We start from the raw sequence: 144,179 nt of genomic DNA, 5'->3' as shown, positions 1-144,179 counted from the left end.
AACTGCTGTCCACCGTGTACTGAAAGAGATTGATTCCTCCTTAGTGCCCGCCCACACTCTCTACCTCACCTTTGATAGAGTGGTGTTTCCATCCAAGCTCAAAGCAGGCTATGAAATTATCACCGTCCCGCTGTACATTCTGAACCCCATGCGCCATACAACATCGTTTCAACAACACTAGAATGTTTTGTCGACACCCAGCCAAATGTGTCACCTGTGGTAAGGATGCACCTCTTTCTCCCCACTGTACCAACAGCAATGGTGGCCATGCCGACTCCTCTCAGGATTGTCCCGTGTACCTTGATGAGTGAGCTGTTCAGCAGTTCTGGGTACCTTATCCAGTCACTCGCAAGTTACTGGCTAGTCGTAAACCCTGTGTTGTCCCATCTGAAACCTATAGTTATGCTCTCGTTAGCCCTCATTCCATGAAGGACATGGCCATCATAGCCATGCAGACAAGTGACCTCCAGTTCAGATCTGAGGGTGTGAAATCGCCCAGTGCCAAGATAGCTTCACCATCACCTCGTCCAGCTGTGCAACAAGTCATCACACTCTCGCCTCAAGGGGCGAACCCAACTGCTACACAACCAGTAGGCTGGATAGGACAGAAGGATTACTCCCGTGAAGTCTTCCACTGTTCCTCCAGCCAAACAATACCCAAGTCTTGCTCTAACTGGAAGGGTTCGAATAGGTCCACCAAAGGCAACGGTCTTCTCCTTCGCCAACTTTTAGGTCCTCTTCGATGGTGTCACCATGTGGTACCCTAGCCCTGCTGGCAGCTGTATCGCCGGTGCGCACCACCAAGCGCTTTTCAGCGTTGGACTTGACAGACCGACAGCACACGCACGCTGATGCTTCTGTGGACCCCATGGAGCAGGATCTGTCTCTGTGCCCTGTTGTAGCGACTCTACAGCAGCTGTCACTCGGCGACCGCCAGGTTGACACCTCTATGTCTCTTTCTCACGATGACTGTCCTCCAATGGGCCGTTCGCGGCCTTCGTTCCCACAAAGGCGTTATACGCTGCTTTTAGCATCACAGGATCCACTTGTACTCTGCCTCCAGGGAACGAAATTGCGCCCCCATAACCAGTTTGAGCTTTCACATTACTTACCAATTCGTTTTGACCTTCCCCCTGAGATCGGCATTCCATCTCATGGGGGCATCATGCTGCTCATACGGGATGACATTCATAATCAACTGATCTCCCGACCTACCCATCTTCAAGCTGTTGCAGTTCGCCTTTCCCTTCCTCACCTGAATTATTCCGTCTGTACCATTTATACACCTCCGTCGTTCGATGTTACCAGGGAAGACTTCCTTCAGCTTATTAGTCATCTACCTCCCCCATTTTTGCTACTTGGTGACTTTAATGTGCATCATCCCCTTTGGGGTTCTCCCAGAACCTGTCAGAGAAGTGCCCTCTTGACTGACCTTCTTAACCAACTTAACCTCTCCTGGCTTAACGCTGGAGCACCCACTTTCCTTTCTGACTACTCGCACAACTATTCCCATTTGGACCTATCCTTTTGCACTTGCCCATCGTCTTGAGTGGTCCGTTTTTTCTAACTCCTACTCGAGTAACCGTTTCCCGTGTGCTCTCCGTTTGCTAACTCCTATTCTACCTCCATGCGCGCCCAAATGGCAGCTTCCTAGGGCTGACTAGCAGTTTTACTCCTCCCTGGCCACCTTTGAAGAACAATATATCCCCAGTTGTGATGACCATGTGGACTATCCCACCAACGTTATCCTTACAGCTGCAGAAAGTTCCGTTCCTCACACTTCCTGATTACCACGTCGTGTCCCCCTGCCTTAGTGGACTGAGGCATGCCGCAATGCAATTCGCGAACGGAGACGTGCTCTCCACGTTTTTAACCGTTTTCCTACGGTGGAAAACTACATTCATTATAAACAGATGCGTGCAAAGTGTTGTCGCGTTTTTCCGGATAGCAAAAGAGCTAGCTGGATTTCATTCACTAGCTCTTTTAACATTTCCATCCCTTCCTCTGCCGTGTGAGCCAACCTCCGATGGCTGTCTGGGACCAAGATCCATTCCCCCATTTCCGGCCTCACAGTGGCAGCCGATGTTATCGTGGACCCTATTGGTATCTCCAACTTCCATTCTGCGGAAGTTTCGAGCTCTTCCGACTGTCATCCTGCCTTCCTGCCTTCCTGCAACGGAAACGAGCGGAGGAGGCTCGGGCGATATCCTTGTCTTTTTCAAATCGCGAGTGCTGATATGCCGCCTTTACAATGAGGGAGTTCGATCTTGCTCTCAGCTCATCCCGATCCTCCGCCCCAGGGCCTGACGCCATTCACTTTCAGATGTTGCAGCACCTTTCTATTGTGGGCAAGAACTTTCTCCTTATCACGTACAGCCACATTTGGGCAGAAGGCACATTTCCCTGACGTTGGTGTGAAGCCACCGTCACACCCATACCTAAGCCCGGTAAGGACAAAAAGCTTCCTTCCAGCTACCGCCCATCTCTCTTACCAACTGCGTTTGTATGGTGATGGAACGTATGATTCATGCCCAGCTGGTATGGTGGCTAGAGTCTATCAATTTACTGACGGTTGCACAGTGTGGATCTCGAGCTCGGCGTTCCGCAGTTGATCATCTCATTACTTTGTCCTCCCATCTCATGAATTGTTTTCTGCAGAAATCCCAGACTGTGGCCGTGTTTCTCGATTTGGAGATGGCCTACGACAACTGCTGCAGTACTTGTGTCCTCCACACTCTCTACACGTGGGGCTTCCGTAGCCGGCTGCCCTTGTTCCTTCAGGCATTTTTAGAAGTTTTCAGGGTGCGTGTGGGCTCTGTGTGCCTGAGGGTTCCGTCCTGAATGTCGTCCTCTTTGCTATCGCCATGAACCCTATTAAGGCCTGTCTCCCACCGGGCATCTCCGACTCCCCTTTTGTTGACGATTTTGCCATTTATTACAGTTCTCCACGGACCTGTCTCACTGAGGGGCGTCTTCAGCGGTGTCTTGATCGTCTTTACACCTGGAGCATCGACAATGGCTTTCACTTTTCCACTGAGAAAACCGTCTGTATAAATTTCTGGCGACGCAAGTACTTTCTCCCGCTATCTTTACATCTTGGGCCTATTGCCCTTCCGTTCGCTGAAACTACGAAATTCCTTGGGTTCATGGTCGATAGGAAACTCTCTTGGTCCTCCCACGTATCTTACCTAGCAGCCCGATGTACGCGGTTCCTCAGTGTCCTCTGTTCCATCAATGGCACTTCCTGTGGTGCCGATTGAACCACTCTCCTCCATTTGTACCGGTCCCTTGTTCGTTCGAAACTCGAATGTGGGTGCTTTATTTATGAATATGCAACCCCATCCCTCTTACACTGTCGGCTGAACTTCCCCTGTCATACCACAGTGACTTTCTACTCAGCAGTTATGCATGCCGTTTGTCTGCCACGCGTGGCCACCCATCTTATGCCTCCTTCTTTGATGAATCCTTCGACCGTCAGTATGGGGCTCGTCCTTCTTCTCTGTTACCTCCTGGAGTCCGCATGTGGCGCTTACTACGGCGGATTAACTTCTCGTTATCTGCCCTACCTTCACATGGAACTTCGCGATAGTACCTTTGTATACACTGATGGCTCTCGGACTGACGATGGAGTCGGGTAATACTTTGTCATTGGCACTCGTGTCTTTCGATACCGGCTTCCGGCACACTCCTCAGTATTTAAAGCCAAATTCTTTGCCTTGTATCCGACCATAGAGAACATCCGGCGACATAGCCTTTTCAGTTGTGTACTCTGCTCAGACTCACTCAGTGCCCTTCAAAGTCTACGTGCGCTGTACACCGCCCATCTCTTAGTGCAGCGGGTCTAGGAAAACAGTCAATGGTGGAGCCAGTGTGATGTTTATGTGGGTTCCTGGTCATGTCGGTCTGCCAGGAAACGAGGCTGCTGACGCATCTGCCACAGCTGCAGTCCTAGTACCTCAGCCCACGAGTACCTATTTTCCCTCCGATGATCTCTGCGTTGCCGTCTGTCAAGAGGTGGTGTCCATCGCCAATGGTCCTCCCTTCACTGGAAGTTCCGGCTTATTAAGCCTCCCCCAGCAGCTTGGACGACCTCCTCTCGGCCCTCCCGCCAGGAAGAGGTTATTTTAAATAGGCTGTGTATTGGGCCATTGCCTTTTTAGCCATCATCATTTGCTAAGTGGCACTACCCAACCTCTTTGTACACATTGCGCCCAAGTTTTAAATGTCCGCCACTTGCTGATGGAATGTCCATTTTTTCACCTTTTACGTTCCCGTTTGGGTTTGACGTGTGAGTTATCGGTCGTTGTAGCAAATGACGCGCAGGCTGTTGACCGCGTTTTGCTTTTTGAACCGTGATTTATTTTTCAAAGAATATTCTTAATAATTTGTTTTATTTACTAGGGTTTCTTCAAGCACATTAACACATTTAATCACACTATGTGAGCGTGGAAGAAGTTGCAAGGGAGTAACTGATGAAATGATAAACAAATGATAGTTTATTGACTTTAATGGTGACTAAAGCATTTTTGAAAAGAAACAGATTTAAAATTGTAATCAGAAAGCACCCTCTAAATATGAAGTTACAATTTATTCAGAGGCAGAAAGAAAAAATTTTTGACTGTATGAGATTTCGGGCTGAGAACCATGCCGCTCCCTTTTGACACGGCCGTAGTCACGACCGCTCACAACAACCTCTGAAGGACAACACTGGTGCAAATCTGCAACGCACCATATTACTTTAAACTAAAAGTTTTAACAACTCAGACAAGCACGCCGTAGGAGGGATGGAAGTGGTACAAAACACTAAAATTAAAATACTAACTTACCACCGAAGGTGCAAGTTGATATGAACTTCCAAGAAATGTCTTAAGGTGGAAGGGTGGCTACTTCATATACTAAAATGACTATTTAAATAAAAGCTCATGAAATGCAATATTATATAAAATTATACAGGGTTGGCCAAACGAGTTAACATGCTCTACAGTACACATATACCGCCTCTCAAGATGATAGGCAAGATCAAAACATATTTCAGGAATCAGGCCGTCACACTCCAAGCAATAAATTCGTTAACACACTGAATCCGACAAATATAACAGAGGCAGTTACTAACGTACGGCAGATTAATAGGGGGATTGCCAAACAACCCGAACCGCAGGTTGCTCTAACCCACCCCTACTCCACAAGGGATAAACGGGCCACCCAATTCATAAATAACCACCTTCCCGCGGGTGACAAACGGAGAAGAATTGTGGGACGACCTAAAAACAAAGCGGCTGGTGACCTCACCAAGAGAACAAGTAGAATTTAACAAGTAAATGAAACAACATACCACCAATCACTTAACTTCTAATAAACTGCGATTTCTGGAGAAGACCTGGCGCAGCACCCCCAAATCGCTCTCCTGAACCGTCCGTTTGCCAGCCGCTTCAACGGACGCAAGAAGGCGAGCCGATCTCCCGTCTCACGGCGTCGCAGCTCACACCGGTCAGACTGATGTCGTGGGTTGACTCCTGATGCTCTCGTGTCGACCGCGAAGCCACTACCCCTCGCTATACGGAGCAGCCCACTGGACTGACGTGGCGACCTCACATGCGCCGACGCTCAAGGCGGACAAGTCATCTTGTGTCTCAGTGCGCGATCGATCAACCGATCGATCCAACCGTCAAACACCATTGTCCGAGCAACTCGAGCAGACTGGCGGCCTAACACGCAGACTCATATGCAGGAACTAAGCCCCGACCGGGCGACCACTCACTGAGTTCTCTGACTGGCGGAGTGGAAGACTCATTTATCCGGCTTTAAAGATTGACCCGAACGAAAGACATACTAACACTCCGGACGACAGACAGACACTAACTGCCTCACAAATTCGGACGAGAGACAGACTAGCAAGCTGGGGACGAGACTCCCCAGACTGACTCCAGACTCACCCAGACTGAACAACTGGCGAGCTCATAGCGCCCCTTAAATGCACGCGAACGGGCAACCTTTCCCCTTTCCCACCAGAGGGAGACACCAAAGATGCGATTGCCACAGCGGCGCCACCGCCAGAAACGGAGGGCGACTGCTTCACACTATGCGCTGCGGCGCGCTCTTCAAAACTGCAATTTTTACCACGGCTCACATTTGATCCGCCAAAGTAATATGGCGAAGGCCAGTTAATTTTTAGTTTTGGTCCTCCGTTTCTGTATGGTGTCTTTTTTAGCCCTTTTTCCAATTGCCTGTTTTTAGCTGTCTTCTTTTCTGTCAACTGAGACTGACATATAGTCGTTTAATTCCTCTCTGTGTTCTTGTTCTATAGTTTTGACATGGGTGCGTATGACCCCAGTTGTTTTTTGCACCCTAAAGCAAAATAAAAGAAGCAAGCAAACGAATCAGCCCACCTCTGAAGTGAAACGCCTCTACTCTCAGTAATCTCAGACACCTGGACAGTACTATTGCTCACAACGAATATGATGTCAAGGCGCATTAGTTCACTGTAATATCTGACGTACCTCGCCACTATCTCAGCACAGTATCACCCCCCTCCCACCCACCCTTTGTGACCGTCACGCCTTAGAATATATCCGTTGGTAGCATTACATTCCACCCTCGCATCATGCTCTGGTAACATTAGTCCAGCAGTGAGATGCATAGTAAAGAAGTACCGATCTCCTTATCTACAGGGTGATTCCGTTATGACGTTACATTCAGGGATAAATGTATCAATATGTGGCAAGGCACTCCCGTCCGGAAACGACCGAATCGAAAGTTAAAAGCGGTTATCGTTCTGATACTTCTGATGGTTCAAATGGCTCTGAGCACTATGGGACTTAACTGCTGTACTCATCAGTCCCCTACAACTTAGAACTACTTAAACCTAACTAACCTAAGGACATCACACATCCATGCCCGAGGCAGGATTCGAACCTGCCACCGTAGCTGTCACGTGGTTCCAGACTGTAGCGCCTAGAACCGCACGGCCACTCCGGCCGGCTGATACCTCTGATATTGGACCTATTCTACTGCAACGTTTTTGCTATCCACAGTTTGGGAGGACGTAGTATGGACGAAAACAACAAGAAAATGTCCAGTAAGAAATGGTTTAAATGGCTCTAAGCACTATGGGAATTAACATCTGAGGTCATCAGTCCCTTAAACTAACCTAAGGTCATCACACTAATCCATGGCCGAGGCAGGATTCGAATCTGCGACAGTAGCAGCCGCATGGTTCCGGACTGAAGCGCCTACAACCACTCGGCCACAGCGTAGGTCTGACCAGTAAGCATGGGCTCCAAAGTGCATACCTTAAAAGCTATGAGCACATATTCATCTTTACAGTGTGAGTACATGTTACTCGATTAAGTGGAACAGGTGCAATTGTACGTAATCCAGGAACAAGGGACGAGGCTCACACATTAGCGGAGGCCCTCAGTTTGCTGAATAGTGGATATCAATTGAGTCTTAACACCGTGACAGGTTATAAAAGCTGTGTAGTGGAAAAGGTAGCTAGAAAAGAGCTGCGTGTCCATCCCAGGGAGCCTTTTTATTCAAGTGCGGACTTGATTAATTTCTTGCCCCTGCTGAGCACTGTAACCAAGCCGTGAGCGCGGGCTCGGAGGGCGTGGTGTCGCAAACTGCAGGAAATTATCGCTGCGGGAAGGTGAAGTGAAACTGGCAATGTCATTGCATGATGGTACAGAAATAGTCTGTAACATGAGAACACGTCAGAAGGAGCAGTCATATACTACGTGATAATCATGAGATCTGATTAGGCTAACGCCAAGTCATCACATATGCATCGGAGGAAGTTCAAGTAGAAGTCCTCCTACCAACAGCGGTTAGACGACTGAGCCCAGTGTGTCTTAAAAAGAAGTGGAAGTATGGAAAGTGAGCCCGCTCGGTCAGCCGTGCGGTCTAACGCACTGCTTTCGGGGCGGGAAGGCGTGCCTGTCCTCGGCACGAACCCACTCGGCTAATTAGTGTCGAGGTCCGGTGTGCCGGCCACTCTATGGAAGGTTTTTAAGGCGGTTTTCCATCTTCCTTGGCAAATACGGGCTGGCTCCACTTATTCCGCCGCAGTTACTCTATGTCGGCAATTGCTGCGCAAACACTTTCTCCAAGTACACTTACAACATAATTACTCTACCCCTCGAACATTGGGGTTAAACTCGTCTGGTGTGAGTGGTTCCCGGGCGTTCTACTTGGGGCTGAACTGCACAGTAACCCTGGGTTCGGTGTGGGCCGGCGGTGGGGTGAGTGGACTGCTGTAGGCTGTAGTGGGGTTGTGAACCATTGAGGGCTACTGCGGGGACGAAGACTCTCCGTCGTTTCCCAGTGCCATAAAATACAATACAATACAATGGAAAGTGAAGCTTTTGTCGCTACACCAAACAGAATTCAAGCTATTTAAAATTTACAGTAAATTATGGTTCGATCTGTAACCAAGGCAGAAGTAGCTCCGGAAATAAACAGTCCATATTATAGTTGAACATTACTGCCGATGTAGCAGACAGCAGTTTATGGAACAGAAGATCATCAGTAGTTCGGATTAACTAGGTCAAACTGTAGAACTGGCATCAATAAACATAGTCGGCAATCGGCGATTATGTCACCACATGCGAGAAAACCTAATGAAATTATAAACACGTTTCGCGAAACGTTAGTTTCTGAAGGGGCAAAAAAATAAAAAAAATTAAAAAAAACGCTGTGCACGAGATGGAAAGTCCACTTGCAGTCGGAGCATTGGTCATCGGCGCGGCAATTCTGAAAGCCGTTCTACTGAAACAGTAACAAAATTATTGTGCTAGTGAAGCGCTGACGACCCGTAGGCTCCTCCTAGTATCTGTTGTGCCAAAAGGTGAATTTATAATTAATATATAAAAAGTTAAACATGGCGCTTTGTTCCATAACGTATCTTTACTGTTAGTAAGATCCATTCTCAACACTCACGTTCCACTCTACATCCTCGTGATTAATTATCGCGCCTGGTCCGTTTGCTACCTCTGTCTCCATGAGAACTGGTTTCATGTTTATTACCGGCTTATTCTCCAGCACTGCTGAATGCAGTGAATTGACTTGACCAATCTATGGAGTTTCAGTAAACGAAAAACTTGGAAAAATAAATATCCCTCAAAAAGAAGTGACACCTCACACATCCCCTTCGGTGTTTGCTTTTAAATAAGTTTTTTTTAAACAAAATAGCAACTTTGGAAATAATGTTACGATATTGTGTCCCGCAGGCGTAGTCTGTACTTTCTGGTCTTCGGTCCTTTCTTATGCAGTAAACTCAATCTTTCTTTTCTCTCTATCTCTCAAGTCTGAAAACAGATATAAGGTTTCATTACAAGCCATTTCAGACACGTCTTTTCTCTCTTTTTTTTTAAATGAGCTCGTATACCAAGGAGAAATAGATTTTACAGTTTTACGTAAGTATCAAAAGCGCACTGATTTTCGGGTTCTGAATATCGCACAATATTCTCATTTCATTTTCCACGTTCTCATAAAGTCTATACCATTACCATTTCTACACATGGTTACACAATTGATGCAAAGTCATGTTGCGAAGAACACACTTTAAATTCAATTTTCCAAACAACAAATGTAAGATTTGAGAGTACTATGTGTAAATAGAGTCCTTTGATGATCATCATCAGTCCTCCACTGCATTAATTTACATAAAATTAAATAAATTCCGATGAATATCCATAGTACCTTTTTTTGAACATTTCTTCACAATACAAATACAAGCGTAAATTTTATTCGTAGTGGATGCTGTTGAACTCCGTGACTGTTCCTCTATAGGGTGTAGAAAATTTCCGCTAACAGTCACAATAAAAGGTTATTTATTCGTCACACGATCGGTTTCGAGCTTGCACCCATCCTCAGGTCTTTATACATTCATGTACATATTTATATTGCTGTAGATCATCTTTATTGATCTCCAGCAATATAAACATGTATATGAATGTATAAAGACTTGAGTATGGGTGCAAGCCCTAAACCAGTCGTGTGACAAATAAATAACATTGTATTGTGACTGGTAGCGGAAATTTTTCTGCATCCTATAAATACAAGCACAAAAATCTGATGCCTTCATGTTATTCAAAGGATTATAGAAATCATATATATTCACCTTTTACTTTATCACAATGCTTGACCGTCCGTCGCACACAAAAATGAGACATTACTGTTTTCAATTTACACTACGTTACACACGTTGATCACATCTACTAATCCTTATTCGGTGTTATAGTTGTGTTTCTTTATTTGCTGGCATCCTTACGCTGTTTTCAACTATGTCTGTTTATTCGTTGGGGCTCGGGTTTTGCTTGCAGCTCCAGTCATGTCGTCGTTATATTTCCCACGCTCCTAGGCATCAAGCAAGTCGTAATATTGACAAATAACAAAGAAAAGGACTTTAGATAGAATATAGTAACAAGATTTTATAGTTTCCTTCATGTCAGTATAACATTTCTTATTTTCCATGCCCTAAGTGGCATACAAATCTTGTTTCAGCCTCCCAAATAATTACTTCATGATTCTCTTCCTTTAATTACAAAATAATATTCTCGATTTAAACTATTTTATAATGCAAATACCACCTCAAAACAATTTATTATATTAGAATACCTGTCTATAAAACCTATTAAAGTTACCTATATTTATAGTTTCTATTTACCAACAATGCGTCCGACGCTGCCACCCTGTTTATGTCTCTGTAACGTACAGATGCGTGACGGCCTTTGACCGTCGGCCGCCGCCTCCCAAGAGGTCATTAGCATCAGACCGACCATGTTGCTGGTGACTTTTTAAAATCCTCGCTAGGCGTCGCAGCCCCCCTGGTTCATCATCGCGCGGCCGTTAACCCACGCGACCACGCTCACGTCGGCAAACGTTACGCATATACAGTGGTGATTTGTCTATAAAATATCGTTAACACACTACATACATACAGTTTTACTTGATGTTTAACTATCTCAATTAATCTGAAATTGTTTGCAAAAGAGGCCCTGTTTTCACTACGTGGTATTCAAGTCAGTCACAGACAAAATGCTTTCCCTAATTACTGTGGTATTTTTTAATATCAACAACGTCATATACGCCTTTTTACCAACTGGGATTCAGGATGCGGTATCTCTACCGCATTTTGATAGGTACTCTGCTTATTACACACAGACCTCAAAAATTTCGTAGAATTTCTTTATTTCAGCATCAGTTTTAGAAGATTTCCCATGGGTCCTGGTAGTACCATGTCTCCCAGTACATATTTTTTTTGTATAGCTTCCTTGTTATGCCTAGGCTTTCGACAGTTTCCCTGATCTATCAGATTCTCTAGAGCAAGCTTCCCCTTTTCTTCTAAACTCGTATTTTGCTCTTGTAAATCACTGTCAGAGATTACGGCATCATCCACATAAACAGTATTCTCAGATAATAAATCTTCATCTAGTATGAAATCCAATTCTCATATGAATGTCGCCACAGATACTTTGCACCCGAACTGCAGTGCATTTGATTGGTAACCTCTGCTCATTTTCGCGAAAGTCATGTATTGCCTGCAGTTTTCTGACAACTGAACGTGCCAGTAGCCAGTAGTAAAATTAGGACTGGACAGTTTGGTGTTTCAAATTACTGTAGTAGTTCGGCCTCTATTTGCGGCGTGTCTTTCTGAGGTTAAATTATTTTATTTAGTACCTGTGCATTTAATGTCATCCATACTGACAAATCCTTTTTAATCACCCTTAAGGGATTTCAATATTGGTTCATTGATCTCTCTATAACTTGCCAATTCAACTTTATTTGGATTTCCTTCTCTATAGCATCCCTTTTTGACAACGGTGTCATGTGGGGTCTCAACTTAATTGGCTGGTGTGGTTTAACTTTAAATGCATCATTAATCCTGCAGTTCTCTTTCCCTACCTTGCTCCATTTTGGTTATGTTACTTACGCTAACCCTAACTCGTCCTCTGATACTTCTACACCAAGCTTGTTTTTCTTTATTCAACCCACTTGTACAGTCATTTTTTTTTTTTTTTTTGGATCTTCAGGTAGCAACTCACCCGTGCCTTTTCAGTAGGTCTAACACTATTACAAAATCTAATCGGAACAATTCCCAGGAATGGGGGAAAGAAATACAGTAGAAGAAGAATGGGTAGCTTTGAGGGCTGAAGTAGTGAAGGCAGCAGAGGATCATGTAGGTAAGAAGATGAGGGCTAGTAGAAACCCTTGGGTAACAGAAGAAATATTGAATTTAATTGATGAAAGGAGAAAATATAAAAAGGCAGTAAATGAAGTAGGCAAAAAGGAATACCAACGTCTCAAAAATGAGATCGACAGTAAGTGCAAAATGGCTAAGCAGGGATGGCTAGAGGACAAATGTAAGGATGTAGAGGCTTATCTCACTAGGGGTAAGATAGATGCTGCCTACAGGAAAACTAGAGAGACCTTTGGAGAAAAGTGAGCCACTTGTATGAATATCACGAGCTCAGATGGAAACCCAGTTCCAAGCAAAGAAGGGAAAGCAGAAAGGTGGAAGGAGTATATAGAGGGTCTATACAAGGGCGATGTACTTGAGGGCAATATTATGGAAATGGCAGAGGATGGAGATGAAGACGAAATGGAAGATACGATACTGCGTGAAGAGTTTGACAGACCACTGAAAGACCTGAGTCGAAACAAGGCCCCAGGAGTAGACAACATTCCATTAGAACTACTGACAGCCTTGGGAGAGACAGTCCTGACAAAACTCTACCATCTGCTGAGCAAGATGTATGAGACAGACGAAATACCCTCAAACTTCAAGAAGACTATAATAATTCCAATCCCAAAGAAAGCAGGTGTTGACAGATGTGAAAATTACCGAACTATCAGTTTAATAAGTCACAGCTGCAAAATACTAACACGAATTCTTTACAGACGAATGGAAAAACTAGTAGAAGCCGACCTCGGGAAGATTAGTTTGGATTCCGTAGAAATATTGGAACACGTGAGGCAATACTGACCCTACGACTTACCTTAGAAGCTAGATTAAGGAAACACAATCCTACGTTCCTAGCATTTGGAGACTTAGAGACAGCTTTTGACAATGTTGACTGGAATACTCTCTTTCAAATTCTGAAGGTGCCAGGGGTAAAATAAAGGGAACGAAAAGCTAATTACAATTTGTACAGAAACCAGATGGCAGTTGTAAGAGTCGAGGGACATCAAAATGAAGCAGTGGCTGAGAAGGGAGTGAGACAGGATTGTAGCCTCTCCCCGATGTTATTCAATCTGTATATTGAGCAAGCAGTAAAGGAAAAAAAGAAAAATTCGGAGTAGGTATTAAAATCCATGGAGAAGAAATAAAAACTTTAAGGTTCGCCGATGACATTGTAGTTCTGTCTGAGACAGCAAAGGACTTGGAAAAGCAGTTGAACGGAATGGATAGCGTCTTGAAAGGAGGATATAAGATTAACATCCACAAAAGCAAAACGAGGATAATGGAATGTAGTTGAATTAAGTCGGGTGTTGCTGAGGGAATTAGATTAGGAAATGAGACGCTTAAAGTAGTAAAGGAGTGTTGCTATTTTGGGAGCAAAATAACTCATGATGGTCGAAGTAGAGAGGATATAAAATGTAGACTGACAATGGCAAGGAAAGCGATTCTGAAGAAGAGAAATTTGTTAACATCAAGTATAGATTTAAGTGTCAGGAAATCGTTTTTTAAAGTATTTGTATGGAGTGTAGCCATGTATGGAAGTGAAACATGGACAATGAGTAGTTTGGACAAGAAGAGAATAGAAGCTTTCTCAATGTGTGCTACAGAAGAATACTGAAGATTAGATGGGTAGATCACATAACTAATGAGGAGGTATTGAATAGGATTGGAGAGAAGAGATGTTTGTGGTACAACTTGACTAAAAGAAGTGACCGGTTGGTGGGACATGTCCTGAGGCATCAAGGTATCACCAGTTTAGTATTGGAGGGCAGCGTGGAGGGTAAAAATCGTAGAGGCAGACCAAGAGAAGAATACACTAAGCAGATTCAGAAGGATGTAGGTTGCAGTAGGTACTGGGAGATGAAGAAACTTGCACAGGATAGAGTAGCATGGAGAGCAGCATCAAACCATTCTCAGGACTGAAGACCACAACAACAACAACCATCAAGGTGATGTTGCCTTTTTGGAAACCTACAAGATCCATGTGGTCAACCAACAGATTACTTCCCTTTATCAGGCTACTACAAAGATCTGTTACCACCATTGCACTAACGTCCAACTTCACACCCTGTATGCTCTTCTTGACCCTTTACTGCTTCATTCTTTCAACCAACAGCAACTGTGGCCCTAAAACCTCCGGCATGTTATACTGGTACTTTAGTATTTATTGTGAAGTTCCTCTGCAACGACACGCACTTTGCAACCTATGACAATGACCACAACTGCTTTAATACCACTGATCTCAGCATCGACGATAATGTGACATTATTCTTTAACTTCACAGTCATTTCTCCTAAAAAGTCTTCTCTCACATCTTTGCAGTACTCTTCCATCAATCCTCTTATTGCTAACAGTCCATCTCCTCATTGAAATCCCATCTCAGTAATATTCCTCCTGTCCTACCTGTCTATTCTGTTCTCATCATTCCTCTATCACGTTCCTCACAACGTCTGTTGCTAAGGTAATTCGAACCTTCTTCGTCCTAGTCTCATCTTCCTCTCCTATTAAATCCATTGATATGTCTTCCATTCCCCCGGATCACATTTCTCCATGATCACATTGTGATTCCCTTGCAATCCCTTCTAGTCTCGTTTTCTCTATACCTCCAGCTCACCGCTTTCCGACCATTAGTGCGTGATTCTTTCGCCGATAATGCAATTAATTGTTCAGAGCTTGCAAATTATCATTGGTTTTCTTTTTAGAGACTCCTATAGTTTTTCTCTATGTTTATTAGTTGTTTAACCAGTACCACCGCAATAAGATTTTCACTTGATCTGCTGTCAAGATATAATATTTTTCCACAGTAGCTTTGTAAATCATCTTTTTACCTGTGTTACCTACTACTTGTACGTTTCCTCCGCTGGAAGATACTGTTTCGTACATTCCCTTGCATACTATTTGATAAATATTTATCTAGGAACTTTCAAAAGATTTCCTCGAATGACTGGCAGAATTCTCCTGCTCTCATTCCCAAGGATAGAACATTCCCTTCCATTCTGCTGGTGACACAACGTATCTCCCTCCTGTCGTCACAGCATTCAGGTAATACACTGCTACATTGCTTTACAGAAGTTTCTGGTAATATTTTCTCTTCTGTAGCGAAGTCACAGAAAGAACACAACTTTAAATAGTGGCCTGCAGGGCCGAAATTTTGAAAATTGCCACTCTCTTTACTCAAAGTACTCAGTTTTGTTTCATTCTTAAATCTAATTTCTTCTCCAGTCGCGTGGCAAATACGTCAATTCTTCTGGCAGTAAAATCAGTGGCCTCCTACAGACTACCAGTTACTTTATCAGAAACTTCTTTTCTATCATTTGTGAAACGCCCCCCTAGAAAATTATAAATGACTGTGCTTAAACTGACACACAATATTTTTAACGCAACGCAATCTGACTTTCAATAATCCCTACAAAAGAATGGCCCTGACTAACATTAACCTGTACGTTTCACAAATCACTTACCTCACAAAAATCTTCGTTACTCGAATTACTGCAATACAGCGAGCGCCACTACTGCCAGCTAAATAAAAGATTCAATCTACTCAAGGCACTAACTACTGGAAGGCATAGTTAGCAAACGAAAGATTTTGATAGAGAACAAACAATGTATTTACCTTAATAGTGTTCAAAAGTCATAATATATATATATATAGCAGTTCATGGCATCCAGTCTTACACATTTACAGTTTCTCATGGACACACGTCCAGATCATCCGCTCTCAAAACTCCGCCATTTCTCTCCCCACATCCACCACTGCTGGCGGCTCACCTCCAACTGCGCAACGCTATGCGCTCTTAACAGCCAACTGTCCAACACTACAATAGCGACTATTTCAACAATGCCCACCAGCCACAGACTGCACACAGCACAGCCAGTGATTTTCATACAGAGCGCTTCGTGGCGTTACCAACATAAAAACCTAAACAGCCTACTTACATTTGTTACAAATTTTGAACTGAATCCATTCTTTTAGATGATGCACATTTATTTTGACCTATTTTGTCATTCAATCTGCGCTGTGTTTCTCAATCTCTTTGCTAAAATTGTTATGGAAAGTTCTGATTCTGACAGTATGATGCTTAACACATATGCCATGTTCCACTATCATTCTCTTATAAGCAGTTACTGTATGTGATAATTTGTTCGCTACTTTCTTTGGCTCATTCGCACTTTCCTCTAGTTTGTCATCAACTTTTTAAAATCTTCTGTAGGTATCTTTAATATACGCGACTGATCTGTCATTTGTCTTTTTGTTAGATTCCTGAACGGTTTTCCTTATTTCATCAAATTTTTCAGTAGTTTCCCTAACAAATTATTCTTTTGTATTATTGGTTGCATCTTCAATATCATAATATTAGTCTCCCTAACTGATTTTTTAGTTGTCTCATTCATTTCTTTTAACAATTTCATGTCTGATAAATTTAATAAGATCTATAAAGAACGAACGAGATGGCTAGCGCTTGTACACACCACCCAGGAAATTGAAGTCGGAAAACGGTGATGATGATGATAAGTTTAACAAGATCGTGCAGCGATGTTCCGGAAAAGTATTCCCCATTTCAACCATATTAGCTTCTTCCCCATTATCAGCCACAGGAGTAATTGCTGCAGCAATATTTCCTTATTTACCGTTAAATCGTGCATTCTGTTTTCCTACCTCCAATAGACTCCGCAGTAATGTTTAACTCACTAACATTTTTATCATAATCTACATTTTCTTAAGCCTTATTCAGCTCTGCATGTTTTACTATGTTATCGATTTACTTTAGTTAAGTTTCTGCTCTCAACGTAATCACTTGAAGAATGTGTCAATCCCGCACCTGGACGTCGAACTCCGGCCCTTTGCTTGTGTGGCTTCAGTGCAGTCCCCTATTTGCTGCAGTGATGGCCTGTTTCTCGCACCGATGTCTGTTCCCGGTATGTAGCTGGCCTCGCCACGTTTGCTACCGCTGTCTGCTTTCTTCTTTCTCGCGATATCTTCTTGATGGTTGTTCGTTGCAGTTCACCCGCGAAATATTCATAATGTGATTTAACTTTTCACTATTACGAATTCATTCGCTTGTGCGAAACACTTTTACACTCGACGTAGCTACGCGAAAGATACAATTTTCAATCCCTTTGAGATCACAGTTCACTTCTTGCTTTTCCTTTCGATGTAGTTGATTCCAGATTGCTTCTCTTCTCCACAATGCGGTTTTTCGATGAGATAGTTCACGTGCAACATTCACCATGAGCACCGCTATTCAAAACATAAGTTTTTCTAACGCAAGGTTATTCCCAGCACAGGGATGCCATGTTCAAACCCCATCGCATTTATGAACCTCCGTACAAGTTTCTCATTTCCATTGTGATTGATGATGATGATTAGTGTTTTAGGGCGCACAACAGCGAGGTTATCAGCGCCCGTCATTTCCATTGTAATTCGCTAGAAAGTGATTAGGTGACATACCGTATAATGGTCAAGCCTTCCTACCAGAGACTGCGCTGGTTAAGATGTTATCTAACTGAATCGGCACCTCGTGTTTCCTCCTATCTGAACTCTCTGAAGATTTCGTAGATGATGTCCCCAAAATCAGATCTGGTAGAGCATTACATTCTTGAGAAGATACAAGCAGACGACTGTAATTCTAATTAGAGTGGGGGGTAGTTGGATTCTACGAAATAAGTCTCGGGATACAGTACGTTTATTTGCCAACATTGTAAAACATTAAGAGTTTAGTATCATGAAACAATTCCTTAATAATTTCCCAAAGGGTTGTATAGCCGTTACCGACTCTCACAGAAGAAGGGGTTCATAATGACCTATCGCTAATTGGCGAGCTAGCCACTAGAATAAATCTCTTGCTTATACTCTAACGATTCATAGCACTTCATACATCTTCGGTAGGTTAACAATATTCATATCGTAGTGAAGCTCTGATGACCCGTGCGATCCTCCTAATGCCAGTGACGCCAAATATGATTTTTAATCATTAATATTTAATAAAGTAAAATCTGCAATTCTGGCCACGACACTAGTGGTTGACTTACATCTAAGCTATCAAGCAAGATTTGTTTTCAAGGCTCACGTTCCCCTCTCCACTTTCGTGAGTCATGATCGCGCAAGATAGTCTGGTTGTTTCTCTTCCTCTTGCTCACTGCCGGATTATATAGCAGGGCTGCTTAATGCAGCGAACTGACTTTCGTATCTGCAGGGTATTAGTAAACATAAAAATGTGGAAAATAATACCCCTGCAAACAAGGGTCACCTTACATGATGGCATCAGATTCCGATGAAAATCGTATGTACCGTTTTCGAGTTGCGTTTCCCACCGATCTGAAAGGTGCGGTTTCGAGAAAGACACATTTAAAGTTTTGGGTTACATTCCTTGTAGTTCAATATAGCTCTAGTCAGCAATCCCTCGAAATTACAACAATCCTTCCACATCCAAAAGAAGGCCCTTCTCAATCTTCTTCGCGGCGTAGAGATAATAGTGTACTAAACAGTGACAGAGTGTACCTCATGTTTCGAATATTGTGGGTGTTTGCCATATGTCTGTATCGTACTTGTAAGGGTGATCAATCTCGTTCTTAGTGTAGATATAAGACAGACGCTGGCTACTATTAATTGTGCATCATGTAAATCGTTGTAACTCGTACTGATTGGACTCTTATTGATTGGACCGAATAGTGAACCTAGTGGTAGTATGACAAAATACACATAACGAAACCGAAACGGATGAGGCAAACAGTACTAATTATTATTATAGAATTTCCTGATGTTCACAAGAAAGTCTGCATTTATGAAATGCGAATAAATTAGCACTATAGACTCACTGGTTATTACTTTCTCCACCGGCAGCCATTCGACGGAGGGGGTAGCAGGCTGGTGATGAATAGGTAGCCGATAATTGCGAAAGTGTTTTATATTTTCTCTTAAACAACAGTTGTTCTTTGTAACAATGTTGGATTTCTTTTTGCATTAACTTGTAATGAGGTCTTGCAGCTCATCACCAATGTGCTCACTTTATGAGTTTAAAGATATAAATATGTTTCTATTAAGCATCCCTACTATGCGGTACGAGGGGTACCGCTCAGGTGATCGAGTGGCACACTGATAACATAGTTTACAGAAGGCAACACAAAAGAACCCTGTCACAGGAACTTGTAGAAGACTGAAGTTGTGGAACAGCTGCTTGTGTAAGTATATAAAATCGTACTGACTAACAAAGACAATGTAGATTTGGGACGGTATTCACCTGCCAATCATTTAAGTAGAACATACATTGCAATCCCACAATCATGAACATGAGAGGGGGTACAGTGTGCGTGATCCTGAAAAATGGTGACAGGTGGGACAGGTGGGACAGTGTCTTCACTCTCTTTGCTTAATGTGTCTGAGTAGCTGCGTGATTTTGTATGTGTCTGGAGTTCGTTTCCATAGTGAATGCAACACTACTAGCTTCAAACATAGTGCTGCCAGCGACCAAGGGATGTGGTAATAGTGCATGCTACAACTTTTGTGCCAGTAGCTTAAGTCTAAATCACAGTGATAAATAGAATTCGAATGTACGCGCGTAAATGATGTAACTTATAATCCCGTCCAGAATGTAACCTGAAATTAAGCTCTTCTGGAAGAATCCGGAGCATGTGCAATTGATGTTTTTATGTTTTTATCCATTGTATTGTCGTGAGTGTGTGCCTCAGCACAGAGAGACTCAATTCCTGGTAAGCCTTACAGGCAGTGCGAGGATGTGAGGGTGTACACACAGTGGGGTAAGACAAAGACCGAATCTTTTGCCATTGAAAAACAGCAGACATCAGGGCCAGGGGGGAACCGTCTTTCGATTTTGATAGCTGGCACGGTTGCGGGTTCATGTGGTTATGTAGATGTGCATAAATCAATGTGGCTGCGCCAAGCTCTATAGACGTAGTACTCTTAGTATTTGTCAGGGAGGGACTTTCCGTTTCGTTTCCTTCTCCGAAGGAATGAATCTATTACTGTCAAAAGACCATAACATAATGATAGGTTATTTACTGAGCCACCGCGTCAAAAGCAAGGAATGTAAATACTGTTTATAATCTCTGCAACATACACAGTAATGCACTCGTGTGGTAACAGCGGTGAGTTGACAGCTGTCGGAAACGTGGCCCGTACCTCCACGAGCAGGCGGAAGTGGCAGCAGTCACAGGGGGTGTGCAGGTAATGAGAAAGAAACCCACCTCTTTTCAAATGGCATAGCGCACCACAGTGCAGGACAAAAGTGTTTTCATAGTGCTACCTCCCACTCTTATTAAGTGGGGTAACAAAATCACTTTGATTGCTGAAGTTGATCCACAGAGTGTACTGATAAGTAAGAATAGTACCTAGCAGGCCAGTGTTAAGGGGGTCGTACGTTATGACGTTCTTTAAATTTGATAGTGAGATAGTCCAGCGTTTAGCCGTTAGCATTATACTTAATGCCTTGTTGTGTGCCAACTGTAGGGCCCGTTTTGTGAATAGACACATGCAACCGTGAAACAAACTTGCCATAAAGTTCAGGATTCCTGACACCGCTCAGAGGACTAGTATGAAGCCATTAGGAAAGAACTGTAGCCTGGTTTGTGACGTAACATTTAGGATTGCAGCTGCAGTCCTAGGAATATTCAGAAATAACCGTGACACCGTATAACTAACATTCTCATCCCTCAAATTATAGCAATTCGCCGTACTGACGGCATACAGGGTAATGCGTTAAGTTCTAGTATAACTACGGTGGTACTTATACGTGGGATCGAACCAATGTTCTTCTAAGGGTCGAACAGAAAGCATCACAGCAGTGCTTCAAACTGTTTATTTCTTATATAATTTCATCACAGAGGTGCCCCAGTATAATCACATAAAACTCATGGAAGTCGTATTTATGTCGGAATTATTAATTTATGATCAAATGCCATGGCTTCATACTCAAGGAATAGCAACATCAAAACAAGGAAGTGTAATGAAACAGTCAGTGATCTTACGGTAATGGACTAGCCTCTTCTTTCACTTCCTCTGCAGATAGAATACTCACATAACGTAACATAAGGTTGAAACTGAAAGTACATGTAATATTAAGCAGTTCATACGTCACAAGTGAGTGACACACTACAGCACCACTGGACAAAACATTTGGTGGAATCATATGGCCCCACTCTCGAAAAGACAAAGGCAGGGAACTGATCCACAAGTCCACAGCTCTGGCAGCACTACGTAAACGTTTATGTAGTTAGCAAAGCATTACTGGGGAGTAGAAACCAATCCTAGTAGGCATAAAGTTCGCTTGCACTTGGACAGGTGAGAAGATTGCCTAGCTGTCAAAACTATAAACATGAATTTGCAGTTAATAAGGCAGCTGCCAATAGGAAAGAGGCGGTAGTGGTTTATTGCACAACCCCCAAAACAAGAAAATCGTGCCATCTGAATAGAGACTCTGCTAAACATGCCAACGGAGGTGTGACACTAAGCAGGATGGATGACAACAAGGAGGGGAAACAAGAACTGTCGTAACCAAGGAGGAACACTCCATGGACGTCAATCACATCTCGTGAATCACGAGTTCCTGGAGAATATTAATTCTGTGCACTGTTAATTGAGACAATATTGCGCTCCTAATCAGGTGACCTTAGTGCATAACGACGCCTAGAAAAGAGAGCATATCAATTCTGTGACTACGTTGGTGGTATCTGCATTTTCGGTTCCGTTCTAACAGCAGGAGCCTTGTCTCCGAGCAATCTATCAGAGCAACAGGATCACGAAACACAGCGTATCCCAGATAAGATTTTAATCTGTCAGTGTGGCATATCATGGAGTGGTCAGCCACGTGTGTAGCCACACTGACAGGAGAAGTTAAACGCAAGAGACCGGGGGGTGACCATACACTGCCTCGAAAGGGGTGTGTTCCTTTGTAGACATCCTGTAATTTTGTTGTTGTAAATCGAATGGACATAAAAAATGTACCTCTCTCAATCTTATTATGTTCGCTTCACATAGCAGGACAACATTCGGTAGATAGTTTTACAGAATCATTCACTATCATAATTAGCCTTGAGATGGAAAGTGGCAGTCCTCAACTTTTAAAGTCTGATATCTCTACAAAATTATACAAACCATGAGGGTGAAAATTATTTCAATGGTCAGTTAATATAAAACATCAGGACTGACAAAGGGTATTACTAAGTGGTTTATAAATGTTTTGCCCGCAGTTTCTCCCAGCATGTCAACTGTTAGCTCTAGTACTACCTGCTAATTTGGCAGAAGTGTCCCATTATATCGAAAACCAAAGTTTGAAATTGTGTAGAAACCTGCAGCAAGGTCTGCAAAGGAGTTCATGAACATTTCAGCAGTGAGCTCTGTGAGCACAGCTATGTACATGTGTATATGTTTATGTGTGCCATGGAGTGGGCCTTGCGACCATTAACAGGTAGCAGTATGGGTGTTTGTGGCCTGTTTTCCACTATGGGTAACTTGGATGCAGTCATGGCATTGAGCAATACTACATGGTATTACTGAGCTTTCAATACAGTACCCCATCTTGTGGCACAAAATCAGGCAACGTGGCTTACTGTAGCCGATTGGAGTCTCCTCTGTATAAATCCTGTAATTCTCCTATTAGCACTTCATCTCCTTGAACAAGTCAGACCTTTCTACGCAGGGTGTCATCAGTTTTTATGGAGCTTGCCAGGTTTCTGATATAATTCATGGTCACATTAAGCCAACTTTAAAGGTCAGCGTGTTAGGCAGTTATTGGAGTCATTTAAAATCAACAGTATTAAGAGGGCAGCATGGTGAGTTACCACAGCAAATTTTCTGCCATGTAAATAACATCTGAAACATTTGACATCAAACATGGAAGCTACAATCCATTTTCTGTAAGACTATAGTTAATTTTGGACTTTTTGAGTTTCTGAGAAGCATAACCAATTGGTTTTTCTTCGCCATTGTTCTCTTGGTCGTAAATGCAACCCACAGAAAAATCTGAGATGTCATGTGAAATTATGAATGGCTTTTCAAAATCAAGGTCCATGCATAGTTAACTTCAGGCATGGCAGTTTTAAAATCAGTGATCCATTCGAAATTCACTCTGTTCTTCAACAATTTTTTTAAAGGCTTAATCTCATTAACATAGTCGTTTTATGAGTCAGCAATAATAATTCGCTACACCTAAGGTGCTTTGTAATTCTCTTATATCGGGAGGAGCGAGGAAATTATTGACTGCTTCTGTCAGCTCTGGATCTGGTTTTACTCTGATAGAGCTTATGACGCACCTCCGTTACTGAACTTGCAAGTCTGCAAATGAAAATCTTTCCAGCTTCAATCTTAAGTGATCATTTAGCAACCTCGCTAATTCTGTTGTCAGACGCTCAGTACGCTCTTCAATAGTTTGAGTGAATACTGTAACGTCATCTAAACAAACCGGGCACATGATCAGTTTAGGTCCTCCCAATAATAAATGAGCAAATCTCTAAAATGGTGCAGATGCATTTCATAGGCTAAAAGACATCCCTAAGAACTTGTACAAGCCAGATGCTATAGTAAAACATGTTTTGATTGTTCTTGTAGGTCTATCATAAATTGATTGAAACCAGATTCCATGTAACGTTTGGTGAAATATTTGAATTACCTGTTCGGGCACAGGTTCCATTGATTTGGAACAAAAGATGTGAATCGCAAGTAATAACTTTGTTCACTACCCTCATGTCTACACATAAACGATAGGTCTTCTCACCATATACTGATCTCTTTTGCATGCCAACATAAGGCAACGGTCACAGATTAGCAGATGGTTCAATAATTCCTGCATCCACCAGCTGCTGGATTGTTTCTCCCACAACACCAGCCAGTTCATGAATTAGGTATGGTTTTTGCATTTGACCTTGTACTTCCAGTAGAGATTTCACAGTACACGAGATCAGTAGCTGACAAGTATTGCCATTCCTCGAACAACCGTAAATACTCCCCTGAACCAGGTGCCAAACTCTGCTCAGAATCAGTCAAATTGACACCTTATTTTGACACTGCTGCTTAGGGTGTGGTATGACTGTGTATGCTTTTTTTTTTGTCATCAGTCTTCTGACTCGTTTGATGTGCCCCCCCCCCCCCCCCACCAATTCCTCACCTGTGCCAACCTCTTCATACCAGAGTAGTACTTGCAACATATATCCTCAATTATCTGCTAGATGTATTCCAGTCTCTATCTTTCTCTACAGTTTTTGCCCTCTACAGCTCCCTCTAGTACCACAGAAGTCATTCCCTGATCTCTTAACAGATGTCCTATCATCCTGTCCCTTCTTCTTGTCAGTGTTTTCAACATATCCCTTTCGTCTCCGATTCTGCGCAGAACCTTCTCTTGCCTTACCAGTCCACCTAAGTTTCAACATTCGCCTGTAGCACCACATCTCAAATGCTTCGATTCTCTTCTGTTCCGGTATTCCCACAGTCCATGTTTCACAGATATACAGTTCTGTGCTCCAGACATGCATTCTCAGAAATTTCTTCCTCACGTTAAGGCCTATGTTTGATACAAATAGACTTCTCTTGGACAGAAATGACCAAATGCGAGTGCTAGTCTGCTTTTGATGTCCTCCTTGCTCCATACGTCTTTGGTTATCTTCCTGCCTAGGTAACATATTTCCGTTCCTTCATCAACTTTGTGACCATCCATCCTGATTTAAGTTTCTCGTTGTTCTCATTTCTGTTACTTCTAATTACTTTCGTCTTTCTTCTCAGACTATATTAAGTCTCCCCTTTTATTAATTCTCTCTTCGGAAAGAGATATTGCACTCTCAGCTACCTCTTTCAAACAGGCCTTTAAGGTTCCCCGTGTTGTTACTATGTCTCGCAATCAAGAACTGGCTAGGCCCACGGGTAATCTTAGTTTTTCTCTCATGTTTTGTGCTCTACACAGATCTCTTTCAAGGAAATCATTTTGAATGAGCAGATCAGCTATACACCGGTTTGTGGAATATGCGTGTAGGTGTGCAGCATTAATTCATTTGGTTGCAGTGAGACCTTCACAGAAAGATTACACATGGGAGTTACCACTGCATGCCGCTGGGATAACATGAATATCTGACGACATATCAGAACCTGTGAAGCTTCAGCACTGTTAAAGAATTTGTCTCATGCACAGATCAGTACGTACTTCAAAATCTTAAATGCATTTGATATACTCATCACGGTGTCGCTCTCTTACAAGGATCATGACACCTAAGATGCAATACAAGTAATGATGTGAGTTTAGATAAAACCTCAGAGCGTGTGATTTATTTATTAATGTTACTGATTCTGGTATTTTAAAGTAATACATTTGTGTAATTTTTCTAACAATATAAGTCATCAGCTATTAAATTAACCATAAGGAACTTCCATTTGACTTCTTTATTTATTTAATACTTCAATCAGCACTACACATACCAGTTGAAATATTACGTCCAAACTGTTTCCTCTTATGAATATTACAGAATTTAATTTAGAGAGTCATTTAATATTATTTGATTAGCTGTTAATTACTTTCATGATAGCTATTCATGGGTTGTCAATTTTTCATTTATTTTCGCTAATAGTTGATTCAATTCCGCTTTCATTTCAGACTGTTCGATGAATATATTCTAACATTAACAGCACACTACTGCATTACAATCGCCTTTGTGGGCAGCAAGCTAGAATAACATCTGGCGAGAAGTAGTAATACAGCAGAAGCACGAGTAATGACAAGGGTTAGGTAACTTCTCCATTTTCCTGCAGCTGCCGGGAAAATTTTTCTGCTGTTTCGAAGTATTCAGCTTCGATGTAATTGTGCGTTTTGAAACTGAATGACCTATTTTTTAAATATAATTTCAAGACAGATATAAGCCATTTCATTGTTGGATATCTTATTTCCATCACTGGAAGAAGAAATATGAAATTTCTCACATTGCCATTTGTGTGTTGGTGTCTTATCCTTTAACCGTGTCCTTGTGCTATGAAGAGATTAATCAAAAGTGATCCATTCAGAGGTAGTGGACGATCAGTATACAAATTTTTTTCTGATTGTTTACGGGAGAATTTGTTTGAGATATGATACAAGGATGCTGTTAATTTGTGTAATTATGAAATATTTTCCAGGTAGTGAAAATCGTCTCAAATTTGGGATCCATTTGATTACATTCATGTGAGCAATCGTACCTTGTACATCGCATTTAGTGGAGCAGGTGGTTAACCAAAGAACATTGATGCTCAGTGGACCGGATAAGCTCCCAGAATGTAATGACGATCTAAAGATCAAAACTTCGAGAATAGTAAATTTGTGAACTACATTCAGGAAATTGTCTCTGTAATATGATTATGAATCTCGGAAACGTCGAATCAGGTTTGCTGTGTCAATGCACCTATCGTCTGTGGACAGTGGTTGAGACATTTTGAAACCGCAAGTAAATGTCAAGGTGCTGGACGTCCGTGCCTGAACATATAATTTGGAGGCTGCAGGCTTGCAAACTCTGTAAAGCACCATTAGTGGTGGTGTACTGCAGATCTGGTGACAGAGTGTAACACTGGTGCAGGCAGAAGTTTTTCAGAGGATACCATTCAGCACTGATCGCTGAAGGTTTGACGCCAAGTAGATACCCGTGTGTGTTCCTTCAGTAATGAACAATGCAGACGCGTTCACCAAAACTATTTCATACATGCATCTAAACACAAAGTGACATAGAAAAATGAGAACTTTTGAAGTGCGTAGTGACAGCTACATACAGTTGGCAGTAATGCGTGACAGGGGCTTTGAGCTGTAAACAATCTCGTTTAGTAATCATGGATCAGAGGAATGGTCAACAACATGCTTTTGCCGTGTGTTTCACAAATACAATGATAATTTGGAAAACGCATAGGGGGACTTATATGATGTTTTTATACCTTAAGGAATCAGTTGGATTCTCTCGAAACACTCGGCATTTCGACTGAAAATTCTGAAGTGACTGGATCCGCTCAAGTAAAGAAACCGACAGTACGACCGAGAAGTGCTTGCATTCCACTCGTTATCGAAGCTGCACGCTTTTGATTCTTGTGGAGCCCATAGCAGTTGCAGTCAAAATGTGCCAAGAGAGTGTTCCCCGATTTCTCATCTGGAATGAAAACTTCAGCCGAACATGTTACAGATCGTACAACTGAAGGAGAATTGTAGTATTTTCAAAATTACATGTATAGAGAAAAAACGGCTTTCCTCTTAGGGGAGATTAATATTATAAGGAAAGAAAATATTTACAATTTACAAGTGTCTTTGTATTTGACAATCCTTGCTGTATCTTAACACGTGACGTAACCGGTATTAAAAATGCGCCCAATAAAGATCTCTTCCCTGACGTCGATGTTTTTACCGTTCTCGGAATAATGTTTTTATACCGTCTTCAATCCTAATGGAAGATAAGTGAATTTTTAGGTGTTCTTTCTCTTCTTCCGCAGCTGTCTAATACCTTCATACGGCTTTTAAATAACTGTTAGTGTTTTAACTTCATAGAAGTATATATCAGTAAAATGGAAGATTGTTTTCATGAATTATTCAGACAAGCACTACCTAACCTGCAGCTCATACAAGAACAGAAAACATATGACAGAAGATAACAGAAGATCAAAAATGCTCAATTTTAATTAAGAGTCCTTTGACTTCTTCACTGATGTTATATCTTAAGTTACCTGTACATCTTCATACAACGTAATTACAGATTGTCAAGAAAAATTTCTTGTTATCATTAGTCTTCCAAACATTTGTTATTCAAATTTTCATTTCATTTTTCTGGTACATACGTCGCATCACAGAGTTCAGGATTCTGTCAGCGAACTACAAAAATGGTTGAAATGGCTCTGAGCACTATGGGACTTAACTTCGGAGGTCATCAGTCCCCTAGAACCTAGAACTACTTAAACCTAACTAACGTAAGGACATCACACACATCCATGCCCGAGGCAGGATTCGAACCTGCGACCGTAGCGGTCGCGCGGTTCCAGACTGTAGCGCCTAGAACAGCTCGGCCACTTCGGCCGGCAGCGAATTATGCCAAAAGTAAACAAGCACAATATATTTCCGAAGAAGCTGTGGATGTGAGATGAGAGAAATTTTCATCTTACAGTTTCCGCGAATGAGAACTACCGCTACTGTGGGGGTTGCAATTTTAATGAAGTTCGTGAAAGCCCTTCACACGTCAGGAAGGAGGCAGTATAGCAGGTAATGTCGTCACCAGGGGTCGTCGGATTTCAAAAATGCGAAGCAGATCCCACTGACTGCCCCTACCGATCATCATGACGTGGTTTGGTAATCTTTTATTACACCTGCATGAAGAATACTCCACAATTTGCGCGAAACCGGGTTTCAACACGATGGTGCGACACATTACACCACAAGGAAAACAGCGGCAGGCGTGCGAAAATCGTCCGGTGGCCGTGTCATATGAAGATTTGGCGACGTTCCCTCGTCCCCAAGATCACCGAATTTGTCCGTTTACGGTCCTCTCTGGTGGGGCTCTCTTAAGAGTCAGATTTATGTGACCTGCCCTAAAACACTGGACATATTAAAAGAATTCAAGACGAAATTCATGGTATCCCAGCTGAGATGTAGCAGTTCTCAATGATGGACCTTAAGAGGAGACTGGAAGAATGCATACATACAAGAGGACGCCATCTATAAGTTTCAAACACTGGTAATTTAGCTTACTGTAGTGGTTCAGTTTCTGTCAGTAAAGGACTTTTCTCAGGCTTTTCTATTTTTATTTGGTGCTTCAAAAGTTTCTGTTTCTGGTGTCACCCTATGTATCGAAATACACTGCAAGAAAAAAAAAAGTTGGCCTGGAAAGACGATGTCGATTCCGATCCAATGACGGCATATGCTACCTCGAAGATAGTAAGTGTGCCGATAATAATTTCAACGTGTGCGCCAGCAGATAGCGCTAACTGTGTCTACCCTTTAATGGGGAATGCTCACAGCCAGAAGGCTCACTGTGGTGCAAACATGTGAAGCAATCAGGCAACCATGCCACGGAGATGCACTCAAGCTTCCTACAGCCAACTGAGCAAGTTTGAAAGTGGGCAATTGTGGACTTCCTAGTGCCAGGATGGTCCTGTCGGAGAAATGCCAAACAAGTTGGACGTGTTGCGTCAGTTTTGCAACGATGCTCGTATCACCGGCCACGTGAACATTCTCACACCTGTAGATATCCACGAAGCACAGACACCCGCGAGGATCGTCGTATTTTGAGGGGATCAGTGGTGGGGCCTACAGGTACCGCAATACAAATAAGTGGGCTTCCGAGTCTGGAAGTATCAGCTCCGACTGTTGCTCATCTTCCACTGACGCCACATCATCGACGTCCACACCTCGACAGCTGCCGTCAGAAGATCACTTGGAGGGTGGAGTATCGCACCTCGGTCTTCGCGATGAAATCAAATTCTGCCTGCACGCAAGTGGTGGTCGTTGTCTCGCAGAGTCCATTCGTCCAACACACACTGCCCCAGCCCCGTCCTTATGGTCTACGGTACGAAAAGCTACAACTCTCGTTCACCTCTGTTGTTCCAGGAGGGGTCGCTAACCGGCCCTCGATACGTGCAGAATGTTGTTAGCCCTGTTCTTTTGCCGTTCTTGCAAATGGACGGTAATATGTTGTTCCAACAGGATAATACTATCCTTCACGCTGTCCGTGAAACGAAACGTGCTCTGCAAGAAATGCAGCAACTTTTCTGGCCAGCACGATCTCCGGACTTGTCTCCAGTTGAGCACAGGCGGGACATGATGGGACGAGAAGTGATTCGTGCGACTCGTCAACCAACAACTCTAACAGCACTTCGTGAACAGGCTAAACAGGCATGACATAACATATTCCAGGACAGCATTCGCCATCTCTGCGGTTGACCAGGTGCCAGAGTCCGCGCCTGCATTGCCGTCCATGGAGGCTACACTACATACTAATATGGGTGTTTCAGCATATCTATGCCTGGTACCCCTATAAGTGTAAATAATCACAAATTATTAGGCAGTATAATCAGTTCTGGATATGCCAAACGTATGAATAAAATGTACGTGTGCCTAACAGAGTGAGTATGAGATTTTCACTCTGCAGCGAACTATGCGCTGATATGAAACTTCCTGGCAGATTAAAACTGTGTACCGGGCGGAGTTTGGAAGGTAGTATCCGAGTTTGGAAGGTAGGAGACGAGGTACTGGCAGAAGTAAATCTGTGAGGACGGGTCGTGGGTCGTGCTTGGGTAGCTCAGTCGGTAGAGCACTTGCCCGCAAAAGGAAAGGGTCCCGAGTTCGAATCTCGGCCAGGCACACAATTTTAATCTGCCAGGAAGTTTCAGAGTGAGCGTGTGTGAAGCAAATGTTCTGCATCCAACTAACCAATTATAAGAGCTTGAAAATAAGTTAGACGAGCATAGCAGTCTTCTGAAGGAAATAAATTCTTAAAAAAAATTTCTAGTAGATTGGATCCTGCTGATTAAAGTAAAATAAAGAAACAACACTCTGCTAATTTACTTTCATTTGAAGTCAAGTTAAGCAAAATATAAAATTAGTAAATAATTTCTTGTAATAATAAATGATTGTGTATTGGGATGTATGTAAAGAAAGTAGTCTTAGACGGAGGTATGGTTTCAGGGACAACGCTGCATGTAAACTCTGGAAGGACAAATATGTGGAGAATGGAGGAATGTTACGGACGCCACAATGCAAAAGCGCCATAATCAACAACCAGTGAAATGTTTGTGACAAAAACACTATAGTGATGTGCTTGTGTTATGGTAGGATAAAATACCATTATTAAATACAAGGACACAAATCGTAGTGCCTTTAAATAAGGATAGTGAATAAGTAGTGAAACGTCCCCTTTAAACAATTATACAAGACTGTGCTTAAACTGACACACAATATTTTTAGCGCAACGCAATCTGACTTTCAAAAATCCCTACAAAAGAATGGCCCTGACTAACATTAACCTATACGTTTCACAAATCACTTACCTCACAAAAATCTTGGTTACTCGAGCTACTGCAATAAAGCGAGCGCCACTACTGCCAGCTAAATAAAAGATTCAAACTACAGAAGGCACTAACTACTGATAGGCATAGTTACCAAATGAAAGAATTTAATACAGAACAAACACTGTATTTACCTTAATAGTCATAATATATATAGCAGTTTATGACAGTCTTACAAATTTCAAAACTCCGCCATCTCTCTCCCCACATCCATCACTGCTGGCGGCTCACCTCCAACTGCACAACGCTACGTGCTGTTAACATCCAGCTGCCCAATACTACAATGGCAGACAACAATGCAAACTATCCACAGACTGCACACAGCACAGCCAGTGATTTTCATACAGAGCACTACGTGGCGTTACCAATAAGAAAACCTAAACAGCCTACTTACATAGCCCCCATGCTCCCCACAAAACATTTTACAAATTGTTTTGGGCACTGGCCAATACATATTTGTGAAAATTTTTTCACAATTACAATAACAAAGAAATCATATGCACACACTTATTGATACAAGGTTGGCCAAAAGCTAAAATTTACTCACAGTCCACAAAGACAGTCCTGATCATTAATCACAGTATTAATTTCAATTTTATGCACAAAGTTTGAGCATATAAAATAAATAAAATAAAATAAAATAAAATAAAATATTAATTATTTTTATCTGTATGATTGGCTCTCCTATGAGTCGTCAGGTTTTGATTATTCGGTATCAGACGCTTGACAATGGCTTTTTCGTAAAGGCAATGTTACTCGTAGTTGACCGTGAAATAAAACTGAAATAATCGGACTTCGTAATTAAATCGTTTCCAAAGACTGCTGCGGTAGGTGCGGACTCATAAACTAAATCTCAATATTACAATAATTTGCCAGCCATGCCAAAACGTCGTACAGAGGTGATTGTCTACTAAACAAAAAATTACACAGTTAGTTAAATCAGATATATTCAATGAATAAGCCTACAGTTCATAATCCTACTTACTTTTATAAATATAAATTCTTTACAGAATCGAGTGCCTAGTATGGTTGCAACTCGCAGTAATTTTCTATATCATGAAATATGGCGGTGTGCCAGACAATAAACTAAAATACGTGCTTCTCGCACCACTTCAACGAGAGCTCTCTTTTCTTAATCAAACATATGAGTAACGTAATTCTGCTTTTGTTTTATCAGCGACACAGCGCTGCAGTTGTGTGCCATAGGCTTTATTTATTTGTCACTGATTATTTATTTAATTAATATCTCGCGTTTCTGAGGAAACCCACGCTCGGCATGCAAATGTGCCTTTATATTGCCCCCTGAATTGCGAGGCGAAAGGACACACCTGCAGGCGAGCAATTCACCTAAAGGCACAAGAAAATCTAAGTTATCTACAACTATTTACATGACTTACATTATACTGTATATTATATACAAAATTTGAATGACGCCCGTGCGCCGAAGAAGTTCTTATGTTGGCAAAACCGAGTGCGCGCATGCGCAGAAGCGTCTGTGTAACTACGGCACTGCCGTTATTTCGTAAATTTAGATCACGCGGCACAGTATTGCAGTTCATATTGTTCGTGTGCGCGCGCATTTCTTACTCGTTGCACAAAGAAAATATTCCACCAAGATTACATACGAAGACTACATTCTATGACAGGTAACTTAGTTTTAAAATTACAATATTTGTTATAATACAATACAACTTTAGATTGTTGAATGTTCTTAGTTACATAGTATTGTTTTGAAATACTTCAAAGAAAAATGTCCGTATGTTTCAGGTGCGTTGACCTATACACATCGTGTCGTTATCACAGTTCATATTCATCTGCTGCACAATAATTTTTTACGGGTTAGTATCGTCGTGGTAAAGTTTTTTGATCACAGTAACATCGCTGTATAACATCGTGATTGATACATAAGCATGTCCATTTCCTATTTCCATTATAGTCGTTGTGATGCAGTTCGTTGTGACAAAAAGCATTGTTTATTACAGATCAGACGTGACCCGTCGAGTAATTAGTCCATATGCAGTTCGTTTTCGATATTCCGTGGAAGCTTGGTTGCAGAACCTCGGACGGCACATAGCTGGCGTCGATCCTTGGACAGTCCAGGTAAGAGTGTCCGTCACATTTCGAGAACATTTCATTCCCTGAAGTTCCAACCAAAATTCTTCCACCCGTCGTGTTGATTTCTGGTCAGGCACTTTGTGTCCATTTAATCCAGTTAACATCTTGAAGTTAGGTACTATAGTAATGTCACTAGACGATGCACGAATTATGCACTTCACATTTTCAGTTTTTTGCTGAATATAGCTCACCTAAATGTTCGTAGTTATTAATCGAGGAAATCGTTCTTCGCGTTTACATAGGTACGATGCATAATGAATGGCATTAACCGTTTCCTTCACATAGGTTTCTGCGTAGTTGCAGAGTTAGTAATGTTCGTTAATGTCCGTGAACAGAGGTTTACTATGCAATGTCTTTTTGGCACTCGTTTTGTTCAAATTTTTACATGATACATCAGTTAAAAAAAATAAGTAATTATACATACACACGTCACATATTTTCTTAGTATAAACATAATACAGTTACACATAAACATGTTTTCATCATTATTACATAGCTATAAATTATTACATTGTGTCACATTTGATTACATGGATTGCAGATATTTACGTCCCCTTTAACGGTTTTGCTGGGATTTTATCGATGTTTTTTGTGATGTCATCTGAAATTAAGGTAGGTTAGACACAACATTCATTACATCAGTAGGCAAGACCAGGCGTTTTCGCTACTCAATAAATATTCAAAATAGTAAGAGAGAGAAAATGTTCGATTCCTCGCGTTTTGTGCGTGTGTGTAGAGTGTCTGTGTGGCCTTGACTACTGATAGATGCTTTTCGTGTTGAGAGATGTGCGTCTAATCTATTTCTCAAAGTAAAAGATCGCTTCACAGATGACGTCTGTCAGTTCGTCAGGTGTCATACCAGGTCAGTGGTACCTACAGTCACAAATGTTCCGTGAAAAATTTATATATCATTCACTGCTACGTAATCATAAATTTTACTTTAATATTCAGTCTTCTCGGTGGAGCCGCGGCGTTGAAAGAAAAGTTCTTCTGTCTTCAACTGCGTCACTGGAACGCTGAAATGAAAATTTCTATACTACTTATTATCTGTGTTGTAGCAACAGAGTTTTTCGAGTTGCTTAGCAATATTTTGATGGGTATGACTTTTACATTATTCAGCCTGAAATGCTCTAAGATCTCGGTGTGCGTATAGCCCAATAATTTTGTTAGTTCTACGATGTTGTAACAGATACGCACCAGGGTGCGGTATGTTAACAATTATATAAGGTCCTTCATATAGCAGACGCCACTTAGCGTTGCGTCGTTTGAGTGCAACAGATTTATGATGAGTACGAAGTAGTACAAGCATTCCTACCTCGAATTTTTGTTTTCTTTTTATTATGTTTCTGTGATGTTTGTTTCGTATCTGTGCGTGATGTGTCAGCGTAGTCAATACTTCTTTTATTTTCTGTTCAGGTGTGATTTCCTTGTCTGGCAACTTAGGTAATGGTTCTATCCACTGATCGTTCTGTTTGCAATTGAACATGATCTCGTTAGGTGTGTAATTCGTATCGTAAATATTTAAGTTATTGTGTACGTCTTCGAAAAGACTTAGGTAGGACACCCAATTAGTATGTTTTGATGAAATATAGGTCCTCATGAATCGATTTAATTCTCGGAAAAGTCTCTCAGTCGCGTTACATTGTGGACTAAACCTCGAAATAAATATACTTTTAATGTTATTGTCCTTCAAGAAATTTCTCCATTTGTACCCAGAGTAGTATGCTGCATTATCTGACAGAATTGCTTTAGGTTTTCCCACGTGCGTCAGGTAATCACTTGAGAATCTTCGTATTATAGCACTTGCAGTGGCGGATTTTAAAGCATAAAGTTTTACATGTTTAGAAAATATATCGTAAAAAGCTAAGATATATTTGACGCCTCCAGAGCTTGCTGGATGCGGTCCACTAATGTCAGTACACAGAATTTCCAGGGGTTTACTAGGTAAAATAGAATGTAAATCTGTTTTTGTGGATAAATTCTGAGGTTTTGATTTTTGACATATGACACATGTTTTTAGTTCCCTGTAAATTTTTCTTCTCATATTGCTAAAATAACAGTATGTACTGAGCTTCGCTAAACACTTTTTTGTCCCATTATGACCCCAAACTAAGTGTGTGTGCCAAATTAAATTACGTTCAGACTCTTTGGGAATGCATACACACCAGTTAGTAGCATTTGGATGTCGGCGGTAAAATAGCACATCATTGTGTAACTTGTAATACTTAGTCAAAGGATGATTGTGTTTTTCTACCAGTAATGTTATTATTTTATACCAGTGAGGATCAGATTTTTGTAATTCAGCCATGTTTCTGCACATATCAATATAATATTGGTGATACTGCTTGTCTTGCATTAAGAGAATCCTGTAGTCATTTATATTTTCTAAGTCACTGTTGGTATCATTCATACCTTGTGGAAGTCTAGACAAAGTGTCTGCAATGGTGTTGTCCTTACCTCTTATTTACTTAATTTCAAAAGAGTAGTTCTGAAGTGTAACTGCCCATCGTGATAGTCTAGGATGTACAAGTTTACAAGTTAACAAAAATGTCAGGGCCTGGTGATCGGTGTAAATTACCGTATGTTTTCCAAATAAATAATAATTGAATTTCTTGAATGCCCATACTATGGAAAGTGTTTCTAACTCAGTAGTGGAGTATGTACGCTCACATTCAGTTAGAGTGCGACTCGCAAACCCAATAATTCTTATCTGTTCCTCCTCTTTATTCTTTACAACTTGAAATAAGCAACAGCCCAAGCCAGTACGTGAAGCGTCACAAGTCATACAAAAATCTAAATTGAAATCTGGATGGCTCAATATGTTAGCATTCACTAAAGCATGTTTAATAGTATTAAAGTCATTCTGGCACTGTTCCGACCAGATCCAAACTTGATTCCTTCTGAGTAGATTTAGCAGATGTTTACTGTTCAAAAGTGGTTGTGGCAAAAAACGTCTGAAAAATGAACATAGCCCAAGGAATGATTTTAACTGCTTTTTAGTTCGAGGGCTAGGAAAGTTTCTGATAGCATCTAATTTACTGGGATCTGGACGTATGCCCTGTGAATTAATGATATGTCCTAAATACTTTATCTCACTGCAACCAAACTTTGATTTTCTAAGATTGGCTGTGACTCCAGCTTGTGCAAATTTTTCTAAAATTCTTTGAAGTGTGTCAACGTGTTCATTCCAGGATTGTGTAGCTATCAGTATATCATCTACATAGTGTGTGACTGTCTCAACTAAATCGTCGCCAAGCACGGTATCCAGGGCTGTAATGAATACCCCAGAGCTGACATTCAGTCCGAAGGGTAGAACACAAAACTGATAGGTTCGCCCCCCGAACATAAATGCAGTATATTTCCGAGAATCAGGAGTGATACCCACCTGCCAAAACGAATTAGCGAGATCTATTGTGGAAAAATATTTTGCATCTAGAAATTTCTGTAATTGCTCTTCTAAATTTTCAGGTTTTGTTTGAACGGGTAAAATTATTTCATTAATAGTTCGTGCGTCTAACACTAACCTAATGCCTCCATTTGATTTTTTGACAACAAGTAGAGGACTACAATAAGGTGAGGTGGATGGTTCAATGACCTTCCAGTCTAACATTTGTTTTAATTCTTGCCACACAGCAGGTCGTTGAGATAACGGTACGTTATATGTCTTATGGTAGAAGATCTTGTGAGGCTTAACTTCAATCTTGTACACATACGTGTTGATAACACCTAATCGTTTGGTAAAAACTTGTAAATATTTGGATAACACTTCCTGTAGTTTTATACGTTCATGTACACTGAGAGCTGTAGCTTCACTTATCTTATGATCAAGCAATGTTTTCAAGTCCATTAGCTCTGTGTCAGATGAGTGTGTTTGCATGTCTTGAATGTCTTTGTCAAGTACTAACTGAACCTTGTACCCTGTACAGTGTTTGTCATGCTTTAGAGTTCTCCTGTCCAAATCAATAATAATTACCCTGCTTTTATCATTTAAAATACATTTACCTTTGGAGAAGTCTATAATGCAGTCCTTCTCGCTCATAATATCTATTCCTAATATGCAATTAGTCACAAGGTTTTGTACAACCAGGAATGGCCATTGTACGGTTCCATTACCTATTTTAACGTTTACAAAAACTTGCTTCGTAACCCTACATGACTTATTACCTAGTGCAGTAGTTATTTTACAGTTTTGGGCAGGAAACTCAGGCACAGGTTCCAATTCACACATCTTTTTATAAAAATTAAAAGATAAAACGCTCACAGCTGCACCTGTATCTAGGATAATAGTAGTTGGAATCCCACCTACTACACCAGTAGTGGATGCTAAAACAATTTCATTTGTGTTTAAACGACATTGTGTACTGTCTTGTAAAAGTTCATCTGATATATTGTTATTGTGGTTGTATCTTATAAATAAAACAGGTAGTTTTTGTTTAGAATTACTCGGCATATCATTATTCCGTTGTTCAAGTGTGGTGTCAAATAACTGATTAACATTGAAGCCGCCCCCCAAGGATTCTTCAGCCACGATCTGGGGCTAAGTAGTGACTGTTTCTAGTTTGTTGGATTAGCATTTGTACTAGGTACTGACACAGATTGAGGTTGTGCATCAGGTGTCATTTCTATTATATTCACATTCGGATATTGCCTATTATGATCTCCAAACTTTTGCGGTTGTTGTTGCTGTTGCGCATTATAACTTACCTGTCGGTCGTAAGGTATGCTCCAATTTTGACCTGGTGGCTGCTGTGGTAAAGCAAGAGTTTGAATGAAAGTACTGATCGTTACGAGTCCAACCTTGATGCTGTCTTGGCTCGTAGTTATTATTATTTCTATTTCTGTTTGTGTTTTTGTTATTACCTTTGTATCCGTTGTTACCGTTGTATTTATTACCGCGGTGCCTTTTGTATGGATTACCGCATGAAATGTTATTACTGTTGTAACTATTGTTTGTATTGGAATACGCGTGTTGATTTTGATTTCCGTACTGAGACGGCATGTGAGTTTGCTGTTTTTGTTGTACCGCGTATCCAACTGTGGGCGCGCCAGAATTGTGTTGGCAAGCCTGCATGTTTTGCATACCACTAGTGTAAACATTGTGGCTGCTGTTTTGCCGCGCGAAGCGCTGATCTTCAAGTAACATGTCAACCGAATCTAAAGCTGTTAAAAAATAATCTGAATCGTCATCTGGGATATGTAGAAGTTTTTCCTTAATGTTGAAAGGCAATTTAGCCTTCAACGCTCGGAGTATATCACGTGTTGCGACTGGTTCGTCTAAAAAATGTCCCATGTTCAAGTATTTTTCAAAATATCTACGTAAGTTACCATTTTTACTGTTAAAAGTTTCAGGTTCTAAAATTTGTCTTCTGAGTCGCTCCTGGACGGATTGCGACCAGAATTTGTTCAGAAAAGCACGCTCAAACTCACTGTACGTGGTACATACGTCAGCTTGACTGTATGCCCAGACAGCTGCATCGCCTTGGATGTAACCGACAATATATGAAATCTTTTTCCGGTCACTCCAAGTGCGTGGAAATGCGTTACTAAAAGATTTGAGAAAAATCACCGGATGAATGGTTCGTTTTTCTGGGATAAAAATCTGAAATTGCCTGTGTTTCATTAAGCTTTCGTCTTCCTTTGCATTATGATATGGATTTGTACCACTGTAATTACTGCAAAGCTCAGCTGGCGAGTAATTACGATAATGTTGCTGTGGTTTACCATGATAATACCTTGTGTTTGTGTTTGCACGTTGTGGTATGTGTTGTTGTCGTGGTGTGTTTTGTTCTTGTGTGTATGTTGTGTGCGGTATGTGTGCGTCATACTCGAATGTATATTGATTTCTGAACTGCACATTTTGACTGATATTTTCGTTACATTCAGACTGTGGTTGATCGGTGAATTGTCTCATGGGTGCAGTGACGGATTGTACTGCGTCACTAATCAGCTGTTTGTTATTAGTCGTGCACAATTGTTGGTAAATTTTCACGTACGCATCTATCAAAATGTTTGTCTTTGTTCTCTACCCAATCATGAAATTCTTTATTAATATTTTGAAAATGAGCTGTGGCATCAGATTGTAAGATGTCAGTCAGGTGTTGTTCAACATCGTCAAATTTATTCTGCACGTCAGTAATTCGTTTTTCAAGGTTGTCATGTACTGAAGGATATGTTTGAATTTGTTCAGTAAGAGCTTCACACGTGACATTAAGGTTTTTTAATTGTGTCTGTAAAAGTGCTACGTCATTTGTAGTCTTTCCTTGTCTCGTATTAAGCTTGGAAAATTTCGTACTGAGTTCAGTCATCTGTTTGGTCAGTGTGGCGTCTATAAGTTCCACACGTTTACACAAAGTGTCATTACATGCCTTGATTGCTATGAGGTCAGATTTAATTTCGTCATTTTGTGTCTTTAACTGTTCATTTTGCGTCTGTAAGGTTGCCATGTTTTCGGCGTTTTGCTTCATTAGCATTTGTAACATGTCGGCAATGTTTACTGTTTGTAAGGTCTCTGCCCCCGCCGCGTCATTAGACGTGACGTCATGCATTAACATGGGCTCTGATTGAGACTTTGAAATTTTTGTGGTGGAAGGCCTATTGTCAAAACTTCCGTTAACACTTGCGTCAATATTTGATGAATCGTCACTACCGGTTGCTGTCGTAAAGTCATTTTCTAACACTTGTCTCTCGTCCGAGTCGGATTGCGTCTGAATAGTATGTCTTTGCTGTTCCATCTTTGCGTATTGTTTTCTAGTTATGACCATGCCACACGTGATATATATTTCAAGAAATTAATGTTTGACACTGGTTTTAAAATAAAATACAGTTGAGTATGAATCGGTCGTAGCAACAATGGCTGTCTGTTAATTTAAAAATATAAACTGAATTTGAGATTATTGGTAATGGCTGCTGGCCATGTTACATGATATCGTACAGAAGTCGGCCATATTGTACACTCGTGTATTGGTATTGTTGCATACGTTATTGTTTAAGGAAAAATACTGAGAATGGAATTTATCACTGAAACTGTTATGCGGAAAAGAAACACTACAGAATTTTACTGAAAAGCTAATACACTGAATTATACGTATGGTCAAGCCTGCTAATGCAAAGATGCTGCGTCTTACCTTATTTTGCTGGAAGCTTCTTTGCGTCTTCCCGCAAAATTTTATAATTGGCAAATATCTTCTGATTTTTTTATTTTTTCTCATATAGTCAAGTCCAGGACCAGAAGGTTGATTTTTCACATGAAACAAAGAGAACAATGTAACAAATGACAAAATAACAAGTCCGACACGCAGTCGCCAATATAAAATAAATAAAATAAAATAAAATAAAATGAAATATTAATTATTTTTATCTGTATGATTGGCTCTCCTATGAGTTGTCAGGTTTTGATTATTCGGTATCAGACGCTTGACAATGGCTTTTTCGTAAAGGCAATGTTACTCGTAGTTGACCATGAAATAAAACTGAAATAATCGGACTTCGTAATTAAATCGTTTCCAAAGACTGCTGCGGTAGGTGCGGACTCATAAACTAAATCTCAATATTACAATAATTTGCCAGCCATGCCAAAACGTCGTACAGAGGTGATTGTCTACTAAACAAAAAATTACACAGTTAGTTAAATCAGATATATTCAATGAATAAGCCTACAGTTCATAATCCTACTTACTTTTATAAATATAAATTCTTTACAGAATCGAGTGCCTAGTATGGTTGCAACTCGCAGTAATTTTCTATATCATGAAATATGGCGGTGTGCCAGACAATAAACTAAAATACGTGCTTCTCGCACCACTTCAACGAGAGCTCTCTTTTCTTAATCAAACATATGAGTAACGTAATTCTGCTTTTGTTTTATCAGCGACACAGCGCTGCAGTTGTGTGCCATAGGCTTTATTTATTTGTCACTGATTGTTTATTTAATTAATATCTCGCGTTTCTGAGGAAACCCACGCTCGGCATGCAAATGTGCCTTTATAAGCAGTAAAAGAAAATGCACACGGAAGTAGTGGATTTCCATGCAGTCTTGAAGAAGGAGTGCTGTCGTTCCAACGAAAAGACAGTGCTGACTCTTGACATGCAGACAGGTAGTGGGCCACAACAGAGCAAACCCACTGCAGAGTCAGTCGAAGTTTTGAAGAATATTGGTAGGTAGGTCATCACAGAGTAGACCCACTGTAGTCTTGGTAGAGATTACGGTATTGGTTTGCCACCAGAGGTGCAGACCCACTGCAGTCCATGTAGAAATAATGGTATTGGTGAGTCAGCAAAGACGCAGACCCACTGTAGTCCTTGTAGAAATAATGGTATTGGTGGGTCATCAAAGGTGCAGACCCACTGTAGTCCTTGTAGAGACGGCCAGCAGCCATCTGTTGCAACTAGGCAGGTGCACAATCACCATCGAAGAGTCTTGCGGAGAATATAGCAAGTCCATAAACCACCACTTGTGCGCTCATAAAAAAATTGTTTTAAATGTCCTTAGAACCAGCAATGCTGTTATCCAGTCCATTGCTGAATTATTAACACATGTGCAAACACTATCAGTCCCTACTTCTCACGTATTGTCCATATACTATGACTAACAGAAACGTGTGCAGTGAAATGGAACTTACAAGTTATATAATTTGATGACCTGGTGTCAATTACAATTTTATAACATAAGAATACAATTACAAAGGTACAAAATACATCATTAAAGAACATAACAATACAGAGAACATTTGTAGTACAGGCTTTACAAAAGAATCGAGATAACATATACGTCAGTGTTACAGGAATTATTACATGAGTACATACATAAAAGATCAGATTAACTTTCGAAGCATCAACTTCACACATGAGCATTAAAACAAAACAGAATAAATAATGCCTAAACACCTTTACAAAGAAAATAACATAGTATTTGAAAAATTCTACAACATATCTCTTATCAGATAAACACATAAAGACAGGAAAAATACAAATACACAAGAGTGCACAAACACATACCAGAATAACACAGGAGGAAAGGACAGGGTTTATTTTCAGTGTAACATTTGGTACTGCAGTCCATTCCATAGATCTTTCGTCTTATTTCAACGTTTGTTTCCGCCAAAAAAATCCTATCCAAGCATGATTTCTGTATTTATATGTTCACATATTTCTTACCTCATTATTTATTTCCAAGAAAATCCTACCTAAACCTGTTGTCCCTAAACCCTACTTTGTTGTTTCATATTCTCTTTCAAAATACCTTTTTTTTGGCCAAACCATTTTATTACAGCTTCTCAATGCATTTGTTCCAGTTCATCACAACTCGTTCTCTCATATAGCCTACCCCATCTTAAGCCAACTTAAATCTACTGAGCTCAGATACCAAGGTACGAGGCAATGCAGCAGCACATAACAAATTAACACAAAGAGCAATGACAAAAAAATGGAAATTGTCAAAGCAAGCTGCAGTAAATCTAAATTACCAAGCAATGCAACATCACAACTAATATGAGCCAATGTGCAGCAACAAGAAAAATAAATCAGTAGTAAAACTAGCTTAACAGAGTAATACAGAGTCAAATTCAGTAACACTATGCCTGGCAAGCAGCAGCAGCAAATGCAATAACTTATACCTATACATGACAAAGCTCAAGCAGAAAAAATAGTACACTAAAGACAACAACGCCGATAAGGGAAATGTCTATTCACATCTTAATATCTATGTCATTAAAGTGGTGCACCACAACTTATTCAAAAAAAATTACCAAGTACTTGAAAAGAAAATTATGAATGCAGTTCCTGTGAAGGTAAATGTCTTTTTGTGCTCCCTCATTTTTTTGAAAAAAATTATTATTTACTCATCTGTAGACAGAAAATATTTATATTAGTACATCTATAAAATTTTATTTTAACCAATGCTGCAGTGCAGCTAGAAACCAGATATTCAACAAAATGAGTAAATAAATACATAAAGCAAGCCATATGGCATTTCATAAGGCAGTAAAAAATATCTCTCAACTAGAAAGACAGTAGTCATAATTAGGTGTATAGACATAAAATATTTCTCATTATTTCATTAGGCATTTCAGTAAATATCATAAATTAAGAGCTCCACGGTGTTATCATATGTTTTCAAGTTTGAGCGTGTCGTATTTGCGATGCTTTCTACAAAGGAATGTCAATAGCGATGATTATGGCCTCTCCCTTTTTTTTTCTCCACCTAATGGCTTTCTTTTGTCAGGCGGCTATCTCTCAGCTGGGCGCCCAAAACGCATTACGTCAAGGTCACTTAGCTTTCTTACTGAAATATTTACGACAGCAGTTTCCGCTACAGTGGCAGTCTCATATAAAAAATTTCACACGTCAGGAATTTGCGTTACAAATCTGTAGATCAAAATCCTGTTGATATAACAGTGTCCAAAAAATTTTTCGGCGGCATTGTAATACATTCACACATGTACACACATTTCATAATTCTAAAGTACAATTCTTGGTTTCCAACATCCTCTTCCACAAATCAGAGTCCCTAATCACTACTCATTATTCCTTGCTTTATAACACATATACATATTCGTAGACACTACTTCAATATTTCATCATAATAAATACGTAGCATAATCAAATTCCTCATATAGCATCAGCTTATTGATCATAAACATACCTCAGCAGCATAATACACATCATCGTCATAATAATATCATAACACCTCAGTCAACTCTCAAAAACGTCGTAGCTTTTTGCAATAATTTCAAAACCTAAAAAAAAATTCTCTGCTCATGTCAAACGTGTCATCTACCTCAAACGTACTTTAAAAATCGTGATCCCATACCAAATATATCATTCAAAGTTCTCATAATATCACAATGAGTCTGAAAAAATATGAACAGTTCACAAAGTAAAGACAAAATACAATTTCGTAAGTGTGAAGTTATCCAACGGTGTAATTACGTAAACATCTGTCACTGCCATAGTAAAAACGTTTGTCTCTCTCAGTTAAATGATCAGATAGCTGTGTAATTATGTGTAGGAGAAATATGGTACTGATGTGTAAAGTTGTGTAAGCAAATACCATATTAGCTAGGGCTCCTTGTGCTTGCCAAACACATGATACACAAAGTAAGCGTGAACCCCCCTGAGGATTAATGTAATTATACCCTCAGGTGTTACAGATTATTGCAATGGAATGAAATGTATCACAGAGAAACTTCGTATCATTGTACTTCAAATTTAGTTACAAATAAATGTTTTAAGTACAAAATTAATCACTTAAATGCGTGTCCTGTAGCGCTAAATGTGCGTCTTGCTGTAAGATAATCTCTGTGGAAGTGTCGTAGTTATCGTCCTCCGAAAGCTAAGTTCTGCAAAAGCCAATGTACTTACCTCATGATACACCAAATTTCAAGTAAACCAAAATGTTGCATTAAAATCTCATTAGCAGTACTGGTAAATGTTCTAAGTATGTGAGCCTTATAGTCGTTACGTAATCGTGCAACTAACAAGCAAGAATGTACACACACAATAACACTGTGACGTCTGTTCACTATAACAATGCATTCGTAATTTCTGTTTAAAAATGTTCCCTAGGTTCTAGACTGGATATTTAACTTCAAACATTGTTGCATGTTAACAGTTTCTTAAGTCTGACAAAGCATACTAGAAATGTGAAGTGAAAAGTTTTATACCAAAGACTAAAAAGCAGATTATCTCTCAATAAATGGTTTTACATGTGAAATGTGGTGTAAACCTTTACTCTTCCTAGTACACAGAGTTTCAACTTCAACGCAATTATCATGTGGTATACGTCAGATTCTGTATGGTCCATTGTAAACTAGAAAGAATTTGTGACTCAAGTGTTTCTTCTTATGTGACAATGAATGAGCTTGAATGAGAACTTTCTGACCAATATATAATTTCTTTGCATTTGCTTTACCGTGTAGTTTTCTCCTTTTGTCTGCTGCAGATTTTATATTTAAAATAGCCAAATCAATTATGTCTTTGTGTCGAAGGTTACGTGTATTCGGGAAAGGTACAAGCTCTCTGATTCTGTTCGGTGGTTCTACATTCTTTAGTACAAGAGTAGGTGGTAAAGCAGTGGAGTCGTGAGGCATTTCATTCAGCACGTTTTGAAATAAGTGTAAATATCTGTCCCAATGCTGATGCTTTCTGTGACAATAAAGTCTGCAAAGCTTATTGATTTCTTTCATAATCCGTTCAGACGGGTTACAATGTGGTGAGTACAATGAAATAAAAACAGGTTTGATTTTATGATTCCGAAGCATGCGTGACCAAACAGCAGATCTGAATTGCGGTCCGTTATCTGAAATGACTTTACTAACGTGTCCAACTTCACGTAACAAATTTTCAACAAAGGCGTTGGATACAGACCGTCCAGTGGCTTTACGTAACGGAGTGAAAGAAACAAATTTTGAAGTAAGTTCAACAGCGACTAGAACATACGAAAATCCATTAGATGTTCTGACAAGCGGTCCCAAGAGATCAACAGCAGCAAATTCTTTTAATTTAGAAGGAATGATAGGAAACAGCGGAGCACGATGGGAGATAGTAGATGGTTTCGCCTTTTGACAAAGTTTACAAATAGACAAGACTCTTCGAATTCTCTTTTCCATATTGTTAAAAAACAAGTCGTTCGAAGAATATGATAACATTTTCGTGGGCCAAAATGGGCATAGCTGAAATGAATGTACCAAATGAGCTCATTAACAAAATCGTCTGGAATGCAAAGTACCCATAGCTTGTCATCAACAGTGCAGCGTTTGAAGAGTATGTTGTTTCTAACCAGGTAATAATGCCGAATCTGTGTGTGTGTCTTTTCATGCCATTTGCTCTTGATGTCTTTCCAAATCGGATCTTTATCTTGTTCATGAGCAATGTCCTTTAAAGATGTGGTGATGAAGTTTTCAAAGGCGACTTTCTGAATGTAAAGAATACTGAAATTTTTCTCGAGGTTGCCTTGTGTGTTACTTTTCTCAAGCCCAGCCGGTGCGCGTGACAGTGTGTCCCCAACAATGTTCTCCTTGCCGGGAATGTAGACTATAGTGAAGAGGAATTCTTGCAGAAACAATGCCCAACGTTTTAACCTGTCATGATTTAATTTTGAAGACATAAGAAATTGTAATGCACGATGATCACTGTATACTTTTACGTGCTTGCCAGAAAGAAAGAAACGGAATTTGTTAAATGCCCAAACGATTGCTAAAGCTTCTAATTCAGTAACGGAATAATTTTTTTCAGATTTTGTTAGCACTCGGCTAGCAAAAGCAATGGTTTTCTGAACAGTAGTGTCATTTTCTGTGGCTTCTTGAAATAAATGGGCACCAAGACCGACTTTAGAAGAATCCGTGCTAAGGCAGAAATCTTGTGACAGATCTGGATGAGCTAGTATTGGCGCGTTAAGTAGCGATTCTTTCAAAGAATTGAATTCCAACTGTGCTTGTTCGTCCCAGTTCCTAACAGTATTTTTTCCAGTGAGAGAACAAAGTTTTGGTGTAACAAGAATTTGCATATTCAGAAAACGACGGTAAAAATTTACGAGACCTAGAAAACTGCGGACTTGTTTTTTTGTGGATTGAACTGGAATGGCTGTGATTGGTTCTAACTTTTCGGGATCCGGCTGAATGCCTTCAGAAGAAATAATATGTCCCAAAAACCTCAGCTTTGACCTACCGAATTCAGACTTTTCCAAGTTAACTGTAATTCCAGATTCTGCAAAAATACGTAACAAACTGTTGAGGATGCGATTATGTTGTTCCCATGAAGCTTCTGCTATTAGAATATCGTCCACATATAAGGTGATGTGACGTTTTAAGAACTCAGGTAATATGGAATTTAGCCCGCGAATGAATGTTGCTGAAGAAATGTTCAAACCAAAGGGAAGTTTCCGAAACTGATAACAAACGCCGAAACAAAGGAAAGCTGTGTATTTTCTACATTCTGGATGAAGTTCGATCTGATAAAAGCTGGATCTGAGATCAATGGAAGACAACACTTTTACACCATTAAAATTTTGAAGAAGTTCTTCCAACGTTTGCGGCCTGTCTGTTTCAGGAATAATGATAGTATTGATTTGTGTCGAATCTAAGACAAGCCTAATCGATCCATTTTTATTCTCAACAACATGTAATGGATTGTTGTATGAGCTTACTGCAGGCTCAATAATGCCCTCGTCAAGCATAGATTGTATTTCTGTTCTAACACGGTCCCTATAATGTGCTGGAATTACATATGGTCTAACACAAAATTTAGTATGCTCACGAACACGAAATTGGTATTGAAATCCCTTGATTGTCCCTGTTTTGTGAGTAAAAACTGTGGAATGTGCTTGTAAAATCTCAAAAAGGTCCTGCCTATCAATGTCTTTACAGTTCTCCATTGTTTGAATTTTATTTTGAATTAACTCTTTAGTATCAAATATGTCGTCGATATCATACCTGTCAGTACTTGCAGAGTGATTGTTAGTGTCTAGTTCCGCAGAAAACTCCGAACTGTTGTCTAGCAGAAGGTAAAGCCGATTAATTTCCTCGTCATGGTTTGAGAGCCAATCTTCAAATTTCAAAGCTATTGACTTACCTTCTTTCTCTAAACTTATTTCAGCATCGTGAAAGTTTAAGATTGCTTTGTGTTCATTCAAAAAGTCTACTCCCAATATAATTTCCGTCGGCAATAATGGAACAATGAGAAAGTTCATAGACAAGCTGTGGCTTTGACAAAAGAATTCTAAGTTGGTTTGTTGGCGTACATCTACACTTTTTCCAAAGATTGCACCTTGTAATTTAATCTTACGTAACGGAAGTGTGGGCAATCGTTCGATTTGTTACATTCGCTAAAGGCTGTTTCACTAATTACTGAAATGGGACGTCATTTACGGTAATGTGAATCACAGGATATGCAATTGGCTATTGTCTCTGTTGGCTCGCGTCGTTATTGGGATTTGGAGACCTAACTTCTACAAATTCACCTCCTCGAGAGGGCCCTGCTCTGTTTGAATCCCGCCAGTTCTGATGCAATTCAGGTCTGTCGTTACGATCATATCGTCTGTCGTCATGTCGGTAGATGCCATAGTTTCTTTCTTGTCGGTCACGTGGTGGAGAATTTCTCCCTGAATCGTAACTGCGCGCTGGACCATTGCGTCTAAAGTTATTCTGTCTCCCTTGATAATAATTATTTTGGTTCCCAAATTGTCTGTTTCTCTGATTGTCTCTGTGATAGTCACTACAGCAGAGAGGTGATCTTTCCCTGTAATTATTACTACTCTGCCAACGGTTGTCATGCGGGTGGTGTCTGTTTTGGTCACGATATGTGTTGTGAGAATAGCCTTGTCGTGTCCAGTTATTATTTCTTTCATAGTGGAATTGTGACAGATGTGACCTGTAATTGTTGTGCTCTTGTTTTCGCGATCCGCGATTGTCAGTGTCAATATCCAGTTCCTCTAACAGTCCCTGAAAGGCTTCAATGTCGTCTTTGCAACGTCCTGCTAAAATAATATGTCGTAAATGTTCAGGCAGTTTGAGTAAGCAAATGCGGATGAGTTCTGAGGGGCTGTATGGGTTTGAAAGATACTGTTTCTTATGCAACATGTCTTCAAAATATTTGACAAGACTGGAAAATTCAGTTTGTTCAAAGTGTTTCATCATCATGATGCTATGTTTTACTTGGTCTTGTGTAGCTTGAGACCAATATGCTGAGAGGAAGGCATGGTAAAATTCTCCTTCACTGTGACAATCGAGAATGACCGATCGCATTCTTACAGCTGGTTCATTCTCTAAACAGCCACACATAAATTCTAATCTGTGTTCTAAAGACCAGTTGGGAGGAAAACAATGACAGAATTGATGGAGCCATGCTTGTGGATGAATGTCGTTGGCAGAATTCTTAAACGTTTTGAATTTACATGTAGTAATGAACAGCTCATAGTCAAAATCATCATGTCGGCGAGTCGCATGTCGGTCATTGTTACGTCATGTCGGCGGTTCCATCTCAAAATTCGGTGCACCTTGCCAATATCTTTCATAACTTCCGAAATGCCCTGTGTTATTATTTTGTGGCTTTTCCGTATTTCTAAGTTCCTCTTCCCGTGTTGGAGCGCGAGTGTCCTCTGAAATATGAAATTTTTGTATTACTTGTGCCAACTGATCTTGTACTTCCCGGATTTCTCTTTTGTATTGCGTATTAATTTGATTCTGATTTTGTTTGAATTTCTTAATTTGTTCATACTCTTCTGTGTCAGTGATGGCTACAGGTCTTGTGTCATTCAGATCATCATCTACTTTTGCAGATAAGTTAGTGAACTGATCTGAAAGTTCGGCTACCTTATCCGATAATGAAATTATTTCCTCTGTGTGTTTTTCTGAACCAAGTTTCAGAGTGCCCATTTGTGTTGAAATCGTATCTACTGTGTCCTTTAAGTTTTCTTGAGTTTTTGCAAGTTGCGTAACCGAATCGGTAGATGCAACTGAGTCAATTTTAGCTTGCAAGGTGTCGTGATTTTCATGAACAATAGTTTGCAGTTCTTTTATGGCTGCTTCGTGATTCTGTAATGCATTTTCATGACGCGAAAAAATAGGTTGGAAGTGCTCACAAATTTGTGTTTTTACGTCATTACAGACTTTTTGACATTTCGATTCGGTTTTATGTAACTCAGTAGTTAAATCTTCACGTGTTTGTTCAAGTGTGGTGTCTAACGTTTTAAGATTTTGATCCACTGTGTCTAACTTTTTAAGATTTTGTTCCATTGTGTCTAACTTTTGTAGCTTTTGCTGTGTTTGACTTTGATTTTGTTCCATTGTGCCTAACTGTTGCTGTGTTTGTCTCTGATTTTGTTTCATTTGTTGCATTAATTGCAATAATAATGTATTAGTGTCTGGAATCTGTTCCTCTATGCTTTTCGGCAGTGCATTTGCACCGGCAACATTCACATTTTGACAAGCAGAAAATGTGTCTTGACTTATTTGAGAAAACGGTGAGGACCCAAAACCTGAATCTACAGTATTTGCGAGATTGTTTCCTGTCATATCGGATTCCTGAGGCGAGCTGTTGCCGACCGATCGATCGATAATACTTCCCTGTTCACTAATTGTTTCACTGTGTACACCATTATTTGCAACCCGCTCCATTTCCCTATGCGCAATTACCAAATTACTACTTTGAACATTAGTTAATTTATTACTCTGCGGCGCTAACGCACTGCTTTCGTCTTCACTGTCATTTCTCAGTTTACTTTGGAGCCTAGTATTACGTTTTTCACACGCCATAATTGTCACAATATTTCACACGATAACACAGAAAAGCACAATTTGAAGAGCAAAATAAAATAACATAGCAATGAAAATAATGTCTACTTAATTGCAAGCGCAGCTGCGAAATACTTGGTGCAAATCTACATGCATGCCACAACTGCTTTACTGTACAACAATGAAAAACTACAACTACAATGGAAATTCTCTCTATAATTACGCGCTGGCAATAAACAAAGCTACACTAATTACACAAACTACAAGAAATAAATCAGAAGATTCCAGTGAGGTATCCTCGGCTAAGGGTCGACATATGAAACGTCCCCTTTGAACAATTATACAAGACTGTGCTTAAACTGACACACAATATGTTTAGCGCAACGCAATCTGACTTTCAAAAAGCCCTACAAAAGAATGGCCCTGACTAACATTAACCTATACGTTTCACAAATCACTTACCTCACAAAAATCTTGGTTACTCGAGCTACTGCAATAAAGCGAGCGCCACTACTGCCAGCTAAATAAAAGATTCAAACTACAGAAGGCACTAACTACTGATAGGCATAGTTAGCAAATGAAAGAATTTAATACAGAACAAACACTGTATTTACCTTAATAGTCGTAATATATATAGCAGTTCATGACAGTCTTACAAATTTCAAAACTCCGCCATCTCTCTCCCCACATCCATTACTGCTGGCGGCTAACCTCCAACTGCGCAACGCTACGCGCTGTTAACATCCAGCTGCCCAATACTACAATGGCAGACAACAATGCAAACTATCCACAGACTGCACACAGCACAGTCAGTGATTTTCATACAGAGCACTACGTGGCGTTACCAATAAGAAAACCTAAACAGCCTACTTACAGTAGTTAACTTCAAAAGATCTTTCATGAAACATGAATTTTAAAAAAAAATCTTGAAAAAATATTAAAATGTTGAAACTTTATTTTGAATATTTGCATCAATTTTGTGAAGTAAGAAATGATATTTCATAAAGAAATAAAACATTAGGCTAGGTTAGTTGTAGACTGCCAATTCCAGAGTAAAAAAATTGTGTTTTTAGTTTATAAGAATGAGAATTTTTGTAAGATTTAAAATTTGAAGCAAGGATCGATAATATATATAAAACTAAAATTTTGTAAAGAGACTTTATAATCATAGGAGATGTGAGGCGTGGTGCCTTATATCGCTCCTGTCTAGAGCCTGTGTATTGGGAGAATGACACATGCGTGCACAGTCACAGATGGTCTGAAACGGGTTCAGTCGAGTACGTTGTACTAATTTTCATCCACCAGAGTCCAGTAGTACACAAAAACATTCAAAAAACAGGTTAAGAGAATGTTTCTATGAAATGTTCTGTTTATTTCTTGAAGGCTTTTTTATTTATTCGTGTTTGTATAGTTTTGTATATGCTTTCAGTAATGTGAATGATGCCTGAATGTGCTCTAAAGTAAACATGTAGATCATTGCTCTACTGATAAATGCTGCACGAACTAGCGAGAGAAATTTTTAAGACAGTGTGAATGCAGACCACTGGGAATTCTGTATCATAATATGTTAAGTAGGTTTATGGTAAAAGGACAGCTAATTCGAGTGCAAATGAAAATAGTTAATAACGTAAAGTATACACAAAATATCAGAATGTCAAATATTTATTTCGGGAAAAAGTTCATTTCGAAAGTGTGCTGTTTGTCGATTGTTTAGTCATGAAAAGCTGGGACCAACGCGAGAGAATAATGTTTTCCTATAGGCCTTAAAGAAGACTGACCAATCATATAGGAGTATTCTTCGCGCGTCTTTTCTCTTGGAGGTGTGGAATGCTTACAGCAGTCTGTGGGAGTCGGAGCCCAGCCTTTCTATGGTACGATGTTGTGTAGTATGAGCTCAGAAGGAAGTTATAATTTGCCGGTTTTATTTGTGTTACATGATCCGAAAGTGTTTTAAAGTGAATGCGTATTTATTCCGGTCTGTTTTTTTAGAAAGTACGCTTTTTTAAGTAATCTTGTGCTTGAGAAAAGACAGTAATTCCGCGTGGAATATTGAGCAGATCGGTGACTAAAAACTTAATAGTATGGCGAGTATTTTCATTTAAGAACAATCCGTGCTTAGTAGCTGCCCAGATTTTGGGATATACGTTACCATAAACTTGCTAATGTGAATGAGAGGGTTTGTGCATGACAGTTTTAAGATTAGCACGGGCTTGGCAGTGAATGTATACATTATCAAGGTACAGAATATAGCGAAGTTTGCCGAGTATTTCCACCTTTCATTCAAAATAAAGACGTTTCACCGATTCTTCGAATAGTTGCGTTTTATGCAGCCTTGTGCGAGTTGTAGTACGGTAGGTTCCTGCTCGGTTTTCCTACCGGCGATCTGCTGCAACGAGTTCTCAGGTGGGTGCACGTAATGGACGAAAGGAATGGCGCCGCCGCAGTGGGGTCTGCCCCACACTCTAAATCTATCATCAGCACTTACCAACTAAAATCAGGGATCATGTGACCATGCCACGGTTATCCGGTCGCCTAGGGTCCAAACGGTATGGTCGCGAACCTAGGAGAGGCGCTGCAGGAGATGTGATGTTATTTTCATCATGGCAGCGACAGCAGCAACCGTTAAGAAATTGTCTCAAATGAAAAACAGCCCACAGTTGCACAAAATTATGTTTATTTTAAACCTTGACCATGGTTTCAGCTATAATAATATAGCCTTCTTCAGAAGTCATACACAGTAATACATGAACAATGTCTTCGTCCATCGCACCTATGGTGCGCGGGGTGCAGCACATTCGACGACCGTGCGCCCAGTATAACAGAGGTAGTGGCGGAGGACATAGGATGCCATATGTAATTTTACTTATGTTCCAAACAGACTTATTTCTCATGAAGTTACTATATTGGTCTAGAAGCAGCCGCTGGGCTAAGACATTTATCATGTAATAGTGTGTACGACTTCTGAAGAAGGCTATTATTATTGTAGCTGAAACCATGGTCAAGGTTTAAAATAAACATAATGTACTGCAACTATGGGCAGTTTTTCATTCGAGACAAGATGTGGTGTTGTTAGCAAAGGCACTCGCGTCGGTCGTCTGCTGTCATAGCCCATTGGCGCAAAATTTCACCGCACTGTTCTAATGGACACGTTCGTCTCATGTCCCACTTTGATTTCTGCGGTTATTCCACGCAGTGCTGCTTCTCTGTTTCCAGTGACTTCTGTACGCAAAGCCCCTGCTCTCGGTCGTTACGTGAAGGCCGCCGGGCACTGTGCTGTCCTTGGTAAGGGGTAATGGTTGATATTTGGTATTCTCCAAACACTCTTGATACTGTAGGTCTCGAAATACTGAATCCCTTAATGATTTCCGAAGTGAAATGTCCCTTGCATCTAGCTCCAAGTACCATTCCATGTTCAAAGTCTCTCAATTTCCGCTGTGCAGTAATAATTACGTCGGGAAACCTCTCACATGAATCACCTGACTACAAATGAGAGCTGTTTCAGTTTACTGTCCTTTTGGACATTTTGTACTAGATACTACCGTCATCTGTATATGCACACGTCGCTACTCTATAACTGGCACCTCAGCGTGTAATGGGGTTCCGCCAAAAATGTTTCTTGAATGCTCGCAATGAATAAAATTCCGTTTCGTCCACAAGGAATGTAAGTTGAAGGAACAGTTTAAATCAGCATAATGGCTTAGGCCTCTACGGGCTGTGTCTGTCTCAGTAACATATTTTTCAATCAGACACCATCATTACGAAACACAAAAACACCCAAAATGCCAACCGATTTACCGACTTTGCAGCTCTGAAGGGCACTACTGCAAAGCTGGTGGATACGTTGGTATGTTCTTGAGGAAGCGGGAGACCGCCTGATACCCAGAATAGTTTTATGCAAAGCTGGTGGATACGTTGGTATGTTCTTGAGAAAGCGGGAGACCACCTGATACCCAGAATAGTTTTATTCATATTCAAGTTTAAATTAAGCCACTCAAGTGAACAAAGAATAGATATACGACCGCGATAATGTTCGAGAAATTCTTCTGTGCAGTAGAAAGACTTGCGAGCATCACATTTTCAATTAACCATTTCGTAGCAGTATATTAATGCTGCACCAAAATATCTGAAAGTCATATGACCATAAACATTTATTAACAACTAGTGGACCCGACAGACGTTGTCCTGCATTTTTTAGTTTGATATTTAAATGATACCCATCCTCTCCTTCTTCCCAAAATATCAATGGATATTGCAAAGCGTCGTAAGAGCGATGACTGTCTTCAGTCGTATGCACTGTGTTATCTCTGCATTGGATTCGTATATCTCGACGTTCTAATACGTCGCCAACCGTAGCAACTGCAACTTCATTAATGGTCGATGCATTATATCGGCCCGTGTGCTGTCCAGATGGTACTTTGTCTGCGATATTGTTGTCGTTTTGCAGTCTGTTCGAAACGGTATTGAACAACTGGACCAACTGGTTGTGATTCTGTAAAAACGGTTCTAAAATACTCACAATTTCTCGCTCTTTCATCTGCTCGAGATGGTTGTACTGGCAGCGTGCGTTTATTTGCTGCTCCTCATCACCCATGAAGTAGATTTGCAGAAATTTTGAATCGGTATCAGGCATCGACATTAAAGAACCAATTTGATGATACACTTGACCCTGAATCTTAAACGCTGAGTGAATATTGCAACCATCCTCATTCTGAATGATGTTTGTTGCTCCAAATGATGTCACTTGAAAGTATGAATTGAATGGTTCCGGCGGTTGCGTTGCTCATGACTTTCATTAGCAAGTCTGATTGCAGCCTGGTTTCTTAAAGTTTCATTGTCCGTCAATTGATCTTCTGCCGATCTATTTAACCGACGGCTCTGTACTAACTGTGAATTCCGAGTCCGTCGACCAACAATTCTTCCTCGTCTACGAAGACGTGGCATTGTTTTATGTACGTAACTTATATGTCGATATAATACACTTAATAGTCACTGAAATGCGACACCTGAAATATCAAAAGATACCATAAAAAATTAAAATGTCAAAATAACGAAACACACATAATGTAATACACTCAAATTAAAATGTCGGAAAATAAATGAAATCCTATGCTTATCTTACATCTGAATACAATACGCTCAATATTACACAGAAAAATGCAACGCCACCTACCGTGCTGATTTAAGAATGTAAATTTTCGAGGCCCCCACTTGAATGCATACACAAAAATTCATTCAAGTCGATCCAGCCGTTTAGCTACGGTATGGATAAATAACCTAGATACCGACTGCAGCGCCATCTGCCGGGCTGATTTGTGAATCTAAATCATCCAGGCCCCCACTTGAATGCATTCGCAAAAATTCATTTAAATCAATCCAGCCGTTTCGTTGCAGTATAGATAAATAACCTAGATACCGACTGCAGTGCCATCTGGCGGGATCATTTGTGAATCTAAACCATTCAGGGTGCCACCCAAACGCATACAAAAAAAAATTCATTCAAATCGGTCCAGCCGTTTAGGAGGAGTTCGGTGACATACACACGTACAGTAGAATTATATATATAAAAATAGTCACTTGATGTTGGGGAAAATAACACTTCGAGGAGGAAAAAAGGACTTCTAGAACGTTTATTTATTGAGATTTGCTTTAGTTCAGCGGTTAGAAATCATAATACCAAGAGAGATTTAAGAGAGTTTATTCCATACATTAAATTTTAAAATTGTATCAACGACGGCAGAATTAATTTATTAGAAAACAAGATGAAAATGGACTATGTTGGCTTAGTAAATCAATCTATACGATTGAAGATATTTCTCCAAAATTACACAAATTACATGACGTTAAAATTGTAAACGTACATGATAAGCTGACGAGCTCAAGTCATACTGTAGAAAATATAAACTCCTCCTAGGAAACGGTAGAAACTGTTATTCGGGTGCAGCTTGTTAAACCAGCAGTCTAATGTCTGCTCTTTTAACAATGTGTATCTATATCGGTGGAAGATTTTATTCCATATTTTCTATTGCGTGTCATGGGCTCCTTAGTTCATCATGTGTGATTAGAATTTTAACGTAATGTAATTAACGTGACTTCCTTCCGCAGAAGATATCCTCAGTGGTATTGATCCTTGGTCAAGTTTTTACATTAAACTCATGCAACTGGTTGCCTGTACACTTCATATATTGAAAATGTATTTACGGTTGTTGCTGTCAGCCTTATTTAAAATTGTAATTACGTAATGGTCGCACTTGGGTGTGCGGGCTGTTGTGCAGCAGGCAGAGACCAAAGAACGGCATGCGAGTAATTAATTTCCTTGGACGCCTTGCCTGTAACGATACACGGTGAACTTTCAGAAAGCAATTTTCCAAATAAATAATGTCGTACACACAATTCTGATAATAGCAGGGGCCGATAAATTGGAGGAATACTGCACAGCTTGGCAGGTCCCTTGCTGTTCAACATGCACGTCGAAGAAACATTCTCGGATATAAAATGAAACCGACAGACTTTAATGACCATTTTAGAGAGCATGTTTACTGAACATTTTTTTTTCTTCTTCTGGTCCACACCACCACCTCTGAAAGGTTGCCGGTGGGGTATATTTTTTGCCCGATAATACAGCTGTCATGGCCGGCCGGTGTGGCCGTGCGGTTCTAGGCGCTTCAGTCTGGAACCGCATGACCGCTACGGTCGCAGGTTCGAATCCTGCCTCGGGCATGGATGTGTGTGATGTCCTTAGGTTAGTTGGGTTTAAGTAGTTCTAAGTTCTAGGGGACTGATGACCACAGATGTTAAGTCCCATAGTGCTCAGAGCCAGCTGTCATGTACACATACGAAAACCAATGATTAATGGGTTATATGAACGTTTCTTGTGATGTATTCTTAGATGAAATATGGTCCTTTTAGCCTTTCAAGTCAGGTGCACACCAAACTCATCAACCATCCGTTATTCTCAGACACGGTACAGAAGGAAACATCCGTTATACGACATGTCTCACAATGAAACTGGAAGTCGAATCAGGGCTGTTTTGTGTCTGTCTTTTACAATTGGACCGGTCCTTTGGGAAATTCCAAGTGGCTTCTGTTCAAAGCAGTGCTCTCTCGTTCAGGCTGTCTGTAGTGTACCAAACTGTTTTCCAAAGAAGTAATTTAATAATATAAGAGACCAATCTACACCATTCAATCAGTTATCTCTTCCAGTAACCACACACGTTACACACGCTATACACACATTGTTTCATAACGTTAAACTACGCACAGTGCCAGCTGATGTCAGAACCACAGCGACGTTGTTTGGTTTCCATTCTGTGGGCTGGAGTACCCACAAAACTGATTCAGCGTCCCTCTATAGAGGAGTGACATGTAGAGCACAGAAAGAGTATGAGGTGCTAGTATTACAAATGGCACAGCTTTGGGGTAATGTTTCCCAGAAAAGAAAAAAATGAAGGATGAAATGTAGTTTGAACGCATTATGTGATATACATTTTATTATCGTTTTAATTATGTATTTTTAAATTTGTTACAAAAGTCTGACTGTGTTATCCTTTAATTTGCAGAATGCATTGCTTAAAATGTCTTTCCAACTGCAGTTTTAAATAAATTTCTTTTAATAATCTCTTTAATTTCTTTGGGCTGCTTATTGTACAGCTTTATTCCGCGGCAGAAAATGCTTTTTTGAAGTTTCTCTTTATTCTTTCTTGGTAAATGTAAATTCAGCCTAGCTATTGTTGCTTGATCATCAACACAGTTGTTAGTCTAATAATTATTGGTGTTACTCCTTAAATTTACTCACAAGGTGTAGCACTTATAATCACCTAGTTTTTGAAAAGATCCTTAAAATTAGTTCGACTACTACTTTGGTTAATATTCTTACGGCTATTTCCTGTAATGTGACAACTATGTTCACAATGTGAGTATTGGCCCCCGCAATTGAATTCCATACCGAAGATTTGAGTGCATGTAATATGTAACTAAAAGACACTGGGCTTCATACAGTGTTCACAAGACTCAAAGGCATAGCATGATGGTGGCATTATGTTTACAAGTATCTTTGCATATTCACATGACTTCCACTGATAATCTGTATTCATTCTTAGAAATTTCACGTTTGTTATGCTGTGTATAGTGACTCCAACTACATTTAATTTAACTGTCTTTTCAACTCCTCCTCAAAATATAATTCACGGCATTTTTTTTTGTTCAGTGTCACTTTATTGCATATTAACAATTCGTAGTCTTGCTTGGGGGTTTCATTTCCTTTCTCAGCCGAGAGTTCCCTTGTCTTCTCAGAACCTGTAATGTTGCTATCGTCAGCAAACAGAATTCTTTCCCTATGATTAACACTATTGGGAATGTCGTTGGTATATATCTGAAATTTTTGCCCTAATATGATATCCTGAGAAATTCCTACGTGAATGTATTTTGGCTTAGATAAGCGTTTTCCTGGAAGCTTAGACTTATTTGCAGTATGTGTTACCTCTACTCATTCCACTATATCTGCTTTGTAGGATCACACCCAGTCACTACACATGCTTCTTGATGCTTCCAACTTATTTAATATAATCTTATGGTCAGCAGTATCAAAAGTATTAGAAAGATCTTCAATTATGCATGTGGCACACTCATCTTCGTCAAGAACATGAGGTCCTACGACTGTGAATTCTACTATGCCTAATTCTGGGCCTCTACCACTTTGGAAACTAAAATATGATTCACTTAAGAAGTTGAATATGTTCACGTATTTCGCTTATCTATTTTTTATAATTGATTCTAAAGTTTTTGACAGCGGTGAGAGCAGGAAATTGGACCAGTAGTATTCTACGTGTTCTTTATCAGAGGTACCACTCTTGCCTGTTTTAAATACTCTTGAAATTTTCGTGATGTGAATGGTTCATTTGTTGTGTTTCTTAAAGAAACTTGTAAGCTCTGTTTTGTTTCAACATGCTAGTATTTCACCTTAGCCAACTGACATTTCAGTCTTTATTGTCTGTACATTTTACGGACTTCAAGCTCTACAGCTGGTAGTAACATCATTATACTTAGTGCAAAATCATTTTCAGATATTATGTTTGTATTTGGCATTTTTTGTTGTAATTTCTCAGCAACATTCACTTAGTTTGCCTGGTGGTGTGGATGATTTATTACTTTATACCCTATCTGCATCAATTGGTTGCTATGCCTTTGTTTGTCTATTCTTATTTCTTTCTCAATGACATCCCAGGCTTATCTACTTTTATTTTCTACATTGCATATTATTTTGTTATTAAATGACTTTTTGCAGCATCAGCACCTACCTAAAAATCTATTTTTATCCCTGATAGAAAATTTAGAACTTTGCCACATTACGACTGTTTTTCATGGAACTGAGATACAGGTTTTTGGGACTTCCTTATACCTGCTATTTGTTATTCGTTTGTATTGTGAGACATTGCTACTTAGGTGAGTACTGTTGGAAATATCTTTTCAAAGTTCAGTTTAAATAATGTTGAAAATTTACGGACTTATTATTTACTTTGGTTTCTCTGTAGACTTCATACCAGCTTTGATGTGCCAGTCCTTGTGAAGGACTGACACATGAAATGTTTCTTTGCGAGCCAGCAGTATAGGGATGTTTTCAATACACGATTTTACTGTTATTATCTGGCAGAAGTGGGCTGAGTCCAAGATATTTTACAGCTACATCACACTTCTCGCTGTTGATGTTTGTAACCATTTCGTCAATTACCGATAGCAGTCATTGTAGCAACCGTTGTTGCACTATTTGCCACAACGAGTATCCCATAATACTCAAGAATATTTATGAAGGCAGTAATAGTTTCATTTATGATGTTTGTGTCTATGTTTATCGCTCCACACAAAGTTTTGTTGATTTTTGTACTTGGAGCGTTATTCAGAACTTTCTTTAATTTATTGTTAAATGTGTCCACACTGTCACTGGGTGATAAAAACATACACAAGATGTTTAATTTCATAACGTTGTCAGGTTTTTTTTTTTTTTAATTTAATAGCAGGTATATCCAACCTTTCATCTTCACTTACTGTGGGAAGGTCATGTAAGGATTTGACCCGTATTTATCTTGTGATATAAATGCATGATCCTTCAGCTGTTGATCTAATCCTTCTGTATGAGTCTGTGATACCATATAAAGATGCTAAAACAGACAGGATTTATATGTCTTTACACCAGAGTTCAGTGTCACAGACCAGTGTGCAGTTCCAAGATTGGAGTTCGACTTCAGATTGCTATGTTTCATTTTTTATTCGTTGCATGCTTAATGAAGTATTTTCAAGTCTGTGAAATGTCCCATCTCTCTTTCCTCAAGGGTTTATACTACTTATAATATATGTATCATTTGGTACGTTAGTTTCGATCTTGTGTATGATTATTTCAGAATTTTTAACAGGTGGAGATAGTCTTCGGGCAGGGATACCATTTCTCTGAATTTATCCCAAAGAAGACCTATTTCTAACCATAACAACAGATATTTGAGCACGCGTGGCCTGAGGCACATCTGGTACTTTCATCAATCGGCTGTACTGACCTTGCCTTCACAGTGCCGTTTAGGTGTAGCCCTGGCTGGTACCACAACAGGATGTCCGTAGCCGGCTGCCATCCATGTCATGTCTAACCCAGCATTAACCCGCCTCACAGCTCTTCAAAGGCGTGGCCGATCAGGACTCGGGAGCAGCTCGGCAAAGTGTATACAGGTGCCGCGATCCAAGGAATGCATCTTGTCTAGGTAACAACCCATGTCTGGTGCCCCATTCTCTCAAAACAGTTTACCACCTCATCCACCATCATTACATGTTCATTTTTCGAAAATTCAGTATATCTTCTTCTTCTTCTTCTTCTTCTTCCTCAGCGTTTGTCCCGCGTGCTGGCGGCGTCCACTGTTTTGGCTCGTTATCGCCACTTTTTGCTATCTGATGGCTGATCAGAGTGAAGGCCTGACATCTTGAGGTCTTCATGCAGGGTGTCGAGCCATGGTCGTCTTGCTGGCCGTTTTCCATTTACATTTAAGTTGAAACTAGTCATTGCCACTGATGTCTCATCTGTTCTAAGGACATGCCCGTACCAACGTAGGCGAGTTTCTCTCATTTTGTCTACTATCGGTGCAACATCGTATAGCCTGCGAACTTCATTATTTGTGACTTTAGTCATGAAATGTTAATTCCGATGTGCACCTAAGCATTTTCGTCTCCATAACAGCAAGTCTTTGTTCTACTTCTTTTATTGAAGGCCAGCATTCAGCCCCATACAGTGCAAATGGACGGGTTACCGATCGGTTTACTTTTGAGCCTATTTCGCATTTTCTTGTCGCTCAATACTCTAGTAACGGAACGCCATCACAGCTACGCGCTGCTAAGGCGGTTGGTGATTTCTGCATTGAGATTTCCTTAGGCAGGAATTATCGAACCCAGGTACTTAAAAGTCCTTGCTGTTTGGAGGTCAACACTATTGATTCTGATGGTTGCAAAGTCATTTAAATTTGTGGAAAGGTAATATGTTTTCAACACATTGAGCCGTAGTCCTACATCTGCAAGGCGCTCATTCCAGGCTAGGACTCTAAATTGTAGATCTTTCTTATCTTCACTAGCCAGTAGCACATCATCAGCATACAGTAACGTCAGGATGAGGTTTCCTGCAGGTTTCTTGTGACGGTATCCATGACAGTGATAAATAGGAGCGGTGAGAGAGCGGATACTTGACGAAGTCCCACGGAAATACGTAATTCGTCAGATAGCCCTGCAGCTGACTGTATCCGGCTCTTCGTGTACTCGCAGAGCAGTCTGATTCACCTAACGAGCTCTTCACGTACTCCATGCTTTCGCAGGGCAAGCCAAATTAACTCGTGTGGCACTCGGTCAAAGGCCTTTTCGAGGTCGAGAAAGGCAAAGTGTAATTGCTTTGACTTCTCACGCTACTTTCCGATAAGCAGGCGAGCTGTAGTCCCACAGCCCTTCACGAATCCACCTTAACAGACGTAGAGAATGATAATTTGCCGGATCCTTTTATCGATGACGCGCTCGAATACTTTCATGGTGTGTGACTGAAGGCGTATTTGGCGGTAATTGTTACATTCAGCTCGACTTCCCTTCTACTTCCAAAGTGGAACTGTTGTGCTACATGTCCAGTCAGCTGGAATCTTTCCCTACTCAAGTATCTTATTAAAGTAATCCGCCAACTATTCAGATGAACCCCAGTGTTTTGATTTCTACAGTCTGCAAGAAGATCATCTGGTCCCGTTGCCTTTCCATTTTTCATTTTCCGTAATGCTTCGACATCCTCATCCTTGGTGACTGGTGCAATGGGTCCTTCTACTGGAGTTAATACTGGAATTGGAGCATGTGGAAACACCTCATTACAAACTTCCTCAAAGTATTTCCTCCATCGCTCAGCTACTTTCTGTCTATTGGTGATGAGTTTGTTTTCTTCATCATTGATTCCACAGAATTTTTCAGTGTCTGCAGTTTGCTTATGGCTTTGCTTCGCCAGTCGATAAATTTCTCGTTCTACAGCAGGTGTTTCTAGTTTATCGCAGACTTCACTGATTAGGCTGCCGCAGCTGCCTTCTTTGCTGCATCCCTAGCTTCACGGTAATGCTTACAGTTTTCATCTAACTTAGAGGCGAGGAACTTTTTGCTATAGCTGATTTTTAATGCACAGCCTTCTTCACCTCCTCAGTCCAGAGCCATGTTTGGCGATCGATTTTACATCGGCCTGGTTTTGTGGTGCCTAATTTTTCCTGGACCGCTGTTATGACTCGGTCTTTCAGGGCATCCCATGTTGTTTCTACGTCAGTAACAGTGGAAGAGTGATGGGTGAAATAATATCTCTTTCTGCTTTCTTGAGTCGCCACCATTTAGTACGCGCTGGGCCATTGCTTTATCTCTTTCATTGATTTGGAGGTTTGATGCGCAACTTGACAACTAGCGGTAGGTGTTGTGTAGCAACTGTTTCGTATGGAATAGCTTTCGCATCCAAAATGAAGTTTAGGTCACGTCGCCGTACAAGAATGAAATCTATGTGGTCATGTTATTACCACTATAGTAAGTCCAAAGGTGGGACATCCTCTTCTTGAAGTAGGTGTTCGTGATGACTAGTTCGTGTGTTTCTACAAAGTTCAATATCCTCTCCCCATCTACATTTCTATGTCCAGCCCCATTACTACAATGGCATCGGTATCCATCTGCATTTGAACCAACATGACCATTGAGGTCACCAGATACGATGAGAGCATCTTCAGGTGGCACTTCTAAGATCTTATCATCAAGCAACACCCAAAATATATCTTTTGTCTTTTACATACAGCCTGTTTGCGGAGCGTAACACGAGAATATATGAATGTTCCTCTCGTCCGTAGCCAAGACAACTTTCATCAAACGGTCATCAAATCGCTCTACTTTTGTTACAGAGTCCCTAGATTTCAAACTAACAACCATCCCAACTCTTTTGACTGATTATGGGCTGCCATTAGAGATGAATTTATATCCATCACCAATGTCTCGTCATTCTGCGCCACTCTACCTGGTCTCCTGCACTGTGCAGATGACAGTTTTACGCCTTTTTAATGCTGCCGCTGCTTCACGTGCTCTTTCTGTCATTGACCCGACATTAAGAGTGACAAATTTTGCTACTAGAGCTCTCTTGATTAGACGACCTTGCTCTGAAAAAGTCGGTAACCCCTGCTCATTTCTCGTGCCATTCGAGCCTGGATGACGCGAGTCGCCTGCGGTGAGCGCCCTAGCTTTTTCGATTCCTTTATATTTCGACATTGAGCCATGATGATGACGGAAGTGTATTGGCCTGCCTGCCACGAGGGTCTTTCGCCGAACCACAGTTTTAAGCTGTAGGCCTAGTGCTTCATGATTCAACATCCGACTGCTGGACAGCAGTTTTTCTGTTGGTCCGCCGGAGGTATTTTATTTCCCTCCTACCACCCATATCTGGTAGGCATCCCCCTATCCGCAAAAATGGGTCAAATGGCTCTGAGCACTATGGGACTTAACATCTATGCTCATCAGTCCCCTGGAACTTAGAACTACTTAAACCTAACTGACCTAAGAACAGCACACAACACCCAGCCATCACGAGGCAGAGAAAATCCCTGACCCCGCCGGGAATCGAACCCGGGAACCTGTGCGTGGGAAGCGAGAACGCTACCGCACGACCACGAGATGCGGGCCCCTTATCCGCCACCTAAGGACGCACCCTCTACGGGTTACTGGCTGCCCCGAGGGTGAAAATTCCGTATATAAAAACTCAAAATTCTTTCTCACTTCACTTAGCGTTGCATTTAATTTTAAAATGCTAGTGGTCTGGAACGCTGTTTAAAGTTTTCTTGAAATGAGGGCCTACACCTCTCCCAAGGCCAATACCTAGCAACAGAACTACCTTCTTCCTAACACTTTACACTAATTAATATATTAGTGAGGTGAATTTATACAACCGTCAGATACTCACAGAACTTCGTTTTTCAACATCAGCTGTATAAATGAACCTTTATTATCTATCGGTTACGGACAGTGATACTGGGGGAAAAGAAAATAAATTAGGTGAAAAAGCAATTCATCTGACTGTTAGATGTTGAGTACCTTCTTTCAAAAGATCTCACAGAAAGATGCATTCCTCTTCTACTTAACATACACTCCTGGAAATTGAAATAAGAACACCGTGAATTCATTGTCCCAGGAAGGGGAAACTTTATTGACACATTCCTGGGGTCAGATACATCACATGATCACACTGACAGAACCACAGGCAGATAGACACAGGCAACAGAGCATGCACAATGTCGGCACAAGTACAGTGTATATTCACCTTTCGCAGCAATGCAGGCTGCTATTCTCCCATGGAGACGATCGTAGAGATGCTGGATGTAGTCCTGTGGAACGGCTTGCCATGCCATTTCCACCTGGCGCCTCAGTTGGACCAGCGTTCGTGCTGGACGTGCAGACCGCGTGAGACGACGCTTCATCCAGTCCCAAACATGCTCAATGGGGGACAGATCCGGAGATCTTGCTGGCCAGGGTAGTTGACTTACACCTTCTAGAGCACGTTGGGTGGCACGGGATACATGCGGACGTGCATTGTCCTGTTGCAACAGCAAGTTCCCTTGCCGGTCTAGGAATGGTAGAACGATGGGTTCGATGACGGTTTGGATGTACCGTGCACTATTCAGTGTCCCCTCGACGATCACCAGTGGTGTACGGCCAGTGTAGGAGATCGCTCCCCAAACCATGATGCCGGGTGTTGGCCCTGTGTGCCTCGGTCGTATGCAGTCCTGATTGTGGCGCTCACCTGCACGGCGCCAAACACGCATACGACCATCATTGGCACCAAGGCAGAAGCGACTCTCATCGCTGAAGACGACACGTCTCCATTCGTCCCTCCATTCACGTCTGTCGCGACACCACTGGAGGCGGGCTGCACGATGTTGGGGCGTGAACGGAAGACGGCCTAACGGTGTGCGGGACCGTAGCCCAACTTCATGGAGACGGTTGCGAATGGTCCTCGCCGATACCCCTGGAGCAACAGTGTCCCTAATTTGCTGGGAAGTGGCGGTGCGGTCCCCTACGGCACTGCGTAGGATCCTACGGTCTTGGCGTGCATCCGTGCGTCGCTGCGGTCCGGTCCCAGGTCGACGGGCACGTGCACCTTCCGCCGACCACTGGCGACAACATCGATGTACTGTGGAGACCTCACGCCCCACGTGTTGAGCAATTCGGCGGTACGTCCACCCGGCCTCCCGCATGCCCACTATACGCCCTCGCTCAAAGTCCGTCAACTGCACATACGGTTCACGTCCACGCTGTCGCGGCATGCTACCAGTGTTAAAGACTGCGATGGAGCTCCGTATGCCACGGCAAACTGGCTGACACTGACGGCGGCGGTGCACAAATGCTGCGCAGCTAGCGCCATTCGACGGCCAACACCGCGGTTCCTGGTGTGTCCGCTGTGCCGTGCGTGTGATCATTGCTTGTACAGCCCTCTCGCAGTGTCCGGAGCAAGTATGGTGGGTCTGACACACCGGTGTCAATGCGTTCTTTTTTCCATATCCAGGAGTGTATTTCCCATCATGGTCTGAGTGGCTGAAACCGGTGGAGAATAAAGGTTTAATTATACTGCTGATGACTGAAATTGCAGTTCTTTATACTTCAAAGGCCTTCAGATCTCTGTTGAAGTTCGCTGTATATTACTCTTACCTGAGGCTTTTCTTCTCTCAGTTTTGGCAGTGGTAGACAATATAACTCATATCGCATTCTCTTTCTCCCTGCCTTCCTGCCAACTGCCAGTTCCATACGATCCTTTTTCCCTCTACCCCTCTTGATCATGGTCAACTAATTCCTTGTTTACCCCAAATGTGCTTGAATGGCAGCCATTTTACCGCCCTGCTTCTCAGTCAAGTGTTGCTGCAAACACACTGCAGTTACAGGAGATAGCCTCTTCCATTTTTCAGTCGTATTCCCTACTACATTCTCCGCTCAAGCCCAACCAAGTCAAAAAATTTGCTACAGGTTTGGTAACAAAACCCCCTACTCAGTTACTATATACCTCTCTTATAGTCAGTCTCGAAAAAAGAATTATGTTAAAAGAATCAATTAAGTTCGTCAAAGATGTGAATGCAATAAGAAATGGTACTAAGTGTATTGCGCTGTTGCTGCTTTTGTGCACTGATTTAGATACGCACCGAAGCGCCAAAGAAACTGGTTAGGCATGTGTATTCAATTGCAGAGATGTGTAAACAGGCAGAATACGGCGCTGTGGTTGACAACGGCTATATTAGACAACAAGCGCCTGGCGAAGTTCTTAGATCGGTTACTGCTGCTACAATGGCAGGTTATCAAGATTTAGGTGAGATTTAACGTGGTGCTATAGTCGGTTCACGAACGATGGGACACAGCATCTCCGAGGTAGCGATGAGGTGGGGATTTTCCCGTACGACCATTTCACGAGTGTACCGTGAATATCAGGAATCCGGTAAAACATCAAATCTCCGACATCGTTTCGGCCGGAAGAAGATCCTGCAGGAACGGAACCAACGACGACTAAAGATAAGCGTTCAACGCCACAGAAGTGCAACCATTCCGCAAATTGCTACAGGTTTCCATGCTGGGCCATCAACAAGTGTCAGCGTGCGAACCGTTCAACGAAATACCTCGATCTACATCTACATCTACATATATACTCCGCAAGCTACCCAACGGTGTGTGGCGGAGGGCACATTACGTGCCACTGTCATTGCGTCCCTTTCCTATTCCAGTCGCATATGGTTCGCGGGAAGAACGACTGCCGGAAAGCCTCCGTGCGCGCTCGAATCCCTCTAATTTTACATTCGTGATCTCCTCGGGAGGTATAAGTAGGGGGAAGCAATATATTCGATAACTCATCCAGAAACGCACCCTCTCGAAACCTGGACAGCGAGCTACACCGCGATGCAGAACGCCTCTCTAGCAGAGTCTGCCACTCGAGTTTGCTAAACACCTCCATAAAGCTGTCACGCTTACCAAATAACCCTGTGACGAAACGCGCCGCTCTTCTTAGGATCTTCTCTATTTTCTCTGTCAACCCAACCTGGTACGGACCCCACACTGATGAGCAATACTCAAGTATGGGTCGAACGAGTGATTTGTAAGCAACCTCCTTTGTTGATGTACTACATTTTCCAAGGATTCTCCCAATGAATCCCAACCTGGCACCCGTCTTACCAACAATTAATTTTATATGATCATTCCAATTCAAATCGTGCCGTACGCATACTCCCAGATATTTTACAGAAGTAACTGCTACCAGTGTTTGTTCCGCTATCATATGATCATACAACAAAGGGTCCTTCTTTCTCTAAAACCTCATGGTCCCATGGACCTGCATGTAAGCAGGGGACTGTTCAAGCTGTTGTAGGCTCTGTAATGTGTGGGGCGCTTGCAGTCGGAGTCATAGGGGACCTCTGATACGTCTAGATACCACCCTTAAAGGTGGTACATACGTAAGCGTCCTGTCTGATCATCTGCATCCATTCATGTCTGTTGTGCATTCCGACGGACTTGGGCAATTTCATCATGACAATGCGACACCCCACACGTCCAGAATTGCTGCAGAGTGGCTCCACCAACTCTCTTCTGTGTTTAAACATATCCGCTGACCACCAAACTCCCCAGAGATGATCATTACTGAGCGTATCTGGGATGCCTTATAACGCGTTGTTCGGAAGAGATCTTCACCCCCTCCTACTATTACGGATTAATGGACAGTCCTGCAGGATTCATGGTGTAAATTCCCTTCAATACTACTTCAGACTTTAGTCGAGTCCATGCCTCATCGTGCTGCCGCACTTCTGCGTGCTCGCGGGGCCCCTATCGATATTGGACAGGTGTACCATTTTCATTGGCTTTTCAGTGTATAATAATGAAAGAATGAACTAATAGTTATTTTATTTTCACGGAATTCGCGTCACCAAGACTGTTTGGTTAGGTTTGTAAGCCTTTATAAGTCAATAGTTTACCATGCAATAGGCGCACAGCGTCGAAGATATCTCTAAGAGCACACGAGACTTAGCCATATTAAACCATTTACATTCTTCAACAGCTTAGTCTGTAAACCAGAAAATTTAGACCTATATCCTTTCTGTCCATGTAGTAAATAATACGAAATGTGTTCGTGAACACGATTCAGAAACGTTTAATTTTAGTTCTATAGAAAGTGTGGACTCTCCTGAAACTAGTAGCTGCCTTGTTTTAAGTAAATTTATACCAATAAAGAAATTTAAATAGAATTTTCTAAATTTTTACCACACAAAATTTCGGCCTCCGTCGCTTCTATCGGGATTTCAAATGGCACTTTTTAAGAAAAAGCACAATTAGAACGCTAAATATTCACTTCTATATCAAGGATAAACACAGCGACAAGTGCCCTAAATTAAATTTAACGGTATTTGCTCTTAAATAATTACTATTTTTTGGTTTTAAATATACCTCTGAATCTCACTCGGCAGCTTTCTTGGAAAATATGTCTAAAATGTTTACACATGTAACTATATTTTGCACTATAAATGAATATGTCTTGTACCCTTTGGCTCTCTTGTTTGATATTGTTTTTACTATCTTTGCAGCGCTTTCCTTACTAAAAAACTTATTCATTCAACTTAACAGCTATCGTACATTTTCCTCATTTGCGTTGAGAAGTGCAGCGTCGTTTAACACCGCAAGTTTTGGTGTATCGTTCCCCTTGCAATCCGTCTATGACTTCCTCTCTTATTCCTAATAAATCTAAAACAAATGTGCAACACGCTGTAACACCTTCTTCCATTTTAATTATAATCTACTTTTCTTAACTGGCCACCTAATAAACCAATTCATAAGCGATACACTTCGACTGTCCGATATCGAACGATACAGTCAGTCAGCTCGTTGACATGATGCTGTCGTATATCAGTACACGAATTAATTGGCGCAATGATTAAATGGAAAGATCATATCTAATGTTAACGATATTTTTCTGAATCTGTATTTGAGCAGTGATGGAAGGGCCTCCATGAACCCACACATTAAAACACACACAGACACGCACGCACGCATACACACACACACACACACACACACACACACACACACACACACACACATACTCGCAGAGAGAGAGGGAGGGAGAAAGAGAGCGATATTGGAACAGATGTGGCTTGTTTTCAAACTCATCCATCAGAGGGCGCAGATTGCTGTGACGGGCGCCTGAAATGAAGCGTTGTGCTCGTCCATCGCTATTAATCTCCACTGCAGGTCACGCATCAAATGACATGGGGTTTCGGATAATTTTCAAAGCATCGTCTGCAGCACTAGTGCAAGCTAAGTTATTTTTCCCCTACAGACATTTATCTTTATTGGACTACAAATTTTGAATATCAAAAAGCATCGTCCGATTTTACATCTTTTATACGCATATACATACAGACTTGAGAGACTTTTGACAGTTATGTTAGGATTGAAGACTTCATCTACGTTCATAAACGTGAAATGTGCTGTTCGCCGGACACATAACAAACATCGAGATGATAGTCAGACTCATCAAATACTGTTTTAAGCGTGCATTGCGTTACTGTACTAGTATTTGCTGATTTTTGGTATGCGGTGTCGTAGCTCACCGGAGGTTGTTCGAAGGGAAGACACGTAGGTGAGGTCTTTCATCAATCACCAGAAAATGAGAGATCACGTATAGTGAGATTAAGCGGGTCTCGGGGGGGACGGCGGAGCGCTAGGGGGAGGGGGGGGGGGGAAGGGGCAATGCAAGACACTTCGTATGCCACTTATGGCCAATTCATTATCGTGGCAACTCATTTTTAAGAAAGGCTTTACATGCGCTAGTTCTCTTTCGTATTAGAAATGATACTTTTTGGCATTTTTTCGTGGTTGTGGAAGAATCCCGATCCCTAACATGTCCATTTCATAGCCCAAAACTGACCATGTGTCGTTTCTCTGACAGCGCTGTAATTTTCTAACTCCAGTCTCCAAAATTAATTCTGGCTGAATGCTTCTACATCCACCTCCTCCTTCCCTCCTTAAATCGTATATCCTACAATATTTTACTGCCTCCTATGCCTATTGTTGACAGGTGTTGGGATTTCCTAGAACGCGCCTCATGAAGTACGTGTTTCTTTCGCTATAGTACAAAAATGTGTTGGCAAGGCTGTGCCAACTTTAGCGACCCTGAGAATGATGAAATTCTTAGGCGTCGTATGGAAGACGATATCATTGATACAGAAATGTACGAAGAAGACGACCATTTTGTAACAGCCAGTCATCACAATTCTCCTAGTATACGAGAGGATCATTCAGAGGAAGAACATCAGCACAGCTGTAATTGGCACATTCCTGTTTCTCCAATTAAATACTCAGTGTTAGTCAAAATAAAATGTGTTCTGAGTGGTGTTAAAGGGAAATCTGAATCCCAACATATAATGTAAATTTTGCTGACTCTCTCTTTAATTCAAAGGATTGTAATTTTGATGCGTAAGTTTAAACCGTGGATTTTTTAATATGTGAAAATTTCTTTGCTACAGAGATACTGTTACATTTTAGGATTTAAAATTCAGTACTCTAACAGTTTTTATGTGAACTAATTAAAAAAACGCTTAAAAGTATGATTTTGTTGCAAAAAATGAACTACTGCTGGCTTTATTTAGTGCAATAACATCAACAAGGAGCATTTAAAGAATGCTTCAATAACTGCAAAAGTAAACGTTATAACACTTAATTAAAATTTTCCCCCGAGTCACAGAACAGATTTCAATACCAACAGAATCTTCCTTATACCACGCTATTCTGGAATTTAGAAAAATATTCAAATCACCTTCTGAAGCTGTTGACCATGCAGTTCTCAATATGTTGACAAAAATCAGGCTGTTGCTCGCACCCTTCATTAACGACAACGGCTGCCTTCCACTCAGTGTACATTAAACTACCCCTTGTATTGAAATCCGGATTATTCCCTGGACAAGCTGCCTCTATCGTCTGTTACATATCTCTGAAAACTTCAAATAATATCTTATTAAAGCCTGATTATTTGTCAGTACACCACACCTATCTCCGTAAGATGTACTTACAAAATTTTAAGAGCAAGTTTTATGAGAGGAATCTAGGAATAAGGTACAGCTCCCTACATAGCATTCCGATAGCGCCCACGAGGAAAAGATTAGGCTAATTGAACTTCGCAAAGATACTTTTAAAAACCTTAGTATGTAGTACAACGGAAGTCATTCTGTGGTACAATGTTCACTGCGGTTTGCCAAATGTGGATGTGGATTTAGAAGTCAATCGTTTCGGGGTATATGTTGATTGAAAAGACGATTCTATCTTTTTCAGTGCATCAGATCCAGAAGAAATAGTATAGTGTTATGGACTAACAGGAGCATCAATTTTTTTCAGTACCATTATGATTATTGAGCGACTGAACTTTAGACTGCTTGCTGACGTTACGTGGAACAAATCACTTCATTTTTCTTTAATTTAATAGGTAGAATTTTACTTTTCTGACCTGTTAACCACATTTCTCACCAAATTCGGATTCGCTGAGCTATTTGTTTCCTATCAGTGTTTCGATACATTTATTTCTGTGATCAAACATTGTTTGTTTTGTAGAAACTCTCTAATGGAGTTATTTTTGATATTGCTAAATATTCAGTAACCATTAATACTGAAGAAATTTGACGCGTGTGAAACATGTTACATAGTACTGAGAATAGTAAACAGCGAGAGAATAATGACTGTGGACTGAATATGGAAAGTGGTAGGTGGTGCAAGCAGCGTGTCGTAATACACGGTCGCGTCACATTAAGGTGACCACCGTCTATGTTCGAAATTAACTCGCAGTGACCTTACACAGACGATAAGGGGCAGCACTAGGACTAAAGGATACATAAAGCGCGTCGGGAAGATGTCTTAATGCGAAGCGGAGCGATCTGTCAGACAGAATGAGATTTTCACTCTGCAGCGGAGTCTGCGCTGATATGAAACTTCCTGGCAGATTAAAACTGTGTGCCAGACCGAGACTCGAACTCGGGACCTTTGCCTTTCGCGGGCAAGTGCTCTACCATCTGAGCTACCCAAGCACGACTCACACCCCGTCCTCACAGCCTTACTTCTGCCAGTACCTCGTCTCCTACCTTCCAAACTTAACAGAAGTTCTCCTGCGAACCTTGCAGAACTAGCACTCCTGAAAGAAATGATATTGCGGAAACATGGCTTAGCCACAGCCTGGGGGATGTTTCCAGAATGCGATTTTCACTCTGCAGCGGAGTGTGCGCTGATATGAAACTGCAGACTGAAAATCTCATTCCAGAAACATCCCCCATGCTGTGGCTAAGCCATGTCTCCGCAATATCATTTCTTTCAGGAGGGCTAGTTCTGCAAGGTTCGCAGGAGAGCTTCTGTTAAGTTTGGAAGGTAGGAGACGAGGTACTGGCAGAAGTAAAGCTGTGAGGACGGGGCGTGAGTCGTGCTTCGGTAGCTCAGTTGGCAGAGCACTTGCCCGCGAAAGGCAAAGGTCCCGAGTTCGAGTCTCGGTCCGGCACATAGTTTTAATCTGCCAGGAAGTTTCCATCTGTCAGACCTCTAAAAGGGATGGTCGTTGGCTTTCGGCCCTACATTGGAAGCATTTCCGAAAGGGCTATGTTTTTAAACCGCTCACGTGCCGCTGTGGTTAAAATATGCCATGCATAGCAAAATGGCGCTATCCAAAACTGGCACCCGGGCAACTGTTGTGCACCACGGGACACAGACGACATGGTTGAACGCCACCTGCCGAGGTGTGTACTTGCGAATAGACGTGCAGATATCGAGAAGCTGACCTCCCAGATGAAGTAAGGGGCTACAACCAAAAGTGTCCCAACAACGACCGTTCAGAAAACAATGCTGCACACGGGCTCCGCAGCGGGCGCCTGGTTCATGCACCCATGCTGACTGCTTTTCGTCGGCGACGAAGGATGGTATTTTCCCTCCGATACCGTAACTGGGCGTCCACTGAGTGGCGACAGGTGACCTTTCAGACGAATCAAGTTTTATGCTCTATTGGACACAGGGCCTTTGCCGTGTGTGGCATGAAACGGTTGAAGGCAGACACCCCACAACAATAGTCGAAAGGGAGTGCTGTGGTCTGGAAAAAGTATTCGTTGCATTCTCTGGATGATCATGTCATACTACAAGCCACAATGGATCAACACAAGTATGTATACATCCCACCCCTACTTCGGCACGATGATATCTACCAGCAGCACAATGCACTGCTCACACCGCGTGTTTCGAAGAGCACCAGGATGATTTTACCCAGTTCCCCTGGCCACCAAACCTCCTGGATTTAAACCCAATCGTGAATCTGTGAGACCACCTCGATCGGGCTGTACGAGTCTTGGCTCATCAACAGAGAAAACTAGCGTAGGTGGCAGCAGCACTGGAGTCGGCATGGCTCCACATCCATGTTGTCATCTCCTACAACCTTAGTGTCTCTTCCTGGACGTCTCGCTGGACAGTGTACATGACCGAAGAACTGCGTACATAGATATAGGGTTGTAAAGTAACTCTGGGATAATGTCTAGACGACGCTGTTAATCCTCAGCCACATGGCGTCATTTGGTTGCGGTATGGGGAGGTATTGGGTCTCAACACGTTGTCGGCTTTGCCACACCTTGGAGCACCTTTCTGTCGTTAAGGTAGGTCATAGTTTGTCATTAAGGTAGCTCTTCATTCTGTACTGAGTACACCCAGTTCTAGTCTTCCCATCTAGGAATGATTCTGGGTAGCACTGGGAACTGAACCTGCTTCATCTGCATGGGAGTCTGACTCGTAACCGCATAGTCACTGAGGCCGAGAGATGTTCAGTAATATACGCGACAAGTTGTACAGGACGATGAGGAGTGTAAAGTACTACAAAAAAGAAACTTTTGGAGTTTACAGATACAAGATCTAACTGAATTTATAATTTAAGAAAAATTGGGTGAGTTATTCAAGGCAAACAGTTTCACAAATTGAGCAAGTCATTAACGCGTCGGCCACCTCTGGCCCCTGTGCATGCAGTTATTCTGCTTGGCCTTGATTGACAGGGTTGTTGAATGCCATCCCGAGGGATATCGTGCCAAATTGTGACCAACTGGCATTTTAGATGGTCTAAATCTCGAGCTGGTTCGAAGGCCCTGCCCATAATGCTCCAAACGTTCTCAGATTGGGAGATACCCGGAAAACGTATTGGCCAAGGCAGGGTTTGCCAAGCACGAAGACGGGCAGCAGAAACTCTCCCCGTGTTCGGGCGTGCTATAATTGGGCTCCTGACACAACCAAATGGGTCCTCCTAAGAAAAGGAATGGCAACAAAGCCCATTATCCCTGGTTGTCGGTCATTATGGCACGCAAGGATGAGGTAGGTATCCCACCACTGTCCGGGAACGTCTTCGCCGGTCGTCAGGGCTCACTTCGAAGCGAAACTCGTCACTGAAGACAACTCTACGCCATTGAATGAGATTTCACGCCGACGTGCATGCATAACTGAAGGACACATTATTGCAATAAATACAGTTACAGCCTCAAAATAGACACTGTGGTCATTAATAACATAATCTCCTTTGACAGGGCTAAAAGTCGATACAAAATAATAAATATGCTCTTCCTATGCTTAGAGTGACGAATGCGTGTGCGTGTGGACTGACTGCGTATTCGGATTTGAGATGTGGTTAAGGCGACCACTCATGACGAGCGGGGAACCCGGGTTCGAGTCCCGGTCCGGGGTAAATTTTAATTTCAACAAGTACCTGACACTACTATGTATTCACAGTAACAGATTCCATTTCGTGACTTTCACAGCAGCAAATGATCAAAGACATTGTCTCTTCAGACACGCGTGTATGTCTAAGAATAAAGAAAAAAGCGCATTGTATTGTAATAAATGCAGTTATTTCATCAACATACACACAATCACCATTAAGGATATAGTCAGTGACATTCCTGAACGAAGTTGTAAGTGCACTATGTACACTAACCTAGTGGTCCTTGTGCCTCCGCTATTTACCTCTTGCGTCGAATGTGTATTACCACAAAAGCGCTTCATGGGATTATAAAAGTAGTTTTACAAAATTTTCCATGCAAAGATTAGTGATCTAAGGTTTATATTCCGAAGATACCATCGGCAGTCACGGTTCTCCGTTTATTATGAATCACTAGCTGCAGCTATCAACTTGATTATGTGTGATGAAGCGTATTTAACGTGGAGGGTACATCAACAATGAGATCTGTTAATTATTAATACTGCGGAGAATACATCAGCATCAGTACCCAAAACTACATATTTCGGTGTTGCGTTATTACTGAAGAGGTCATTAATCGTTCTTTCTTTGAAACTGAAGAAATATTAGTGAGTAGGGGAAGAAACTAAATTTGATTTACGGCCATTGGTAAAGGAGAGTCCTGAGATACAACGCCGACAATATGGAGTTATATGCGATTGCAGTCTTTCTCGGCGAATTCATCAATATGGAGTTATGCCCAAGGCAGATGCACCTCTTATGCAAAAAATTCCAAAACCCCACAATATATTTGTTCTCTGCCTTCACGGCTGCAAACATCTTTCTGAAGAGATGAAGATACATAAGACTGAGTTGAAGTACTTACAGAGAAGGCACTAGCTGAGAACGTGGGACTTTTGTGCACAGTTGTTGGAAGTCGCAACAAATATCACGGAGCTGATGCCACATGGTAATCGCGATAGGAGGTCCAACATGCCTACCCTAGTGCGCACATCAGTAATCTAAAACATTCGGTGATTACTTCTCTGTTGCTGCTGTGCACATGGGAAATAGTTATTCTGCAGTCTGCGTAAAACCTAATGCCCTGTCGATTATCAGTAATATTTGACACTGTTCCTCCCATTTCACAGATAACGATTCACTCTGTCAAACATTAAAATAATGCTCTCACCTCTATCACTTACGCTTCTTGCTGTTTTCATTTCTCTATCTGTCACGTCTCTTTCTTTTTATCATCTCAACACTGTGTTCTATTAGACTGTTCTTCGTCTTTCTCTCCCTACTCCTCATGTTCATCGGTGCCAGTTACCTTGATTTACATCTATCTGCCTTTCTACATCTACATCTACATACATATTCCACAATACATGATACGGTGCGTGGCGGAGGGTAACTCGTACCACAACTAGCGTCTTCCCTCCCTGTTCCACTCCCAAACAGAACGAGGGAGAAATGACTGCCTATATGCCTCTGTACGAGCCCTAATCTCTCTTATCTCATCTTCGTGGTCTTTCCGCGAAATGTAAGTTGGCGGCAATAAAATTCTACTGCAGTCAACCTCAAATGCTGGTTCTCTCAATTTGCTCAGTAGCGATTCACGAAAAGAACGCCTCCCTTCCCCTAGAGACTCCGGCCCGAGTTCCGTAACACTAGAGTGATGATCAAACCTACCAGTAACAAATATAGCAACCTGCCTCTGAATTGCTTCTATGTCCTCCCTCAATCCGACCTGATAGGGATCCCAAACGCTCGAGCAGTACTCAAGAATAGGTCGTGTTAGTGTTTTACAGATGAACCACATCTTCCGAAAATTCTACCAATGAACCGAAGACAACTACCCGCCTTCCCCATAACTGCCATTACATGCTTGTCCCACTTCATATCGCTCTGCAATGTTACGCCGAAATATTTAATCGACGTGACTGTGTCAAGCGCTACACTACTAATGGAGTATTCAAACATTATGGGATTCTTTTTCCTATTCATCTGCATTAATTTACATTTATCTATATTTAGAGTTAGCTGCCATTCTTTACACCAATCACAAATTCTGTCCAAGTCATCTTGTATCCTCCTACAGTCACTCAACGACGACACCTTCCCGTACACCACAGCATCAGCAGCAAACAGCCGCACATTGCTATCCAGCCTATCCTAAAGATCATTTATGTAGATAAAAAACAACAGCGGACCTACCAGACTTCCCTGGAGCAGTCCACATGATACCCTCACCTCCGATGAACACTCACCATCGAGGACAACGTACTGGGTTATTACTTAAGAAGTCTTCGAGCCACTCCCATATTTTGGAACCTATCCCATATTCTCGTACCTTAGTTAGGAGTCTGCAGTGGGGCACCGAGTCAAACACTTTCCGGAAGTCAAGGAATATGGCATCCGTCCGATACCCTTCATCCATGGTTCGCAAGATATCATGTGAAAAGAGGGCGAGTTGCGTTTCGCAGGAGCGATGCTTTCTAAAGCCGTGCTGATGTATGGACAGCAACTTCTCTGTGTCAAGGGAATTCATTATATTCGAACCGAGAATATGTTCGAGAATCCTGCAACAAACCGATGTTAAGGATATTGGTCTGTAATTTTGAGGATCCGTCTTTCTACCCTTCTTATGTATATACAGGCGTCGACTGCGCTTCTTTCCAGTCGCTCGGGAGTTTACGTTGGGCAAGAATTGGAATCCCATCAGGACCTGGCGATTTATTTATTTTCAACCCATTCGGCTGCTTCACAACCCCAGGAATGTTTATCACTATGTCCTCCATACGGGAATCTGTACGAGTCGCAAACGGCGATATGTTTGTACGATCTTCCTGCGTGAAAGATTTCTCAAATGCTAAATTTAAAATTTCAGCTTTTGTTTTGCTGTCTTTTTGCTGTCTTCCGTTGCCGGGCCAGACTGATCAGTGAGTGACTGGATGGAAGCCTTCAACCCGTTTACCGATTTTACGTAAGACCAGAATTTTCTAGGGTTTTCAGCAAGATATTTTGCTAAGGTACGAGGGTGGTAGTGGTTGAATGCTTCGCGCATCGCTCTTTTTACAGCAGCACGAATCTCTACTAACTTTTGCCTGTCCTCATTCTCCCGATGTTTCTTGTACCGCGAGTACAACTGTCTTTGCTTCCTGAGCATTCTCCGAATTGCCACCTTTTTCGCCACATACTTGTCCAATGCGTGATTTACAATGTGTTTAAAATTGCCCTTAATTCTTCCACGTCCATCGTACCGGAAGTAAATGAAGTTGATTCATTTACTAAGTGGGATGCTAAGAACTGTTTATCTGCTCTTTCTAGTAAGAATAATCTCCTAGCCTTCTTGATCGATTTTTTACCTTTCGTAACCATAGTCGTAAAGACAACATCATGATCACTAATCCCTGTCTCAACACTGACACCGTCGATGAGGTCTGGTCTGTTCGTGGCTACCAGATCTAAAATATTTCCATTATGCGTTGGATGTCGATTTAGCTGCTCAAGACAGTTTTCGGATTGTTCAAAAGTAATTCACTCGACGGCTTGTCTCTACCACCTGTAATGAATTCATAGACATCCCAGTCTATACTAGATAGGTTGAAGTCGCCTCCGACAAATATAGCATGCTCCGGGTACTTGTGCCATACAGAGTGAAGACTCCCTCTAATTTGGCTTTTGTTGTACTACACATAGGGTGGTCATTATTAAACTTTCGCTACTTGAGAATCTCCCCTCCCCCCCCCCCCCCCCCCCAAGAAAATTGAGAGATAGTGAGAAAATGGTACTTTGTGGGAACATTTGTAAGGACATGGGGAAGAGAAGTAACGAATAAAGAATTGAAAGAAACTGATTTTAAATTACACATAACATTTAACATTTGTCAGTTGTGTACCATCGTTACGTTCCAGGTTACAGACGACGGTCAGTGTGAGAGACGTCTGAATCCACGACAGCCTAGAGCCGAACTAGTGATTGCCGTACTGCTGCCATGAACAGCTCAGGTGGGGTGCTGGACTACGGATTGTTCTGCTGCCGTGACACACAACATTCTCGCCCACCGCAGCTTTAATCTCTGCAATAACTTGCGGTGCAGTTGGCCGCCGGACTCTCCCAGGAGCGATCCCCAAAGTGCCAGAGTTAATTCGAACTTGTGAATCCCATTCTTTATCCCGGTGCGAAAGACGACCTTTCCGTATTCCTTTAACGCGTCGATACTTTCGAAGAGCAGCACCACTATTGCTGTTGTTTTGATAAAACAGCTTTACGAGTAAAGCTCCGCTCACGTTGTCGAGGCCCATGCTCACTGCGTGCATCTGTAATGCTCACTGTTTTTGTTTGAACCCTACGTCATCGTACCAGTATCGGCCCTTGCGATGAGCCTGAACATTAGCACTACCAATAACGCCAATTCTACAGCGCACTGCCTAAACATCATTCCTGTAAGGCTGGGTGTCCATACGGTAGTTTTCCGTCTAGACTGGCTCAGGTAGGGAAAGTTTAATTGTAAACACTCTGTACGTAAAATAATATGAAAGGCGTTTCATTCTGTGACGCTAAGCCATTGTTCCACCATTCAGAACACGGTTCAGAAAACTGACAAAAGTGGACGGAAGGAGTATTGTGTACTCCGAAGAATTTTACCTCTTTTCAAAAGATGGAAGGCATACAAGTCACCGACGGCCAATTGATGTGTGTAACGCGCAGTTCAGGTCGGAGGTGGTTCTATGGCGTTTTAGATATGATTAATTTTATTGTACCATGTCTTGGGACGACTCCTTCAGATACCCACGTGCAAAAACCAGGATCTGCATTGTGGGTGACCAAGTTTTGGCCTTTCTTCTACATCTTTAAAATAAGTGTGCTGTTGATAGTGCAGTCTCCCCAGATGATATACTTGGTTGCATTCATACGGTACTAATACTCTTAGACTCTATTGCAGGTCGAGGGGCCCGTTACATCGCTCCGCCATAAGGCCAGGTTCTCATTCAAACGACCAAGCAATGGGCAAACTTGGGGAAGATGTTCTGAGATAATGAAAAGAGATACAACGGACCTGCAGGGGATGATGGTTGTTCGTACTTTTAACTTTATTTTAGGTTTAGATACAAAAAAAAAAAAACTAAAAACCGGCACCCGTAATTATGAGTTGATGAGGGTCCTCCGAGTCTGAAGTACGCAGACTGCGTGAGGTGTAGCCCCTCAGGAGTTATCTGAAGTCAAAAATGGGTAACATCAGTTCATACTATATTACCTAACCACAATGAAACAACGTAAAATTTAACTATATGGTGCTAACTCTGATTTTGAGTTCGATTTTTGTAGTTTTTTCACTCTTTATGGCTTTTCAAAAAGTAGTTAAAGTTCACCAATTTCGTATATCTTAAATATAAGTTCCTAAGTTAAGTGTTTAGCTTTCGCAGATAAAAAGTAGCCGTTAATAGGTTTTACCGTTTTTATTTTCGCTGTTTGGGGAGCAAAATAACTGATGACGGTTGAAGTAGAGAGGATATAAAATGTAGACTGGCAATGGCAAGGAAAGCATTTCTGAAGAAGAGAAATTTGTTAACTTCGAGTATAGATTTAAGTGTCAGGAAGTCGTTTCTGAAAGTATTTGTGTGGAGTGTAATATATAGAAGTGAAACGTGGACGATAAATAGTTTAGACAAGAAGAAAATAGAAGCTTTCGAAATGTGGTGCTGCAGAAGAATGCTGAAGATTAGATGGGTAGATCACACAACTAATAGGAGGTATTGAATAGAATCGGAGAGAAGAGAAATTTGTGCCACAACTTGACTAGAAAAAGGGATCGGTTGGTAGGGCATATTCTGAGGCATCAAGGGATCACCAATTAGTATTGGAGGGCAGCGTGGAGGGTAAAAATCGTAGAGGGAAACCAAGAGATGAGTACACTAAACAGATTCAGAAGGATGTAGGTTGCAATAGGTGCTGGGAGATGAAGAATCTTGCACAGGAAAGAGTAGCATGGAGAGCTGCATTAAACCAGTCTCTAGACTGAAGACCACAGCAACATTTTCGCTGCAAGTAGTCTCGAAAAATTGTTTCTCGAGGAAAACCTGTTTGAAGTAGACTATATTTTGTTCAGTTTTCTTAAAAACTACGTGTTATTACATATTTTTGATGTCCCTGAACGCAAATCTGAAGTTAGACTGTCAAAACTCGAAATGGTTTATCCAATATGGCGGATCAAAAATTATGCTTTCAGTACTTTGACCAAAATCTGAACAAAAAACATTTTCCGTTACTTACGTTTAGTCAGCAGTTCCAGGACCATACATCAACCTTTCCTCTAACTCGAATTGTTCTTGGAGAACAATTCCGTAACTCTTCTTTGCGAGAAAAGGCGATCTGGTTGAACTGGATGTGCTCCTTTCGGCAGCCTGAGCGTGTTGTTTGTCAGCGTTTACGGCGAATATCTTTGCATTCATTCTGTAATATATACCATTTTGCGAACGTGCGTCACTGCACGACAAGTTTTCTACTTGAGCCGGACGTCTTCGGCTGAGAGCATTCCACGCTGGCCTTGGCACTCCTTCGAACAGTGGGCTTTAGAAACCATTGTAGCGCACGGATTAAAAAAAGTAAAAAAAATTCTTCCCAACATTCTAGACATATATACCTTTCAAAACTTCAATAAAAATCAAATTTTCCATTATTTTGAATGAGAACTTGACCTTAATCGCATTAAAAATGTCTGGGTCTGTTTGGAAGAGCATGTGAAACACAGCAATCAGCATCCCCACAATTTGGTAGCTGTACGGAATCTAGTTGAAGGTTTCAGGTGGATTTGGCTAAGCTGAAGACGCGTGTAGATTGTTTTATTTGCCGAACTGAGACCACACTTAGTGCCAAAGTCGCTATTCCGAGGCATTAGCGTGATATCTTCTAAGGGTGATCACCTTTTTGTGCTGTGTGCTAGTATACAGCCGTGTCCTGCTTCAACTCTCAAGCAAGAGAAGGAGTTGTCATCGTGGACGTAGCAGTGGCTTCTCATCTGGAGGGGGAGGCAACTCATCCTTGCAGACCACGGTGCTACAGCACGGGAAAGTAGAGTCGCTTCGATTAATCTACGAAGCTACCGAATGTGGATGGTGACTTCGCCCTCTAAAAGTAAGATATTGCCTGTGACGTGATACACATGCAAAGAGAATCATAACAGGAGACTGAGAATATTTTCATTTCATCTGTTATAGTATTTGGATTGGAATGGGATGACAGATTAGTATGTAGCGTAGCCGAAGGTCCAGGTTACGTTCCAAGTTGACACAGCGGTTGCGACCTTGCGAAGTGGTATCGAACACCTCGGTTAATCTGGAAGTTCATTCAACTAGGAATGTTAACAGTGCCGTGTGCGTTGGAACTGGCGCCGTAGCGGCTGGTCCATCAACTGTCCAAGTGAACAGCTCGGATCGGGCGGCTTTTGGCGTTGCTCGCAAAGTGAGCGAACGCAATTCCGCAATAACAACGCTGGCCCTTAACAAAAACGCGGCGGAGGGCCCAGGCGAGAGGTCTGCGCAAACAGCGGCGGCTGCAAGGAAAACAACGGCGAGTTCTGGCGGCTCGGCGCGGAGCAGCCAGCTGGGACGGGCAAACACGCGGGCTGAGAGGCGCCCTGGCTGGCTGGCTGGCTGTGTGCCGACCGGAGCAGCCAGCCGGCAGCCGAGCACAGTGTTTGCGCTGCGTCGGCAGCGGCGTCTGCTGCAGGTAGGTGCCGCTGTGCAGTCGCAGGCGCGCTGTGTGTACGCGCGCCAAGTAAATGACCTTCCTTAATGGTACAGAAGGAGGAGGCCGGCTACAGTTGTCTCGTTAGTACCACTCAGACAATGTGAAATTACTGTTTAACTTACATACTGTTACCGAACTCTTTCTTGAAAAAGGTTATGAAGAAATAAAAGCTTGTGGTAAAGGTTGTGGCGATTCTGGTAGCGACGGCACGCGCTTCAATTATGTTCCAAAACGCCGCGCATCAAAACAGGATTTTTCGGAGGCTCATATCTCGGGTTCTCTTTTTTGTTTTAGATAGCCCTTGGGCTACGGACCATTTGTATAACCGACAAAAGCTCCGTCTTACCGTAACTAACGTACAATACAGGGTCAAAGCTAGATATTACATACTTCCTTCAGTTTCGGCTACTGGATCAAATCGGTTGGTTCTTTTTGGATCAGATACGGTTTTCCTTGCACCTTAGGGGCTAATGGAGGCAACATCTGCCGGCCACTGCGGCCAAGCGGTTCTAGGCGCTTCAGTCCGGAACCGCGCGACTGCTACGGCCGCAGGTTCGAATCCTGCTTCGGGCATGGATGTGTGTGATGTCCCTAGGTTAGTTAGGTTTAAGTAGTTCTAAGTTCTAGGGGACTGACGACCTCAGCTGTTAAGTCCCATAGTGCTTAGAACCATTAGACCCATTATTAGGCAACATCTACTTCATGAGCGGTACCTCAGAGAACCCGAAGGCAGTGTTTCTCACTGGTTTTCGCAGTCAGCAACAGATATCTAAACAATTAATAGCAGAACATCACTCTAGCCACTTATCTAGAAGCGCCATCTTAACGTTTTCAGAAACGTTTTTTGTTGGGTTCTTAAACGAAGTTTTAGGTCGCAAGACGGATAAGAAAGGCAAGCGTCTGTAATTTTTACGATACATTCTTAAAACCCCGATCTCAGACAAACTTATAAACTTTCTGACACCTTCACTCATTTCCAAGGTGCAGAGGTTCAAACTTACCCTCCTTGCACACCTAAAATACGCACGTAAAGCCCGGTGCGAGGCAAAAACGTTGTTTATAAAGTGACATAGCACTGAGAAATACACCGTAAAGTGTCTCAATTTTCATCAGAAGGGTTCTGGAAACCACGTCATGTAGTGCTGAACAACGTGCAAAGTTTGTGCAGGTAGACCCCGGGCTGAAGCATGTAATTAGTTTTGCTGTATTTCCATTTCACATAACTAAACTATCGCAGTTTTACCGACCCATAAAGCTATATTCATACGAGTCCTATATCCTGCGGAAATTAGCGGAAAATTCTCCTAGCGGAACGCAAAATAGGCGAGTATGCTCCTGCTTATTTAAAAGACTGACTGAAAAGTAGGGTACGAGCTGTCTCATTCTACGTTCCTTTGCAACTTTTAAAATTTTTCCAAAAATTTTGGCATTTGACCATATTTGTGCTTTTTTCGCTGAGAACGTAGTGCTTGAGCTTGTGATGTAGAAAGGAGACAATGTACAGTGTGTGAGGAAGACTGGGACACAGTGGCAGTCGAACAGAGGAGTAAAGACAAGGAGAAAGCCTAAGTGGGTGAGTCCCAGTGACATTGAGAGACAGATTCTGTGACGATAACAAAGAGGAACAAAGAGACAGATACAGTAATAATCGAAAGCTGCAATGGGAAGGAATGAATGATATTGCAGCAGTAAGAGCAAGGGGGAGATAGTGGATAGACAAAGGAGACTGTGGCTGTGAGACAGGAGACAGTGGCAGAGAAACACAGACAGATAATGACGATTATTTGGACTGCATGAGTGAGTGAGAATGGGCTTGTGAGAGTGGATGGGCATGACCAACTTACAACGATGGATTAGTGGGTGTGAGCGAGTTACAGGTAACTTGTGGGAGTGAGAAGGGAGTTGTATGTCAGAAACAGCGCGAGTAAGTTCGTTGTCAAAATATTTGGGAACGTTTTTAAAGGTGCTGAGGAAGGTAGAATGAGGCACCTATGCCCCCCCCCCCCCCCACATTGCAGTCAGCCTTTTAAATAAACAGGGGTACATTCGCGATTTTTGTGCTATGGTAGGAGGATTTTCCCGCTGATTCACGCGGAATGATTGAAAAAATTTCTACCATAAACTCACAAGAGCTAAAGTTCGGCATTAATTTTTGTTCTCCTAATTTGATTCTCTTAAAAGGACAGAAAAGAGCGTAAGATTAGCATACTACATTTATTACTGAACTTTAGAGCTCAGAAGGATTTGAGATTAAAGAAGACAGAAGGGACAGAATACAGTCCAACACAATTTCTAAAATCATTTGTGAGAGTAGGAAGCAAACGTCAAATCAGGTTGATGTGTGGAATCTATGAGACTGACAATGTATCTTCAGACACTGGTAAAAATAACATCTACATACTTGTAAAGACAGGAAGGTAAGTGCAGAACTATTGAACAACCAGATTAACAGCTCATGCATCAAAGATCATAACAAGAACATTACGCAAAAGAATGGAAAAGAAAATTAAGGAACTGTCAGATGACGACCGGTTTGGCTTTAGGGAACATAAAGACGCCTCGGAGGCAGCTCCCACGTTGCGCTGGTTAACTGAAGCATGGCTGAAGGAGGATCAAGACACTGTATTAGTATTAGTCGACCTAGAGAAGTGGTTTGAAAATGTAAAACCGTACAATATGTTTGAAATTCTGACAAGAGTGGGAGAAAGCTATACGAAAATACGGGTAATATACAATATGTTCAAGAAACAAGCGGGAACACAAAGACTGGAATGCCACGAACTAAGTGTAAGACAAAGGTGCAGTCGTTCGCCCCTACTCTTCAATCTACACTACTGGCCATTAAAATTGCTACACCACGAAGATGACGTGCTACAGATGCGAAATTTAATCGACAGGAAGAAGATGCTGTGATATGCAAATGATTAGCTTTTCAGAGCATTCATACAAGGTTGGCGCCGGTGACGACACCTACAACGTGATGACATGAGGAAAGTCTCCAACCGATTTCTCATACACAAACAGCAGTTGATCGGCGTTGCCTGGTGAAACGTTGTTGTGATGTCTCGTGTAAGGAGGAGAAATGCGTACCATCACGTTTCCGACTTTGATAAAGGTCGGATTGTAGCCTATCGCGATTGCGGTTTATCGTATAGTGCCATTACTGTTCACGTTGGTCGAGTTCCAATGACTGTTAGCAGAATATGGAATCAGTGGGTTCAGGAGGGTAATACGGACGCCGTGCTGGATCCTAACGGCCTCGTATCACTAGCAGTCGAGATGACAGACACCTTATCCGCATGGCTGTAACGGATCGTGCAGCCACGTCGCGACCCCTGAGTCAACAGATGCGGACGTTTGCAAGACAACAACCATCTGCACGAACAGTTCGACGACGTTTGCAGGAGCATGGACTATCAGGTCGGAGACCATGGCTGCGGTTACCCTTGACGCTGCATCACAGACAGAAGCGCCTGCGATGGTGTACTCAACGACAAACCTGGGTGCACGAATGGCAAAACGTCATTTTTTCCGATGAATCAAGGTTCTGTTTAGCCGGCCGCGGTGGTCTCGCGGTTCTAAGAGCGCAGTCAGGATCCGTGCGACTGCTACGGTCGCAGGTTCGAATCCTGCCTCGAGCATGGATGTATGTGATGTCCTTAGGTTAGTTAGGTTTAAGTAGTTCTAAGTTCTAGGGGACTGATGACCACAGCAGTTGAGTCCCATAGTGCTCAGAGCCATTTGAACCATTTGAACCAAGGTTCTGTTTACAGCATCATGATGGTCGCATCCGTGTTTGGCGACATCGCGGTGAACGCACATTGGAAGCGTGTATTCGTCATCGCCATACTGGCGTATCACCCGGCATGATGGTATGGGGTGCCATTGGTTACACGTCTCGCTCACCTCTTGTTCGCAATGACGGCACTTTGAACAGTGGATGTTACATTTCAGATGTGTTACGATCCGTGGCTCTACCCTTCATTCGATCCCTGCGAAACCCTACATTTCAGCAGGATAATGCACGACCGCATGTTGCAGGTCCTGTACGGGCCTTTCTGGATACAGAAAATGTTCGACTGCTGCCCTGGCCAGCACATTCTCCAGATCTCTCACCAATTGAAAACGTCTGGTCAATGGTGGCCGAGGAACTTGATCGTTACAATACGCCAGTTACTACTTTTGATGAACTGTGGTATCGTCTTGAAGCTGGATGGGCAGCTGTACCTGTACGCGCCATCCAAGCTCTGTTTGAGTCAATGCCCAGGCGTATTAAGGCCGTTATTAGGGCCAGAGGTGGTTGTTCTGGGTACTGATTTCTCAGGATCTATGCACCCAAATTGCGCGAAAATGTAATCACCTGTCAGTTCTAGTATATTATATGTGTCCAATGAATACCCGTTTATCATCTGTATTTCTTCTTGGTGTAGCAATTTTAATGTCCAGTAGTGTATTTATCGTAGCGGAAATAAAGGAAATAGAAGAATATTTCAAGAGTGGGATCGAATTTCATTGTGAAAGATATCAGTGATTTGATTTTCTGACGACATCGCTATCCTCAACGAAGGTGAAGAAGTATTACGGGATCTGTTGCATGAAATGAACAGTCTAATGAATACAAAATATGGACGTAGAGTAAACCAGCAAAAGACGAAGGTAATGAGAAGCAGCAGAAATGAGAATAGCGACAAACATAACATCAGAAATAATGATTATGATGTGAACGAAGTTAAGAAAATCTTGTAAGTAGAATAAGCTTCGACGAACAAGGCAAGAAGGATATAAAAGGACAGGCAAAGATGCCATTCTTGGCCAAAGGGAGGCTACTGAGAATGTATGTGGTGAATCATGGTATTGTGATGAATCATGGACCGTGAGGAGACCGCAGCAGAAGTGAATCGAAACGTTTGATATGTCGTGCTACAGAACTATGTTGAAAATCTGGTTGACAGATGAGATAAGTAATTAAGAAATTCTCAGTAGCATCCGTGAAGAAAGGAGAATGTGGGAAGCACTGACAAGAAGGACAGGATGATAAGACAAGTGGTAAAACATCTGGGAATAACCCCATGCTACTAGTGAGCTATAGAGCGTAAAATCTGCAGGGAACACAGAGATTGCAATACATCCAACAAATAATTGAGGACGCCCGGTGCAGGTGCTACTCTGAGATGAAGAAGTTAGTGCAGGACAAAAGTTCGTGGTGAGCTCATCAAACCGGCTAGGAGACTCAAAAACGAAACAAAAGCAGAAAAAAGGCTTTAAAGTATATAGGGCTGGACGTTCATTTTCTTCCACATTTTATAACCCAGCATTTTTCTATATAGTTCCAATCCAATTCCATTTTTCATATAAATAATGCTGTTTGTATTGCCGAATGTCTTAGGAGTTACTACCATGTCTCTGTATTGAATCTTGGGTGTATTTCAGTGCAAGTCGTGGAAGTTACGGGACAAACACTACGTTGGTCCTCGTGTCTTGAAACATTTGACGTCTTGGAGTAACTTTTTATATGCCACGTTTGTACAGAACATTGAATAATTCGTCCTTAATTTTCATTCGGGTTAACCATCAGCATAGGGACCCTCATTAAAAATTTTCTCGGGCTGATTGGGGGGGGGGGGGCATGTAGGGCGCGAAAGCACTGTTTCTCAATAAATGTTGATAGTACATGATGCAACTGATTTAAGAAGTCCGTATCATTAATTAATGTACGATTTACCTCCCACCCGGTCCTATCGATTCAGTTGATGATTTTTAAATTCCCTTGCCTGATAATTTTTATGTGCGTCGTGCCCTAATACCCTCTTTTATTTCCAGTCAATGGTTTTCAGTTCTATAAATTTGATTGTTGTTCATTTACATTTATCAGGTATTCATCAGTCAGTAAAACGGCTAGTAAGAAAACAACGTCGCAACATAGATGATTGAAAATATGATGCGTGCTAAGGCTCAGTTAAATCATAGAATAAAGTAAGGTTTTCCAGTTTGTACAATATATGAAATACGAGAAAATATAAAAATGCAATAATTGAAGCAGGAAAAAGGGAATACAAAAGTCTAAAAATGAGGTTTACAGGAGGTGTAAAATGGCTAAGCAGAAAAGGCTAGAGCACAAATGGAAGGATTCAGAAGCATATATCTCTAGGGGCAATATAGACACTGCCTACAGGAAAACTGAAGAGACCTTTGGAGAAAAGAGAACCACCTGTATGAATGTCAAGAGCTCCGATGGAAAACCAGTCATAAGCAAAGAACGCAAAGCAGAAAGATCGGAGGAGTATATGGAGGGTCTATACAAGGCAGATGTACTTGAGGGCAATATTATGGAAATGGAAGAGGACGTTGAAGAAGAGGAAAAGGAAGATATGGTGCTGCATGAAGAATTTGACGAGGCACTGAAAGAACTAAGTCGATTCAAGGCCCCAGGAGAAGATAACATTCCGTTGGAGGTACTAATAGCCTTGAGAGAGCCAGCCATGACAAAACTATTCCATCTTGTGAGCAAGATTTATGAAACAGGTAAAATACCCTCAGATTTCACGAAGAATATAATAACCCCAATTCCAAAGAAAGCAGGTGCAGACAGGTGTGAAAATTAGCGAACTATCAGTTTCAAAAGTCACAGTTGAAAAATGCTAACACGAATTCTTTAGAGAAGAATGGAAAAACTCGTGCAAGTCGACCTCGGGAAATGCAGGAACACGTGAGATAATACTGACCCCACGATTTCTCATAGAAGACAGGTTAAGGAAAGACAAACCTACGTTAATAGCATTTGTAGACTTGGAGAAAGCTTTTGACAATGTTGAATGGCATACTCTCTTTCAAATTGTAAAGGTAGCAGGGGTAAAATACAAAGAGTGAAAGGCTATTTAGAATTTGTAGAGAAACCTGATGGCAATCAGAAGAGTCTATGGGCACGAAAGGGAATCAGTCGTTGAGAAGGGAGTGATACAGGGCTGTAGCCTTTCCCCGATGTTATTCAGTCTGTATATTGAGCAAGCAGTAAAGGAAACAACAGAAAAGTGTAGTATAGGAATTAAATTCCAGGGAAAAGAAATAAAAACTCTTAGATTTTGCGATGATACTGCAATTTTGGCAGAGACAGAAAGGACTTGAAAGAGCAGTTGAACGGAATGGATAGTATGATGAAAGGAGGGTATAAGATGAACATCAATACAGCAAAACGAGGATAATGGAATGTAGTCGAATTGAATCAGCTGACGCTGATGAAATGAGATTAGGAAATGAGACACTTAAAGTAGTAAATGCGTTTTGTTATTTGGGAAGCAAAATAACCAATGATGGTCGAAGTAGGGAGGATATAATATGTAGACAGGCAATGCCAAGAACGGCGTTTCTGAAAGAGGGAAATTAACATCTACCTTGCACTTCTTTCGTTTATTTACTGTTTAATATAGAGCAGTCATATTATCATCATTACTGATACGGCAACAGCATGCCTGCTATTCTGCTGATTTCAGTATCGACAGCATAATGAAACTGGAGAGAGGATTGGGAAAAGGTACTTTATTTTATTTTCATATTCAGTATTCTCCATCAGCAAGCCACGTTGGCTTTCCTTCTCCCGCGCTGACCTTTCAGCTTGCAAGCATGGGCTGGTAGTTCGAACGGCTTGGAGAAGTCAAAGTAGTCCTTCTTATACTTCTAAGTTGTAGTACAAACCTAAAACTCAGTTACTCCTGCACGTTTGGCTCTGTAAAGAGGCCTCCCTGACGACTCTCTGACTAAATTCTATCCAATTACGAGTCAGGAACGTCTGCTTGAACGGCAGCTAGTTCGGCGGCAGAACCGTACCCCCTGATTGGCCGGCGAAAGGTGCGCCAATTCCCACCCACACAAGGCCCAGATCCGCTGTAGCAACGGCAGTAGGCGGTTAACAGTCGTGGGGAGTCGGTGGCGAGATCCAGAAGAAGACGGTTGCAAGCTGGTAAGAATGCCTGCTCTTGCTAGTTTCAGAAGTGGGTTGAGTCGCGAATACATATTAAAGTGTTAGGTCATCATTAATTTCGGGAGTATTTGCGCCTCATTGCTTTTATTTCTTCCTCATTTTCCAATTTTGTTCTTGGGGTTTTTCGTCAGAGTCTGGTCGGGTGCAGTATGAAAATATACGTGGGATTCTCAGTCACCACGTTCGGTATAATCCAGCCCCTCTTGTAAGTACTTCATCTTCAGCGAATGTCTTTCCATTTCCAATACTCCGTGATATTAGTGAACATTTCATAACGGCCTTTTGCGTGTTAGGTTTTCCCTTCTTTGTCGCCCACATGTGAACACCTGGCGAGTAGTACTGCACACGACATCCAGTTTGAATCAGAAGTAGGTTGGCCCGCGTTTCTTGTTATTCGTATTCGTAATCAAGGTGTTGAGAGAATGAGTTTTATGAATTTTACTAGACTACGGACGGGAGGACATTTAATAACATGCACCCACATGTAGTTCATAGTTATTGTACTCCGTCTCTTACCTTTCACTAATTATTAAATCCTTTCCTGGATGGTCAGGTCCCACCTTTCCTTGTCCACTTCGAACGCTAGGACAGTGGATGACTGCTGAACTTAGGCCATATTCCCCTGTGGCCCCCAATCTTGTATTAACATCCAATTATCTTCGCTCGCACAAGTGTAATTTCGATTTATAATAAATTGCTGTGGATTTAATCCGGCTTTCAATGAAAATTATTAACCCCATTTATAGAGATATCAATGAGATACTAGCGTTGCAAAGCTCCCAGTTGAAAATGCACCTCTTAAGAAGGCAAAATTATTTGTAAATTCAATGAGTAGTTTTTGTTTGATCGTGGTGGATATTTTTTATGCAGCGAGATAGACGATCCTAGCGCCAGGCTCTAATCCTTTCTGATGCGCCGACGACTCTTGTATGTGGTTATCTGTATGAGATTCAATCCCAGTCCTCCCTTCTAGATAGGGGAAAGTCACACTGATACGGCAGTTGTGAGCAAAATCCACGATGTGTGGTGAAAGTGGAGCTCCTGCCATTCACGATTCCTTTTAAATGGCAAGGCACCTCTTTTAATGTATACGTTGAAATGTCTTTAACTCCTTCCTGAAAGTATTTGTATGGAGGTAGCCATTTATGGAAGTGAAATATGGACGATAAACATTTTAGACAAGAAGAGAACAGAAGGTTTGAAATGTGGTGTCACAGACGAATGCTGAAGATAGATGGTAACTAATGAGGAGTTACTGAATAGAAGTGGGGAGGAGAGAAATTTGTTGTACAATCTGACAAAAAGAAGAGATGGGTTGGTGGGAACATTCAGAGCTATCAGGGGATCGCCAATTTAGTGCTGCAGAGAAGCATGTGGGGTAAAAATCTTGAAGGGAGACCAAGAGATGAATGCAGTAAGCAGATGCAGAAGGACGTAGGTTGCAGTAGTTACTCGGACATGAAAAGGCTTGCACAGGATACAGTATCATGGAGAGCTGCATGAAACAAGTCTTTGGACTGATGATCAGAACAACAACAACCAAGTATGTTACATTTAGGTTATGCTGACATGTCAGCCCCACATGTATCAATTAATTGCTAGCACGGCGGATTATGCGGACCTAAGGAATGCAGAGTTGCACTAATCGCACATATACACAAGAAATCAAATAAAAGAAATCCGCTGAATAATGTACTCATATATTTCACACTGATTTTAGTACGGTTTCGCAATATATGCTGTGTTACATTATGAGTTACCTCGAATAAAACTACCTACTGATTATTCAGAAAACATCATCCATGCGGAACACTACAGACGCTTTATTCACAGGAAGTAATAACTTCTATAGAGAAGGAGTAGGTCGATACGATATATCTAAATTTGCAGAAGGGTTTGGCACTGCTCCACATAAAATGATCTGGCACTGTTGGCCGGGAGGCACCATCCGGGAAAGTTTGGACACCGGGTTGCAAGTCTTGTTTCAAGTGACGTCATAATGGGCGGCTTGCGCGCTGGTGATGACGAACATATGATGAGGACAAAACCCAGTCTACCGGCGGAGAAAATCTCCATCCCCGCCGGGAATCGAACCCAGGCCCCCTGCATGATAGGAGAACACATTACACTCAGCTAAGCAGACTGACTGCTCCACATGAACGGTTTGTAATGAAACTGCGGGCCTAAAGAGCTATGCTATTCGTGAACGCCAGTCAGAAATGTCAGAGACTGTAGTACTTGACGGGAATTGAAACTTAGGAAATCATTTTTGGGGGAGTATTTAGGCCGTCTGCAATTTTAATCTGTTTATAACACTCAAGGATATTTTGTGGGTGGTATTGTCGTTCACCGTCTTGTAGAGTCATTAGAAGATCAAAACGAACCACAAAATTTAAACAAGATATTTAAATGGTATTAAAGAGACAATTGACTCTGAACAATGAAACGTTCTGAAGTAAACAGTTTTGAATTTATGAACATTTCAAGCTAGTTGCCAGTCTTTGCATCTCTCTGAAGTTTTGGCAGGATATTTGTGAACCTTTTTCTTAGCGCATTTCCTTACAAGTAACTGAATCACGTTCGCTTTAGGATACTGTCAGTTCCGTCTCAAAGATCATTCACACGTACAAAATGGTTCAAATGGCTCTGAGCACTATGCGACTTAACTTCTGAGGTCATCAGTCGCCTAGAACGTAGAACTAATTAAACCTAACTATCCCAAGGACATCACACACATCCATGCCCGAGGCAGGATTCGAACCTGCGACGGTAGCGGTGGCTCGGCTCCAGACTGTAGCGTCTACAACCGCACGGCACTCCAGCCGGCCACACGTACAAGATGAACAGTAACGGTTCCAGCATAGATCGCTAGACCATAACTGACGTTATTTCCATATCTCTCGGTGACTCTTCGTTCGAGATAATATGCTGCGACATGCCTACCAAGAAATCCCCAATTCAGCCAGAAATTTCTTTTGATATCACATATCATGATACATTCATAGAAGAGAATTAGTGTCAAAGGTTTCCGGGATTCAAGAAATATTGTGAGCATCTGAATTTCTTTACTCGCGGCTGTCACTATGTAATGTGAGAAAAATTTGAGATGGGTGTCACATGGTTCAAAAATGGCTCTGAGCACTATGGGACTTAGCATCTGAGGTCATCCGTCCCCTAGAACTTAGAACTACTTAAACCCAACTAACCTAAGGACACCACACACATCCATGCCCGAGGCAGGATTCGAACCTGCGACCGTAGCGGTCACGCGGTTCCGGACTGAAGCGCCTAGAACCGCTCGGCCGTCGCGGCCAGCTGGTGTTGCATGGTCAATGTTTTCGGAATGCATACCGGTTACCAAGGAGATAGACATTGTGTTGGAGATACCTCATAAAGTTTGAGCTCAAAATACGTTCTAATACTCTTCAAAGTGGATGTAAAAAATGGGTGATCTGCAGTTATGAGCCTCAGATTTACTTTACATTATAACCGTTTTTATTTGCACATTAGGTTTGTTTGCCCGATAATATTGTATATGCGATTAGAGTGACCTTTTCTATTACTAGGCTCTATAATCCTGTCACATCAGCAAACACCCCTTCTTAGACTACTAGCATTCTGCTCCTGTTAACAATACTATTAACTTATTAACGTTTATTTACTTTCAATATTGCTTGATCACTGATGCTTAAATAATGATACAGTCGTGTACTGTTTACTCTCATGAGATTCTTTTCCCGTTCACTGAGGAAGCCGCAGACATTCTACTATTTCGAGCATTATGTTAACCAACAAATCGGTCACATTGTCGGGGGCGCCAATATTTCGCTGTTTCTGCATCTTAAGGCGATGGATCAGAATGTATGAACTAAGTTTTCAGCGACTATGAGTCACTCCTCTCTGCCCTGTTGCTTTCCCTTCCTTGACTATATCGTACGTCATGTAAGCAGTAAGAAGTAATGATGTAAGTGAATAAAAGTTTCAGTAATGGAAAAATTCACAAAGGTTCTTCTTTGACATGGCCCTCATAGTTGCATTTAAGAAAGAGAAAATTCGTTTTCCCGCAGTCATTATGCAGGTACAGAAACGTATCAGTAAGAATAAAAGAATGGTGATCGTTTAATGTCAACATAGGAAAAGACTTCTACCGTCTAGAAATCAAAATAACGCTTACTGCTCGTAGTAATGAAGATAGCAGATTTAGATATGATGTGGTAGCTGTAAATTAATTAATTAATTAATTATCTTGTGTAAAGAAAACTTATGTTAAAGTGGCACGTTCCACATCATTACGAAATGTTGTATTCATGATCTAGGGAACAAGGATTAATGTATATATGTATGTATGTATATTGGCGCATTTGAAGAAGGCTACTGTAAATAAAGCAGTTCGATACAAAACATAGATACGAAGTTGAATAATAAGTTCCTGCAAGTTTAATTCTAGGCAACAGCACTATATTTTAGCGAATTAGGTACCGTGGTAAGACCGGGAAGAAAAAATTTCAAGTATCTGCAATATAGTGTGCTAGCAAATTTAAAAAATCAGTTGAGTTATGGAATGCGCTGAGGAAAGATGGAACGAATTCCAGAGATAAGAGCTATGACATCCTCGTGCAGTCAGCAAGGCACTGCAAATTAGCAGTAAGTGGGATAATACTAAGGTAACAAAAACTGGTTGGAACATTCAGAACAGATTGTGAAAAATCTTGACTGTGACAGCGTGATACATGTTACATTTATTTGAAAAATAAAACATCTGATGCCACATCATACTTTGGCAGCGAACAGTGTTTCCCAACAGCTACTACAAACTTTTTGAGGTTGTAGAGAGTTCTTATGTGGATCAAGTCTTATACAGGAAAATCTGAAGAGAAAGGAACGTTTCCGGGTGTCAAGTAAACAACAAAATGGCTTAAGATATTTATCTGTCAAGCTAATGTTGACGTTTCTTCCGTAACGAATAATCAAATGTGACCTTTATGAAGACTGAGCAAGCCGAAGAGGTGGTCAAGACAAATAATACTCATTCGAGAAGACTAGGATTCAAATTACGATCCTGCGACCCATATTTAGATATTCAACAATTTCGTTAAATTCCTTAAGGTAACTGGGGGGGGGGGGGGGGGGGTTCCTTTGAAGTAGGAGAGTACAGAGTTCCTTCTTTGTCCCTGATGAAATGAAGATTGTGCTCCGCTTTTAATAATCTTTTTGTCGAACGACCGTCATACCACAAGTTCAATCCTAAGTTTTAGGTATGTATGACGATCATCGCCTTGTTTGCATATATTGGAAGGTATGATACCCTCCGCGACAACCACACATTGTCCAGTATATCATGTCAAGCAACCAGCGCAAATAATGTTCTTCTGACAGTACTATGGGTTGGTAAGTACAATTATTCATTTAGAACCATAAGAAAAGGCGCTGACATTATTCGTCATACATTTCGGCGTCCTATATGTACTAACATACAGGAATACTACGTCGAGATGATCTGAGATCTGGTGAGTTAGTGAGGTGAAGCTACATATGCTTACATGTGTCCTTACTGAAGCTTCCATGACGTCTGTCGATTCTCCGTGAATGACTATCACGTGTCTCTGGTTAGGCGGGCAATGAATGTCAGTTCTTATTGTTAGTGCTTTCTTCCACATGATGACAGTAAATGACATTACCTCCCACTTACATAACAGTGTCAGATTTATTTACCATCAGCATGATACATTTTACGTACAGTAATTGGACAATACAAAATATTTCAGTTTCTTGAGAAAGTTTTGCGATTAATGTTGTTGTTGAATTGCGATGGTGTTCAGTGAGACCTGTAACAAAACGAAACGAAAAGTTGTCAGCAAAAGTAACAGCTAAAACGTTATCTATAAACAAAAAGACACTCGCGAACTGTGTGATAGGCATAAATATGTACCAATTCTTATCTTTAAATTTTTAAAATTTTTAAACTCTTCGTCCTTAATTTTAATATTTTTATCTGACTTCTATTAGTTTGTGGTGTATTTTCCTGTACAGTCTTCTGTTGAAGGACACTAAGTGCCAGAAACCAGTAAAGAAATAAATTTTTTTATGCAACTGGTTGCTTATTATGTAGTTGTATACGTCTCCAGATGCTGTGGATCAATAAAATACAAGAAAGACACGTAGATATCGGACTAATTACAGAAAAAGTAAACCAATTTGAATCTAAAACTAATTTTAACCAAACAGCTTGAGTTCCATCGGTAAGTAAAGTGAAATGAAAATGGTCAGTTTCATAAAACTCACATCACCGACTCAGTAATTCCTTAAAAAACATGGCTTAATGAAATTCAAATCAAAACTTATCAACAATCTTAAATGTTTCGTCGCAGAAGATTAAAATTATGTACCGGAGCAGGACTCGTATCTGAGATCTTTGCCCTTCACAGAGGTTCTCCTAAGTAACTTGCGGGACAAGTACTCGGGTCATGAGTCGCGCTTGGGTAGTTCACTAGACATTGTTCTCCATTCAGATATAAATGCCATCATCCGTAGGAAGGCTAGACTGTACAGAGATGTAAAGATTATGGGCATGTCAACCTTATTTATAACTTATGGAAGCTTGTGTTTCCTCAAATAATAGGCCCAGGGATGAAAATTATTCTGTAAAATCCAGTTTTCGTACAAATACCCATATTCTCCGTCCAGGAGGTCAGTTCTGGCTGCTCACTGGTGTTCATAAACTGAATAGAGGGCGCTCAAAAACTTTCTGTTCGAGGGCGTTGCTGCAGCATTTATGCGGCTATATAAGCACCTAAATGTAGGCAAGGGACTAGAGCGTCATTCATGCCTTTCTGGCGAGTGCGCAGTAAGTGCAGAAATGTGAACTTTGGCGTTGTTTTAACCAAACGCATCCAGACAGAACCAATGTGACGTTATTCTTTCTTTCGCTGTCGAAGGACAAACATTGGTAGACACACATTGGAGAACGAAGAATGTGTGTGGAGCAGCACGTCTGTCGAAACCAACATTATGGAATGGTGTGCCAAGTTCTGTGCTGGTATGGGTACCACACAAGATGCTGGTCGAACTGTGAAGGCAGCCTGATCCGTTACGGACAGGTGGGAGCACCCACGCTATAGTCCTGACCTCTAACCACGTGATTACCAAGCCTTTGGTCGCTCAAAAAAGGCCTCGATAGGTCGACATTTCCTGTGAGGTGAGGATGTGCAGCAGACAGTTACAGAATGCTTCACGCACCATCACCAAATGGGTATCTCGAGCCTGGTGCTTCCCTGGGATGATTGCCTCGGTGGTCATAGCAGTGTTTCCTGGTTCTGAGACGCTACAACGCAGTCCTTGCTATGAATTTTTTCACATACTTAACACATGAAACTGTTTGTATACGATGTATTGTCTAGTGCAAATATGTATTGTGAATACTATGTTTAAATTATGTAATATTTAACACTAGCAAGTCAGGGCCTATTTAGTTAACGTTGACGTCAGATTGTTTCGTCGCGCCTCTTGGCGCGGGAGCGCGCCAGCTGGTAGTAGTAGCAGTAACGCCGTGTTCGGAGTAAGAAGTAAAGTCGAGTGCTGCTAGACCTAGCTGTGTTACATCTAACGGCTAGTGTGTGGATCTAAGTACGACGGGAAAGTAATGGTCGGCATATTGGAAGCATGGCCGGACAAGTTATTATGGATTAATGGGCATTGTCCTGAAGAAACGAGGACTTAAATGTGAAGCGCACTGTGGGCCCAAGTCGCAACAGTAAAAGCCCGCTGTCACATTGTGTCGCCGCCGTGGACTTCCGTCGATCCACCGACAACGAGGGAAGTAAGATCTACGTAATTTTCGTAGGATAAAATTGTAGAAGGCTTGCCAGTGACTGTGCTTTTCTCTGAAGTTGAACAGTTAATAACAAGCACTTTATAATCGAAGTGTTGCAGTTACATTCCACCCGACGATAACACCAAGTAGGTTCCTTCCGATCCTTACCTTATTGAACCGAGTGTGTCACGCCATTATCAAGAGAAAATACGTTAATTATCAAATTATTTGCATATAGGGTGAAGAGTAAATTTCAGACTGGTTATCGTAGTTAGTTATTGCACTTAATAAGCTTACGCCAACCGTAGTAACTTAATAATAGACTGACGTAATAAATTTGATTATTAAGATTTATTTCAATGCATATTCAGCTGAAGTCAGTTCAAGGATATTTCATGAAACTATAAAGCTTGTTCCACCCGACAATTCCCCAATTAATGAATTATTATCTTTCAAAACATAGTTAATCAATTATTGGCAATATATTTCAGTATCAGTAGATTAAACTGTGCAAAGTGCCTAATTTTAAAGACAGAAGGACAGTCCATTATTCAAAATCACGATTTATAATTATCTGTGTTGTCAGCATTGCACATAACTGACAAATTATGAACAAAATAATTATCAACATACTTATTGAAAGTTAACCATTAATGTTTAAGTGCAGTTAGATTGTTATGACTTTGTTTTATATGACTACTAGGCCTGACACAGCACTTACGCAAAAGTTCCCGTTCCACTTGCTGCGATACAAACAGGTAAATTTTATTTTTGACACAATTATGCACGTACTTAACAGTACTGTCGCTCATCAGTTGAGCTGGCGACCGATTTTTTAATTGCTTTTACAACTTAACCATTTCTTTCGGCAAAATTTCCACTGGCAAAATTTATTTCCAAATTATTTTCATTATTTCATTTACCGATCCTTATTGAATGAAATTACTCATTCAATAACGATCAAGTTATAAAGTCTTCTGTTTCCCGCGGAATAATCATTATTTACTTCGGATTCGGATCTCTTGTCCCGACGCGGGTCAAAATTCATAATTCACGATCATTGTCAACTTGTAATTTCGCAAATCGCGGGAACCAGGGGGGTGTTATAGTTCGTATACCGTTCATGGACTGACCGGCCTTCTAACGGAAACTTTCTGATCTCCACTTATATGTGTTTTCAGTACTAAGTGATGTATTTCATTGATGACCCTGATTTCTGATTTGGACTTGAGTGTGGTTACGATGTGAGAGTACGGTTTGTTTATAGTTACCTGGGAGCAAGGAGACTAGCGGCCGCTGGTGATGATGCACTGGCAGCTGCCGGACACACACTCGCCCTGCTTCCCACCTTGCTGGCCGAATATCTTGCAGTACTTGTTGCACGCCCAGCTTCCCAGCCAGCACACGTTGCGAGTCTGCCGCAGCAGCTCCGCACCTGGAACATGTGGCGCCATTACGTAGACTTACACGTGTCTGTGTGTTGTCGACAGGAACGAGAGACTATTTCAAATAAACGTAGGAAAAAAGAAAGAAATTCCAAAAATATGACAGCAGAATGAATTGCACAAGGCAAAACGACAACAGAAAGAACCAGCTGTTAACTTCCAAAGAATACAAACCTTGAGACCGAGAAACCTCACAGAAAAAATTACGGAGTATAAATCTGAATCGATACCAGGTACACAAATGGAACAGAGAGAAATATTTCAAATCTGATGTTAAAGTAGTTTTTAAAGATCAGAGGGACCTGTATAGGATGCTTTTCGGTGTTGAAACACTAAAACAGCCATAAAGCCAACGTATCTAGCATGTTTGCGGCAGTGCACTTCCTTTCGGCTAAACTACAGCCATCCTCAAGCTAGAGTGGCCGGATTGAATTGGAGATAGACGCGCAGGCCAACCAACGGGCCGCAGACATACGTGTAATTGGCGACAGAATTCGTCAAAGAGATTTCCGCATGTTATTAATGTTACAGTTTTTACTAACAAAGTAAAATTTACTACTACTACAACGACGACTAATCACTTACTAATGCTGCCATTACTACCAACAGAACCTATACCAAACCAAATAACAGTAGCAAACAGTTACTCTAACAGACGCGTACCTTATTATTTTTATTTTGTTGAGGATTTCGCTGCATTAAGGAGAGTTCTGTTTTAAGAATGACGCTGTAGAAATTCATCTGAACACAAATCTCGGCTTTCACATCTTTAGCTGACATTCTGCTACTAGTATCCAATCATAACGCAATCATTACACCAAACTCTAGTTCATCGTGTGCATTATTGACACGAGTTGCGAGGATAAGTTGCATTATTTTGAACAGATTTTCCGAAAAACTCATTCCACACTTCACAAAAATTATACTTCTTACCAAGATCTGATAATTCCGATTTCAAAACGGAATACTCACGATACAGTTCGTTTTCATCGAGACTAAGTCTCAATTCTTTTCCCACTTCGGCCAAGACAGTAAATGAAATTTCATTTGGTTGCTATATATTTAGCAGGGATCCATTATTATACACGTTGTAATTTCAGAAAATGCTGTGCCATTTATGAAAACAGTTCAATAATCTGTGGTAAAAAGCGTGCAGTCTTTCAATAGAAAATAATTTTCTTTTTTGTAAAGTGTATGAAAAACAAATTAACTTCAAATTCATAAAAGTTATCCACCTTACGACCCTCTATGTGCTTTTTCACTTACAACAAAATCTCGTGAACATGTGTGAGAAGGGTGTCCTTTTGGGAAAGGTCTTATTGCTGTACAAAATACAGATAAAGTTGCTTTTAAAAAATACAGAAAAAAACTGCTAGTTAGAGAACAGTCGTTTATTCCGTCTTGTTGTGAACTAATAAATTAGGGGTAGGTATTTTCTTTGCCGCGTGCTACATGATACATCTTTAAAATTCGCCATATGCAGCTTACTGCAAAGCAACGTGACACTACGTGGTGTCGTAATGTTTCACAACAGTCATGCTGAGAAAACTCGTAAAATGTTTTTAGTTACTCAGAAATTTTTGATGATATATAAAAATCTGAATATATTTTGAGAACTAGACCTCCAAAATCGTGGATGCTTCGATCCAAATTTAGCATTGTTAGGTAATGCATGACAACAACAATTCGGTTTCATGAAGTTTGAGTTTTCCCTCTTTTAAGGTACTAAATACATAATTCGGTTTGCCGAAATTAACTGAAGCATTATCTGCTGAAGAGATTTTAGGTCATTTGAAATTACTTCTTGAACATAGATGTCAAGATTTCGTTTCACTTTCCCTTATCTTTGGAGAAGTGCGTTACAACTATTAGGTCGTGATTTTTATCGCCGTTATTTGAAGCGTCTCAACGTAATGAAAACGGAACATTTTGATTTAATTAGCTTAACATGTTCTCTGTAGCATACGGCAGAAGCACATTTCTTACTAACACATCACTTTTAGTTCCCCGCGTCTTATTTTTGTTACTACAAAGGATGCTCCGAAAACATGCGGATATAACTTTTAACCACAATGTTGAGAAATGTATGAGTGGTGGTGTTTCACACCATGATAAAGTCAAAGTTAACTGCGTAGTAGTGATTTTAACAACAATTTAAGAAGAGTTGTTTTTTTGTTTTCTGTGATGACGTTCCCTTCTGTCTTCCTGATTAAAAATGTTTATTTACGGTCCTCGCGCCGTCATATTTAACAGTAAATGAGATACTCACTGCTATCAATTTTTTGTAACCACTATTTACAATTTTCGTTCTGCATCCGTTCTTCAAGGAATGACAACGAAATAATGTATTCACGCACAATCCGATTGGCGGTAAACTGATAATGAACGATGGATCACGAAAAAAACAGGCATTGCTAGTTGCCACGATTATCAGTATGTCGTTTACGATACGCTGCCCGAATATTACAGACGCAGCAATGTAAATTTGCTGTAATAAGAACATAAACGCACAGTTTTATTACAAAAGGAAATTTACATTCGAACAAAATTTATTTAAAATGGTTAAAGTGTGAGGTCACGTTCCAGATCGTAGATTAAAGTCATTGGCCCGTATACCTGGAAAATCGATTCCAGAACCAGGAGCTCCTGGCTGCTCCCTGAGTTCTGACAACCTTGCCCGAAGCCTGCATCTGCAAAGATGGTCGACTCCTCAACTTTAAGCTGCTTTCACGATGGCGCGGCGATTTAGTTGATAGGTTCAATCGCTGCAGTACATCACTATCACGCGTTTAAGCCGCGCGGGAGAATCGCACACGCAACAGAACCGCGCGGCGGAAGCTCTGTTACAAGAGCTGTCAGTGTGCTTGTGGAAGCCATTTACGAAATGGACTCTGCCGAGGACGAGTTGGTTTTCCATTTGTCATTGAAAAGAAAATAATGATGTTACAACGACTTCTTTTTAACAATTTGTAAGAAATTGAGACAAAACGCCGGAAAATTTTTTACAAACTTCTGAATGTGCTATCTGAGGGCTAATTTAACAAACAAAGCCGTGAGAGCCACTTCTAATAATAATAATTAAACCTATGAAGCGTACGCATGCCACCTGCATCAGAATGAGGCTGGATTAATATATCAGAAAAGCATAAAGATCAAGATAATTTTCCGAACTGTCTTGCGCCATTGAGGAGAAGCGTGTGATAATAGCTAAACTTTAAAATAGTGACTCTTTATACCACAATTACACTTTTTCGTCAATTGTTTTAATATCAATTTGTTATGCTGACTGTTACTTTACATTGTAGACGTAGGTTCATATGGAAAAAGTGGGTACTTGCTTTTTTTAATTGATAGCTCTACAAAAACTGACTGGTAATAATTTGAATTTGCCAAAGGCGCGGCCTTTCTCTGACTCACATGACCCTCTCGCATTCTGCTTTGTCGGAAATGAAGCATTCGCCATTGAAGACAACATGCAGAAAATATTTGTGAGAGAGAAGAAAAGTTTATAATTACGGGCTACCAAGGGCCTGCCGCTACATACAAAGTACTTTTGGGATCCTATCCAACAAATGGCGAATATTTCACCACCCTTTATGTGAAGGAGGGCTTCTGTGTAGTGCTGAATAATTGGAGCTTGGAGCGTGCCGTATTCTGCACGACATTATTCGGAAAAAAAGACATGGATTCAGCCTGGATGAAATTTTAAAAATTCGTCTTTTATTTTCGTAGTCAGGAAACAAACTATTCACACATCTCGTCCCAATTATTATGTTTTCCATCTTATTGCTCTAGTCCGTACTTATGGAATCCCAATTACAGGACGACGTTCTATTCCAGTGGTGAAGAATTTCATGTTGGAATTCATTTTTGCAACAGAGAAGAGCAGAAAGTTCTTTAAAACAACGCATAAAGTGCTCCTGATACAAGAATCACGAAGTACTAATAAACGACAAATGCGGTGCAGTCACGCAAGGTGGCAACTGTTTATCCTCGCACATAGCAGCCGAGCGGCCAGACCGCCACTTGTGAAGGGTCGAACGTGGCTGGATTGCCGCGACCAGTCGCGGGGACCCATGCGTGCGCAGCGGGCCGCTTGGTCAGATCGCCAGTGGAGGACTGCGTGTTAGGTCATTCAATATGATTGTATTTAAACTGACATTTCTGTGGAAATGTCTTACGGCCCCTGCGCATGTGGCCACAGAGAAGCGCTTCTCCCCAACGCACACAGCTTTCAAACGGCGGTGCGCTGCGCGCGCTACTGGAAACAGAGGCTTTGACCTGCCGCAGCTGCCTCGCCACTGTGTTTCGGTTTCGCCATGGAGTCTCATGTGCAGGATGGCTTTTACTTCTCGTACTGAATAAGAAGATACAAAAGCAGGAAATTTAAAGGAAATCCTGGGTGCCACCATTTATCGAAGGAAGAAAGTAAGGTCTACTGAAAAGGCATGCAGTTTACCTAATGGTAGGACGGCTACAAATGGCAAACATATGCGTGTCATCAGGCCGCTGGCTGTGGGCAGCTTTATTACATCACTAAAAACTTTTTCTCCATATTGTTGTTGGTCATCTGTGATTCCCGCCACAGACTCGTGTTCACTGACTTAGGAGCAAATACAAGATCGCCAGATTGAAAGGTGTTCGAGATTTCATTGCTTCCTAAGAACCTAATTGACAAGGAAACAAAATTTCCTCAACAGAAGGAGTAGTAAGATGGCTATGATTACTTTCCTTCTGCAATCCTTCGTCACTAAGTTTCCGGTATGTCATCGATTTTACTGCGTTAGTTCTTTTCAAAGAGTTTTCAGGTAAAGATGACACGTTGAATGTATTTTTTGAATTCTTGATAAAGAGTGCAGAATACTTAATCGCCTTTCGAATGTATCTCCAGAAGTTTCTGAAGACATTATAAAAAAATTGCTGTGTGTTGCACAATGTTGTTCGTGATCCGGGCGGATACAGATACCAAGACAACTTGAGTACTTGTGGGTTCCGTGACCTGTGAACAATCGCAACACAAGCGGGAAGAAATGTGAGTGACGCTCACCAATTGTCTTCTTCTCTGAAGACGATTGCCTCCAGTGCCCGGTAAAAGTTTTAATTACCTGCGTTATCTGAATATTACCCACAGTCCATGTTGAATATCTAGCGATGTTTTCCAGCTTCACAAATGAAAATGATCCGTATTGACTTTCGTCTCTAGCCAACAATATGACCTACCCGACCGTACTGCCAAGTAAGTGAGCAATAATAACCATTACGCCCCGAGCCGACTACTCGCTCACATGCGGCGTTACTCGCTGCTTGACCGGTCAGCAGCGCCACCGAGGGGACGCTATTGAAAGCAGTGTTCCGAGGGTGGTGGGTTCTGCGCCATCGGTGGCGCTATGTAAGCGAGGTGGCGCTACGCCTCTGAAGGCGTCCATTTAAAGCAGCGTTTCCCCATCGGAAACTCTTCTCAGTGAATTCGTGTGAAAAAGGAATTTGGGGAATGCTAAAGAGTTTCTGCTCCTGTCCTGCCTTTGTCCTGGTGGGGTGCTTCCATTTAAAGCAGCGTTTCCCCACCGGAAACTCTTCTCAGTGAATTCGTGTGAAAAAGGAATTTGGGGAATGCTAAAGAGTTTCTGCTCCTGTCCTGCCTTTGTCCTGGTGGGGTGCTTCCATTTAAAGCAGCGTTTCCCCACCGGAAACTCTTCTCAGTGAATTCGTGTGAAAAAGGAATTTGGGGAATGCTAAAGAGTTTCTGCTCCTGTCCTGCCTTTGTCCTGGTGGGGTGCTTCCATTTAAAGCAGCGTTTCCCCACCGGAAACTCTTATCAGTGAATTCGTGTGAAAAAGGAATTTGGGGAATGCTAAAGAGTTTCTGCTCCTGTCCTGCCTTTGTCCTGGTGGGGTGCTTCCATTTAAAGCAGCGTTTCCCCACCGGAAACTCTTCTCAGTGAATTCGTGTGAAAAAGGAATTTGGGGAATGCTAAAGAGTTTCTGCTCCTGTCCTGCCTTTGTCCTGGTGGGGTGCTTCCATTTAAAGCAGCGTTTCCCCACCGGAAACTCTTCTCAGTGAATTCGTGTGAAAAAGGAATTTGGGGAATGCTAAAGAGTTTCTGCTCCTGTCCTGCCTTTGTCCTGGTGGGGTGCTTCCATTTAAAGCAGCGTTTCCCCACCGGAAACTCTTCTCAGTGAATTCGTGTGAAAAAGGAATTTGGGGAATGCTAAAGAGTTTCTGCTCCTGTCCTGCCTTTGTCCTGGTGGGGTGCTTCCATTTAAAGCAGCGTTTCCCCACCGGAAACTCTTCTCAGTGAATTCGTGTGAAAAAGGAATTTGGGGAATGCTAAAGAGTTTCTGCTCCTGTCCTGCCTTTGTCCTGGTGGGGTGCTTCCATTTAAAGCAGCGTTTCCCCACCGGAAACTCTTCTCAGTGAATTCGTGTGAAAAAGGAATTTGGGGAATGCTAAAGAGTTTCTGCTCCTGTCCTGCCTTTGTCCTGGTGGGGTGCTTCCATTTAAAGCAGCGTTTCCCCACCGGAAACTCTTCTCAGTGAATTCGTGTGAAAAAGGAATTTGGGGAATGCTAAAGAGTTTCTGCTCCTGTCCTGCCTTTGTCCTGGTGGGGTGCTTCCATTTAAAGCAGCGTTTCCCCACCGGAAACTCTTCTCAGTGAATTCGTGTGAAAAAGGAATTTGGGGAATGCTAAAGAGTTTCTGCTCCTGTCCTGCCTTTGTCCTGGTGGGGTGCTTCCATTTAAAGCAGCGTTTCCCCACCGGAAACTCTTCTCAGTGAATTCGTGTGAAAAAGGAATTTGGGGAATGCTAAAGAGTTTCTGCTCCTGTCCTGCCTTTGTCCTGGTGGGGTGCTTCCATTTAAAGCAGCGTTTCCCCACCGGAAACTCTTCTCAGTGAATTCGTGTGAAAAAGGAATTTGGGGAATGCTAAAGAGTTTCTGCTCCTGTCCTGCCTTTGTCCTGGTGGGGTGCTTCCATTTAAAACAGCGTTTCCCCACCGGAAACTCTTCTCAGTGAATTCGTGTGAAAAAGGAATTTGGGGAATGCTAAAGAGTTTCTGCTCCTGTCCTGCCTTTGTCCTGGTGGGGTGCTTCCATTTAAAGCAGCGTTTCCCCACCGGAAACTCTTCTCAGTGAATTCGTGTGAAAAAGGAATTTGGGGAATGCTAAAGAGTTTCTGCTCCTGTCCTGCCTTTGTCCTGGTGGGGTGCTTCCATTTAAAGCAGCGTTTCCCCACCGGAAACTCTTCTCAGTGAATTCGTGTGAAAAAGGAATTTGGGGAATGCTAAAGAGTTTCTGCTCCTGTCCTGCCTTTGTCCTGGTGGGGTGCTTCCATTTAAAGCAGCGTTTCCCCACCGGAAACTCTTCTCAGTGAATTCGTGTGAAAAAGGAATTTGGGGAATGCTAAAGAGTTTCTGCTCCTGTCCTGCCTTTGTCCTGGTGGGGTGCTTCCATTTAAAGCAGCGTTTCCCCATCGGAAACTCTTCTCAGTGGCTTCGTGTGAAAAAGGAATTTGGGGAATGCTAAAGAGTTTCTGCTCCTGTCCTGCCTTTGTCCTGGTGGGGTGCTTCCATTTAAAGCAGCGTTTCCCCACCGGAAACTCTTCTCAGTGAATTCGTGTGAAAAAGGAATTTGGGGAATGCTAAAGAGTTTCTGCTCCTGTCCTGCCTTAGTCCTGGTGGGGTGCTTCCATTTAAAGCAGCGTTTCCCCACCGGAAATTCTTCTCAGTGAATTCGTGTGAAAAAGGAATTTGGGGAATGCTAAAGAGTTTCTGCTCCTGTCCTGCCTTTGTCCTGGTGGGGTGCTTCCATTTAAAGCAGCGTTTCCGCATCAGAAACTCTTCTCAGTGAATTCGTGTGAAAAAGGAATTTGGGGAATGCTAAAGAGTTTCTGCTCCTGTCCTGCCTTTGTCCTGGTGGGGTGCTTCCATTTAAAGCAGCGTTTCCCCACCGGAAACTCTTCTCAGTGAATTCGTGTGAAAAAGGAATTTGGGGAATGCTAAAGAGTTTCTGCTCCTGTCCTGCCTTTGTCCTGGTGGGGTGCTTCCATTTAAAGCAGCGTTTCCCCACCGGAAACTCTTCTCAGTGAATTCGTGTGAAAAAGGAATTTGGGGAATGCTAAAGAGTTTCTGCTCCTGTCCTGCCTTTGTCCTGGTGGGGTGCTTCCATTTAAAGCAGCGTTTCCCCACCGGAAACTCTTCTCAGTGAATTCGTGTGAAAAAGGAATTTGGGGAATGCTAAAGAGTTTCTGCTCCTGTCCTGCCTTTGTCCTGGTGGGGTGCTTCCATTTAAAGCAGCGTTTCCCCATCGGAAACTCTTCTCAGTGGCTTCGTGTGAAAAAGGAATTTGGGGAATGCTAAAGAGTTTCTGCTCCTGTCCTGCCTTTGTCCTGGTGGGGTGCTTCCATTTAAAGCAGCGTTTCCCCACCGGAAACTCTTCTCAGTGAATTCGTGTGAAAAAGGAATTTGGGGAATGCTAAAGAGTTTCTGCTCCTGTCCTGCCTTTGTCCTGGTGGGGTGCTTCCATTTAAAGCAGCGTTTCCCCACCGGAAACTCTTCTCAGTGAATTCGTGTGAAAAAGGAATTTGGGGAATGCTAAAGAGTTTCTGCTCCTGTCCTGCCTTTGTCCTGGTGGGGTGCTTCCATTTAAAGCAGCGTTTCCCCACCGGAAACTCTTCTCGGTGGCTGCGTGTGAAAAAGGAATTTGGGGAATGCTAAAGAGTTTCTGCTCCTGTCCTGCCTTTGTCCTGGTGGGGTGCTTCCATTTAAAGCAGCGTTTTCCCATCGGAAACTCTTCTCAGTGGCTTCGTGTGAAAAAGGAATTTGGGGAATGCTAAAGAGTTTCTGCTCCTGTCCTGCCTTTGTCCTGGTGGGGTGCTTCCATTTAAAGCAGCGTTTCCGCATCAGAAACTCTTCTCAGTGGCTTCGTGTGAAAAAGGAATTTTGGGAATGCTAAAGAGTTTCTGCTCCTGTCCTGCCTTTGTCCTGGTGGGGTGCTTCCATTTAAAGCAGCGTTTCCCCATCGGAAACTCTTCTCAGTGAATTCGTGTGAAAAAGGAATTTTGGGAATGCTAAAGAGTTTCTGCTCCTGTCCTGCCTTTGTCCTGGTGGGGTGCTTCCATTTAAAGCAGCGTTTTCCCATCGGAAACTCTTCTCAGTGAATTCGTGTGAAAAAGGAATTTGGGGAATGCTAAAGAGTTTCTGCTCCTGTCCTGCCTTTGTCCTGGTGGGGTGCTTCCATTTAAAGCAGCGTTTCCCCATCGGAAACTCTTCTCAGTGGCTTCGTGTGAAAAAGGAATTTGGGGAATGCTAAAGAGTTTCTGCTCCTGTCCTGCCTTTGTCCTGGTGGGGTGCTTCCATTTAAAGCAGCGTTTCCCCACCGGAAACTCTTCTCAGTGAATTCGTGTGAAAAAGGAATTTGGGGAATGCTAAAGAGTTTCTGCTCCTGTCCTGCCTTTGTCCTGGTGGGGTGCTTCCATTTAAAGCAGCGTTTCCCCACCGGAAACTCTTCTCAGTCAATTCGTGTGAAAAAGGAATTTGGGGAATGCTAAAGAGTTTCTGCTCCTGTCCTGCCTTTGTCCTGGTGGGGTGCTTCCATTTAAAGCAGCGTTTCCCCACCGGAAACTCTTCTCAGTGAATTCGTGTGAAAAAGGAATTTGGGGAATGCTAAAGAGTTTGTGCTCCTGTCCTGCCTTTGTCCTGGTGGGGTGCTTCCATTTAAAGCAGCGTTTCCCCACCGGAAACTCTTCTCAGTGAATTCGTGTGAAAAAGGAATTTGGGGAATGCTAAAGAGTTTCTGCTCCTGTCCTGCCTTTGTCCTGGTGGGGTGCTTCCATTTAAAGCAGCGTTTCCCCACCGGAAACTCTTCTCAGTGAATTCGTGTGAAAAAGGAATTTGGGGAATGCTAAAGAGTTTCTGCTCCTGTCCTGCCTTTGTCCTGGTGGGGTGCTTCCATTTAAAGCAGCGTTTCCCCACCGGAAACTCTTCTCAGTGAATTCGTGTGAAAAAGGAATTTGGGGAATGCTAAAGAGTTTCTGCTCCTGTCCTGCCTTTGTCCTGGTGGGGTGCTTCCATTTAAAGCAGCGTTTCCCCACCGGAAACTCTTCTCAGTGAATTCGTGTGAAAAAGGAATTTGGGGAATGCTAAAGAGTTTCTGCTCCTGTCCTGCCTTTGTCCTGGTGGGGTGCTTCCATTTAAAGCAGCGTTTCCCCACCGGAAACTCTTCTCAGTGAATTCGTGTGAAAAAGGAATTTGGGGAATGCTAAAGAGTTTCTGCTCCTGTCCTGCCTTTGTCCTGGTGGGGTGCTTCCATTTAAAGCAGCGTTTCCCCACCGGAAACTCTTCTCAGTGAATTCGTGTGAAAAAGGAATTTGGGGAATGCTAAAGAGTTTCTGCTCCTGTCCTGCCTTTGTCCTGGTGGGGTGCTTCCATTTAAAGCAGCGTTTCCCCACCGGAAACTCTTCTCAGTGAATTCGTGTGAAAAAGGAATTTGGGGAATGCTAAAGAGTTTCTGCTCCTGTCCTGCCTTTGTCCTGGTGGGGTGCTTCCATTTAAAGCAGCGTTTCCCCACCGGAAACTCTTCTCAGTGAATTCGTGTGAAAAAGGAATTTGGGGAATGCTAAAGAGTTTCTGCTCCTGTCCTGCCTTTGTCCTGGTGGGGTGCTTCCATTTAAATCAGCGTTTCCCCACCGGAAACTCTTCTCAGTGGCTGCGTGTGAAAAAGGAATTTGGGGAATGCTAAAGAGTTTCTGCTCCTGTCCTGCCTTTGTCCTGGTGGGGTGCTTCCATTTAAAGCAGCGTTTTCCCATCGGAAACTCTTCTCAGTGGCTTCGTGTGAAAAAGGAATTTGGGGAATGCTAAAGAGTTTCTGCTCCTGTCCTGCCTTTGTCCTGGCGGGGTGCTTCCATTTAAAGCAGCGTTTCCGCATCAGAAACTCTTCTCAGTGGCTTCGTGTGAAAAAGGAATTTTGGGAATGGTAAAGAGTTTCTGCTCCTGTCCTGCCTTTGTCCTGGTGGGGTGCTTCCATTTAAAGCAGCGTTTCCCCATCGGAAACTCTTCTCAGTGAATCCGTGTGAAAAAGGAATTTTGGGAATGCTAAAGAGTTTCTGCTCCTGTCCTGCCTTTGTCCTGGTGGGGTGCTTCCATTTAAAGCAGCGTTTTCCCATCGGAAACTCTTCTCAGTGAATTCGTGTGAAAAAGAATTTGGGGAATGCTAAAGAGTTTCTGCTCCTGTCCTGCCTTTGTCCTGGTGGGGTGCTTCCATTTAAAGCAGCGTTTCCGCATCAGAAACTCTTCTCAGTGGCTTCGTGTGAAAAAGGAATTTTGGGAATGCTAAAGAGTTTCTGCTCCTGTCCTGCCTTTGTCCTGGTGGGGTGCTTCCATTTAAAGCAGCGTTTTCCCATCGGAAACTCTTCTCAGTGGCTTCGTGTGAAAAAGGAATTTGGGGAATGCTAAAGAGTTTCTGCTCCTGTCCTGCCTTTGTCCTGGTGGGGTGCTTCCATTTAAAGCAGCGTTTCCCCATCGGAAACTCTTCTCAGTGAATTCGTGTGAAAAAGGAATTTTGGGAATGCTAAAGAGTTTCTGCTCCTGTCCTGCCTTTGTCCTGGTGGGGTGCTTCCATTTAAAGCAGCGTTTTCCCATCGGAAACTCTTCTCAGTGGCTTCGTGTGAAAAAGGAATTTTGGGAATGCTAAAGAGTTTCTGCTCCTGTCCTGCCTTTGTCCTGGTGGGGTGCTTCCATTTAAAGCAGCGTTTCCCCATCGGAAACTCTTCTCAGTGAATTCGTGTGAAAAAGGAATTTTGGGAATGCTAAAGAGTTTCTGCTCCTGTCCTGCCTTTGTCCTGGTGGGGTGCTTCCATTTAAAGCAGCGTTTTCCCATCGGAAACTCTTCTCAGTGAATTCGTGTGAAAAAGGAATTTGGGGAATGCTAAAGAGTTTCTGCTCCTGTCCTGCCTTTGTCCTGGTGGGGTCCTTCCATTTAAAGCAGCGTTTCCCCACCGGAAACTCTTCTCAGTGGCTTCGTGTGAAAAAGGAATTTTGGGAATGCTAAAGAGTTTCTGCTCCTGTCCTGCCTTCGTCCTGGTGGGGTGCTTCCATTTAAAGCAGCGTTTTCCCATCGGAAACTCTTCTCAGTGGCTTCGTGTGAAAAAGGAATTTGGGGAATGCTAAAGAGTTTCTGCTCCTGTCCTGCCTTTGTCCTGGTGGGGTGCTTCCATTTAAAGCAGCGTTTTCCCATCGGAAACTCTTCTCAGTGGCTTCGTGTGAAAAAGGAATTTGGGGAATGCTAAAGAGTTTCTGCTCCTGTCCTGCGTTTGTCCTGGTGGGGTGCTTCCATTTAAAGCAGCGTTTTCCCATCGGAAACTCTTCTCAGTGGCTTCGTGTGAAAAAGGAATTTGGGGAATGCTAAAGAGTTTCTGCTCCTGTCCTGCCTTTGTCCTGGTGGGGTGCTTCCATTTAAAGCAGCGTTTTCCCATCGGAAACTCTTCTCAGTGGCTTCGTGTGAAAAAGGAATTTGGGGAATGCTAAAGAGTTTCTGCTCCTGTCCTGCCTTTGTCCTGGTGGGGTGCTTCCATTTAAAGCAGCGTTTTCCCATCGGAAACTCTTCTCAGTGGCTTCGTGTGAAAAAGGAATTTGGGGAATTCTAAAGAGTTTCTGCTCCTGTCCTGCCTTTGTCCTGGTGGGGTGCTTCCATTTAAAGCAGCGTTTTCCCATCGGAAACTCTTCTCAGTGGCTTCGTGTGAAATAGGAATTTGGGGAATGCTAAAGAGTTTCTGCTCCTGTCCTGCCTTTGTCCTGGTGGGGTGCTTCCATTTAAAGCAGCGTTTTCCCATCGGAAACTCTTCTCAGTGGCTTCGTGTGAAAAAGGAATTTGGGGAATGCTAAAGAGTTTCTGCTCCTGTCCTGCCTTTGTCCTGCTGGGGTGCTTCCATTTAAAGCAGCGTTTTCCCATCGGAAACTCTTCTCAGTGGCTTCGTGTGAAAAAGGAATTTGGGGAATGCTAAAGAGTTTCTGCTCCTGTCCTGCCTTTGTCCTGGTGGGGTGCTTCCATTTAAAGCAGCGTTTTCCCATCGGAAACTCTTCTCAGTGGCTTCGTGTGAAAAAGGAATTTGGGGAATGCTAAAGAGTTTCTGCTCCTGTCCTGCCTTTGTCCTGGTGGGGTGCTTCCATTTAAAGCAGCGTTTTCCCATCGGAAACTCTTCTCAGTGGCTTCGTGTGAAAAAGGAATTTGGGGAATGCTAAAGAGTTTCTGCTCCTGTCCTGCCTTTGTCCTGGTGGGGTGCTTCCATTTAAAGCAGCGTTTTCCCATCGGAAACTCTTCTCAGTGGCTTCGTGGGAAAAAGGAATTTGGGGAATGCTAAAGAGTTTCTGCTCCTGTCCTGCCTTTGTCCTGGTGGGGTGCTTCCATTTAAAGCAGCGTTTTCCCATCGGAAACTCTTCTCAGTGGCTTCGTGTGAAAAAGGAATTTGGGGAATGCTAAAGAGTTTCTGCTCCTGTCCTGCCTTTGTCCTGGTGGGGTGCTTCCATTTAAAGCAGCGTTTTCCCAGCGGAAACTCTTCTCAGTGGCTTCGTGTGAAAAAGGAATTTGGGGAATGCTAAAGAGTTTCTGCTCCTGTCCTGCCTTTGTCCTGGTGGGGTGCTTCCATTTAAAGCAGCGTTTTCCCAGCGGAAACTCTTCTCAGTGGCTTCGTGTGAAAAAGGAATTTGGGGAATGCTAAAGAGTTTCTGCTCCTGTCCTGCCTTTGTCCTGGTGGGGTGCTTCCATTTAAAGCAGCGTTTTCCCATCGGAAACTCTTCTCAGTGGCTTCGTGTGAAAAAGGAATTTGGGGAATGCTAAAGAGTTTCTGCTCCTGTCCTGCCTTTGTCCTGGTGGGGTGCTTCTATTTAAAGCAGCGTTTTCCCATTGGAAACTCTTCTCAGTGGCTTCGTGTGAAAAAGGAATTTGGGGAATGCTAAAGAGTTTCTGCTCCTGTCCTGCCTTTGTCCTGGTGGGGTGCTTCCATTTAAAGCAGCGTTTTCCCATCGGAAACTCTTCTCAGTGGCTTCGTGTGAAAAAGGAATTTGGGGAATGCTAAAGAGTTTCTGCTCCTGTCCTGCCTTTGTCCTGGTGGGGTGCTTCCATTTAAAGCAGCGTTTTCCCATCGGAAACTCTTCTCAGTGGCTTCGTGTGAAAAAGGAATTTGGGGAATGCTAAAGAGTTTCTGCTCCTGTCCTGCCTTTGTCCTGGTGGGGTGCTTCCATTTAAAGCAGCGTTTTCCCATCGGAAACTCTTCTCAGTGGCTTCGTGTGAAAAAGGAATTTGGGGAATGCTAAAGAGTTTCTGCTCCTGTCCTGCCTTTGTCCTGGTGGGGTGCTTCCATTTAAAGCAGCGTTTTCCCATCGGAAACTCTTCTCAGTGGCTTCGTGTGAAAAAGGAATTTGGGGAATGCTAAAGAGTTTCTGCTCCTGTCCTGCCTTTGTCCTGGTGGGGTGCTTCCATTTAAAGCAGCGTTTTCCCATCGGAAACTCTTCTCAGTGGCATCGTGTGAAAAAGGAATTTGGGGAATGCTAAAGAGTTTCTGCTCCTGTCCTGCCTTTGTCCTGGTGGGGTGCAAGAATATTTGAGGAGTATTCGGAAAGGGGTGCAAGCAACGAGGAACGGGTGTAGGCCAGAATTTAATGTCTGTCGACGCTTAGTTGCCAGCCTTCGATCGCCTTACTGGAACTAAACCCTCCCTGCAGTATCCCCACCTCCATGGTGATCAACCTCTTCCCGACAACCTCAGTAAGGCCAATTATTTCGCTTCCTACCTGTTCGATATTCTCACCCTGATGATCCCGTATTTAATTACTCCCTCTTCCCAGATGTCCGCGAACGTACTGATACTTCTGCTCTGGGCTTGCTCCTGGCTTCCAGTATTTGGGCCACATCCTACACACAACACTTAATTCTCCCATCACCACCCAAGACAACATAACCACACTTCACACTAAGTGCAACACCACTCCCAGTCACGACTGTGTCACCTACCATCATCTCCGCGAGGCTCCCTTATCCTTCCTCACCATCGTGGCCACACTCTATAATGTGATCCTAGCGACCGGCTACTACCCAGACCTGTGGAAAACCTCCTGGAACCTGATGTTCCCTACGCCTGCCAAACCACCCTCTGACATCTCCTCTTACCATTACATAAGCCTCACCTCAATCTTCAGCAAGGTCTTGGAGTCCATCCTCGCCTACATCAACACCTCCACCTGCACCGCCTCCTCCCCCCTACCCAATGTGGCTTCCGACCCTCCTTCTCTGACGACGGCCTCCTCCTCCATCTCGCCCCCCTCCTCTCCGGTGGGTACACAGTCCCTTCCGTCGCACGTCTTCACATCTATCATGTTATGTTCATCATGATGTATTGTCATGCTTTTTATCTCCTCTATCATATATGTTTATCTGTTGTTTCTATTGGCCAAAGAGCGTCGTATGTAGACCGCTGCCGGCCCACCTCGTATGAGGCATGAAGTTACAATAAAGGAAAAAAGCCTTAGTAGCGCGGGGTCCTTCTCCTTCGTGAATCCCGTCGCCTCTGCCGATCCTTCCTCTGTACTCGTGACCGGGTCACACTCACTCTCCACCGGAAATTACATCGACACATCCGCAACAAGCTTACTGCAAAGATATGCCGTGCCTGGCGACAGACATGCACACAATTCAACGCCACGCTCCCGATAAACGTTTCCAAATATTGGTCTGCTTTCCACCGCCTCACCAGGAACCGCCCTGCCCCACAGTACCATCTCCTTTTGATGACCATTCCTTTCCTGACAACCTGAGTAAGGCCAACCACTTTGTCTCCCGCCTATCCGATGTCTTTTCCATTCCAGATGATCCCCAATTTGATTATTCCCTCTTGCCCAACATCATCGAACGTACGGACACCTCCATTCCTCCCCTTGCTCCTAGCTTCCAGTACTTGGGAGCACACCACCTTCTGGACTTAACAATCCCATCACTATACAGGACATCAGCCTCACACTCCGCACTAAACGCAACACCACTCCCAGCCATGACTGTGTTACCTACCGCCATCTCAAATACTGCCCTCCCTCCTTTCTTGCAGTCCTTGCTGCATTCTACAATGCAATCCTTGCCACTGGCTTCTACTCCAACCTGTGGAAAACCTCCCATATCCTGAAGTCCTCCAAACCCAACAAGCCTCCATCTGATGCCCCTTCCTATCGCCCTATCTGTCTCACCCTGGTGTTCAGCAAGCTCTTGGAATCCATCATTACCTGGCGCATCCATCACCACCTCCACTGACATCACTTCCTTCCCAACACTCAATGTGGCTTTCGACCTTCATTCTCTGCCGATGACCAACTTTTAAGTGTCACTCATCTCCTCTCCAACTTAGCTCCCATCGTTCCGCCATTTTTCTCTCCCTAGACCTCGAAAAAACCTATGACCATGTATGCCATCTCAGTCTCCTGTTTAAACTTCAGACCTATGCCTTTCCTGTCAACTATGTCCGTCTGATTGCCTCCTTCCTGTCTCGCCGCCCCTTGTACGTTACTATCCATAACACCTATTCCCACACCTTCTACCCCTCCATGGGTGTGCCCCAGGGTTCTGTCATCTCCGCTACCTCCTATACACGGCAGATATGTCCCAACCCCCACCTCCTGTCCACCTCCTGCAGTAAGCCGATGCCACCGCCTTCCTTGCCCTCGCTCCTACAATTAAACAGTCCCAAATTCCTTCTCCAGAACCATCTTGACCTTTTTGCCACATGGTATAACGAATGACTCCTCAGAATCAATCCTTCCAAGACCCAGGCAATTATCATAGGTCATACCACTCGCTCCTTCTGGCTCTTTGATCTTTCTGTTACCATCTGCATTGACCCTGTCCACCTCTGCCCCACCCTTGCCTACCTTGAACTCACCATTGACCTTCACCTCACCTGGATCCCTCCACTCTATCCAGTCCAAAGCCGACAACTGACTCCGTATCGTTAAACTCCTTTCTGGCCGGACATGGGGGTTGAAGTGCTCTACCATCTTCCATACCTACAAATCCTTAATCTGTCCCATCCTCAGTTATGCCAGTCCCACCTGGATCTCCATCCCCCAGTCCCCCAAATTCTTAATGTCTCTCCAGATCCTTGAGTGCCATGCACTCCACCCACCTCGCATTCCATATGTGCCTCCTGTTCCCCACACAGATCTTCTATGACCTGATGCCTTTCCCCCATCTGCTCCTTTTCCTCGAACTTGTCCTCTACACCTGCCGACTTGATCCCCCTTATCCTCTGGTTGCTCCTCTCATCTCCCACCCTCACCTTTACCATTGTGTTCCAACTACCCTCCACCTCTACATCCTTCATCTCCTTTCCTGAGGTGGCTTCCATCAACTCCCCCTCCTGGATGATGCCCTCTCTCCCTCCTTTTATCCCTCCTATCAACTCTGATCCTCATCTCCCCCTCCCTACCTCTGCCCTTTCCCTGGACTCCCTCTTCCCCCTTCCATCCTGTTTTTTCGCTGCCTATGCTCTCTTTGTCTCCTTGCTCTCCCCTGAGTCCTCTTGCTTTCCCCTCCACTGTTTACCCCACTCCTTCTCGCGTCCACAAAGCCTCCCCTTTTTCTGTATCCTCTCCCTCAAATGGCTGCCCCCATTTTTTGCTTTCCCCATCCTTTTTCCTCTTCATCCCCCTCAACTGCCTTAGTCTGTTGCATGTTATCTTCGTCTCTAATCTCTGGTGCAGTGTTTGAGTATTCAGTGTTGTGTGCCCCCCTCTTTTCTTTAAAATCTTGCAAACAGAAACTATACTGTCGCCGTGTTTTTTAATTGTGCCTGTGTCCTTACTGTGTGTCTTCATTAGCATCGTCAACCACGTGTTTTTTTTGTTTTAACTTCCACAACTTTCCGCCACTTTACTGTTTTTAACAAAGTCACCGTTTTATCGCCTTTTTTATATTACTTATTATCTCCCCATCTTGTTTCTTAACTCTTCTGTCGACTGTAGAGCGGCGTATTAAGCTGCTGTCAGCCAGCCCCCGCCCTCTCTGGGGAAGGGGGGATGGGATGGAAATTCAATAAAGGAAAAAAAAATTGCCCGGGGCAGGTAAGGGGATATGACTTGAACTTTGTGCTGCTGGGCAAAACAAATCCTGCGTCTCAGCTATTGGGTCTTCTTCTTCTACGGTAAAACAGTCGAACGTGAGTGGTCATCAGATACCGGAGTTACAATAATTTGTACGAAATGTGCCCCTAAAATCGACATCTCATCCAAACAATTGCAAGATGAAATAGCAGAAGATACATCTTCGACTTTGTCAATGCGTGGCATCGAGTGGCTTCTGATCAACGGCCTACTTAGGTTACGAGAACACCTAAAGCTGGACCTTGTTCGCGAGATCGTAGTGACTTGCGTAAGGTTGGTGCTCAACTGGCGTTACAAGTATTTCTGGTAAACTTTGTCGAATACTGGAGCCGGCCAGAGCGGCCGTGCGGTTCTAAGCGCTACAGTCTGGAACCGCGTGACCGCTACGGTCGCAGGTTCGAATCCTGCCTCGGCCATGGACCTGTGTGATGTCCTTAGGTTAGTTAGGTTTAAGTAGTTCTAAGTTGTAGGGGACTGATGACCACAGCAGTTAAGTCCCATAGTGCTCAGAGCCATTTGAACCAATTTTCGAATAGTGGGAGCAGCTAACCACAGCAAATAAAATAACGGATTATTGCGTTTGAAGAGACTCACGTGTATGAAGTTGTTAACAACACGTCCGAAAACAAAACGTGTACACTGCTAACAACAGCTACCATTTGTCCTTTTTGATCGAGGATTGTCTTTTCTAACCACTCTTACGCCCTCTTCCAGGATGAGACTCACTGTCGTTGGCGATGAAAACGTCGAGCAGTGCACCAACACAATTCAAGACATTGGATAACAAATGGTCAAAGTTTTCTCATTCCTTTTATGCGGTGAAATAATGGGAGGAGTACATCAATATTTCTCAACATTTTCAGATGCTGATATCGCACTCTGTTTACAAGCACCTGCAAATGGATGCAATTCACTTAGGAACTGACGGTAGCTATTCTAGCAAAATTAAGCAACTGAGCGTGGCCATAACTGGTAAAATGAAGTTCCTCGAAAACTATAAACTTATTAGTATGAATTTAATTTACATCGTATGAGATTTAACACAAAAGTACCTCCACTTCATTACTTCTTTTCTGTGAATTTCAGGTTCTAGAAGGTCTTGAGGAAGTTCTTAACTTTATGTTACATTTCGTAGTGATGTTAGCTGCTTCTGTTATTCCGCGTGTTCAGTACAGATATTCATTTGTGTTTGGGCGAATTACTAGTCATTTATACTGCATCTACGGATATAACGATTTGGGAATGCTTACGCTCGTCGAAACATTGTCTCCGCTATATTGAATATCAAATGTAGACATTACTGACCTTGGAAAACGTAGTTTTAGAAGCTCTCCGGTATGCTATGCAAAACGAATCTAGCACCGATTGTCTTATCACGTTCAAAGTCATTTTACATCAGATGTGCTGGTGCGTTCACTACACACCTCTCTGTAACGGGCTTTCACACATAATGTCGAAAATTCCGCCACCGACACATCTAGCTGCAATATACTTGCGTCGAGAACGAAGCATCTTCAAATGGGACAACCTTTGTCGTAACGTCTGGTCCCCCAGTTTAGTTTCAATACTTAGAAATTTAACGGTACAAGAGGGCCGAAGCTACGTTGCCCTTTACAATGGAAGCAAGAATGAAGAAAACGTAAAACACGGTAATGGGATTTGTCAACACGGGGAAAACGTTCTACAATTTTAAAAGATGCACGGAGTTCGAAATTCTGAGAAAAATATGAGCAGGCTGCTAGGTAGGACGGGTAATGTACAACATGTTCGAAAACCTAGAGGGAACAATAAGAATGGAAGAACGAAGTGGTTGATTAAAAATGGTATAAGACAGGGATGTAGTTTTTCGCCCCTACTGTTAAATCTGTACATCGAAAAAGCAGCGACGGAAATGAAAGTTAGAAGAGTGGAATTAAAATTCAGCGTGAAAGGCTATCAATGATAAGAATGTTGATAACACTGATATCCTCACTGAAAGTGAATAAGAATTACAGGATCTGTCTAATGAAATGAACAATCTAATGAGTACATAATATGGACCGAGAGTAAATCGAAGAAAGACGAAAGTAATGAGAAACAACATAAATGAGATAATGGAGAAAGTTAACATCAAACTCGGTGATCACGAAGTAGACAAACTTAAGGAATTCTGCTACCTTGGAAACAATATAACGCTTGACGGACGCATGAAAAGCAGATTATCATAAGAAAAGAGAGCATTCCAGGCCAAGAGAAGTCTATCGGTAACAACGCCTTAATCTGAGGAAGATATTTCTGAGAATTTACATTAGGAGCACAGAAAAGAGTGCTGGTTGACTGTGGACTGTGGCAAACCAGATCAGAAGGCAATCGATGCTTCCGCGAAGTAGTGCTATGGAAGAATGCTGAAAATTGGATGGACTAGTATAGTAAGAAATTAGAAGGTAGGTTCTTCGCCGAATTTGCGAAAAAAGGAAAAACCGGAAATCACGAACAAGAAGGGACACGATGACAAGATGTATGTTAAGACACGGTGGGATAACTTCCACTGTACTAGAGGGAGTTTCGAGGGTAAAACTGAAGAGAAAGACATATTCGGCAATTCATCCAACAAATAAGTGATACTCTGGCACGAATAGGATTTTGAAGGAGAGGAATTCGTGGCGGGTTGCATCAAGCCATAGTTCTGATGACAACGCCCCCCCCCCCCCCCTCACCCCAAGGGAAAAACAGAAAAGAACTAGTAAGCTGAAAACAACGTATTAACTATTCTCCCTCTCATATAGCCGTAGTAAGTGATAATTTGTTGGGGGGATAAAGTGCTGTAAATCGATAAAAATTTAAGCCTCATACTAAAGTCCAGAACCACATTTGAAAACGACATACTAAAGAAAAAAAATTATTTCAGATTTACAGCACCTATCTCATTTTATGTTCTGCAGGGTGCACTATAGTGACAAAATACGAGTAATACGGTGTTGGCCGGGGTGGCTGAGCGGTTCTAGGCGCTACAGACTGGAACCGCGCGACCGCTACGGTCGCATGTTCGAATCCTGCCTCTGGCATGGATGTGTGTGATGTCCTTAGGTTAGCTAGGTTTAAGCAGTTCTACGTTCTAGAGCACTGATGACCTCAGAAGTGAAATCCCATAGTGCCCCAAGCCATTTAAACCATTTGAATTTTGAATACGGTGTTGACTGCTTCTATTATTCCTGACTGTATCTAGGGAAGCAAGAACGGTACCAATGGACGCTATATAATACCTGATCCAACAACGAACAAAACAGAATTCGTGTGCCCGCACTTTGCTTTTGTTTGAAATCTTTGTAGACGTTCAATTAGGTATTAGAGCATATCTCGACACTGCATCACCAAGATACTTCCTTACGAATTGCAAATCATGTGTATTTCAATTGCCGTTTTCTTCCATGTTTAATGGGGATTTTCATAAATTGTACTGCTTATTAAATTAGATGGTTCATGGAAAATAGGACACCGTTTGACTATCGTTAGCTTTTAATGCTTCACAGCGTACACTTTAGTATCTATAATATAGCGGCTTCTCTCTAGGTTAGGTGCATAGCTTTCACATCGTGGAACGTGAGTTAAATCAACGTCCAGCCATCGATATTGCTTCCCAGAATAGATTCTGAGAAATGCATGGAAGATTCATTGGAAAATACACATCGATTTTCCTTTATGCCCTTACCCAATTTTTCGTGTTCTCCGTATCTAATGATGCCAACGTCAACGGTACTTTACACTCTGATGCTCCTTCCTTGTTATTACCTACAAATTTCTCTCGAGTAAACATAACAGATTGCAATTTGCCTCGTAGAGTAATAAAAGAGATGTCTGAGTGTTACAGATGTTTTTGTAAGGCAGATCTAAAGTGCTTATGCAATGTTGTTCAGGTAATCGTGGCTGAGCCAGCAAATGAGTTGCTGAAAAACTTTTTAAGAAATAAATCATAGAGAAAAAGAAATGTTGTTTCCTGTTTACATTACAACTAAAGTCATATAAGAAAAAACAGCAAGACTTGCACTTATGTCTACGATGAATATCTACTTACCGGCGTCGTCGTTCTCAGCAGGTGTGTCTTCCACCAGAACGGGTACACTTTCCTGGTCGACATCTAAGTCTTGCTGAATTACGGCACTGTGCACCTGAATTGCCATAACGGCAGCAATGAGAGCGAGCACGCGTAGGTCCATGGCGTGAGGTCTACCGGCACACTTCTTCTGGTCCTCGGAGGCAGCTTGCGTTTGCTTTCTTCCGTGGAGGGCTGCGATATTTGAGCGCTACTTTATCTACTGTACACGTCACTCTTACGTCCTTCATCGGGGAAATGTGACTCAGTAGGCGTTGGTGAGTTGAAGGATGTTTGGTCTGTAAGCAGGTGAACCGCCCTGAGGAGACACTTCGGTTTTATCATAACTGGAAATGCTTGCGTTTAGTGTAAGTAATACGGCCACACTAGGTCACGTCTATTCGAAATTCGAAAAAAAGTTCCGTGATACCTCTGATTCAGGAAACTGACACAGCCAAGTAGAATACCTCTGATCATGAAATTAAAACTACGAATTTTAACACATCCGCGTGGTAATAGTTCAGGTCATTACGCCAGCTGAATATGTCTAACCGGGCATTGTTCTTTATCCATTCTTTTATCTTTGTGGCCCTTTGTTTTAAAAGAATAAACGATCAGATTGAGATTCGACGTCCAGTGGGACATGGTTTTATGGCGACAGAGCGGTACTTTAACACACAACGTACTGGCAGTAGGGCGGTGAATTTTATAGAATGCTATCTTCTGATGAGTGAAACTTGTCCAATCAAATAATACGTAAACTTTGGCAGCTTATGTGTAAATTAAAAACAATTATCGCTATGTCACGTACAGGCGATGCCTGCAGTTGGTAAGTTTTCCTGCCATTCTGATTCCACCTCCATTCGTCGTGATAAAATGACTAAATGAGTAGTTTTCACAAATGCTACAATACTGTCAGCTTGGTTAGTTTGTATCGTTCGTCGATATATAAACTGTGATCTGATCAGGACATAATACTGGATTTACCGACGAATATTTCGATACCAATGTTTCCGGACAAAAGTGAACACAATCATTTACCAAAAGTCACATGTATTGACTGCAGCAGATAAATATGTCTCATAATTATCAATTACAGCACTGAAATAGCACTACCCAGTTAACTACAGCGTCGTACGCTGGTGATATGTAGCTTTCCCAATGAGCGGTTAAACATGAATTGTCTTACCTGGAAAGTGGTAAGAGAAATTTGTTTTGCGAAACGTAATATCATGTTAGCAAACAAAGTTTTCCTTTTAATGCTGTATGTTACATCAATGACATGCCGAACCTCAACGCGATGAGTATGTACGGACAATAGAAGGTCGTATCGTGGAGTTTTATTACGGTTTATAATTATTCACAGACGGAGGTATAAACTCAGTGTCTACCTCTGATAAAGAAACGTGCACTGTGTGCGAGGTTTCAGGGTTAGGCTGTGAAATTTCGGAGAACTGAGGAATTCTGTTAGTGCGCATGTATACGCATGTTGGAGTTGGCCTGCGTGATACAAATTTTAGTTCAAAAAAGGGCTATGCTCTTTTTATTGTTGGCAGCTAACGTAGAGATTTGCATCAAACTTTTGACAGGGATTAACAGACCAAAATTCATGATAAGTACCGTCGTATTCAGACTCTTGACGCAGCTGAGATGGTAGGCTTTTCGTATGAGTGGTTGTTGTCACTTTATAGTGAAGAAGCTTAGTGCGTGACGTAGTCGTCGTCTGGTAATGATAGACCAAAAATGTTCGAGGAAGAAATGTAAACAATGATACTGGTAATGGTTGAAGATGGCTGGAAGGTCGTTTGAAGTCTTTGTGTTACCATCCGTGAACAAGAACCAATATTTACAGCTGTGAAAATAGACTACAGGAAAATATCTTGTCTGTTGAAGGTGAATGTCGAAGGAAGCAGAAACTTTTTTTGGTCAATAGAAAAATAGACCGTGGCGTTTCTTAAGGTCACCATGAATGACTGGAATCAGCCGTTTACAAAACTATAAAATTTGACTGTATTTCATTACTGAGTATTATTAGACTGAAGCATAAACGATTATAATTAGTGAAGAAAATAATACTCTAGCACCAGTGAAGTTGATCTCCTTGCACGTCGGATAATGGGACTAAAAGGGAGCTCTAGCTGGGTCTAGGTATATTAAGCTCTACATTCCCCTTATTTGAGTGCATTCGATTTTTCTTCTTTCTTATAACTCGAGAAACTTATAGTTTCAGCGAATTCGCGTGGTATTGAAATTTTGGAGAGTTACAGAGTACTTTATCGGTCTTCAACAGCTGTAAATGTATTTCTTGGCAAAATTAGCAACCTTTTCGACAAGAGATTTTCTTACCGATTTCAGGCACTCATTACCCTTCTTCAGAAGACGGTACACAAAAATACAACGCAATAAGAATTCAAAAATATGAGGAAGAAATGTTTAAAAATTTTATGGCGAAAAGATGGTACATACTTAGAGTTAACGCATTATTAGCAAGCGTAAAACATAAACAGGTGAATGCAGCCTATTATTGTAGTCCTAATATAATACAAGAACAATATGTAATACAATAATAAGATGCGGTAATGCAAAAAGAGCCCGTAGGTACTTAGATATGGATCGCAGTGCATGTACCAAATAAGAAACCTAAAAAAGAAGTGCATATATCAGGCAGAAAGAAATCTAATCAACCAATGACTATAATATATTGAGGTTGGTCTCCGAGTGGGAGGTAAAATTACGATAAACTATTAAAAGAGAAACTTACGCATCTGCAGTTGCCATAAAACATAAACGAAATTGAAAATGCGCATAACCATCGTAACAACTCATATACAAAATTCTAATGATTAATGAATAAGTTAATACAAGAAACATTTGGCGCTATGGATGGGAAGTTTAGGAACTAATCACCGAAACAGGTGCAGTGATGTCAGTAGCTTGCTGGCATGGAATCCATCGTCGAAAACAAAGTTCAGAACCTATCTCGGGCCCAGAAGCTGTAAATGAAGAAAAAAATTCAAATCAGTAGCTAATACGAAAGCTCAGAAAGCAACTGCACATCAAAGGCAGTTAAGGCACGATTGTATACTTCGGTTTCGTGAAGCAACTAGTATTGGAATATATTCAGGTCGCAGATACTATTCATGAAACGATTGTAACTATCAACATTTTTACCATTTATGTGGTAGGTTTAGAACACAACGCTAAACCAATGTAGAGAGGTCAATGGCCTGCTCGTAGGATATGGCAGAGCAAAAGACGCGTGAGATGTATCCAAGGGCCAAAGCATTTACTGAAGTAGGTACAGGCACAATCCATAACCAGTAGTCAATATGAAGGGTCAAAAATAACTGTAAGACAAGAGAAACCTGGACATAGTTGTATACTTCTGTTATTGTGAAGTAACTAGTTCAGAATTGTATACAAGTCACGAATACGCTCCGTAAAGTAAGTATAATTAGCGACATTCAAACTAATTGAATAGAGTGAGTATAACTGGTTTGACTAATTGAGGCTGAATGACTTGTTACGCTGCTTATAACAAAGCAGTAGCGCACATGTATAATTTACCAGCTGTAGCATAAATGAATCACTACTTGCAAGTTGTAGACGGCCTAGCGATAAAAGCTCGTATCTGGCTAACTAACAGTAACTAAGATGAACAGTATATGGCGAAGCTGTAGCGTGTTTAGTAGTGCTAACGATTTACTGGCTGTAAATAGCAAATTAGTGGCCATCTGAATATAACAACATTCTGCAGATTACTGAAACTAGCATACTAATTGCAGCCATACACAGTTACATTAATACAGCTGCAGCTATTCAGTCTTTTACTGTGCGGTGTATTTGTTACATACAGTTAATTTTTGACTTTCTTACTTAGCTTTTTGTTGTAAGTTGATCATCTACAGCCACAGGTTCTCAGTCATCTAGTTATAAATAACGATTCATTTTTAGTTGTAACTAATCACCCACTTACATTAACGGGAAGTTAACTATTTATTATTACAGTTACTAATACATCTACAACTTACAGGCAGCGACTCATTTTCGCTAATAATGCCTGTACACATCAGTTCTTGTACATACAGGTGCTCTGCTGTATAATTACAAGCAATATTTACGGATAGCAAGCACTTTCAGTCATTCAGCGCAGTTCCTCAAACCTACTCTATACATTTCATGCAATATGAAAATCGCCAGTTGCATTTACTTCAAAAAGCGTATTTAGGACTTTTATACATTACTCAACTACTTTCTTCACTATAGCGTATGGAACTATGCCCGTGTTTCTTCTCTCGTTTCAGTTACTTTAATTACTTTGGACACTTCGCCTTGGCTACTGATTAGGAATTGTTTCACTACTTACACCAGTTATTGCTTCTGGCCCTTCGGTGCCTCTCTCACATTGTTTGTGAGATCTTATTTGACGTTTCCACACCAGTTCAGTGATGTGTTGTTCTTCACTTACTAGCTAAAATTACTCAACTTTGATAGAGTAAAGTGATTTCGTGAAGAATATTTTATACACAAGTCGATTCTTTTATGTTTTATTTATCCAGGCAGTTGAAGATTTCGTCATCTTACGTTCAGTATTTAAATTATCACGTAAAATCACATACATGTAGTACACCATATTCTGCCGATAGTAAACACTGTCTAATATCAAGTAAAACTCATGGTAAGTAACGACTAAAAGTTACAATTGATTGTGAATAAGTTAATTAGCAGTTAAGTGACTGCTGAGTTCTAATTTTAAGCGAATATAATTAACTTTTTACGTTGTAACATACACCTGAATCACTACCCTGTAGTACCCAAGTTTTGCAGCTCGTAAAAGACGAAAGTTCTTGTAGTGTAAACGATTAAATTCTATTTTTAAGCGTTTAATCTTTTTTACATTGTGTCTACGTGTAGATGATGCAGTAGAGTAGTTAGACAGGGAGTCCTGTGTATAGACTGTGGGCTGGAGCTCTACTCCGGGGGCTATAGTGTGCACCTGAATGGGGAACTCAACGAGGCTCTCCTATGGAACTGTAGCTTTGCAGAAAGAAAAGGGAAGAAATCGCTGAACAGGTGCAAGGATTTGTGATATTAGTGCTGAATTAGAATACGCGAAATTTGGACTAGATAGGATGAAGGGGAAACAAGATCGTAGGAACATGGGTAAAGGTCAGGAGTGTTTGAGGAACAACTCTGTAACTTCATCTACATTTGAGCTTACACAATAAAATAAGTTTGACTTGTTACTTGAAGTGGGAGAGGAGAAGCCTCGTGCAGCTTTAGGTCGCACTAGGGTGCAGCTGACTTCTAACCAAGAAACTATATGTAGGTAGGTACCGAAAGCGAGTAGGAAGAAAAGAGTGTGGCAGCCATTTAGTAGCCATGAGAGATGTGCATGACAGATGGTACGCAACAAATAAAGAACATGGTACCACGTCACAAGTATTTTGATTCCAAATGCTAGCCTTATCTAGATGACAGAGACATAGTGGATATATGTAAAAATGTTGACAAAGAATGTCAAGTTACCACATTAGGTGATGCAAGAAACAGCCTAGCTAAATTGCAGCATTAGGTGTGACCTGGATGGAAACAACGAACACACAAACGATTGTGAATTTTATGGAGTTCCTGCAGCATCGTGATTAGCCCTGACTTAACACAGTTGTAAGCCAAGTGAACACAGAGCTGAGCAAGCCACCACCACCACACAAAGCAGGATCCCTGTGATGGCTGGTATCGGAGAATCAGGTTTCAGGTACTCTGTTATGAGAGACGTTAAATTACCAGAAGAGTCCCAGAAAATGCTTAAGAATGCATAGAAAAGTAAGGTTAGCTTATTTCAATAAAATATTACAAGACAGCAGTCAAGACGAACGAGAACCTTTTTTCTATTTGGAAGATATAGAGAGTTGTGAAAAGATAGACATCATGTGCCTGAGCACTAAATAATCACAGGGTGAGAGAAGTCAAATATAAAACATGTGATTCCAACCTATTACTAATGTGCAACTAATATGGGGAATGGAGGAGTTGCTACAAATGTTAAAACAGAACACAAGCTCAAAACCTTGGAGACAAGTAGATTTTGTGGTGATCAGCATGTACAAAGACAAGAAGTTCACTTTTTATTGTATTTGTTTATCCCTCTGCTTTCCAGAAAATCTGTATAGTTTTGCCTACCAGACGGGCCTCTCAGCCCAATGTTGTTTAAATTGACATAAACTGACACTATTTTGACTACTTACGATATGAACAACGTCTGAAGCATAAATACATTTAAAACAATTTTATTTATTAACAGTTTACATTAAAACTATTTTATACTTTTACTGGTGGCTTTTATTCTTATTGCAGATTTGCACAGGTTCTACAGACAACAGCAGAATTTTTCCATCAAAGAGGTTTGCTGCACTTATAACATGTAATTTGGGTTTTTCTATAGTTCTTCTCTACACAATATGCCCATATTCTCCTTTCCTTAGCTGGTGGTTTCACTGCCCTTCCTGCATACGATGCTACTGATGAAATGATTGACGTCTTTGCCCCTGCTAGTTTCATTCCCGAACAGATGATGAAAGTCCGACGTCGCACTTTTTTATTGGTAGCCAGCATCCTCATGTTGAAGAAAACTACCACTGACCAGCGCCTTGTTCTTCTCTTCACATTGTAGCATCGTGTCTTCTGGTCTATGGTGTCACTGCCGCCCTTCGTGGGTTGCATGTTATTACAGCTTCAAGCTTCTTTAGTTGTGATGATGACACCATAGATTGGTCATGAACAGAGCTAAGGACGGCAGCAACTTTGTTTTCCTTAGAGACATGAAAGACTATCATCACATCTTATTGAAAACTAAATAATGTAGACTATATTTCACGTTCCGTAAGTGTAATAAAATCGGCAAGCAGTTCACTTTCGTTTTGTAAGATAGTACCTACTACTGTCAGATCTTCTGACAACAAATAACGATCTAAATCGAGAGATATAGAAAAATTATCACACTTAATATTACGTCCAGACTTTTCAAGTTGAATCACAAGTGGTTTTACAAAATTTTCAAAAGTCACACTGCTCTGATTTCTTCCCCCTTCCCCAAATACACTTTTATCTTCCAGCGGTAGCTTGTAGCTCTGTCACAAATTGCCCACAACTTTTTGATGGGATGTACCGTCGAAATGGACAGCGACATCGAAATGTGACTGTTCATCCCCAGTCAAGCACTTTCCTGGAATGTAGTCATCCCTAAGAGTAATATCCCGTACCTCACAAACTTCTCTGATTGGTTCCAGTTTTGTCAGTTGACTTATGTTCACGTCAGGCTACTCCATTGTAAAAGCGCAGCACCCTCAGAATAGCATGGAAGCGGTTGCGAGACATAATTTACTTGAACAATGGTTGCCATTCTCAACACTCAAGGGCGGACTGACATCTTAATTTCTTGACTTGTAAACTACAGTCAGGATCAGAACACCAAGAAACGTTTTCATATATACCCATCCAGTCCCATAAACGCGTCGACCTTCCTTGTTTCTCCACATACACGCATTGTAAATGAGTGGTACACAAAAATGCAACGTAAAACAAATCTAATAACTTGTAGGTTCTTGGTCTTCTTTCAATACGTCCTATTTGCTTCGCCTACCAGAAATTCCAGCTTCAAGAGCTGTAGCCTATATTTCATTTCTATTATTAGAAAACAATAAGTCATATTCAACAGAATTTGCACTAAAGTGTTCTTCTCCATCTTCGTAAAAGGATTCTTCATGAACGTCATCTTTGTGCAGTTCTGAGTTTTCTGCGACATCAACCTTATTACCATAATCACTGGAAGATCCACGCTCACTAGGTGTGTTACCAGAATCAAAAGACTGCTCTAACAGCTCCCATCTCCTCATGTGATAGTCCTCTTCTCCGTAACATTTTCAGTTTGTAGAACAGAAACTGTTATGAAATAATGAGAGGAAATGTGCTTATCACAAAGAGGCCTGTTGAACACTGCAAGAATAACAGCGCGAGTCAACACTAACAAATTATGTAACAGGCTGCGCAGAGAGAGACCTGATGGTAGAAAAATTCCTTCTAAATGCAAGGGCCTGCGAGGCCCGTACGGGAGGAAAAACGCACCAACACTTTAAGGCAAATCCATAGGTAAACTTTTGCATTTGTTCCAAAATTATGATTAACTTAACAAATTAGCAAATGTCATAAAATTTCATTAAAATGAAATGTATAGTTACTAAGGGAGAAAAAATTAAACATCACGGACTCTGAGGTCCGAAGGTGGGTGAAAGGGTATAGAACCCCACTAGGAAATTATGAGCTGTTTGTCAGGCAGTAGGAAGTAGTTATTAGTCAATGTTGATTTCAGTATATATTTTCTAAAGGTTTGTTATCGGAAAAGGGATCTGTATACCTTATTTGGACCCTACAATTTCATTTCAGTTATTATCTTTCCAATGTGGGTGGATAACGACAATATGACCCTAATTCACAAGGTTTTCTTTGACGAAGCACAAAGCAAGAAAATAACTGTACACATTGTACCAAACACTCTCTCTGAATAATGATGCACAGATAGTTAGGAAAAATAAGGTGGTGCATTATAATAATAATACTGAAGACTGAAACCTATTTACGCCTCTGCTACGAGACCTTCAAGTAGTACGATACATCAGCCTATAATTATGTCAGCTGTCGTAGAGTGTGATTATACCCTAATTCGCCAAACAGGGCGCAACGCAACCTAGCTGCTCAAAAAATTACAACCCGACTTCAAATAATTTATTCAAAAGAGTGGCCCTGAGTAAGAAGAAATCTTAAAAATAACCTTTACATTTCATTAAGCACTTACCTTACAAAAACCTTCATTACGCTAACCACTGCAATACAGCGAGCGTCAACACTACCAGCTAAATAAAAGATTCTAACTACTAAAGCCACTAACTACTAATAGGCATGTGGTCAGCAAAGGAACGATTGTGTTGCAAACCAAATAATGTATTTTGTTTTTAACCTTCCTAATGTGACATCCAGTTCAAACACGAATATAAATTGTCATTGACATCCAATACAAAGATATATAATCATGAATAATTTTCAATCTCCAAGTCGGATACTTCCAGATGGTTAGCCTGCGCTAACGCTTCAGACCTCTACCCTCCATCGATGCTAACTTCTCACATTTAACATCCATCACTGATGACTTTTCACCTCCAACTGCCCAACAGTACTTCCATCACTACTGGCGACGAACTTCCACCAACGCGTCCAACTAGCCACAGAGTCCCTTACAAAGAAAGCGCAGTCAGAGATCCAATGTAAAGCGCTACATAGCGCTGCCAACACAGAAGCAGCCCACTTACACTTTATTTTGTGTAGTTCATATTACATGTTTCAGATATAGCGCCGTGTGAACATATTTGTCGCTAGCTTGCAATCCAGCTACCTTGTATAGCCATAATTACTTTGTATTAGAGATGAAGAGATAGAGAAAGTATATCAGGGTACTGAAAGGGTAACACAGTACATAAAGGGATGGTTCAAATGGTTCAAATGGCTCTGAGCACTATGGGACTTAACATCTATGGTTATCAGTCCCCTAGAACTTAGAACTACTTAAACCTAACTAACCTAAGGACATTACACACATCCATGCCCGAGGCAGGACTCGAACCTGCGACCGTAGCAGTCGCGCGGCTCCGGACTGAGCGCCTAGAATCGCTAGACCACCGCGGCCGGCACGTAAAGGGAGATGAAAATGTAATAGTCATGGGGGACTATAATGCAGTCGTAGGGGAAGGAGTACAAGGAAAGGTTACAGGAGGATATGGGCTTGTAACAAGGATTGCGAGAGGAGAAAGACTAACTGAGTTCTGTAATAAATATCAGCTAGTAATAGCGAATATACTGTTCAAGAAGCACAAGAGGAAGAGGTATACTAGGAAAAGACCAGGTGATACGGGAAGATGTCAGATTACACCATGGTCAGGCAGAGATTCCGAAATCAGATACTGGATTGTAAGGCATAACCAGGAGCAGATACAGACTCAGATCACAATGTAGTATTGATGAAAGTAGGCTGAAGTTTAAGACTTTAGTCAGGAAGAATCAATACCCAAAGAAGTGCTATATGGAAGTAGTAAGGAATGACGAGATACGCTTGAAGTTCTCTAAGGCTGTAGATACAACCATGAGGAGTAGCTAAGTTGACAGTACAATTGAAGAATGGACATTTCGAAAAAGGGCAATCACTGAAGCTGAAAAGAAAAACATAGGTAGAAAGAAGGCAACTTCAAAAAAATAGTTCAAATGGCTCTGAGCACTATGGGACTTAACATCTGAGGTCATCAGTCACCTAGAACTTAGAACTACTTAAACCTAACTAACCTAACGACAACACACACAAACATGCCCGAAGCAGGATTCGAACCTGCGACCGTAGCAGTCGCGTGGTTCCGGGCTTAAGCGCCTAGAACCGCTTGGCCACCGCGGACGGCAGGCAACTTCGAAGAAACCATGAGTAACAGAAGAGATACTTCAGTTGATCGATGAAAGGAGGAAGTACAAAAATGTTCTGGGAAAGTCAGAAATAGATAAATACAAGTCTCTAAGGAATAAAATAAAAATGAAGTGCAGGGAAGCCGAGAGTGAATGGCTGCATGAAAAAAGTGAAGATATCGAAAAAGAAATGATTGCCGGAAGGACAAAAACAGGATACAGGAGAGTCAAAACAACCTTCGGTGACATTAAAAGCAAGAGTGGTGACATTAATAGTGCAACGGGAATTCCACTGTTAAATACAGAGGAGCGAGCCGATAGGTGGAAAGAATATACTGAAAACCTCTATGAGGAGGAAGATTTGTTCATGTGATAGCAGAAGAAATAGGAGTCGATGAAGAAGCGATAGAGGATCTTGTATTATTAGTAGAGTTCAAAAGAGCTTTGGTAGACTTATGATCAAATAAGGCAGAAGAGATAGATAATATTCCATTAGAATTTCTAAAATCTGTGGGGGAAGTAGCGACGAAACCACTATTCACGTTGGTGTGTAGAATGTATGAGTCTGGCGACAGACCACCTGACTTTCGGAAAAATATCACCCACACAATTTCGAAGACTGCAAGATCTGACAGGTGGGAGGATTACCGCACAATCAGCTTAACAGCTCACGTATCCAAGTTGCTGACAGGAACAATACAGAAGAATGGGAAAGAAAATTGAGGATATGATATATGACGACCTTTTTGGCTTTACAATAGGTAAAGGCACGACAGAGGCAATTCTGACGTTGCGGTAGATATTTGAACCAAGACTACAGAAAAATCAAGACACGTTAATAGGATTTGTCGACCTGGGGAAAGCGTTCGACAGTGTAAAATGTTGAAAGATGTTCGAAATTCTGAGAAAAATAGGGTAAGCTACAGGGAGAGGCAGGTAACATACAATATGTACAAGAGCCATGAGAGGATAATAAGAGTGGATGACTAAGAAGGAAATTCTCGGACTAAAAAGGATGTAAGACAGGGATGTAGTCTTTCGCCCCTAGTGTTCAATCTGTACATCAAAGAAGCAATAATGGAAAGGAGAGAGATGTTTAGGAGTGGAATTAAAATTCAAGGTGAAAGGATGTGAATGATAGGATTCACTGGTGGTGGAAGGATATCAATGATAGGATGCGCTGGTGACATTGCTATCCTGAGTGAAAGTGAAGGAGAATTACATGATCTGCTGAAGGAAATGAATAATCAGTGCAGAATATGAACTGTGAGTAAATCTAAGAAAAACGAAAGTAATGAGAACTAGCATAAATGAGAACAGTGCGAGACTTAACATCAGGATTGATGGTCACGAAGTAGATGAAGCTAAGAAATCCTACTATCTAGGCAGTAGAATAACCAACGACGGACGGAGTACGGAGGACATCAAAAACAAGAGTAGCAATGGCTAAATGGGCATTCCTGGCCAAGAGATGTCTACTAGTATCAGACACAGAACTTAATTTGAGGGATAAACTTATGAGAGTGTACATCTGGAGTACAGCATTGTACTGCAGTGGAACATGGACTATGGGCAAACCGGAACAGAAGAGAGTCGAAGCATTGGAGATGTGGTGCTACAGACGAATGTGGAAAATTAGGTGGACTGATAAGGTAAGAAATGAGGAGGTTCTATGCAGAATCGGAGGGGAAACACTAATATGGAGAAGGGACAGGATGATAGGACATCTGTTAATACATGAGGGAAGACTTGCATGGTACTACAAAGAGCTGTAGAGGGCAAAATCTGGAAAGGAAGACAGAAATTGGAATATACCCAGGAAATAACTGAGGACGTAGGTTGTAAGTGCTACTCTTTGATGAAGAGGTTGGCACAGGAAATGCATTCGTGGCGGGCCGCGTCAAACAAGTCACAACAATGCTAACACACATACAAAAAAAGAGGACTCATTTCTTAATACCCGTGGTTGTACAGCATCAGAGTTACTTCGATGAATACAACACCATCACTGACTGGGCGACTAGAATAGAACAGTAGGACGTGTAATACTACTATTGATTTTACACTACAGGCAAAACGTTGTAAACTAAAGAAAAAAAATGGAAATCAATATGCAGTAATAGAAAAGTGCTTAAATGCGGGAAATAATAAGGATCACATAACAAGAACTGCAGTTCATGTTTGTGTGTGACGCTTATGTTAATTGGACTAGCATCATTACTGGGCGCAGAAGCGTGCACAGCGTAGGCACCTGAGTAGATATGGAGATATAGTAAATAGCAATGTAAAAATTATAAGAAGTTTGATAGAAAGAAGATAACATAAAACCATCTCTCTTTCCTAGAGTTATCCGTACCCCTTGGTTCGCTCTTACCATGATTCGAAAATTATTTTTAAGTGTTTAGCTGGGATGATACCGGAGTCAGTATTTAACCTAACTTCATGTTATGATTTTAGCTTTATTACAAGTAAACTAAAGAATCGTTTGATCTTGCAATTTTTACGTGTAAATTTCTAAAATTTATGATCATGAAAGTAAATTAAAATTTATATCGTGCTATACAACCGAAATATATCAGATGTTGTTCAACAATCTGAAAGTCGCCGCACTTTCGTCCTTTTTTTCTGGCTGCTTTTACGTGGCGCACCATCAATTCCTTTTCTGTGCCAGACTTTTCATCGCAGAGTAGTACTACACCCTCAGTTATTTACTGCATGTATTCCAATCTCTGTGTTCCTCTATAGATTTCATGCTCTGCAACTCCCTCTAGTACCGTGGAAATCATTCCCTGATGTCTTAGCGGATGTCCTATCACCCTGCTTATTCTTCTTGTCACTGCTTTCCATATACTTACTTCCAGCGGGACGGTGTGGCCGAGCGGTTCTAGGCACTACAATCTGGAACCGCGCGACCGCTACGGTCGCAGGTTCGAATCCTGCTTCGGGCATGGATGTGTGTGATGTCCTTAGGTTGGTTTGGTTTAAGTAGTTCTAAGTTCTAGGGGACTGATGACCTCAGCAGTTAAGTCCCATAGTGCTCAGAGTCATTTGAACCATTTTTGAACTTACTTCCTCGCCGATTCTACATGAACCTCCTCATTATTTACCTTATCAGTCTACCTGATTGTCAACATTACTTTGCAGCCCTACATTTCATATGCTTCTATGCTCCTGTATTCCGATTTTCCTAGTCTTTACTTGGGGGATTTCTGTTTCAGTCCGCGCCAAAGAGTACTGATTTGTTCTTTCGGGAGTTGCTTCGTGCAATATGCTCCTATGCTCTGCTAGCGCAAGGCTACCAGTCGACTATTGCTTTACAATTTGTCTGTGTGTAGTTAACTGTTTGTGTGTCATAGTGGCTGGAGCTGAGCTCAGCGTTTGCGTAAACCAGAGTTGTAAATTTCCTGAGCTGGCGTAATCTGTCGCCAGAACACTGGTCGGCAGAGAGATATAGTGAATATCGATAGTAGGCGAAGGTTCAAGTGCACCTATCATGAGAAAGATCAGGAATACATCCGCAGGCAACAGGCCATCAACGCCCTCTCAACGACGTGTATTTAGGCCACTGCCGATGGCCGGAGATCCTTGCTCGACTCACTGCCTCACTCACGAATCCAGCTTAGTATCTGTCAGTTATTGCAGAGCGGGCTCAGTTCACGTCGCAGGTTACGATAGTACACAGCCACCAGCTCAGTGACCATAGCGAGACTGAAGTCTGTAACTGCTAGATTACCGATGGACCTCACATCAGTTTGCGAGAGGACTATTACTGAGGAGCTTGTACCACAACACATGGACTCGATTCTAGTTAAGTATCCAGTTCATGTAAATAAATAACCATGTTAATCCACGAGTGCATTTGTGTTGGAGAAAGACGATACCGGCCACCCGTGACAACATCCTCTCCCGGGCTCCCTTGCGATAAAAGGCTCTACAGTGGCGACGAGGATACAGTTGTGGCAACGAGGAAATTACATTGCCTTAAAACCATACTACGGCTGGATGGCCGAAATACAACAGAAACGGTCCTTAATCCGCCACGTATATTCAATCTCAAACTGGCGCACCTACTTGACCTGCCAGTTGGCCAGTGGTGCTACGATAAGCCTCCTGTGACATAGAAATCACTTGGGAGATAATGTCACACAAATGTTATTATTAGCAACTACACCTTACTTCAGGCGTTCGGGCCCAGAGGACCGAGCGCAGGTACAGCGCTCCTCTTCTGGTGTTTGTATTTTATGCCTTCTGTCGACGAGCACCTTTGTGCTGTTCTGGTTCCATCTCGCCACCTTTTTTTGGTCTTCCTAGTGGTCCTCTTCCATAGGGAGTAAAATCAGTGGATTAGAAAGGTCATTGGTACTTATCCATCCGCTTCCTTCTAATCAAATCTACAATTTTTGGTCTATCGTAGATTTCATCCAGTTCGCAATTATGACGGGTCGTCCATTCTCCGGTTATCAGATCTTGTACCGGACCACGGACGTTCGTTAAGACTTTTCGCTTCTAAACGATAAGATCTTTCAAGTCTTTCTTTTTTTTGCGGACACTATAAATTTCGCAACGATACGGCGCTGTGGGTTGCATCGGTGTTTTGTAAGACTGGAGTTTCAAGTTCTTCAGAACCTGTGTAATCTAAAAAGCTGACTCAGACTGAGGTATGGTCTGTTAGAGACCTGTGTCCTCGCTTTGATACTGGCCTCACACATTGCGTCCTCTCTAAAGTTAACCCCCAGACATTTAAAATTAAGAAGCCATTTCTACGATCGGGTTGCGATTAGCAGAGGCTCCAGCGCAGTGTGCATTGGTGTGAAACTTCCTGGTAGATTAAAACTGCGTGCTGGATCGAGACTTGGGAGTCAAAAATTCATTCTGGACTCTTTCCCAGGCTGTGGTTAAGCCATGTGTCCACCATATCTTCTCTTCAAAGAGTGACAGTACCACAAGTTTCGCAAGAGAACTTCTGAGAAGTTTGGAAAAAATTGGAAATTGTGTTATAAGATCATATGGGACCAAACTGCTCTGGCCATGGGTCCCTAAGCTTACACACTACTTAATCTGACTTAAACTAACTTACGCTAAGAACAATACACACACCCATGCCCGAGTGAGGACCCGAACCTCCGACGAGGGAAGCCGCGCGGACCGTAACAAGGCACCTCAGACCAGTGGGAAGATTGGAAGGAAGGAGATTAGGTACTGGTTCCAGTAAAGCTGTAAGGGCAGCTCACGAGTCGAGCTTGGGTGGCAGAGCACTTGCCCATGAAAGGAGAACGTCCTAAGTCTCCGTTCGGCAAGCAATTTTAATCTACCAATAAGTTTCAGTCATTGAAGAGCAGTGTGTTTCGTTACAGTTTCATTTAATGAGCGCAGAAGCTTCATGGAGCTGACCAACGAACGCCAGGGACAGACGCTGCAAGTCAGGCATTCTGCACCACCGTATGGTTTACTGTTAAAATTCCGAGAGCTTATGTTCCTGGAAGAGTCGAGTGATTCGAAAAGAAAGAACTGACTTCAGTTGCTTCTCAGAGACACACTGTAAAGAATAGAAACACATTGCCTGTGTCACTGGATAGCGGAAAGTTCAGAGTCTTCATACAGCTACACTGTTGTTTATTTGTAGCAACACGGCGACTACATCACTAGAGGAATCATTCTGCGCTTTGGAATTTGCTCCACGTCAGTTCGTTACTCAAGTGCAACTTTCATTGCGCCGTCAGTTCAGAAAGAAGCCCCCTATGCACAAGCAGATTCATGACTGGCATACAGAATTTTTGGAAGTTGGTTTCATATGGAAAGGGACAAGCAGTAATCGGCCGCGAAAGTCTGACGAAAATGTAGAGCGTATCCCAGATGCGTTCACTCGAAGCGCTCGATAGTCTACAGGACGGGCAGGCCGGGCACTTCATCTTCCTTAAACAACGGGTGCGGTGGGTTCCGAAACCACGGCTACATATGAGTCCTTAACTGTTGTAGCTACTGCGGTAATTGTGTTCCGGAGACCATACGGAAAGCACGAATGTAGCATTTCAGCTCTCCAGGACACGGCAGACAACACTTTTTCCAAAGGACTCATCCATTCCGACGAATCAACATTATCAGGTATCAGGTGCAGTAAACCACATAATATAAAAATTTCAGAGTCACATAATTTTGCCGCCGTCGTGGAACGTGAAAGAGACTCACTGAAAGTGAATTTTTTGTGCTGTTTCGTTTTCCAAAGTTTATGAACCTTTATTTTTGCGGAGTAAACTGGGGCAGGAATTTCATACGTGGATTTTCTGCAAAATTTGTTGATTCTTTAACTTCACGAAGATTCTAATGATTTCATTTTTATGCATGAGGGCGCCACGCCTCACTTCCACCTTGAGATGTGGCGGTATCTTAACAACACCATCACAAAACTTTGGATTTCAAGAGGTCGACAACAACATTTTGTTGATTTGGCCTCCCAGGTCACCAGGCCTCACAACTTGCTGTTTTTTCTATGGGGGTACATAAAATTTATAATCATTGTTCCATCTATCGCAGCTCCTTTTCAACAGCAGAGCAGTCGAAATGTCGACGCCTGATCTTTTGAATCGCGTATGAAACGAGGTGTACTACAGTTTCGAAGTTCTTAGAGCAATGCTTGGTGCTTAAGATGAGTGTACTGTACAGTGTCTCTGCGAATATAAAACTTTGAACCTTCCTCCAACCAGTGACATGTGCAAATTGTTTCATATTTTCTCTGTAATAAACAGCTGAAATCTGTTCTTTTCGTATCACTTTTTCATATTGCTTCCTCCAACGTAAGCCTCGTGAAAAGACAAGATGGTTCAAATGACACTGAGCACTATGGGACTTAACTGCTGAGGTCATCAGTCCCCTAGAACTTAGAACTACTTAAACCTAACTAACCTAAGGACATCACACACATCCATGCCCGAGGCAGGATTCGAACCTGCGACCGTAGTGGTCGCGCGGTTCCAGATTGTAGTGCCTAGGACCGCTCGGCCAAACCGGCCGGCGTGAAAAGACAGTGGAGATAAAATGAGAGAAATTATATTCCACAGGGCGGCTTACCGGCACTCGTTCTTCATGGACTCATTCACGACTGGGTCCGGCAGTATGTTACGAAATGAGACATTAAACGTAGTAGATAAGTATCCTTCTCCAGCAGTGAAACTACTGGCGGTGGTGGAAGCAGAGAATATATAAAATCTGCATAACAAGGCAAATGTTGCTGTACAAGAGAAATTTGTTAAAAACAGGTTTATGTGTTAGGAGTGTTCGTGGAGTACAGCGCTGTTGGAAAGTGAAACGATGACGATAAACAGTTCAGAGAAGAGAAGAAGAGAACAGAAGATTCTGAAATGTGGCGTACATAAGAATGCTGAAGATCTTAAATATATGTAGATGAGATTTAACGAAGATTTATTACGTCTACCTGGGTGGAACAGCTGATAGTTTATATCTTGAGGCATCAAATAAATGTAATTTTTGGTATTGGAGTAAAGCGAAGGGGAAAAAGTTGCTGACGAAGACCGAAGCTTGTATTAGAAAGTGGGTTCTAATATTTGTACGTAATAGTAGTTATGCAGAGAAGAAGAGACTTGCACTGGATTGGTTATCATGGAGATCTGCATCACACCAGTCTTCCAACTAGAAAACGAAATGAAAGATATTGTCATTTTTAAATGAAGGCCCACTGTACAGACAAGCTGCGAAGTGATGTCAGAGATTTGTGAAAGGACTGTTGAATGAAACCTACTTAACAAAGCTAGACGAAAACATACATTTATGCAGATTATTTATAAGATCATAACACTGCCATTGGAAGAGCAAGAATTAAAAAAGTATCTGAAGTCATTCATTTTGAGTGATATACTCATTCGACATATGGAAACTTGCCTCCGGAGGTATATCGAATTTCTTTGCTAAATCTACGTCATTACAACTCTCTTACTTCAATATGTGACTCTTTCCTAGTGGCGATTGACACTGTTCTGCATACGCGAGATTGTAGACAGATTTTCCTAACACACAGACAGTCAAACTAAATGCAGTTGAGTCAATAGCTCTCATTAATAATACCATTTGCTCTGTGAAGTGTTGTTTTCAAACGAAAATTTTAAAAAAATAGTTTACTTTGCACAAAATACGAAGAGATTAAATTACTTGGTGGTGTGGTACTGTTTCATAACACACCACTGCAGCGTCAGTCTGTAATAAACACTATCAATATATTTCTGAATTGTTACTGTAGAAATAGCAAACGCTTTGACAAGAGTGTACTTCGTGATTGTAAGTGTATCAGCTTAAATGATCTGTTATCGTCCAGAACCCGGTTTCTCCTTCAGTGGTTCTAGTGTTTACTATTTATTTCTTTAGCATTTAATGATGGATAGTTCATACCCTTCTGGATAAATTAGATTTTGTTGCTATTACACTAGTTCCTTTCATTTTCATTTTCATTAGAAGTAGCGGTTTGCATACCACTTTGCAAGATTTAGTTTATTTACTTGTAATACATGATACGCAGAATGAGTGATCTATACATTTCTCAAAGAACAATTGTCAGTATAACAATCATCGTAGCAGCCCACAACGCTATTATTACAAGTGCCACGCAACGACAAGCTATCATTACGAACACAATAAAACTACTTCGCTACAAGCAGTCTTATGCAAGAAAAGATACATAATGCAATAAACAACTAATGGCTTAAATAAATAAATAATACGGTTACACTGAAACAACAGTTACCTCGTAAACATACACCATAAGAACATTTTTATGACAGAGATCTCCTAAATCGACAAAATACAAGTGAATACCATCCCTGAGTAAATTATTTCTGTAATTTTAAATTTTTGTAGAAAAGCAGTTTCTTTATTTTTTAATGTGACCTACATCGTGTTCTTGTTGATCGTATTTTAAACGGTGATCTCCAACCAAAGAATTGTCATTTTGTTGGGAAATTATATAAAAGCGTACTCATGTTTGACTCAGGTCTTCAGCCAAAAATAAGATGTGTCAGCACGATTTTTGACTCATGGTATGGCGTAGATACTGGTGTTAATAAATGGAACCACTTCAGAAAGATACTTCAGTTGTCTGCTAATCACAATTTCCAGATTATTTTTCTTAATGTTGATCGGTTGGCAGTATGTTAGCCATGTTGGCTGATGCTGGAAGTTTGATGTCCTTTCTTATTTCTTCGTTTCTCTTTTTGTGTTTGCAACAGACTCCACCCCCATAGACGAATAGTTAGCGCCGCTGCGACTGGCGAGGAAGGACTCTTGTTCGATTCGTGGTACCTATTCATATTTTTCCTGAGGTAGAGAGGTCTGTAATGAGGAGTCAATTTCGTGAGGTTAGATGAGAAGCTGTTCGAATAAGGAAGCAGCGGGACGATCATGATTCATCTGGTGGCAAGAGCGACTGGAGGGATTGGGGACGGTCTAATCACATGTTGTAGATCGCTCGTCGTATTGCCTTATTACTGCCCCGCTGACTCAGCAAGTGGGAGGCACGCTTCACTTCAGACAACTCTCTGTGCTGTGAACTGCTAATGTGGAGATAAACGGGTGGGGTAATTGAATTACAGTCTGGCGCACGGGCAGGAGATTCATTGGGACTGTAAGAGGAGGGGTGGGGGAGAGAGGATGTGCGGTCGCTTCGTGGCTGCCCAACTCCGTCCTGGAAAGAGACGGATGGCCGCTCTGTCTCTTCTGAGGAAGCTCTAAAGAGGTCGAACGCAGAGAGAGGAAAGGGGAGCCGAGATAAAATGTGTGGAACACTCAATAGTTAGGTTACCACCGCTGTCGAACCTGACGTCGAGTAGGCGCTGAAAAGAAAAAGAAAAATTTGACGAAAGGGATAAAAGTGATATGGGGTTATGGACTCTTAGTGATCATCGCTCTGACTGGATGTGAAGACTGCTACGAAGAGCTGTGAAATGAAATCAGCAAGTTATTCATGAGAAAGCTGAACATGGAAATGAATAAATCGAAGAGAAAAGCGATTAATTACAGGAAGACAAATGTAAGAAGAATGTAAAATTGTGCTACATGGGAAGCGATACAGTGTTCGAAGATCGAAAATCATTCGAAATGGACTGATGTAGGGGACCTGAAGATGTAGCAATCTGTAAGGTCGTGGAGATGACAAGTGACAAAGAACTCTTACCTTCCGGAGTGCGCCGTGGCCCTTCAAATTCCGTCTCTCTTACAAATAATTTCGCTGCACTCTTAATGATGTGGTCTAAGCAATACGTACCTGATTTTAAGAACACGAGAATTTGGTTAAAAAGATACAGTGTTCAATAAATATTAAACATTTCCTTCGGTTTTCAGACAGACTAAAACGAAAGATCATTATAGAGAAAAGCCCTGCCTCTTTCAGATGTGTCACTTGGAGAAGGATTCGTTCCATATCTCTAACCGTTCGTGGAACATTAGAGGCGCTCACTTTGCATAAGAGACAGTATACGTCTGTAAAGCTGTAACTGGAAATGAGAACAAACATTCTCCTCCATTTTGGTCCTCTAACAGCTCGACAATAAAATTACAGCACATCCTTTCTTCAATAACCGTAGTTACTCAAGGATCTCACTGAATGTAAAAGGTTTTGAATATTAATTTGGAATACAAGCAACACAATGCTATACACAAGCAAATAGTTTGATTTTTATTTCCGTTTTATTTAATATGAAAAATATTTCTATTGTTATGGACTGCTCACATCG

Source organism: Schistocerca piceifrons, chromosome 2 (assembly GCF_021461385.2).
Source record: "Schistocerca piceifrons isolate TAMUIC-IGC-003096 chromosome 2, iqSchPice1.1, whole genome shotgun sequence".
Lineage (NCBI taxonomy): Eukaryota > Metazoa > Arthropoda > Insecta > Orthoptera > Acrididae > Schistocerca > Schistocerca piceifrons.
Note: the sequence above shows the minus strand (reverse complement) of the source record.